The following is a 123,502-nucleotide window of genomic DNA, read 5'->3' as shown; positions in this document are numbered from 1 at the left end:
AATGTCATTTATACATTTTAAACAAAGCACGTTATTTTAAAATAATAAAAATAATTGAAAACAGTAAAAAACTTAGATTTCATGATGTATATATACATAAAAACAAATAGTAAAATAAATAATACAATTATTTAAAACATTTTTTAATATTACTTAATTTTTCAGTAAAAATCGATCTATCTATCTATCTATCTATCTATCTATATATTAAAAACAGAGTAAAATAGTTTTTTAATTTTTTTTTATAAAAAAACACTTTATAAGAAATAAACAGCAGAATATTGCTTGATTTTTTTTAACAACTTCTGCAGCAAACCATTTAAAAAATAGCATTTTCTGCCAATGTTAACACAGTATCTTCATATTTGATTAACTCAAAAAATAGAAAAAAACTGAAAATTGTGTCATGTGCAAAAGTTTTGGCACCCTTCTAATTCAGTACTTAGTACCACCCACTTTGGCAGATTTGACGTTTGGATCGTTTATAATCTTCACTGTATGTACAGTGTGAGCTGTACGGTGGCTCTCACACACCCAGGCTAAAGTTCAGAGTAACTGCTTTGATTCCCAGCATGCTCCTCTCTCTTCTCTCTCTCCAGTGCAGCTCAAAAAGCCTCTTTTTGCTTTCCTTGCAGTTCAGTTGCAGATTTATTATTAATAGCCACGGCTACTTCCTGTTGGTGGCGCTATTTATGGAAAAGCTCTGTTGGTGGAGTTTAAGACTAATCACATTTGCAGGGTGTCCAGAGCGCTGAGTCATGGTGATGAGTTCACATATTTTTTATTTCCCTTATTGCTGAAAGCCACACTAAAGAACAGTTCCATTAGTGCCCTTCTGTGTCTGACCGCTCTTAGTCTTATCACTGTTTTACACAACATCTACTGTGCTTGACTGGACACACGAGCCTGTTCAAAGACATATTATGTGGCAGTTTATTTTATAGCCATGCATGCTGTTTGAGAAACACTGGTCAGATAACTTTGGTCATGGATTTAAGTTTGGAAATCCACACCTGATTTAGCCTAACAGATAATAATCAAAGCCTTCATGGGATAAAGTCTTGTTTGTTAAAACAGGGAAAGTACTGTTTTTTATTTTACCTAATTCTATGTTTTCCTGTAATTAGTTAACCCCTTAAAAGTCCAAGGCCTGCTGGCAGAAAGCTGAAAGGTTTATTACACTTCTATAACCTAAGAATAGCTCAGCCAGTTTGCTACAAGTCCCTGTAGTTACTGAATAATAAACCTTAGTATGTAATAAGCCTGTGATTTTAATGTGTTAAATAACAGAAAATGTGCTGTAAACCTAATTATAATGGAAGCCAATGGCCAGTTGCTTCAGGATCTGGCCATTAGCTTATCTATAGTCCACATGGTCCACCAATTGCATGCTACAGATACAGCAGATAGACATTTCACGATAGCCATAAAATGCAATTTCCACCTGTTTCAGTTATCAGTGTTAGCGCAGATTTTTTTTCAATAATGCTGACGAAATATATTCTGATGAAAATGTATATGAATTACTAAACCAGAGGTGAACTGGATTTTCATCTTTATAGGTGAGCAAGCAAATCAAAAACCATTTATAAAAGTGTTTTTATTGTCTTGAAAAGCTAGTTTTTGTTGTATCAGTTGTACAGATGTGGTTGATATGAAGAAAACTGCAATTGTACTGTTCGTTTTACCTCGACACGGCCGTCTTTGTGGAGAGGTAGGACTTGTTTTCACAGCTGGGAGTTCGCATCCCTCTCTTTTCAGCCCTCATTGCTCACTAGCAGCTCAACACAACATTTCACACCCAGAGAGTCAACAGTGTTCTAGTTCATCTGACAACAGGGCTATGGGGAAAAATAGATTAGAAGATTATATAAATGAAAAATATCACACTTTCCAATTCGCTCGGCAGAATGGTCGGTAGGGGACCCGCAGAAAAGGGTTAACCATTCATAAGAGCCCTTTAAGCCACTCAAAGTCATGTGTTACAGTAACAGAACAGTATCTGGTATACACAACTCCATTACATATCATCACTATCGGACAAAAACTGCATTTAACAGAAAAGGAAAAAAGTAGGGCTGCAGACCGATATCTAGATATTTAAGTGGATGTAGTCCAAATATCTGCATTTTCTAAATGTTTATATATTTGTATCAGCAGATACAAATCTGTCCAGTATTGGCAACCAATCTTACCAGTCATACAACCCACCCAGCTCCTACATCTTTGAAAGGGGAGAGAACTCTTAACCTGAAACCGAAAGGCACGTTAACATTTCAAAAACATATTTGAAATTACTGATAAATCCAGACAGAAGTCACATACATAGTTTACAGCACTTGGCTCAAATATTGTTTTTTAAATTTGGGTTGTTCTCCAGGGCTTTTCCCCACTTGCGGCTCTACCAGCAAGCTGATTGGCTCTTTTTTACTGAAGGGTGGGACTTTTCCCACAAACAGGAGGCATGTTAAACGCTATGAATGTTCACATTCATTTTTGAGCCAGCACACTGTCTCCTCCTCCTTTATAATGTCTCCGGTTACAATTAGAGCTGGAACGCTATGCAATTCTGAAAAATCAGTAAATTGAACTGAAGAAGGCCTATCAATCACTGCCAATCTGTTTAATACTTAAAAACAAAAATGCTTACAGTTCTGTTCAGTTTGACCAGGACAGTTCCTATTTGTGCCAGAGGGGGCGCCAAAACCTTACAACAACTAAACATTCAACTATGACAAAAATGGAGATACAAGGTTTTGTTCTGACTGTATGAGTATGTAACCCGTGTTCTACACTGTGTCCCAATTTGAGGATGTGGAATCTAGTCATCCTGTCCTGCTGTCCTGCTGGGACACTATGAGGAAGGGAGGGTGTGTGTGGCAGTGGGGGGGGGTTGGGGGAACTGCAGTGGTGCAGTTAAAGGCAGAGTTTTGGGGCTTCTGAGTTCATCTGCAGCAAACTCTCTCTCTCTCTCTCTCTCTCGCTATCTGCTACACTGAGAAGACCTGCTCTTTTTTCCACTTTGCTGGATCAGTTCCAATCAATGCTGCATTTCTTTCCCCAACACACTCACACACACACACACACACACACACACACACACACACACACACTCCCACACACACACACACGCGCACAGCGGTGGTGTCCTCTGCTGGTGCAGCAAAGTGTCTGGCAGGGGACGAGCCTCCCTCAGCACTACCGGATATACTGCAGTGTGAGTGCGCGCACACACACACACACACACACACACACACACACATTACTTTGAGCACCTGTCAATTCATATAAATACTCCCTCTCTCACTGAACTCACTCATCCATCACTGTACAACACACCATCACAGTTATGCTACACACAACATACATTAAACTGTCTCTGCTATATTAAATACATGCAGCATGAACTGTTCAAAGGTCTGGAATCACTGTTTCATCTAGAAATAGAAAGTTTATTCTCAACCTCTGGCTTGACGAAGTTCATGAATAACGTGAACAGGTAAAGCAGCTGCAGAACACTGTTGATTGTTTTGGATAACTTGAGTTTAAATAGCAATTGCAGGTGGTGGCTATGGTGTTGCTGCAAGGTTGCAGTAGTATTCCAGCTTGTTGTTAGGGTGATTGTTAGATGGCTGCTAGGCTGTTGCTAGGCTGTTGTATCCCAGGTGGTTAAGGTGTTACTAGGATGTTGCTTTGCTATCCCAGGTGGCTGCTAAGGTGTTGCTAGACCATTTCTATGATATCCTAGGTGGTTGCTAAGGTAATGTTAGGCCAATGCTATGGCATCCCAGGTGGTTGCTAAGGCTGGCGACATCCCGTATAAATAAAAATAATACCCACACCGTAATGTGCACACCGTATTAACGTGTGGGAACAAGATCCTAATATGACGCCATGATTTAGTAAGGCATGGGAACGAGATAATTGAGTCACGGCCACAACTTAATAAGGCGTGGAAACGCCTTATTAAGCTGTGGCCAAGGCTTAATTATCTCATTCCCATGCCTTACTAAGTCGTGGCCACGCGTTATTTTTATTTATAGGGGATGTCACCAGCAGGGCTCCGTAGAAATGTGTGGCTAGGCTGTTGCTAATGTATCGCTGGTGGTTGCGAAGGTGTTGTTAGGGCAATGCTATGGTATCTCAGGTAGTTGGTAATGAGTTGTTAGGCCGTTGCTAAGGTATCCCAGGTGGTTGCGAAGGTGTTGCTAGGGCAATGCTATGGTATCTCAGGTGGTTGCAAAGGTGTTGCTAGGCCAATGCTACGGTATCCCAGGTAGTTGGTAATGTGTTGTTAGGCCGTTGCTAAGGTATCCCAGGTGGTTGCGAAGGTGTTGTTAGGGCAATGCTATGGTATCCCAGGTGGTTGCGAAGGTGTTGCTAGGCCAATGCTAAGGTATCCCAGGTGGTTGTGAAGGTGTTGCTAGCATATGTAAGTGGAGTGTCTAAAAACATTTGACTACAGAGTGTATCCTGACTGTGGTGGAATAAAAAGTAGAGCTATAAACATTACATATAAGTGAAATGTCCCAAATGTCCCAATGTACAAACACTGTAGGTCAAATTGGTTAAAAAGCACAAGCACTCTATTCATGGTTGGGCCCTGAAGGTGTTGTAGTTGTAGCCTGAAAACTGTCTAATGACTAATGTTGCAAATATTTGACTCAGAATAATAGTAAGAGCAAGAATAACATATAATAAATAGAAATATTTTGATGCAAATACATGATGCGAATATTCTATCGGTTTCAAACTAAATTTAGACATTTTTGAGGATGAACAAAGCTGTGGCTGTTTCCTAATAACTGAGAACGCTGAAAAGTATCAGTAATACATTCATATACAAAAATTCGACACCCTGGTCAGACGACACGTTCTGTTAATTTTTCAAAGTATAAATAAGGTAACACATTTTCCACAGGGAACAAATTTAAATATAGCATTTTCTGCAAATTTTAGCACACAATTTCTATTTATTTCTAAAATTTAACAAAAATTTTTATTTTGAAATAAAATAAAACATACAATATAACATATATAACTATCATATCATACATGTAACTTCCACACAGGCCACATTTAATGTTTTTTTCTTTCCAGTAGATTAAATAAAATTACATTATCAGTTGTTATTGTATTATTTTCTTGTCTATTTCCACACCTTTGCACATGACTTGAATTGGGAGTCAGGCTTTTTACTCAGACTTTACCCTGAATATTTGTAAATCAGTAACACACAGCCAGTATAATAGCTTAACTCGCCTTATTTGACACTCCTAGTCACCAGAGGACGCCATTTAACACAATATATGGTCTCTACTTTCATTATCTAACAGTGGCGTGAAGCACAGGTCAACTCTTTAGCAAATAAAGAGCATGGACTTCGTCCAAAACCTCATACTACCACACTAAATGGTATGTCAAAAATAGTACACCACCAACAGAAGTCCATTCAATAGTGTAGGACGTTTAGTTTGGTACTATGTGGTTTGGGACCATGAGGACGTCATCAGAAGACATGAGCTGGAAAAAGTGAAGGAAAACAACTGCAGCCACAACAACGCAAGGTTGTGTGTACAAAGTGTCCTTTGGCATCAAGCATAACATTTATCATAAGTGGCCCAACATGAAAGGCTGGATATTATTTAAAATACACCCAGAATCCGTCATTCAGCTTCTCACACATTCAGACACAAAACACACTACACAAATTTACTCAATTATTCATTCATTTTATTAACAGCAATTTATACATTCTGTAACCATTTTTGTAGAAAATGCACTCAGAAAATTTCAGAAAAATAAAATTTAAAAAGTTCATATTTCTTTATATACACTGCATAATGATAAACAGGCAGTCTGTCATATAAAAACAACATGAAGGAAGTATTTAACAGACACAGGCTCTCTCAGGCCTGCTGTGGAAGTACATGGGCAGTTAAATTCGTGTGGTGGGATTGAGTGTGTAGATATATACAATTGTATGCAAAAGTTTGGGCACCCCCTGTTTTGTTGATTTTAATGCATGATTACTGTTTATTTCTTGAATCTATCATTTGGAAAAAAACAGTAAAACCTAAAAAGCAGCCTCTGCAAAAGTTACAGCACGGTTTATATTTTATGCTTAATTTCTTTTTGTTAATTTCTTAAATTTAGCAGATAAATAGAAATTGTGCTATAAAAACTGCCCTATTTTAGTGTGTTCTCTGTAGAGGATGTCTTTACCTATTTTTACATGTTATTTGACTGGGGTTTTCAATTTTTGCATACAGATGTACTTACATTGCTGTGCAAAGTCAGAGCACAACCTTCATTGGTTTCATTTACAGCCAAAACAGCCATTAAGCACAACTTATTCATTTTTCACAAGATATTTCTGAGAAATTAAGGTAATCATGCAAGACCTGGTAGACACTAAAACTGTCCCCATCAGATAAACAGCAACTAAAGCTTTCATCTTTGAGAGAGAGGAGAAAATCAAGCTGCTTCAGATCTGAAAACATCCACAGGTGTTTCTGTCCATCCTTCCACTGTGAGAAGACGACTCAGCGCTGTGGGTCTGAAAGGATGTGTAGCTGTTCAAGAAGAACCTCACTGAGAAAAGGAACAGACCTATCAAGAGAAGCAATAAATGCAAAACCAACTTCTAAGACTGAGCTTTGGAGGCGTGTCTGTGGATTTCTTTGAAAAACTGAAAGCGAGTCTCCTGAAAAGAATGGAAGCTATAATAAGTGCTAAACATGGATCCACTAAATGCTGAAGAAACCAAGGCCTCTATGTAATTTGTAAATAAATGAGAAATGAATAATTTAGTCAGTGGCTGTTTTGCCTGGAAATTAAATAAATGAAGGAAATCAAGTTACACAAGGGCTGTGTCAGACAAGGCCTTGAGTCTTTGAAAAGCTTTGAGTTGTTAGCATTTCTGCTAACGTTTTCTTATTGGGCCATTCTATAGTCTGCACCAGGGCTAACATGTTCCAATTAGACAGGTTTATGGTTAACATCTCCGCTAACAGCTTCCTGCTTGCACTTTGAAACTCTATGCAAACAAAAAGGAGCAGCTCTGTCAAGGAATTATTACCAGATAACGGTTGGTGTGACTGCTATATAAACGATCGTCAGCTTCTTGTTCAGAGGATCTAGACCTGTCAGTGTGGTGGACAGTAGAAGTGTTGGTCAACTTGCTTAGCTTATTGTAAATAGCATGTGATTCCTTAACCACCTGAAACCTGGGCTTATTTTTCAGTAGCTACTAGTATTAAAATTATATGTACGTTCTGTAATTATGAGAGTGAGGAACTGAAATGTGGATCACATTCAGACCTTCAGGGCCCTTTTGTGAATATGGTTTACATCTAGACTTGGACTATGTCAACTGTCAAATAATATTAGCACAAGACAGATGTTACAGATGTTAACTGATATTTCCAACCAACTTATGATGCATTTATTGTATTCTGAAACAGCAGCGCCAGGCTACTGTGCTAATTTCGTTTTCATTTTACAGTATTTGTAATGCTAACTGTTCATATACCGGCAACAGGAGAGGCGTAAGTGAAAAATACTGGATATCGGAATCAGCCCACAATTCCCATATCGATGCACAACCTCCACTGACTCCCTGATGGATACACAACAAGTAAGCAGACATATGTACACACAACCATGCACAACATGCACAAACACAAGAGTGAAGCGGATAAACATAAAATACACATCAACAGAAAGTGACTAATTTGAGCTCTCAGTTTTCTCATAAACGTGTGAACACAGATGGAAAATTGGGCAGTTCTGAATTTCCCATAACCTTTAACCAGACATCTTCAGCAAAATCAATAAATCACCAGGCCCTATGCACTAAACTCGACCCCCACCGAGTAATTTTGCACCGATTAGCGAGACTCACAGGCTAAAGTTCCAAACAGGCTTATGCTGTGATTTTAGACTGGAACGATGAGTAGACAGAGGGATTCTGAATGGATTTCCAAGTGATTTCAGCAAATTAAACACGTCTACAGGTAAACAAATACCCAGAAATGTTCAAATTCGTTAGGCAAAGTAGTTGGGACAGTTAGCACTGCTCTATTTGGCAGTTGGCAGTATCGGCTCTGTAGTACTCAGAACACTGAAGGCCGCAGTATGAAAGTCACGTTAACTGTCATTTATTTTCTTAACACGTTACAAAGTCTCTTACCTAGCGATGCCTACTGAGACATCTACATGTCTTACTCGCTCTGTTGCCTCAGGCAAGTGCTTCAGCTAACTTGCTAGCTTAGCTGGCTTCTGCTAGGTTGCTATGAACAAATGCTATTATCTTAGCTAATCAGTTTTCCCAGCTATGTGGGGTAGTCCTGGATAATTAGCTAGGATTCTAAGCTTTCATTGCTCTTATCTGTTGCTAGCTAGCAGGCTTCGCAATAAAACTGTGGTTAAGGAATATTAACGTGGGAAACACCATCATTGGTCCCTTTAAACAGTCAGACTTGGCAGATTTCCACCAGGCATACACTGTCTGATTTTGGCCCACACATGCTGACTTCACCAAAGTCTGTATATGCCAACTTTAACCTGCTTAACTGACCAGACTTGTGAGTCGTCCGTACACAATGGTCTATTATACATACAGAGTGAGTAAAAAATCTCACTGTATACCTGGTTTTAGAGGACATTCAGCTACAGCTCAACCAGCCAATCAATGCGCTCCAACAAGACGTAAAACTCCACAATGCGTTAGCCTCGGATGTGACTGCTGCTGTCACTGTGCTACAGAGACTGTTGTTAAAAGAGGCAGATGAAGATCAAAACTATGAAACATACTTTACTTGCAGCTGTACAGAAGTGCTTTTCTGGTGTGGAACAAAACTGGCTCTTTTCCACTGCAGCGCTACACGATCCAAGGCAACTAATGTAGCATAGCTAGCTAATGCACCTCGTGTAAACTTAGATTTTACCGTTTTAACTGCTAAAGTACACTGCGCCAAGGACTAAAAACATGTACTCATACTTGGTCTGAAAAAAATGATATTGACGCATCCCCTGTGAATATCCAAATTAATCCTGATTAATCTGTACTACAAAACTAATTTATTAATCTCTCTAAGCCAGAGCACTTATTGTTCCAGAAACAACTGAATGCTCAGTTAAAATCACTTCTTCTCTAGGACTGGGCTTAATCTGAAACAGGAAAATCATTCCTGGTTGGTTATCGTGCATTTAAACCTTTAACAAGTGGTATTACACCATAAACCCCATGCTAGTAAACATACGTGCTGCTAACCATGCAGCACTGCGGTTTCTAAATGGCCATAATAAGGCTTTGTGTACGTGTAGATCCATTAAAAAGCAGATGTGTACTGTAATAAGGCACTTGGTAGAATCCCAATCAACGAAACATTATCTGAAGTGAAACATCACCAACGTGAGGAAACAAGCATACAACAGCAAGTACGGAATCCATCAAAACACAGAGCAGCTAACATTTAAAACAAGACAGTAGTTTAAAAAAATATTCTTTCTAAAGAATCTCAAATGATTTTATATATCTTCAGGCTTTACAAAGATATCTAAAAATATTAAAACTTTATTTAAAGAGAAAAACGATTTGGCCCTAATTTCAGTTCAAATCTCCAATTAACAGTTTCGTCCTCTTCATTTTTCTGTTGAGCCGCAACATAAGAAGCATCGGTCTTTGAAGGAATTCAGGAAGATGATTCACACGGCTTTGGTGGAAAAACACGCCCCCTTCTGGACGTCCTGACACAGATAAGAAGGAAAGAAGCGAAGCTCTGCCTCTCTCTCAATAACAGCCTTCCTGCTTAAACTCTGTCTTCTCCAGCTCCACGCCCGTGTCCTCACGCTTTCTTTGGCAGTATCGCACGGCGAGGAAGATGGAGAGGATGAGGAGGACGAGCAGGATGGCTCCGCCCACAGCTGCTGCCAGGATCCCCATCTCGGAAAGCTTGACTGAGAGAGAACGACAGAACGAGAGAACAAAAATAGAGCAGGTGAAAGTATGTACTGGGTAATGCACAAACGCTGGACAATCTGTGGGAACATGATAAAAGAGCACCCACATTTTGCTTTGTCTGCCAGGCAATCAATGTTGTTCTGACCCGCACTCATCTGTTTGTCACTGTTTTCTCATCCCTCATTTCTCCCTTAGAGGATCATTCATTTTCGCCCCCACAAAATCTCTATTATTTCTTCGCCCGACAGCTACCAAACTGCATGTACTCACTTAGGGCAGGTCCCCAAGTTCTAATCCACAGCCATACTGGCCCACACTCCTTTATTTGTTGTTTTTCATCCCTCCTTCCTCCCGTAGAGTCCCATTCATTTTCACCCACATCCAAGAACTACAGCCACCAAACTGCATGTACTCACTCAGTATTCACTTTAAGCCACAGCCATACTGACCTGCACTCCTCTATGTGTCGTTTTTTCATTCTTCATTCCTCCCCTAGACTCCTATTCATTTTTAACAATAGCTAGAAACCACCTGACAACCCCCTAACAACCACTCAGTTAACACCCCATATACAATGGCAACCTTCTAGCACCACCTTAGCAACCAACCCTTATCAGAGAACTTGTAGAGAAGAGAATTAACACTCTGTAAAGTCTTCCGGGTGTCTCAAACGCTAGAGGGCGCTCCCGAGCGAGTCCAGAATGAATGGGTTAAGATGGAGCGTTTGAGCAAAATCATAGTTTATAAATGCTTTTTTTAATGTAAAGTAACACAATCATTTCCTGAACACAGAACAGCATAAAACATTTTAACACCACTGTTATATTTTTAAGAGTTTTTAAACTCGAGTTACAGGAGTTTAAAACAGCGCCCCATGTACGTCCACGACGTCCGTACGCCCAAAAAAGGAAGCATACAGGTGAGTTTTCTTTGCTTTTTCAGTGAAATACTTCCTTCTACTTTCTAAAATTAAAGGAAAGTTCTGGGTAAGTGATCAGAAACTTTTTAACTTTTTGTTTTTAGCCGTTCAGCTCCATTCACCCCCCATTCATTGAGGACTCGCTCGCAGGCACCCTCTGTTGCTTTGCAGTTCTGTTTTTGATATAACGGTGGAAATAGGAAGTGGTCAGGCTCCTCATAAACCGGCTACGCCCTTATACCACAGCAACTGCCTTTCAATCTTTGCAACCACGCAATCACTCTGCATTTTCTTCAGGAAATGCACTATTTTAGTTTACTATTTCCTGTTCAGCAGCCAAATAAATACCAGAAAGTGATAAGTAAAAGACATTACGTTTTACTTTTTTATTTATTTGGCTGCTTTAAGGTTATGCCCTGCGCTGGACTGGTGACCTGTCCAGGGTGTTTACCACCTTCCGCCCAATGGCTGCTGGGATAGGCTCCAGCATATTTGGCTGCATTAGTTGAACGCAGCTATTAAAGTGCACGCAAACAGAGCCAAACTAGCTGATTAGCTGTCTTGCTTCCTCTCAATACTCAGTAGCTCCCAACTGACATACAAATAAACAAACATTACTTATCGCTGTTATAACACCAATCAGAAGTTGCACCTTTCATTGTTTTCATAAGACCCAAGACATTTCTCAATAATTCTGCTTCCTGTTTTCCTTTATTGGCAAATTTTATTTTATTTACTTTTTTATTTGTTGATTTTTATTTGTTGAAGTGAAAATAAGTGAACACATCCTCTACAGAGAACACACTTAACACAAAATTACTGTTAAAATTGCTGAATTGACCATAATGAAACAAAAAATGTGGCCTGGGCCACAAAGTTATGTCACATTTAGTTTTTTATGTTGATAAAATTCAGCAAATAAACAGAAACTGTGCACTACATTTGCAAAAAAATGTTTACATTTGTTTCCTGTAGAGGTCGTGTTCACCTTTTTCCATTTAGAAAGCTGACAAAACATGGACTAGGGAAATAAACTAAAACAGAAATGAGGTTCACAAAGTTGTGATCAGTAAGTCTGCAGACTAAACTTAGAAACCAGGTTTGTAAAAGTGTAATCAGTAAGTTCTAGAGCTAAAATTAAAATTCAAATTACGTTCATAAAATGGTAAACGATAAAAATTGTAGGCAACCAAATTAAAATAGCAACGTAGCCAGTACAGTTTAGTACTGTTGTAATGTAGTGAAAACCTCCAGCTCCTCAGCTCAAGGACAGAAATATCTAATCTATCAGCGCCAGACGGAAAAAGAAAAGCAGATCAGTCTGTTTGCTTAACCTTCATCTACACTGTATCTGCCCTGCGAGAAGTAACAGGGACACCCGGAGACAAAAATAATCGCTGCTGTACACGAGGACGACCCGACCAAGGAGAAAGAGGGAAAGAGAGAAGTTCCTCAAACTCAGCCTCGTCTGGCAGGGACTGAAAGTGTCTTTAAGGTCAATCAGAAATCAAAACTGACCTTTTTCTCAATGTTAATTCACATTAAGCTACATGAACACACAATATCTTATAATTTACAATACCGATTGACTGAGGTGTCATGACTCTGCTCCACGCACCACATCACTGTGAACCAGTGGGCGGGGCAAAATAATATTAACCCATAATGTCATGTTCCACCTCCCTCTCCCATCCCAATCATTCAACGAGAGGAAGTGTGTTGTGATTTATGTTTCACGGTGATTTTATTCTTTTAGTTTTTTTTTTTCTGTTCAGGAAGCTGGTCTCACCTGATTGGACGACCTGGAGGCTGATTTCGCTGGTGAAGCTGTGGACGTCAGGCGGGTTGGTCACAAAGCAGCTGTAAGTTCCATTAAAACTGAACTGGACGTCCTGTAACGTGATGGAAGCGTCGTTCTTCATAACGTTCCCAGACCATGTCACATGACCTTTGAACCGGCCATTAGAAGGAGGGTAGGAGTTTCCCTGAAAGTAGAACACCTGCAGACAGGAAGAGAAGAGAAGAGAAGAGAGAGAAAGAGGGGAGAAGAGAGAAGAAGAGAAGAGAGAGAGAAGAGAAGAGAAGAGAAGAGAAGAGAAGAGAAGAGAAGAGAAGAGAGAAGGTGGGGGGAAGAGAGAAGGAGGAGAGAGAAGAGAAGAGAAGAGAAGAGAGAAGGGGGAGAAGAGAGAAGGAGAAGAGAAGAGAAGAAAAAAGAAGAGAGAAGAGAAGAGATGAGAAGAGAAGGAGAAGCAGAAGAGAAGGAGAAGAGAGAAAAAGAGAAGAGAAAAGAAGAGAAGAGGAGGTGAGAAGAGAGAAGGAGGAGAGAGAAGAGAAGGTGAGAAGAGAAGCAGAAGATAAGCGAGGATGAGAGAAAAAGAGCAGAGAAGAGGGGGTGAGAACAGAGAAGGAGGAGAGAGATGGAGAAGAGAAGAGAAGAGAAGAGAAGAGAAGAGAAGAGAAGAGAAGAGAAGAGAAGAGAAGGTGAGAACAAAGAAGGAGGAGAGAGAGAAGAGAAGAGAAGAGAAGAGAAGAGAAGGTGAGAACAGAGAAGGAGGAGAGAGAGAAGAGAAGAGAAGAGAAGAGAAGGTGAGAACAGAGAAGGAGGAGAGAGAGAAGAGAAGAAAAGAGAAGAGAAGAGAAGAGAAGAGAAGGTGAGAACAGAGAAGGAGGAGAGAGAGAAGAAAAGAGAAGAGAAGAGAAGGTGAGAACAGAGAAGGAGGAGAGAGAGAAGAGAAGAAAAGAGAAGAGAAGAGAAGAGAAGGTGAGAACAGAGAAGGAGGAGAGAGAGAAGAGAAGAGAAGAGAAGAGAAGGTGAGAACAGAGAAGGAAGAGAGAGAGAAGAGAAGAGAAGAGAAGAGAAGAGAAGAGAAGGTGAGAACAGAGAAGGAGGAGAGAAGAGAGAATAGAAGAGAGATCAGATAAAGAAAAGGTAAATAAAGAAAAAAGAACAGAAGAATAAGAAAAGTAAGAAGGTGAAGAGAAGAAATATATAAACAACATTCACGTCTGAGGACGCCTTTAACACTGTTCTAACAAGAAAGTCTAAAAAAGTGATAGAAAATGATTCCAGTTTTAATGATTAAAAATCAGGCATCTGATTCCAGTACTTAAAAAAAAGTCCACAAAAAAATGTTTATTTCTCTCACCGATTCCTCGGCGGTCTGGCCGAGGGGTCTGAACCTCCAGGTGACGGCCACTGAGCTCTCGGAGACGGGATGGGTGGACTTAAAGGTGCACTTTAGCAGCGCGCTTGTCCCGTTGACCGCCGTCACCTCTTTGGGCGTGGTCACCTCCATTGCCGCCGCACGATAAGCACCTGGTCGCCATGGATACCAGAAAGTCAGGAGACGTACAGTACTGTTCAAGTATTTGACATCAATGGCCCGTATTTACCCAGAACAGCAGTGCTGGTCTAGGATCTGTCCCTGTCAGTGACGTCACAGTAAGCAGGAGAGGAATCTGATCGTGGATCAGCTCTCGCACACAGAGAGGCTCTGTGAATACAGGCCACTGTTTTTAATACACACCAATCTGGGTGGATACAGTGATTCTGATAAGCTCGTCCTGCACAACTTCACACACTTCAAACCATTAATAAGAAGCTAGAAATCTCAAGGTGGAGGAGCTCCTGAGTGGTGCAACCTAAGAGTTGCTGAGTTTGATCCCCAGTGGTGCCACAAGAGAGAAGAGAAGAGAAGAGAAGAGAAGAGAAGAGAAGAGAAGAGAAGAGACGAGACTTGCTTTGCCCTGCTTTAAGCTTTAGCCCAGCTATAGCTGCTTTTCTCACATCTCCGGCAGGAAACTTTTCCAAAAATAGAACAGTTTCTTGTAAAATGTTTCTCCACATTCGTTTTTCGGAACGCTGAAATCAGCTCCCTATTCACCAGCTTCCTTTGAATTTTCCTGTTCCACCTTAAATGGTGCAACAGGCTTTTTAGTGTTTGACAGTTTCTCGTTGCAGATTAAACGTATCAGGAAACCAGCTGGAGTGATTATAAACACAAATAAGTCTATTCATCTCTTAAGTTATCAATGTTCGTCTTAAATCTTTCTCTAGCTAGGCGAGATTGTTACCTGCGCTATGTGACCTGCAGTCTACACGCCAAAGTTAAAGGTTAAAGGGTGAATTAGCAGATAGGATTTTACATATATATATATATATATACTATTGTTTGCCTGTTTATTTGGTAAAGCAGCTAAAGTGACTTTAAAATCGTGTCAATAACGAAAGCTAAAAGATTTACGTTTGCACTTCTGTATCATCTCTGCTGTCTACGTGAGCAAAACGTCCAGTCAGACTGGATTCCTGACATAACGTTCCAGCATATCTTTGAGACGTCCACTGCTAAAATGGTCATATAAACATGTAAAACTATTTGATACAAAGTGGTCATTTATAGACCAGAACAATCTCAGCAAGAGTTTTTATTTACATCCTTAATCTAAACATTCACACTCCTCATGTGTACAAACACACACACACACACACACACACACACACACACACACACTCAGACACACACTCAGACACACACACACACACACACACACACTGAGACACACTCAGACACACCACCTCCCTCCACACACACAGTGATTCACTCTGACCAGCCTTTACAAACACAGACTTAAACCATCGACAGAGAGAGAGAGAGAGAGAGAGAGAGAGACAGCAAGAGAAAGAGGGACATAAAGAGAGACATAGAGGGAGAGGGGAAAAGAGAGAGAGAGCAAGACAGAGAGAGAGAGAGAGAAAGACAGAGTGAAAAGAGAGAGACAGAGACATACAGTGAGAGAGAGAGAGAGAGAGTCATGGAGAGACAGAGGGAAAGAGAGCAACAGAGAGGCAGATAGAGAGATAGACAGACTGGGTGAGCAAGAGAGATGGACAGAGAGAGCTAGTGAGAGAGGGACATTGAGAGAGAAAGAGAAGGACATAGAAAGAGAGAGAGAGAGAAAGAGAAAGGAGGTAAAAATAGCAAAAGAGAGTGAGAGACAGAAAGAGAGAGAGAAAGGGGAAGGAAAGAGAGAGGGGGGAAGTAAAGGGGGGGGAAGAGGGGGGGAGAGGGGGGAGAGGAAAGAGAGAGAGAGAGAGAGAGCGCGAGAGAGAGAGAGATGGAGAGAGAGAGACGGGAGGCTGAAAGAATGAATAAAATCTCTGACATTTGAAAGTCTTCTCTGTATCTTTACGTAACTGATGACGGAAACCACTCAGAGGCCTGTCACTCCTTCACTCCTTCACTACAAACAGCTCACACCCTGACACGGAACGCAGCTCATCAGAGGAACAGAGAGGAAGTACTGAAAGTGTCTTCAGACTCCATATCTAAACCAGACACTCCTAGAACTGCTAATCCACATTTACATCTTTGGATCTATATAAAACAGTGCATGTTGTAGAAAACCTGAACATTTTGACTGATATTCAGCTACAGAACTTCAGAACCTTCATCCTTAACTTCACCGATTTCCTACATAATTCATTCAGAGTGGTTTGATGTAAAACAGTTTATTATAGAGAAACGTACTGACTCAGTTGTCTTTACAGTGGTGGTGATGGGAACCAGGGTCGCCATGACTACAACACAAATATAGCCATTTTATTTACTATCAAAACCACCAGTGAACCTACACGAGTCTTCTGAGAGCTTATATGTAATGTTGATGATGGTGAAAATCTGAAAATAAGTTTTCTTCTGCGACTATTTTGCCTTAGAATGCCCTACATGTGCCTCTCTGCCATCCATGGATTCAAAAAGTTCACATCAAAACTATCATTAAACTCTCTCAGGTTTCAGGCAGTGTATTCATAACTAATTTGTTTAATAACTTTTTTGTGATGCAGCTTTACGAGGCATTAAACTCTTCAGACGTCTGGTTCCCATCACCACCACTGTGAACAATTCTGAGTTGAGCATTTCACATCAAACCCCTCAGAGAGATTCTCTTCACCACAAACTACTAGAATCTTCAGTTTCATTGCTGAGAAATGAGAACTCTACCAGAGATGGACATCAGTGTCCAATAAAATACTGAGATAAGACAGGAAACTCACTGATAATCATACAATTTTAAACTTTAATAATTCAAATAACTGTACGATTAACATGTTGTAAAACATTACGTGTGTGTATTCAACATTAATATAATATAATTAAGATTTATCATTGGATGCTGTTGCTGTAATCATTACGAGTTCAGCACTGTGATGTTACGTAGTCTATCAGAGTTAAACGTCTGTGAAAACATCTTTGCCCTTTTTTCAATCCACCTGCAAAAACAAGCCGCTACATGTTCAGCTCCGAACAACAACAGCACACCTGATTACTCCTCTATCACTGAGGTGGATCTCTAAATACTGCTTTCTACATGCTTCCTGAATGGCAGACTTTTAGACCATCTCGAGGAACCTGAGTCAGGCCTTCAACTTGGGCTAAATCAAAGAAGTTGCCTTCAAATTTCAGGTTGCCCTGGCTTGTTTACAGTGCAGAGCACTGAGAGTTATACTTGCTTATGAGCGCTTTTCATTCATAAATGCGATCATCTGCGCTGGGGTTCATCCCTGTTCAACACAGACAGTCTGGTTTTCAGGCTGTGTGTCCAGGTCTACAGTTTTAACCGTCATTTGTTGGTTCTTCCAAATTGTGTGTGTGTGTGTGTGGGGGGGGGGTGCATTTTGCCACCTCATTTGTCCAACTGTGTCATTTACCATAACTGGCAAATCATAAAGAGAGCTAGCACAAGTCCCAGTGTTGGTCTGAAATGGAGAACTGAAAAAGGACCAAGGAAGGAATCCCCAAAAAGAACTGCTACTGCTCGGTCCAAGAAGATGAAGAACTCAAGACATTGATTACCAAAGATCCAAACCACTCAACATCCACAAAATGCGCTTCACAATTAAATATGGCTGTGTTTCTGTCATTAGAGCCTATCAAACTTTCGTCCTCTACCATCCACCCAATGTCTGCTGAATTCTCACTGAAGAAACTAACATTCGTGTCTTATAGAGTTGAGCACCACATCAGCTACTTATCTCCAGTATGACTGACAAACCGAGGTTTGTCCAAATTTGCTTCTATCCACTTGTTTTGAAGAACAAACCACTCCTGACAACAGAAAACTGTAAGACAAAACACAGCTGGAAGAAACATCAGGAGTGAGTCTAACTGAATTCTGATTTTTTAATGTGTGGCCACAGGGCTGTCCAGAGGTGGCAGCCCTAATCTGCGCCCTTTAACCCTGAGTGGATGTTATCGGCGATCTGTTCTCCTGTGACCGAGTCTGAGTGACGAGGTCAGTGGTGTAACTGTACTGTCCTACGGTGAACTCACCTCTTTCCGTGCCTCCTAACAACTTCAGCAGTGTTAAATCACGTCTGCAGCGCCGTGTTACAGCGCCAAACCGCCATATTTTAGTGTTAGTGCACTCTCGAGCAACGAAAGTGAAATAAAAAAGTGGGTTCATGTTCGAAAGTAAACTGAGGAAGCTGTGAGGCATTGGAGAGTGGGAGAGCGCTGTCTTTCCAGGCTTGCTGTTTTTAGCTGCTGGCTAACTTGAAGCAGCGCTCCGGCAAAACACGGTGAATTGATGATACGGTAGATCAAACAAGACACAAAATCACCGCTTTCAGTTTAAACATACCTAAAAGGAGGACTCTGTGACTGGTGTGAGAGATTCACACTGCAGATAATGCTTTTACACAGCGAGCGTCAGATACACTGCGTTTCACCCCTTAAACTACTACGGTAGCATAGAGAAACCCAGCCGTCTAGCTGGTGTCTGAATACTGTGATCTGCTCTGACATGGATGTGGTAGGAGTGACAGCGGTGACCTACCGAACCGAGCTGACGTTGTTGAGAAACTAAAGAGTTTTGCTCTGTTGTTGGCCACTTGTTTAGCATTTGTAACGGGGTAGCCGAGCGCTCGACACCAGACAGCTAAAATAATAATTTTCTTTCTTAAATCATGACTATTACAAAAATTGCAGCTGTGCTTTTCCAGCTGGTAAAAACAGCTCAGAAACTTTCTCCCACTCTTCCATGACAGATTAGTGAAATGTTCCACTGTTTGGTGAGTGTTTATCATGATCGGACCATAAGTGATAGTTTAAAACCACAATTAACCACCCAGGAGCAAAATCAGCCTTCAAACGTGAAAGAAATCATGGTTTGACATTTATCGCAATATGTATCGATATCGAACGATATGAATTTTGTTTATCGTGATAACGTTTTTGGCCATATCGCCCAGCTCTGCCTTAATACTGAGTGTGTTTACATGCATTTAATAATCCGAGAACTGCAGAAAATCAGATTTTGTCAGTAATCTGATTAATGCGTTTACATGCACTTGAGTAATCAGATAATGGGGGAAACTCCAGGTCTACATGAGTCTGACAATGATCAGATTCCTGCTTTGCAACCAGCCAATGAACTCACAGAAGATGACGTGGTGTAAACATAACGTAAAACTCAAACTTCATGACGTGGCTTTTTTTTTTAAACATCGCGCCACTTTACCTGAAAATACGAACATATCCTTTTTTACGTCAAGCATGTGTTTGGTTTCAGCGTCGCTCCAAAAGTGTTTTGCTACCATCTCGCAACATCCATCGTCTGTTTCACACATGCGCAGACTGAGAAATCCGAAAGAAATCAGAGTGAGAGTTCACATGCGGTGAGAAATCTGATTACTGAGCTAAAATCCAGCTCTCTTTCTCAGATTTCTTAATCAGATTTCTAGACCTTACTCCGATCTAAGAAATCTGAGTGTGCTAATCAGATAACTGAAGAAATGATGTAATAATGCATGTAAACACACTTAATTTCAATAACCATGAGTAATTAGCATCTTTTAAACAGTCACAGTGGCAGTAAATGTCCCACTGCAAACCACACACCAGGACTGCACGTTTACACAGCAGTAATCTGAGCAAAAGATGGTATCTTCAGATTTATTGACACTGTAGTTGATTTTTGTTGTAAAAAAAGATACAAGAGGTTTAACGGTGAGTCTGTCAACATAATATCTGTGGTGAAATCACTTTCTGCATTTTAAAACAATTTAAAAATACTGGGATAACAGGCTACCCTACGGAGCCCTGCTGGTGACATCCCGTGGGAATGAGATCGTGCCTTATTAAGCTGTTCAAGGCTTATCTTGTTCCCACACCTTACTACACTGTAAAAAAATAGTATCTTTTCAAGTAAATTGATCTTAAATCTAATCAATATATCTAATATTTCTTATTTTGAGAAGGTTGTGCACTTATTATAAGATTATTTAGCTCATTTCTTGACATTTCTTACCTGTTTTAAGTTATTTTATTGAGTAAAATGATCTCACTTTACTGGCAAATCATTTAGCTGGTTTCAAGCACATTTCTTAAAACAAGCTAAACTGTCTGCAATTATAGTGAGATCATTACACCTAGTAAAGTTACTCAAAACAAGTAAAAAATGTTTGGAAATAAGTTAAATAATCTTAAAATAAGCTTAGAACAATATCAACAGGAGAAGTATCGGACATATCGACTAGATTTCACAGAATTTTACTTGACAAGATACTAGTTTTTCCCCAGTGTAAGTCGTGGCCATGCATTATTTTAATTTACACCACCATGTCACCATCAGGGTTCCATACTACCCAAAACTGTGGACACTGACAGGAAATGTGTATCATCCCATCCCTAAAATCCCTAAAATTTACATTACAGTTTTTCTATTCTACTAAATCACACTCCGAACCTGTTTAAGGGCCGACTGAGAAATCCTGACCTGGGCATTTCTTTGTGAACCAAACCAGTGTAACTGGTTTCCATCCCTTCTGTCTCAAAAGGACAGTCATTGTTTTCTACTCTGCAGAGATTTTATCCCGGTCCATATAAACTTCTACATACTTTCTATTACAGGCATTAGAAAAACGCTGCAACTCAACAACCCTTCAAGGTGTTTATGGGAACCTGGCTTCAGGAATGTCAGAGATAGGAAAGATGTCAAAGATGTCAAAGATGGCTGGTGTTGTAGAGCCACTGCCAGAAACACCCACAGACACAGCATTTAGACCTTCCACCAAATACCACATAACTTTGGAGCTACATGTCCTTTGTAGGTAGATTAGAAGTCAAAATGTATCAGAATTTACAGCCAAAGCGTCTAATTTGCTTGTCATTGTTATATTAGAACCTCCCTGGCTGAGTCTCGCGCCTCTGGCTGAGGTTTTTAACTCTCCTGCACTGTAAACACTGTAATTCAAAGTGACAAGGAAGGAAAGTAGTTCCGAGGAGGAAGCGCAGCTCAGCTGGGCTCCATGTTGTCACTCACCTGGTGTGACCAGCACACCTACAGCACTGAACAGGTACATCCATATTCGACACATGAGGAATCCTGAGTCCCCGCTGAAGCTGTAGAAGCCCCTGTTAGTCTTAATGTGACGCTGAAAATCTTCGTTATTCGAGTTTGTTCAGAGACGCTCGACTCAACCTGCTCACACCGTGTCCGCTGGTGTAAAAAGCGAGCAACAGCGATATTACGGCGTAGCGGCGGTTCTAGGAACTGCAGCGCAGCGCCGCAGCGGTGGAGTGGAGTGTTGCCAGATTGGCAGGTTTCAAGCTTTCTTTTGGCCCATCATTTTGCGTTTGGAAAACCAGTCTTGGGCTGCAGTGGTGGACGAAGTACACAGGTCATGTACTTGAGTTAAAGTTGAGATACCCAAGGTAAAATATTACTCCAGTAAAAGTAGAAGTTCCTCCCTTTAGACCTCCACTTAAGGAAAAGTACAAAATTTGTTTTTTTGCTTTCAAATGTACTTTTAAGTAAAAGTACTAAAAGATCAATTGTGACTCTAATGTCCTGTTATCATCTTTGTAAGACGACTCTTGCTTTGTTAACTCATTTTAGGTGAGAATACTCCAGTGTCACTCTTGGTAAACCAGTCTTTTAATAGATTGTGATTAATTAGTCTGACACTGATGTCTATTAACATTATCATAAACACAAAACATTGAAGGTAAACAGTTTCCATTAGGTGGAACTGAGTGGATCTGAAATAACTTTTTGCAAGCAAACAAAGTTTCAGTTTAAGATTTATTTGCAGATTAGTTACAAGTTTAAGTTTAATAAAAACTTTAAACTCAGATTCACAAATGAGTTTTCCTTTACTAAACTGCATCTGTAGGTCTCTGTTCATAAACATAAACTAGCCAAAACAAATTTACTATAAAATGAAATGGTGTTTGTAGAAATTCAGAATAAAGACGCATCAGTCACAACTGCATATGTGTACATATGTCTATATTGTGGTCTATTTACACAAAGTTAGGTTAGTTCATCATTTATGTTGAATAGACTCTCCCAAAATTTTACGCTGCTGCACTGACGTTGAACCGTGTGCTGCACTGGGTCGGTATGACCAGCAGGTCAAAACAAGCTCAAAACAAAGTGCGCTGTGCCCTGATTGGTGTTCTTACTTTGAACTTCTTTTGTTTTGACACGTTACGTTTTTATACACACATAAACCAAAAGGAATGAAGTATTTCTCATAATGTAGTGGAGTAAAAAGTGAGATATTTGACTTTGAAATGTAGTGGAGTGAAAGTAAAAAGTCACCAACAATGTAAATATTTCAGTAAAGTACAGATACATGAAAAACTACTTAAGTACAGAAACTAATTACATTTGCTTCATTACTGTCCACCACTGTTGGGCTGAGAGATATAAATTGTGCTGATTTAGTTGATTCTTCAGACGTTTGACAGTGCCTAACTGACCTTTTTTGTCATCACTCATAATGACGAATAATAATAATAATAATAATAATAATAATAATAATTATGTAACACATATAAAGCTTGTGTTCTCCAAGCAAATGAAACTCTCAGAAATATTCAAAGCCAAGAGCTTCTACTGCGCCTTTCCTGACTTGACAAAATATTTACAGTTAGAGTTTACACAGCATAGCTACAGTTTACGTAGCGCTGCTTTCCTCCAGCCAGTATCTGTAGGGAACTTCGTACAAAATATCTAAGCATGCATAAAACTACTGCCTGTGCATGAACGACAGATTACATTCCAAAGTACACAAAAAGTCTATTATAATCCATACTGCACCTGTAATCATATTACAGGATGGACATTAGTGTTGCCTACCTTTATTAGAGCAGCTATATACACTTTTATCCTTACACACAGTCTTCCGAACGGTCCACAGCTGGTCAACAGCAGTCCTGTGGTCAGAAACGGGCCTGTGATGAATGAGGTAGATGGGGGCTGATAAATTATGCAGCAACAGATGGTCTGTAACTGTGCACATGCATGGCAGGCCTATAAGGCCGGTGGAGCTCATGAAGAGGCCGGTGAGAGGAAGCACACGGCAGGAGCTGATAATGAAGTGGATGGTTGGATCAATAATCCTCAGAGACTCTGCTGCAAAATTAAAACAGATATTTAAGGCACTTTGTTTACACCTGACTGTATGTGTCCAACAACTACAAACCACAGCAGTCCACATTATTACACACTCGCAGATATAAAGGTACGAAACTGTTACTGGGGCAGTGCCCCTCCTGCCACTGGGGTGGGACCCTCCAGGGTACATCTCAGTACCTTTAGTCAGGGAGCATAACTGCACGATAATCCACTGAAATTATATTTTCTAAGGTGTACTGACTCCTCATACCCCGTCTTAAGCCCAGCTTAGGTTATGAAAAGGTACGAATATGTACATTTCACCTGGAAAAAACTTATGGACCTTCAAACCACTGTTGTACCTTTGAGGTACATTTACAAACGTACCTGCATAGAACCTTTATTTCTCACAGTGCATACAGTCTTATTTAATACTTTGGGCAAATTATATTTTGTTATTTTGTGAGAGAGGTGGCCTGATGGTGCTATGGCTAGTGCTGTTTCATTACAGCAAGAAGGGGCTGGATTCAATTCCCTGCCCAGGCAGCCAGGGTCCTTTCTATGTGGTGTTTTCATGTCTGTGGGTTTCCTCTGGGGGCTCTAGTTTGCTGCCATAGTCCAAAGAGGTGCAGTTAGATGGACTGGAGATGCTAAATTGCCCCAGAGGATGATAAGTGTTTAGATGATGAATAAATATTTTGAAAATAAGTTTCAAAATTACAGATATTAACATTACTGTAGGGACTACTTCTGGCTGGCTCTGGCTCTGGAGACGTCCTTATGCACACAGGCACACGCAAAGGCTCATGGTAGACACGCCCTCCGACAAAGGGACTGTTTGTATGGTTTAATGTTGTTGTTTGTTAATTTAAGTCATGCGTGCGTGTTGCTTGTGCTGTTCTGAGTCAGGGAGTGGGCTAATGTGAGGGTTGGTCACTGTCAGGGTGAAGCCTGTGGCTGTTGTTGATCTCTCATTATTTCAGTGGGTCTTTTTTCTTTTACATAAAGAAGTAAAATTTGACCCGTGAAAAAGTTTAATGGCACATTTGATATTTTACGTTTTATTTTATTTTTCATTTAGAACATAAACAGATTTACATTGGTTCCCTGTAGAGAGTGTGTTCACTTATTTTCACTTAGAAAATTAAGAAAACATTTTGAATTTGACCAGGAGTGTTCGAAGCTTTTTAAACGAGTGAATATCACATTGTTATATAGAAAAAAAAATTATAATTATAATAATTATAAGTATTAATAAATAATAATACGTATTATTAACAATGAATAAATTACAATAATAATAATAATGATGATCACACAAATAAATAATGAGTAATAAATTAATTAATAGTAAATAATTGTTGATAATAACAATAAATAATAATCACAATCATTGTCATGAATAAAATAACTTCAATGTGTGTTACAGACTCTCTGATGTTAAGTACTAAAATTAAACGCCATTTAATAAATAGATCACAATGAAAATATAATTCTGTAAGCTTGAAAATCAGTTATTGTAACTTTTACCAAAATATGACGCCTTAAAACTGTGTATAAAAGTCCTACTTGGCTCTAAAAACAGTCCAAAGCGGGAGACAAATGAAATGAACTCGGTAAGCTCAGTGTCTGTTTCTGTGGGTCAAAGCGTGGCTTTGTGACTTTTGACTGCGCGCTTCTGCCGCCCTCTTGTGGCCGCGTCTCGCCACTACAGCAGCAGGCCGCCACACAGTCCTGCGACAGCAAATAAATGACGTCATTGAAAAGCCACCTCGCTCTCATACAAAAAGGGGTTTCATAACGCAGAACCGAAGATCCCAAAACGACCGCAGGACTAAATACGGTGTTTTAAGAAGATCTAAAGTCCGTTAAGGCTTAGACTCACTAAAGTAGTCTGTCCAGCCCGAACACCGCATCTTAACCCGAGCAGTCCATGAAAAAATGACCTCGTGTAAAAATGCTGATTTATTTAATTTATTTTATTACGTAAAGTGTCCCGGTTTGTGATCTGCATTAACCTAAAGAGGGCGGGACTGGGCTTTAACGGGAAGCGCGTGACGAGAGCAGCGGACGGAAGTGCGCTCTATAGAGGAAAACGGGAGGCAGACACGGTCGGACACGGTGAGGGAGACGTTAACCGTGATTCACGCAGAGCGGGTCGAATATCGGTTTAAGCGAAAGGTTTCGGGGTGTGGAGGAGGTGATCGACCCGCTTCGTCGTTCCGGGGCCGGACGGGAGTGCACGGCGGGAGCAGCCGATAGCATCCAGCAGCATCCTCGGAGCCTTTAGCAGGTAGCCCGCCTGTGTGGGATGTGCACTGAGCTCTGAGCTCTGGGCTTTGGGCTTTGGGGTGGAGGCCTTGTGCGTTAGACATTAGACTACAGGCAAAGCCTGCGTGCAGAGATCAGTGCCATGTCCATCCAGTCATCTTCATATCAACTCATATTTGGTCCAGCTTGGATTCAGAGATAGAGTGAGAAGGATAGGTGGTGTGTTTGGTGTGGGAGGTGCAGCAGTGGAGTGATGAGGAGGGTGAGGAGGAAGGTTGAGGTGAGGTGTTTTGGCCCTGTATCACTTGCACACTGTTCTGCTTGTCTGTGTTGACAGACTGAGCAGAGGATTAAGGCTGAAGCCAGAGCCTTTCTCTTGCCCTTAAAGGGGAATTCCACCCATTTTTCAAAATTTCTAGGCAATTCAGTGGTTGAGATGTAAACAGAGTCATTCAGAGTGGTTTGATATCAAGTAATTCATGTGCAGAGAAACGTACAGACTCAGACTGCTTTACAGTGGTGGTGATGGGAACCAGAGGGCCCAATGTATACAGTGCAAATATAGCCTTTTTGTTTGCTATCCAGAATCAACAGTGAACCTACACGTGTTTTCTGAGTTTATATATGTTAATGATGGTAAAATAATCAAAAGTCTGAAAAAGTAAGTTATCTTTGGGGACCATTTTGCCTGAGAACACCCTTCAGTGTTCCTCCACCATGAACGGATTCAAATAAATTGATGAAAATACGTTTTAGACCAAAACTTTGTCACTCAACTACCGTAAAACAATGTCTCAGACATCAGGCAGTGTGTTCATAACTATTTTTTGAAGTATCTTACTGTGAGGGAGCTTTTAGAGACATTAAACGCATCAGACGTCTGGTTCCCATCATCACCACTGTGAAGTTTCTGGAAGTTTCTCTAGAATAAAGCATTTCACACCAAACTGCTCTTCATGACTTTGACACGTTAACCATTTAATCGCGAGGAAATTTTGAAAAATTGGTGGATTTCCACTTTAAAAAGACAGGTGGACTAGAGTTGGGCCTGGAAAGTAATGCTGGAAATGCATGAAAGGGTAACACCACCAGTTTTTCAAAATGTCTTTATATTTCAATCACTAAGCTGTAAACAGAGTCATTCAGAGTGGTTTGATGTAAAATAAGTCATGTGTAGAGAAACGTAGAGACTCAGATTTACAGTGGTGGTGATGGGAACCAGAGGTCCTAATGGTTACAGCACAAATATAGCCGTTATAGTTACTATCCAATACCACCAGTGAACCCACACGGGTCTTAGTTGTATTTGGGCACTGTTGGGCACAACTACTGTGAAACAAGGTCTCAGACATCCGGCAGTGAATTCATAACCATTTTTTGAAGTAACGTTCTGTGAGGCAGCTTTTAGAGGTGGACGTCTGGTTCCCATCACCACCACTGTGAACACTTCTGACTCTGTAAGTTTGTCTGGAACGGAGCGTTTCACACCAAACTGCTCTTAATGACTTTGTTGACATGTAGCCATTTAATTACACAGAAATTTTGAAAAATTAGTGGAATTTCCCTTCAAAAACACAGGTGGACTAGAGGTGGGGCCTGGAAAGAAATGCATGAAAGGGGAACTCCACCAATTTTTCAAAATTACTTTATAATTCAATTACTAAGATGTAAACAAAGTCATTCAGAGTAGTTCGATGTGAAATGGTCCTTTCTAGAGAAACCTAGTCAGAATTGTTCACAGTGGTGGTGATAGGAACCAGACATCCACCTCCGAAAGCTCCCTCACTGAATATTACTATATGAAATGGTGATGAATACTCTGCCTGATGCCTGACACATTGTGTTTTGATGGCATTGTAAGGCAAAACTAGTGCCTAAATAAAACATATTTTTCAGGTTTATCACTGTTTTACATCAACATGACATATGAAGTGTGTAATAACCATGACCTTTCATTTCTTTTGGAAATATTCGTTTTAGAGGATGAGTGAAGAGGAGAACCCTGCCGCTGAGCCTTTACCAGTGCAGGACGTCCAGGGTGATGGGCGCTGGATGTCACAGGTCTGTCTGTTTTCCTGTCTGTCTGTGGTGTTTGGAGCAGGTTTATGTAGATGTGCATGTATACAGAAGGTGTTGAATATAAGTAACGAAGGTGTGTTTTGGAACGTATATATTTACCCAGCAGACACTTCTTATGCAAAGCAACGTAAGGAACAGGGAAGTTATATATGTTTTTATTTTTACTCATGATGTGTATGTATATACGCTGTATGGCTAAAAGTATGTGGACACCTGACCATCACACGCATATGATCTTGTTGGACGTCCCATTCTAAAACCATGGGCATTAATATGGAGTTGCTATGCATTCCAGTAGGTAGCGCTCTCCTGGCACCCGCCAAGTTCAGATCGGACTGCCAGATAGGGAAGTGATTCTTCACTCTAGAGAACATATAAACATGTAAACACTGCTTCACTGAGTCCAGTGGCGACCACTCCAGCCAGCGCTTAGCATTGCGCATAGTGATCTTAGGCTTGTTTGTAGCTGCTCAGCCATGGAAACCCGTTTCATGGAGCTCTTGACACACAACTCTTGAGCTGATGTTGCTTCTAGAGGCTGTTTGGGACTTGATGCAACAGAAAATGGGTGATTTTTACATGCTGCATGCTTCAGCCCTCAGCAGCCCCAGTCTGTGAGTTAGTGAGGTCTACCACTTTGTAGCTGAGCTGTTGCTCCTAGATGCTTCCATTTCAAAATAATAGCACTTACGGTTGTCTGGGGCAGATCTAGCAGGACAGACATTTCACAAACTGACTTGTTGCGAAGGTGGCGCACCACGTTTGAGCTTTCCTGTAGGACGCATTCTACTGCCAGTGCTGGTCTGTGGAGACTGCATAGCTATGTGCTTGATTTTATACACCTGTCGCTAGTCTGAAACACGAGTGCCTAAACGTTAGCATGTTGCCAGAGACATTGTTAAGGATGTGACTGAGAAGGCAGCTGAGTTAGTGCAGCTGTGTAATTAATTAGCCTTAATTAATTTTCACTACTCTAGCTGATGTTGGCTTGGTCTGGAATGAAAATGTATTTCTATGACAAACATCGTGTCGGCAGATGTTGGAGTAGAAAATACACTTTTTTTTTCTTTTTTCTTGTTTTTTTTTGCCCTTCCTTTCTTGAGGTTAACCAGATGTCCATTCATGAGCTGTTATAGACTGGATAATTTGAATTCTTCTCTGTTTTGTCTCCACACAAAAAGTCTACAATCAGTTTGAAGTTGTGCTGAAGTGTTTTTCTCTGGAACAGATATTATTTTATCAAACATTTTATAAAGTTACCTAGAGAACCGAAAGTTTACCTGTTATTAAAGTGTCCAAATGTTTGTTTCACTCTATATATTTGTATAGAGGTGTGTGTTTATTTAAGGAAAGTGTCTTTGCATGTTTTTGTTCACTTCACTCTGATTATCACTATTAATAACAGCTGCTTCGGCATTTTCTGAACCAGAAGGAATTTAGCTACGTTAACTTGACCGCGCAGGTCAGACACTCTGATAATGTGACCTCTGTGTGTTTGTGTGTACAGCATAATCGCTTCGTTCAGGAGTGTAAGGATGCAGAACCTGACGTCTTGTTTGTAGGTGACTCCATGGTGCAGCTGATGCAGCAGTATGAGGTTTGTGTTTCAGCTTACGGCTGATTTTTCTGCCCAGTCAGTTTCCTTACAGTTTGTTCATGACCTCCAATGACGATCACACACAAAATGGTCAGCACTGGGGATGCACTGAAATTTCACGAACCGAAAATAGTCAGAGTTGCTTAAAATAGGCTAGTGATGTTTTTTCATTCACTCTCTTGCGCCGTCAACACAGATGCGTTCAAACAGTTTGAACAGCAGCTGATCAACAGTGAAAATGTCAGCTGTGTGCAACTAATATCAGTTTCTACAAGGAATGTTAAACAACAGTGTTGCATCTTGCTCGATACACGAAATATGGCGAAACAGCTGAAGCAGAAAGGGAAGTCCCTGGGAGCACACCTTCACCCATCTGCAGCCGTAGGTTTTGAAATGGGGCTTTTTCGGTGTGTCTGAATTTTCATTTTGGTGTATCAGGAATCAGCAGTAGTGGCCAGAATGTCGGTTCATCCAGTACAACAGTTGATATTCTTCCTCGGTTGTCAGCTGTATTATAAACATCCCAGTCCACCACAAATAAGCGCAGATAATGCAACAAACAAACAGTGCGAAACAAACGTTTTCCCAGTTAGCTGAATGACTGAGTCAGGGATGTTGCCAGGGCAGTTGTGGCATTAGGCACAAAACTGTAATGACTCTAACGATCGTGAATGGCTGTAATATATTTCTAAATTCCAGCAGTGTCTGAAGGTTGGAGGCACTTGTATATGGGACGCACACATCCCTGCTGTCAGAACAAAACCTCGTATCTCCATTTTTTTTTGTTTTTCAGTTATGACATCATTTGAGAATGTCTGTGGTCCTTTATGTTTTCTGTAAATTTCATGAAGAATGGACCAAAAGGAAACAGCCTAAAATGACTTGGAAAAATGTTTGGTTCCATTGACTTACATTAAACGTAGAAGATGTTTTTCCCTTCTCCTGTAAATTTCTCAATTTGGAGATAAGAGGTTTTGTTCCGACAGCAGCGATATGAAACCAATGGCTTGAGAAATTTACCAAACCTGAAGTTAGCATGTTATTCAAGTGTCCTGTTCCTGACTCAGCAATAGCATTTAGTCACCTGTACAGGTGGCAGAATGTGACTGCTGCTTGAACAGAAAGCTGCCAAGTAAAAATGTTGTAGATTTGCGTTTTAGTTGTTAAAAATGGTTTAAAAAGTGAAGGGACATCCCATAATAATCCACTATATATATATTATTTTACTACTACTAATATTACTAATCATATATATATACACACCACACACACAAACATTTTGGCTGCACTGTCAGCTACTACTAATGAACACTTATGCTATTTCTGTTTCTATCCTTGTTATTTTAATATTATTCATCATTAAAAGTTAACTGTATGGAGAAACTCAGCTGGGTCTGAAGTCTCATTGCCAGTCGGGCCCTTTTGCCATCACAGTGCTATAAAGAACAAAGCAGAAAGCTCCATTGTGTAACGTCTGTGACTGAGCTGTTTTGTAATGGGATTTTGTGCTGGAAAGGACAGAAGGCTACTGCTGCATTGTTTTGTAATTTGAGGTCTCGCGGTTAGCAGTTCAGTGGTATGTAATCCTGGTTAATAGATGAGTGGAATAATGATAATTAGCTCTTTGATGGGTGGCTGCGTCTGAACGTGTCTGATGTTAACAGGTTTAACCAGTATGACGACCAGTATTAAGGTGCTGCAGGTTTATCTGAAAAATCCCACCTACAGTTAAAACAGTTTGTCTTAAAGAGACTGTTAAGCTGATAGTAAACACTGATCACATTCATTATGAGCAATACAGACCAAACTGGTACATCTGAACAGCAAACACCTTCATAATCATGATAATGAGAAGGAATCTAGTGGAACTTGTATATATGACAACAAAATCCTTCTATGAAGAGAAGTGATGAAAACTATATATAGAAAAATGAATTCATAGAAACTAACAAAACACTAAGAAAGCTGGAAAATTCTACCCCAACACTACAGGACTAGTGTCTTGTAAGACTTTCTTCCAGTTATTTGAGTTTCACAAATAAAACAGTTGAAAACTGACAACTAGGGATGCAGCGATATGGGACCTGTGGGGTGATGCTGATATCTGATATTTTTCCCTTACATATCTGCTGATGCCGATACATAGACATTTCTAATGTACATCTACCTGGATTAGCTGGATTATCTTACTGAGATGTACCTGGGAACATAACTGAGCCATAATCCACTGAAATGATATGTTCTAAGCTGTACTGACTCCACACACCCCGTCTCGTCTCCAGGTTTTATTTTACTGTTCTGTTTTAAAACATTCGGTTATGTAAAGGTACAAATACGAACTTTTCACCTGGAAAAGCTTATTTAAGGTACTCAGTTGGACCTTAAAACCACTGTTTGTACCTTGATGAATGAAGAATGCTGCACAGAACCTTCATTTCTAGCAGTGTACAAATCCAGTATAATGTCAGCTAAACACTTTACTCTTCCAGAGTACCTTAAACACATCACCAAGCATCCGTCCACTGTTTAGTTTTTGACCAAATTAAATTATTTCAACCAGTATTATTAGTTAACAGAGGCTGCGTCCCAATTGTGTACTACACACTAATACTATACAGGATATACTGCGTACTAATCTTAATAGTATGAGCTCGACAGGTTAGTGCACTAAAAAAATATTAACATACTACGCCATTCTTACTAACGGGAAGTGACGAACCGTTGCTATGACAACGCACATCATAGCAAGGTAGACTCTGAAGGCTAGCTAACAAATCAGTGCGTTCACAAACAGATTTCTCACAGAAACGCTAACAAATGAAAACTTTTACAGAATGTTTTACAAATTTGGGATGAACTCACATTTATACACCATTTCTGGTCCCGCTTGCTGCTCTCGCATCGCTGTCCGCCATTTTTTCAGAATTTTCCAGACGCGAGAAGCTCCTCCCTTTTCGTTTCCTGTTGGATTGTGGGACAATAGTGTCCATCATTACTATACTCAAAAATCGACTGGTTCTAAGTCCGCATTGTGGATCTTTGAGTATACTCAACTTTGACACTTGTGACTATACTACATACTGCATACTCAAACACCAGTTAGTATTAGTATTAGGTGCACAATTGGGACGCAGCGAGAATTTTTAGTTCCCTAAAATGGGTGTCGGTCACATGACTTCTGTATCAGTTGGGCCATAAAAGCTAGTACTTGATTGGTAGCTGCGTTTCGGGTGGGTGGGATACTGTTAACAGCCTGTGCTTTGATTGGTCCAGGTGTGGCGGGAGCTGTTTTCACCTCTTCATGCGCTGAACTTCGGTATTGGAGGAGACACCACGTGTAACGTTCTGTGGAGACTGCAGAACGGAGAACTGGAGAACATCAGGCCACGTGTGAGCAGGAGATCGTTTTGCATTGACATGTCCAAAATACAGTACTAGCAAGAGTTAAATTGGAATTTTGAACATACCGTTTGCTAAAGTTGGGCTTTTGTTTCTAGTAGTTTCTGAGCTCAGGACCAGCTTTCTCTCTAACCTACGTGTAACTAGCAAACACTTTTTCTAGTGGACAACAAAGCAGTCTTTCTGGATAAAAGCATAAATGTAAATGTAAAGTTAGCTAACATAGCTAGCTAGGCTACAGAGGTTGACTTAGCTAGCTAATCCCTAAGCCACAAGTTAGCCTACACCATTGGTCCCAAACCTGCGCCTGGAGATCTACTTTCAAATCCCCTTACCTGCACTAATGTATCTGATCCAGCCAATCAGGCAGCAGGAAAGATGATCTCCAGGGTTGGTGACCACTGGCCTGTACTATGCACATATCTACCTAGTTAGTTTGGGGTGTGTGTGGTGTAGGCTGGCTGGTGAACTAGCTACCTAGCCAGCTTTAATTATATGTAATCTGATAAACAAATGTAGTATAAGATCATTTTATTGTGTCATTATCGTTTGGTTAGGTGGTCTTAGACCGCAAACTCAACCCACCAAAGAAAGAAAAAAGAGAAATGCCATAGAAAGAGCGCAAGAGATGCTCATCATGGTGAACTCAGGGACAGTATTATTCATGTCAGATTAAGAGTAGAGATCCAGAGTTAACTCCACCCATCCCTGTAGCTGTTGAGCAGTTCCCATGCCTTACTAAGGTGTGGCCACGACTTATCTCATTCCCACGCCTTACTAACTCGTGGCCGTGCTTTAGGATCTTGTTCCCATGCGTTAATGCACGCATTAATTTTAAATTTAGCAGTTTTTAGGGAGAGTAGAGTTGGCCGACTTTCAAGGCTTCAATATTGGTATCATTATTGGAGCAGAAGTGATTCTTTTGCATTTAATATTATTGCTACATTATAATAAAGTATAAGAGTTTTGATCCCAACCAGTCCTTATGAAGGTGTTACTGGTGAGTGACTGAGTGTTCTGGTTCCCCTCAGGTGGTGGTGCTGTGGGTTGGAACCAATAATCATGAGCACACAGCGGAGCAGGTTGCAGGGGGAATCGTGGCCATCGTCCAGCTGCTCCACTCACGCCTGCCCAAGGCCAAAATCGTCGTTCTGGTAAGGGGAGACTGTGTGTGTCTATAAGAGAGAGAGAGACAAGAGAACATGTGCTTGTGTTTGTGTGTTAAGCTGTGTTTTCATTTATTTGCCTGCTAAAGTAACGATGTGGCCAAAAATCCAACATCACAATTTTCTCCTGGCCACAAATGTGCTCAATCAGCCAAGACATGTTTGCTGTGTGAAGTTTGCTTCTTTACTTTTGCTCTGGAGCCTCGAGGCTAATGCGGCTAACAGGTAATAGAAGTTTATACCCCACCAGTTAGCATTAAAGCAAAAAATCACACGATTTTACTGTTTTAGCTGTGTGGGGTGCTGTTGTACACATGTATAGATAACAGAAGGACATCATTTTTTATTGTTATCAGTCATAAACAAATAGTTAAGTGACAGAATGGATCAAATTACCTCAAACGCCAGAGGAATTTAACTGAATAAGTATTTTAATACTGATAAGTATTCAAACCCTGCTTTGTGGCATGGAGAGCGAGTGACTTAACCATTTGACTAAACATCCGATTACAAAACAAACATGTGCACAGCTCAAAAACTGCTTTATCCTGAACTACTAGCCTTTCAAAATGCAGGCTAGTAGTTCAGCATAGTCCATAGTTTAAAGCCACTAAGCTCATCTGCACGACCCGTTCTGCTGCCAGTGTTTGTCTACGGAGATTGCATGACTGTGTTTGTATTTCTATCCACCTGTTTGCAATGGGTGTGGCTGAAGCACCTGAATTTAATGATTTAGGAGGTGTGTAAACACACATTTAGCCATATGGTGTATGACTACAAGTAGAGATGCACCAATACCACTTTTTCCGTTACGATACTGATACCTGATCCTTAAGTAGTGGCCGATACTGAGTACCGATACTGAAACTAACACTATCTAACCCAACTCACATACAAGTCCTGATATTTGTACAATTACATTTTAGAAATATTTTGGTTAAATCTATGTTCTGCATCACAAATAAAACACTCAGCTTGGCTAGATGGGATTTACTTGTTGGATTATGTTTGTTAGACTCTAAAGAAGACCTATTTTTGATTATTTACTATATATATTTAGTATTTACTATTATATAATTAGTAATAAGAACCATGTTTAACAACTTAAGTAAATGTAAAATATCTTTATTGTGCAAAACAGTAAAAACAGAACTGAACAGTCTACAGATAAACCTGTGGTGTCGACACATCAGCACACAGCAGCTTCTCTGGCTCAAAAACGGAGCTGAATGTTGTTCTGTTTGTCTCAGACGTGCGTCTTGTTCACTCGCGCTGCATCTCTGAGCATCAGTTCAGTAAATATCACTGTCGTTCACACTGTCAGTATCAGCGACAGTGTTTTTCTGGCTTGATTGAAGCAATGGGCCACAAGACCCCACTGCTGAGTGACACAGCTGACTGACAGAGGTAGTTGTGGACGCACATGTCTGGCTAGTGGGCTGCTATCCTAAAGGCTAAATCGAGGCTAAAGGCTATTATTATGTCAAAAGTCCAACGGTTCATTCCGCTTTCTCAATAACATTAACTCAGACTGTAAGTGACCACACAGCGGCAGACGAGTGATAACTGACAGAAGCAGCTCAGCCGTTCAGGTAAGCGGCTCTGTTAGCTTGTTGTTCACACCAAGAACTGCCGTTACAGATTCTGCCATGAGCATTTTTACGGCTGCTTGTCATCCCACACTGCCGACATATTGTTAAGCTCTGTCTGCTGCCGCACATGAACGGTTTGTGGTGTCAGTCATAGGTCTCGGTTGCCCCATCTCTGATACCGATACTGCGTTTAAGTGCCAGTATCGATGCCTGTATTGGACTACAAGCTTCTGTGACTTGTTAGCTACATTAGCCTATAAGCTTCAGTGCAGTAAACAAACTTCAGGCACCCAGTGTCTTGATAGATTGAGCACATTTGCACTAAGAGGGAAAATTGTGTAGATTATGGCTTTGAACCTGATCTGTCCTGTTCCTGTCACTCAGGGCCTCCTGCCGAGGGGGGAGTTCCCGAACCCTCTGAGGGAGAAAAATTCGGCGGTGAATAATTATCTTCGGGCTTCTCTCCCTCGTCTGGGACCCGTGCAGTTCCTGGACGTGGGCGGCGGCTTCGTGCACTCGGACGGCACCGTTTCCTGTCGGGATATGTTTGACTTCCTGCACCTGACGGCCAGCGGTTACAGCGTCATAGCCACTCCCCTCCATGAGCTGCTTCTTCAGCTATTGGAGGAAACGCCCCAGGAGAGGCGGGCTTCCCTCGTCTGAAAGGAATCGATTGGATGAGGCATCTTACTTTGGAGGGGCGGAGCAAAAAAAAGAGTCACTTTCTTAAGGGGAAACTACCATAATAACATCACATACTGTATGAGTAGTGCACTGAGAGAGAGAGAGAGAGAGAGAGAGAGAGAGAGATCAGTTAGATCTATACATGATTAAAAAAGAGAGAGAAATTAATAAATTATGAACCCAAATGAAGAATCTGATGGTTTTGAGTGGCGTTTCAGGAGGTTTTGATTTGAACTTCAAAGTGTTCACACTGCCCATCAAAAAGTTTGGGGACACTTTCATTTTCAACGTTTTTAATGTAAACGAGTGCGTTTTCTTCGTAGGTTTGTAATAACAGCATATTACAGCCTAAGCACTGTGGCGTAACAGCTGGGGGGCAGGCGAAGGGGGCAGTCGCACCTGGACCCATCGCAAAGGGGGGCCTTTTAGGCACCTTATATGGATTCAGACACAATTGTAGACCCACAACTCACAGAAAGAACCAACAACTCACAGAAAGAACCTTTTGCAAACTGACAAAGAAAACATGCCTATTTGTATGGAGTCCTGCTGGTGACATCCCGTATAAATCAAATAAATCTGTGGCCACAACTTAGTAAGGCGTGGGGACAAGATCCTAATGTATGGGCACAACTTAATGAGGCGTGGGAATGAGATGATTAAGCCTTGACCACAGCTTAATAAAGCATGATGTTGTTCCCATGCCTTACTAAGGTGTGGACCCGCCTTAATTAAGGCGTGGACGGCATTATTTTTATTTATACCGGACGTCACCAGCAGAGCCGTATATTTGTATTTTGGTCATAAACACTCACATTCAGAACACTGAGAAAGAGGGATTCATTGGTGCCAGATGTATATGTGTATTTGTGAGGACCTGAGTGTGTAAAAGTCCTCACAAAGATGGTCCTCAGAAAAATGTGAAGAAAAAAAAATGTGAATTCCTTTTTGCTGATTCTCACTAATTTGTGTGCATTTATATATATTTATGTATTTGCTTTTCGACCCTTAAGTTGATCTCTGGGGTCTGTTTATTCCTGTTAAACGCTTTAATTTATTAATTAAGTCCTCAAAAGTACAGTGCAGCACTGAACAGCCTCCGTTACTGATTACTGTGACACTAACACACACATTAGCTGACTGAGGCTTGAACGTAGCACTGATACTGCCAGCTTCTCTGTGCCTTCACTCACAAAGAGATTGTTGATATTCGCACACTTACACTTTTCCAAGAAGATCTGTAGATCTAATCTGATGGGTTTGGTAGTTTTCAGTGTTGGAAGACGCTGAAATAGAATAACTGTCTCTAGTAATGTATCTTTAGTGTTTCTCTCTGACCTACACTTGTTTATTCTCTCTCTCTCCAAACAATAGTTACAGTCTCTCTGATGCTCTCTCGCTCTCTCTCCCCATCACTCACCATTTTTATTGTTTACTGTGTACAGTGGTTTCTCTGTTCCAGCTGACCTTTGATCTGTGTTTGAAACTGCTTAGCACTGGGACGCACCACATCATCAGCTAAGGTCACACTGTGTGCGTGTGAGAGACCATCTAATGTAAGACCATGCTGTCTTAAAACTGTGTATTCATATTATGAAGAGTGGGTGTAAAAAAACCCTGTTTACACCTGGTCGTTTCACGTGAAATGGAAAACGGAAAAATCCATCCGAATAACAGAAACGTACCGCTTTAAATCCGGGCACTTCTGTGGAGAAAGAAATGTTTATCAAGCCAAGTATGAGCTTTTCACTGCCGGGCTCAACGGGGGGCTCCTTGTGCACAGTTTGCGAGACTTTTCCAGGCGACAGTATCGGTTTTAACTCCAAATACGTTTCCTGCTTATCTGGATTGCTAGCTAGCTAGCTTAGGTTTAGTACGATGTCTGATGTAAAGCACTTTTTAAAGGCTTAAAAACCTTCATTACTCCACCACTGACATGGTTTTTAAGACGATGTTTTCTGCACACTATACGGTACGTTGGACCTGCTCTGAGTGGTCTTTTCTATGATAAAAAAGGGCGAATTAGCCACATAAAAGAAATTGTAAAGAAAATAAAAATGACTTATAAACAATATAAATAATATATGATATGTAAGTAATAAAGGTGACTTAGAAAGCTGTGTCAGTAAGATGGAATCTGCAACTGAAGCCATCACAGCAACATAAAGCACACAAGCAGCCGGGCTTCAGCCTGATTATTAACACCCTGTCGCCACCTACTGGCTGTATTTTGAACCGCAGTAGCAAGCAGACTTAAAATGATGGTTAATCCACTGACGATCGTTTGCAGTCTGTAAAATGCAGTTTGGTTTAGCTCTACTATCCATATAAAATCCCGATATTCGAAACGCATGAAACGTCGAGGTGTAAACGGGTCTGTGAGTGTGAGTCCGTGTGTGTAGGCGTGTCTGAACATGCCTAAGTGTGTGTGTGGAAACTCCATGTCTGTATATATTAATAGTCTGTGTAAAAGCTTGTGTAGCTGGTGACGTGATAAATGAAACTGCTTGTGTTTGGGTTTTAGTTTGTGCGGCTGGGCGTATGTATGTGTTCACTTTAGCCACTGAGCTTGCACTGTTTAGTTTAGCTGCACTGCCACACAGTGAAGAGACATTCCATTAAAGATGCAGGGATGTTACCTCAAGCCGACGTTGTGATTGGCCTTTGTTTGTGTCGTTATATTCATATCATCTAATGGTGGTAGGCAGAGGCAGGTAGCTCCATTGATGCAGTCACATGTACATGTAAGTAAACTTGTGGAGTATTTTCAAATGACAACTTCTACTACAAGTATATTTGTGAGAAAAGTAATGTTGGCATATCGGTCATTAACTGATGTAGTGACTATCGTCTTTACTGCTTTGCGATTGGCCTCGTGTCTCTTTATGAGACCATTTTCTTTGCTAAAGAACCCTTGAAGAACCATTTTAAGAGTGAACATATAACCTTTTTGAAAATGGTTGTATATAGCACCAAAAATGGTTCTTTAAATAAAGCAAATGGTTCTATATAGAGCTATGAGTACTCAACGAACCATCTGCCTGATTAAAGGGTTCTTTGCATAATTAAAGGGTTCTTTAGACTGATGGAAAGTGTGTTGTAGGTGGTTTTACACAGAACCTTTTTGAAAAGGTTACAATAGTAACAATAGAAGAACCGTTTTGAGTGCTATAGAGAACCATCTACAGCACATTCTCCATCAATCTGATGAACACTTTTATGATGTAAAGAACCGTTAATCATGCAAAGGGTTTCTTTGAGTGCTCATGGTTCTTTGTAGAATGATTTTCTTTGCTAAAGAACCCTTGAAGAACCATTTTAAGAGTGAACATATAAGTATTTTGAGGGTTATTTATAGCACCATAAATCGTTCTTAACACTTCTTTAAGTTCTTTAAATAATGGAAAGTGCTGTAGTTGGTTCTAAGCAGAACCTTTTTGAAAAGGGTTCCATATAGCACCACAAATGGTTTTTATGTTGTTAAGATGAGCTTGTAACAACAAAAGAACCCTTTTGGTGACATATGGAACCCCTTTCAAAAAGGTTCTATATAGAACTAGCCACAACACACTATCAATCTGAAGAACGCTTCAGTGAGTGAGGATGAGTGTTCATGGTTCTGCACAGAACCACTTTCTTTACTAAAGAACCTTTGAACAACCATCTTTTTTAAGTGTGATGATATTATGACATCATAATATTGTGGGTACTAACACAGAACACCCTGCATGGCTTTTAGGCCAAAATATGATGTCAAAACTGCCGTAAAACAGTGTCTCAGACATCAGGCTGAGTATTTATTACAATGTAATAACTTTCTGTGAGGGAGCTTTTAGAGGTGGACGTCTGGTTCCTATCACCACCACTGTGAACAATTCTGACTCGGTAAGAGTTTTATCACTTTATTTCAGACCAAAAGGATCCAAAAGAGTCCAACAAACATAGTTTTATACTGATAGACACTGAATACACTAAGAAGTTCCACTGCACTTCTATAGGTTTAATGCATGGTGTTGCCATAAGGCAACAATTTCTTTTTTTTCATGACTGCAATATAAGTCAGTCTTTTCCTTTTCTTTTGGGAAACTGAAGACTTTGTGAGTCACATGGTATATTTTTAACTGATCACATGCCTTCCTGTCGCAGTCTAGACCTCTTTATCACACACATCACATGGTGAGGCCCAGATTCTGAAGCCCCTTCACAATGTGTGTATAACTTATAGCACAATATGTGGAGGGTTACAGTTTCATTTTTAATCATTATACTTCACATAAAATTCTAAAATATAGTTGTTTCCATATGGCAACAGCATGAGACAATGCAATCTGTGATGCGTACAATGGGAACAAATGATCACACGACCACTGGACGCTGCTATTTTCTCATTGTTTTTTTACAATCAAGTACAACTGTTTTAATATTTCTTTCTATATTCTCATACTGCATACTTTATTAGCCCCCTTTTACCCTGTTCTTCAGTGGTTAGGACCCCCATGGACCCTCATAGAGCAGGTACTATTAGGGTGGTGGATCATTCTCAGCACTGCAGTAACACTGACGCGGTGGTGGTGTGTTAGTGTGTGTTGCGCTGGTACTGAGTGGATCAGACACAGCAGTGTTGCTGGAGTTTTTAAACACTCACTGTCCACTCTATTAGACACTCCTACCTTGTCAGTCCACCTTGTAGATATAAAGTCAGAGACGATAGCTCATCTGCTGCTGGACAGTTTGTGTTGGTCATCCTCTAGTCCTTCATCAGTGGTCATTCTCAAAACATGGATATCTGTAAATATCTTTTGCTGTTATGCACATTTTTTCGTGCCTGGGTGATGAATATCTATGTGGTGGTTTATTGGTTTACTCCCATTGTATGCATTGCAGATTGCAGTCCCACTGTTACATACTGTTGCCATATGGCAACAAAATACAAAGCACAGCTGCAAAAAAGTTATTTTAAAATTTCTATTAATTATGCCATTTCCATATGAAAAATCATACGGACTTTTACATCAGTCATTAATTCTCCAAATTAACAACAAAACTAAAACTCATTACTTTTTGCTCTCATTTAAGTCATTGAACATTTTAGTCGTAGTAAATCCAGGTGACCCGTTGCACCACGACTTCAGCCCATTTGACTTGGCTAAGAGTCACACTGTCGGTTTCCAGGACAAGGTTTAAGCCTAGCTCTGGACTACACAGCATTCTAAATGGAGATTCTCCACTGAAAGGAAAGTCTAATACAGGACTAAAGCTTAATCCCTGACCAGGGAACCAGCCTTTACTGTTTATTCCAAGAACTGACTAGTTTAACACGAGGACAAGAGTTTGGGCCACTTTCACAGATGAAGTCTAGACTAAGAGGGATTTAAAAGTGACAAACCACAGTTGGCATTGCAGTTTAGCCCAAGATCAGGCTTAATCCAATGACTTGAAAGTCAGGGTTTCCTTGTAGTAACTGTTTCACCAGCAGATGGCGACAGTTCTGTCTCAATAAATAAAGTTTCAACACTTCAGTTTAACTTTCAGCTCTAGTTCTGATCAGATTTGTGGCTCTAACATCTAAAACTCCATTTCAGTAATAAGGTGTGAAACACAGGGGGTCCTGGGGGGTCCAGGACTTCCTAGTTATCATCTTCAACCTCCTAAATGTCTCAAAATCAAAATAAACTTCTAACATTATGTTTATGATTAGGGTAAAATAGGAAAGGTCATTTTTGAAAAGGTTCTGAAAAGGTTCTCTATAGCACCCAAAAGGGTTCTTCTATCATTATGATGTCAATCTTGTAACAATAGAAGAACCCTTTTGGGTGCTATAGAGAACCATCTACAGCACATTCTCCATCAATCTGATGAACGCTTTCATGATGTAAAGAACCGTTAAACATGCAAAGGGTTCTTTGAGTGTTCATGGTAATTTGTAGAACCATTTTCTTTGCTAAAGAACCAAAAATGGTTCTTAACACTTCACACTTCTTTCAAGTTCTTTAAATAAAAAAAATGGTTCTATATAGAGCCATGAACACTCAAAGAACCATCTGCCTGATTAAAGGGTTCTTTGCATAATTAAAGGGTTCTTTAGACTGATGGAAGTGTGTTGTAGGTGGTTCTATACAGAACCTTTTTGTATAGGGTTCCATATAGCACCACAAATGGTTTTTGTGTTGTTAAGATGAGCTTGTAACAACAAAAGAACCCTTTTGGTGACATATGGAACCCCTTTCAAAAAGGTTCTATATAGAACCACCTACAACACGCTCTCTATCAATCTGAAGAACGCTTCAGTGAGTGAGGATGAACATGAGTGTTCATGGTTCTACACAGAACCACTTTCTTTACTAAAGAACCTTTGAACAGCCGTCTTTTTTAAGTGTGATGATATTATGACATCATAATATTGTGGGTACTAACACAGAACACCCTGCATGGCTTTTAGGCCAAAATATGATGTCAAAACTATCATGAAACAGTGTCTCAGACATCAGGCTGAGTATTTATTACAATGTAATAACTTTCTGTGAGGGCGCTTTTAGAGGTGGACGTCTGGTTCCTATCACCACCACTGTGAACAATTCTGACTCGGTAAGTTTCTCTAAAACCGAGCGTTTCACACCAAACCACTCTGAACGACTCTGTTTACATCTCAGTGATTAAATCATGCATAGAAATAAACAAAGTGTGGAGTTCCCCTTTAACCTCACATGGTCAGGGATCTACGTGTCATCAATCCGTCATCACTGTATTACCATGGAACATCTAAAATGATGTTATTATCTCTGTCTCTGTATCTCACGCACACAACACTGTTAACAGTGCTAGCGAAGCGCGTCTCTGAGCGATACCTGGAGACAATCCAGACTCTCAGATAACTTATCGCTGCTGAGTGGATGACGTTCAGTGCACTTTGACATCAGAGTGAAAGAGCTGAGCTGCGTTTCCACTGGTCCAGAGCATCGGTCAGGCAGCCAATCAGATTAAAGAGACTGATCAAATCAACTGCTGCAAGAAAAGCTCATCATTGAATGAGTGGAACGAAATGGTGGAGAAATTGACCAAGGGTCACCCATTGCTGTAACCTAATTATTGCAGAATGTATAGCATATAGCTTTCCCTTAACTGCTATTACTGTTCTATAAACTCTAGTGACCCTGCTGAATTTAATTAATCATTCAACTATTATTTACCCGTTATTTCAGCTGAAAATACATGCAAACCTAAATCAGTGGATGGTTACATTGATTTTATTACACTTACCTCTGCCTCTCAGTTTCTGTGCCTGCAGATTACTGAAAAAGCATGCATTAAAATACTAGTCTGTCTCTGCCAAACCCTGGATAACAGGAAGGAAGATACTCGTACAGTTAACCAGACAGCCAAATGGACCTGCTGAATTCTGAATTATATTACCTAATACTGTGCCATCGGTATGCTAGTTAACAGTGAGCTTTCTCTTGCTGGTTGTTGTATGAGTATATCGCTGCTGTCAGAAGAAAACCTTGTATCTCCATATTTGTCGTTTTTCAGTTTTTAACAGAATTTGAAAATGCATGTGGCTCTTTATATCGCATGTAAATTTTATGATGAATGGACCAAACGAAACAGCCCAAAATGACTTGGAAAAAATTCTGGTTCCATTGACTTACATTAAAAGTGATGTAGGTTTTTTCCTTCTCCTGTAAAGTTATCATTTTGGAGATACAAGGTTTTCTCGCAACAACAGTGATATAATACAATGCAACTTGGAACTACTATTAATTTCTCTTCTAAACGCAAATACAGCAACTACAGAGCCTGTAGCCTCAACCGAGTAGCTGCTGGAGCACTAAAGCATGCTAATTTAGTTAGCAACATTACGTGGTCCAAATAAAAAACAAGTTAGTGGGTTTTACATTTTACAAGCAGAATCTGTTAATTAATCTCATAAACTCTCACATTTTATCAGAGCTATGTTGTACGTTAGCCTATGGTATAGAGTCTTCATGCAAGTTGCTAACAAAATAAGGTGGAGCCTTACTTAAAGCATAATGATTAAAAAAATGGTTTGAGCACAAAGAAAAGCACAGAGAAATGCACCAGTAATGTGAACAGTATCTTTATTATGTTGGCTTCACAAAGTCTTTGTAATCTTATTATTATTGTGTTTGTTCAAAGATAATATTTTTCCATAGAAAATGAATAGTGGAATGTTCAGAGACAGAGCAACACCTTAGCAACAAACTGGGATATGATAGCAACAGCTTAGCAGCACCTTAGCAAGCACTTAGGATAGCATAGCAACACTGCAGCAACCACTATAGTAGCAACTACCTGGGATACAATAGCAAAGGCCAAACAATACCTTAGCAAACACCTGGAACAACACAGCAACACATTAATAACCGCCTGGGATACCATAGTAATGGCCTTAGCAACCACCTAACAACCACCAAACATTGTCCTAATGACAAGCTGGAATACCATAGCAATCTCATAGCAACACCATAGCAACTCCCTGGAATTACATAAGCACAGTTATGTTATTAAAAACAATCAACAGTGTTTTGCAACTGCAAAACATTTAAAGCGTTAGTTGGCTTTGCTGAGCCAACCTAAAGTTTGTTTACAAACTTTCTGCTTTCTAGTTTAACTTGCTGTATTTCTGATCACCCTGTCTAGTTCCAACCAGTAGCTGTTAAAGCACCGACTGATAGTGATCGCCTGACATCATAAAACTTAATTAGGCCATTAAAATGCCATAAAAAGCGTGGAAGGTGAATCATTTGCAAACGATATGAAATAGTAATGTAAATAATAATAAAAAATAATAACAATAACAACTGTTATTATGCAGTGCTCAAAGATAGGTCTAAATAGTATCTGCTTTATGTAATCATGTAATTTATAAAAACAAGCATCATAACGTAGAGCTTATACGTCTTTCAAAGCCCACAGAGTGTAAGAAGTAAATAATATCTTTTCTAATGTAAACTCCCTCAAAATCCCACTTCCTCGCTCCAACACTTCAGATCCTCACTCTCATACCCACATAAAATATAAATTACTTTCATAGTTTACTTTTAGTTACAGTAGTTACAGAATAATAAGTCTAAAGAGTAGTAACTGAATAATCAACAGTTAAGAGAGGTTTAAAAGCTCTCAAAGTGATGGAGAGGTCTTAGGGGTTGTGGTAATGAAAAATCTAGTCAATATATGTAATATTTCTCATTATGACATTGTTGTAAGAACATTATAACAAACTTATTTATGGATTTCTTACTAGTTTTTGTACATTGTAAGTCATTTTATCTAGTAAAGTTGCAGATAATTTGCTTGGATAAAGAAATGATGCCCAAAACAAGCAAAGTTACCTGTCACTTAAATGAGAAAACCTCACTAGACACAACTACTTAACCCCTTAAAAGGCCAGGGCCCACCAGCAGGCCCAAAGTTTTATTACACACTTTCTATAACCTAAGAATAGCTCATTGAAGTCCCTGTAATAACACAATGATAAGCCTTAGTATGTGATGAGCTGGGATTTTAAGGGTTTAAAAAGATGGAGACAATGTCCAAAAATAGGTTAAGTAATCTTAGAATATTTTTACAGCTCTCATAATGAGAAATGTTAGTTATATTGACTAGATTGTGGTTCAGGCCAATCAGTGATGCAATATAACATTATAGACAAAGGGACCAGGATCCAGTATGTGTGTGTTTGATGAACTGATTTTAAACCTAAACTTCACTTTTTTGTTAGTTTGAAGTGTGAAGTGAAGTAAAGGTGGTCATGCAGTTGCTCCTGGTGGTGGAGGGGTGTAGGTCCAGCATTGATTAGTTCACTGATATCATGCCCCTTCACGCTCCTAACCTTTGAACTTTACCCTTCCATGCAGGAGGTCTGGAGTCCAACTCCATCTCACACACAGTGGCCGGCCTATATAAACCCACAGACCCTGGGGTTTAGTGTCACTCACCAGAGCACCACCTCCAAGGTAAGAACACTTCTGATCTATGGAGAAAGAGAGGAAAAGAAGGGAGAATAAGAGAAAGAAGCAGGATAACTCAGAGTCAGCCTTAAAGGCAGAATGTGGAACAGGAAAACAGCCAAGAGGAAAGAAGGTTTAACAATCAGATGATCTGCATTAGTGAGGAGGGAGATAAAGAAAACTTTATTTATTCTTTTCTCATCAAATAGTAACTGTTACTTTGCTTTTCTGGGTTAAACAATTTCCAATGCTATACAGATTAAGGACACGCATTACTTAGGCAAAGCACTTTCTTATGAAGCATCAAAAGCTAATTGGCTGCTATTTGGCGCCCCCTTGTGAGGAAATGTTAGCCTGCTAAATGTGAGTAAGAAAATGACTGGACAGTTCTATGAAGTGCTTCGCAACTAAAAATTCCCAGTGATACAGGGATACGGACAGTTCCAGAAAGAGATGCCCGTAAGAGTGAATTCAACACTGGGGATTTTGTTGTGTATCTTCACTGGAAAATTCTTTTCAAAATGTAACTTGGTAAATGTTCTTTATTTCGTAAGTGTTCCCAAGGTTTGTGATCGAGGCATAAATTGAGATCGGGACACTTATTAAAAACCTCTATTTAAATTATAAGAGACATATGTTTATTCAAATCTGCCTAAACAGAATTTCTGTCTGAGTCTGATATTTAATAATTGGTTATTTCTAGAGATGCATGGTGATATCGGAATATATATGTTTATAATTAACAGATAAAGGTTAGATTTTTCTATTTTGTGGCTCTAGGTAGATCTAGTCCCCATTTCTACATTTTAGAAATGTCTGTTTATCAGCATCAGCAGAAATGTACAGCAGATGTAAAAGTATCCAATATAAGAATTGAGAATTCCCTCATCAGTGCATTCCTACTTATTTCATGACTGCGATACATAATAACAATGTTCTCTCTCCCTTCTGTAGACCTCAGCCATGAAAGCTGTAGCTCTTGCACTGACCCTCCTCTTGGCCTTGGGTGAGTCCCTTTATTGTTTGTCCTTTATCTGGTCCTCTTTGCCCTACTTATTTACCATTTTGTCCCAGTTTGCTTTAATTTTAGACCTCTCTGCAGTGCAGACAGCTGCTTTTGTTTTGACTAGAAACAGTCACTTCAAATCTAAATGAGACTTCAACATTCATATCAGTTGCTTGTCAAAGCCTTTATGGGTTGATTCGGCTCATATTTGTAAAAGTGCAGTTCAGGACTTTGGATACTGTTCTTTGCTTAGTTTTGTTGCTATTAGCTTTAGTAGATTTTACCCACTGTACCTCTCTGGAGCTGTTTGAGGCCTAGCACACTCTGAAGCCTGAGTCTTTCCTCTCTGCTTGTTCCCAGGCTCCCATGCCCGTACCCTGCAGGCCGACGCTCCCTCTCAGCTGGAGCACTACAAGGCAGCTGCTATGGTCTACCTGGACCAGGTGAAAGCCCACGCCTCCAAAGCCCTGGAGCACCTGGAAGGAACTGAGTATGACCAATACAAGTAAGAGACAGCAAATCACATCTGCTTTTAACCTTCTGTCAGTAGTAAATATGAACACCTGATCGCTACATTTCATTCTCGCTAATCAATGATAATTGCCTCATGAATTGAACAAGCTGATCAATTGAATGGGAGCTGTTTCCTACGTCCTCTTTTTCCAGAACCTATCCAGCTGATCAAAGTCTTTGATTAGATTGATTGGTTGGATCAGGTGTTCAGTATTAGAGTTCAAACTAAACTCCACAGGATCTCGAGGAGGGGGGCTGGTGACTACTGTCCCAGAGCAGGGCCTTGGGACCCTCCAAAACACCCTGTGTGCAGCATCTTATACGCAGATTAGAACTAAATTCTACAGGAAAGCAGATCTCCAGGAGGGGTTTTGTGACCTCTGCTCTATGCAGTACAGCTAAACTTCTTCCCTATTTTTCCAACCCTCCTAGGCAGAAGCTGACCGAGAGCCTGGACAAGCTCCAGCAGTATGCTGAGACCGCCTCCCACTCGCTGAGCCCATACACCACCCATCTCATTGACAGCACCAAGCAGGTGCGTGAGCACATTCTGTCTGAGCTGGAGAACCTGCGTTCTCAGGTGGAGCCTCACGGTGTTGAGCTGCGCCAGGTCATTGAAAAGCACGTAGAGGAGTACCGCGAGAAGCTCGGGCCCCATCCTCCAGGAGTACCTCGCCAGCAACCAGGAGGAGCTGGAGGCACTGCGTCTCAAGCTGCAGCCTGCCCTGGACGATCTGAGGCAGAAGGTGGAGACCAACTTCGAGGAGACCAAGTCCAAGCTGGTGCCCATTGTGGAGGCCGTCCGCGCCAAGCTGACCAAGCAGCTGCTTAACCTCAGGAATCTGGCCACTCCCTACGCCGAGGAGTACAAGGAGCATGTGCTGAAGGCCGTGGAGGATGTGAAGGAGAAGCTGGCCCCCCACACTGCTGAGCTGCATGGACATCTGGAGCCTTACCTGGAGACCGTGAAGGCCAGACTTACATCCATCTATGACTCTGTGGCCCAAGCTATCAATGCCTAAACGGCTCTGTCCAGGACTTAGTCACATATATACAAAGTCAACACTTTAGATTAACATGTTCATATGCTTGTCTGTCGGCTACAACATTCGCCTATGATGTGATGATGCAAAATAAATGAAACGTTAAAGAAAACACTAAAATCTGCGTGTCTCCTTCACACTAGTAGATCACTGGTCACACCAGCCTGGACGTTTTAGGAAAGCTGCATAACTTAAGCCAAAAGTGAGGGTTGTTTGACAGGACTGTCCCTGGTCTCTATTACTATTGGACAGGCTTGAGTTTTCTAGCTAACTGAGAAATCCTGCTTTGTGAAAGACCCTTAGAGGAAAAGAGCACTAAACAATTACATCATAAACACTGGAAATGACAGTAAGATGTACTTGTAGTACAAGCAGCTTTATGAATAAAAACTTCATAAAGCATATCTTAGGTATACATTTATAAATATATTTATACATAAGTTGGTCAATTATTAAGTGTCTATATTATAAAACATCAGTGCAAGACTCAACTATGACAATCCACTGCAGTTCTGTGGGCAATTCACTCATTACATTTTACATTTTTGGAGATTTTTCACTCCGGTTGGTTTTGGTAACTACTTTCTTTTATATATGCTTATATATACTTTTACCAGGATTCTAAATATGAAAATACTTCTAGTAGTCATTACTCCATTAAAGTAACAAGACATTTAATTGAGTGTGGTTTCAGGCTCTTTGAAAGCAGTTCTTTTCTATGTCATGCGCCATAACTTCTGCACAGGCCACATTTTGTATTTATTTATTTTTTTTCAAAACGTTATAAATGAATAAAAATGAATGATATGATGAATAAAAAAAGAAACACGATAAATATGAGCAGGACTGGGAGTCTATGGCCAGTTGTAAGGGCTTAAAAGAAAACAAACAACAAAATGAATCTTTAATATCCCTTGTCTTTGACTGTCCTGCCTTTCTAAACATCAACTAACCTCTTATTCTCCAGGGTATATTTTGGTTTGTCCATCTGAATTTATGTGACCAAATAGTAAGGCAAATTATTCAGTAACTGCATGAAATATTATTTTTTTTATTTATTTATTTATTTATTTTGTAAAAGCTCCCCTCAAATTAACAGAACATGTGTTTTATGATACACATATTGCTGTATGCTTACAATTTACTGCTGAAAGCCAAAAATCTTAGACGCTGTTTGTATTATTTTATATAAATCATTTTTACAGAGCAGATCACTGAAGAGACGCCGTCTGTTTATAGTTTACAGCCCAGATTTGTGGAAAAATGGGTCGACTTTCAGTAGACAAAAAAATGTGAGTTCAGCTTCTTTTATTATAAGGGTTTAAAATGACATCACCCATCTATTTGACTGGAAAGAAGACAGTTACAGCCTCATACGACCCCCTACCTTTTGAATGTAGCTTATGAAATATGAAAGTTCTATGAAGAATATGACAAAGTGTGTTTTGGAACCACCGGTGGTCTCAAGGAGTTGAAGAGGCTAAACATCAAGTCTTAAAGTCAGAAGAGACGCTGGGAGTGTTTATTTATTTGCTGGGGCAGAACAGGCAGGAGTGGCTCTTGCTGCCCTAAAACAGAAACAAGTGAAACCTCATAAACAAAAACAGGCTGGTTCAGTTATTACTGGACTAACTTCCTAAAACTCATCGCATTCCCATACTGTGCACTTATGCACATACAAACATATGCAAACACACACAGACCACTGATTACTCAGCTGAGTCTTTATGAAGGTCCTCAACAAAGGACAGAATTCAACACCAGAGGCTGCTTTTCTCAGTGCACATCAGCGCTTTACTGTCCGCATAATCTGCCTGTTTTAACATTTAACTCTTTTTAAAGACTGTTATATAGGCCTGGCAGCACAAGCTGCTGGCAATATCAGAAGACAAGCGATAGAATAACAGCAAATACACACTTTAATTTTAGTAAACCCTGGAGAGATTTAGCTATTTACAATAATTTAGATACCCAAAACTGTATTTTCTAAGCTACGATCACTTAGATACACTATATTGTATTTATCTATTTACAATCATTTAGTTACCCAATACTATTTTTATCTATTTATGATCATTCAGTTACCCAATATCGTATTTATGTAATTACTATCAGTTAGTGACCTGTCCAGGGTGTACCCTGCCTTCCGCCCAATGACAGCTGGGATAGGCTCCAGCACCCCACCGCGACCCAGAAGGATAAGTGGTTTAGATGATGTATGTATGTATGTATCAGTTAGTTATCCAACACTGTATTTACTTATAATCATTTTGTTACCCAATATAGACACAAGGGACAAGGATGCCGTATGTGTGTGTTTGTTGTGACTGATTTTAAACCTAAACTTCACTTTTTCATTAGTTTAAAAGGTAAAATGTGTAAAGGTGGTCATGCAGTTGCTGGTGGTGGTAAAGGGGTGTCCTACACTGATTAGTTCACAGCCGATACCATTCTCCTTCACGCTCCTAACCTTTGAACTTCACTCTTCCATGCAGGAGGGCTGGAGTCCAACTCCAGCTCACAGTGGCCGGCCTATGTAAACCCACCACCCCTGGAGTTTAGCGTCACTCACCAGAGCACCACCTCCAAGGTAAGAACACTTCTGATCTATGGAGAAAGAAAGAAAAAGAAGAAATGGGCAGAAAAGAGAATGAAAGAAATAGGAGAACCAAAGAGTAATGCAGAGTCAGCCTAAACGACAGAATACAGAACATGAAAAGAGCCAAGAGGAAAGAAGGTTTAATAATCAGATCATCTGCATTAGTGAGGAGGACGATTTGGGAAAAAAGAGGAAAAATGACTGATGAACAATCTGTTTTAATTCGCTCTTTTCCCAAAAAACAGTACCTATTAATTTGCTTTTTCTGGTTTAACAATTTCAGTGCTAAACAAAATTAGGACACAGTGTTACTTAGGCAAAGCAGTTTTCCTAACAAGCATCAAAAGCTATTTGGCGCCCCCTTGTGAAGAATTTTTTGCCTGCTAAATGTGAGTGAGTGAATTACATGCCAGTTCCATGAAGTGCTTCGCAACTAAAAATTCCCAGTGCTGAATTATCGCAAACATGGTTACATCCAGCTAGAAAAAAATATAGTCCCAATTTCTACATTCTAGAAATGTCTATTTATCAGCATCAGCAGATATGTGCATGAAAAATATCAAATATATCAGCATTGGCCCAGAATTCCCACATCGATGCATCCCTTCTTATTTCATGACTGCATTGCTGTAACTACATAAAAGCAATGTTCTCTCTCCTTCTGTAGACCTCAGCCATGAAACTTGTGGCTCTTGCACTGACCCTCCTCTTGGCCTTGGGTGAGTCGCTTTAATTGCTTTTGTTTTGACTGGAAACAGTCGCCTCAAATCTGAATGAGATTAATGGCAAATGACAAACTGCATCTATCAGGCCTGATTTACTAAGATTTACAAGACGCAATATTCCATAATGTCATAGTTCACTACGCTTTAGTGTTTTACTCAACACAGTGATTTCAATTAGTTGATTATCAAAAGGGGGACAATTTGGCTCAGTTAGAGTCATAAGAATGTACATCAGGTTTACTGTACTGTTCTTAGTTTTGTTGCTATTAGCTTTAGTAGATTTTACCCACTGTACCTCTCTGGAGCTGTTTGAGGCCTAGCACACTCTGAAGCCTGAGTCTTTCCTCTCTGTTTGTTCCCAGGCTCCCATGCTCGTACCTTGCAGGCAGATGCTCCCTCTCAACTGGAGTACTACAAGGCAGCTGCTATGGTTTACCTGGACCAGGTGAAAGCCCACGCCTCCAAAGCCCTGGAGCACCTGGAAGGAACTGAGTATGACCAGTACAAGTAAGAGACACAGACAATCACATCTGATTTTAACCTTCTGTCAGTAGTAAATATGAACACCTTTCTTGCTAATCAATGGTAATTACGTCATGAGTTGAACTAGTTGATCAACTGAATGAGAGCTGGTAGGGTAGCAATACGTCCTCTTTTTAAAAGGACCTGTCCTCTATTTGGGACCTAAAAACCAGATGGGATTTCTAAATTGCCTAAAATGTCTAGGATTTGGCTTTGTTTGGCTTTATTTACCAACCCAGCCCTCTGGGTATCCCCAAATTGTTGACATTTGTGCTTTCTCTCAAATGGACCAAGCAATCATAAATATAAGATTCAGTTGTGCCAGGAGCTGTGATCCTGAGGACTGGCTTGGGAAACACTTACTTAGAGCAGTGATCAGTAACCGCGGCCCTGAAAATCTACCGTTTGGCTAATATCATGATGTAACACACCTGATCCAGCTGAATAGATTGATTTCTTGGATCAGGTGTACAAGATTAGGGATCAAACTAAACTCTGCAGGAAATCCCAAAGCCCTCTCACAAACCTCCTGTATCCCAGTTCCCAGCAACTTAAACTGGTTAATTATGTCTTAATCCGGTCCAATGTGGTGGTTCTCAACGCCAGTCCTGGATCAGGGTGTTATGTTAGGGGTGAGAGCTGAGCTCTGCTGGAAGATTAGTGACCATTGATCTAGAGCACTGGATCCCAACACCAGCCCTGAGCCATGCATGCCTGTCCTAAACATACCTGATCCAGCTAATGAAGGGCTTGATAACTAGTCTAAGAGTTGGATCAGATGTTGGGACAGGGACCTAGACTTAAGAACTCTTGCTCATCAATGGCACATTTATGGTTGGAAGTACAGTCAGTAGCCAGGTAGATTTCTAGGACCAAAGTTGGTGGCTATTGATAAAAAGCAAGGGTTCTTAAGTCTAGTTTCCTGTCCTAAACATACCAAGTCATGAAGGGCTTGATAGTTAATCAAGGAGCTGGTTCAGATGTGTTGAGACAGGGAACTAAACTTAAGAACCCTTGCTCTTGAACAATGGTGACCAACCCTGGTCCTGGAAATCCACTTGGCTACTGACTGTAGTTCCAACCACAAATGTGCCACATCTGCTCCAGCTAATTTACTTCCTTGTTTGGTTGGATCAGGCACATCACATCAGTGTTAGGTAAAGGGGGGCAGCATCTTAGATGCAGGTTAGAACTAAACTCTACAAGAAAGCAGATCTCCAGGTGGAGGTTTCGTGACCTCTGCTCGAGGAGATACAGCTAAACTCCCTATTTTTCCAACCATCCTAGACAGAAGCTGACCGAGAGCCTGGACAAACTCCAGCAGTACGCTGAGACCACCTCCCACTCCCTGAGCCCATACACCACCCATCTCATGGACAGTGCCAAGCAGGTGCATGAGCACATTGTGTCTGAGCTGGAGAATCTGCATTCCAAACTGGTGCCCATTGCCAATGAGTACAAGGAGCATGTACTGAAGGCTGTGGAGGACGTGAAGGAGAATCTGGCCTCCCACACCGCTGAGCTGCATGGACATGTGGAGCCCTTCCTGAAGGCCAGGAAGTGCCAGCTGATATCCTACTATGTCTACCTTGCCCATGCTATTGATGACATGCTATCAAAATACATCTAGAAGAACTGCATTTTCATTCATATGCACACCGAATCCACACCTCAGATTCATATGCTTGGGATTAACACTGTATGTCGGCCACAACATTCACTTATAATGTGACGATGCAAAATAAATAAAAAAACGAACATAAAACACCAAAAATCTCCAAGTGTCTCCTTCACACCAGTAGATCACTGGTCACTCCAGCCTGGATTTATCGGGAAAGCTGCATAACTGAAGCCTTAGTTGAGGGATATTTAACATGAATGCCCCTGATCTCTGCTACTATTGGACAGGCTTGAGTTATCTAGCTAACTGAGTAATCCTGCTTTGTGAAACACCTCAAAAAAGTGGTCCATCGTTACTTTATTAAAAAATACCTTATAAATCTCTATCGATGTAAATCTATCAATCATCACATTTCCATATTATAAAACATTAACATCAGCATAAGACTGAACTATGAAGTTCCAGTGCGGTTCTATAGGCAACTCACTAGGGATTGGTATCTGGTTAGTACCAAAATATCAATAGGCTTCTGGACAAATGTTCATTCATTCTACATAGCAGGCAACGGTTGGTGCAAGATTGGATTGGGGGTGGCGCTCTCGCATGCCTCTGAGTACCTTAACCATTTTCGAATGTCAGCATCATTCTGTGCTCTCTGGTCATAGCTGAAAGGGTAAGATGTTCAAAAGTGTGGGCCCACTTTAAATTTAATGATAACACAGCCAAAGGCAATAAATTGTGATGTTCTGGTTCTCTCTAAGAAAGTTGGTGGAGTCAGAGGTTGTGGTCCATAACCGAAGCTTTTATTCCAACTCTACAAATCAGCAGGGACAGCCAGGAAAACAACCATCCTACCATAGCTAAAGGCTAAAAACAAAAGCACTTGCTAGCTTTTTTCCTTCTCCCAGACCCCACCACCCGACCAGTATTCAGGCTTTTCAACCTGAAAGTCCCAGTGAATTTGAAACTCAGGCAGCCAAAACTAAACATTTTTCTTTTCCGACTGAAATGCTTGCACCACAGCGTCGCTACGCCACAATATGTTAAGTAGTAGATGCATGTAAAGGGAGTAACACCAGCAACCACACGAAACACTTACCATATCCAGTATTCTATAAATCTTTGGATCTGGATACATGAAAGCTTGAAAGGCAGCCAGCTTCTTGTTCAAATTTCCCTGTTTCACCTTAAATGGTGCAGTAGTTACATGCTGGTGCCTTCACCATTTAAGGTGGAACGGGAAAATGTGAATAAGAAGCCAACTTCAACCTCGTATTAAAACTACAGGTAGGACAGTGTGGTAGTCTAACTGTCCTTAACAGAAAATGTTTCCAGCATTAAAAGAATAATTAGGACATTTTTGAGAGCCTAAATGAGTTTATCAGGAGGAAAGTAGTAATATAAATATGAGTCTGTACTAAATTAACATTCGGTAGCTAGCATAGCATAAATCGCTAACTGCTAGGTACCCTAAGTTTGAGCTTAGTGTGAGCTGTCCTAAACACCAGGGCTAAGTAAATTTGTATTGCTTATGGTTGTTAATATTTTCAACTGTAGGGGGATGAACACATTTTGACATCTTTTCATAGTATGTCTTTGTTTTTTGCACCAAATTATGGAGAACAGTATCAATAAGAATATTGATAAGTATTGTATCAATAAGCAATACCAGCATATATATCTCTATGATACAATGCAATATATATATATATATATATATCGATACATATATATATATATATATATATATATATATCATATATATACACACACACACCGATCAGCTCATCGTCCATTTTATCAGCGCCACTTATTATATAGGAGCACTTTGTAGTTCTACAATTACAGACTGTAGTCCATCTGTTTCTCTGCGTACTTTGTTAGCCCCCTTTTACCCTGTTCTTCAGTGGTCAGGACCCCCACAGAGCAGGTACTATTTGGGTGGTGGATCATTCTCAGCACTGCAGTAACACTGACGTGGTGGTGGTGTGTTAGTGAGTGGATCAGACACAGCAGTGCTGTGTGTGTATATATATATAACACATATACACACACATACACTAGAATTCTAAATATAAAAACACCTCTAAAAGTCATTATTCCATTAAAGTAACAGGGCTTTTAACTGAGTGTGGTTTCAGGCAGCTCACGAAAATATTCAAATTATCACAGCATCTCTCGATCTCAGCCATGGGAACCAGGTGGTGTTTTCCCTGCTCCAGCACACCTTCCACAGCTTATTAAAGGTTTGGTAACGAGCTGATGAGTAGAATAAATCATGTAGATAGCAGCAGCAAAGCTTGTTTGCAGTCTATGGGGTCACCAGTACTGGGATTTAGAACGAGTAGCGTACCTTGTAAAGTCACTCAACACAACTTTTAAATGATATTTATTGTCATTAATTTAAAAAATAACAAACGTGTAATAGAAAACATTATTATAAAAGATAAAGTCATTATTACTATTATTACATTTTTAGAAACCGAGTCTTCCTTACTGAAATCAAACCCCTTCAAGTCTTCTTTAACCTTTAGGATTAAAAGTATCATCCCATCTTAAAGCAACTTAAATTTACCACTTTGGTAACATCACATTATTCAGAACCAGCCACCAGTTTATCAGTTTCTGTTAATGAAATGCTCTTTGTAGTTATTCAGAGATTTCAACATCAAGTCTCACAGTCACTCATTTGCTGGGGCAGAACGGGCAGGAGTGGTCCTTGCTGGACTTCAGCCACACACTGATGCACTGAAACAAAAACAAATCATCAAACAAAGTGAAACCACACAAACAAAAACAGGCTGGCTCAGTTATTACTGGAGTCACATCCTAAAACTCATCACATTCTCATACAAACACATACAAACACACAGACCACTGTGCTCTGATCATTCAGCTGCTTCTACACACTCACCTCTTTGTGTAGAGTGTGAAGGCAGTTTGTGTTGTACTGGGTTCCAGGTTCAACATGGTTCTGACACATCAAACACAGCTTACGCACCGGTGGAGCCTGAGAGAGAGAGAGAGAGAGAGAGAGAGAGAGAAAGAGAGAAAGAGAGAGAGAGATATGATCCATTTGGAATCACTTAAATACGCACAACTGTACTTACTCTTCTTTGATCGTTTAGTTACGCAGTACTGTATTTACCTATTTACAGTGGTTTAGTTGCCCAACACTGTATTTACTAATTATTATCATTTAGTGACTCAATACTCTGTTTATCTATTTATAGTCATTTAGTTACCCAACACTATTTTTGCTTACTTACAATCATTTAGTTACTCAACAATGTTTACTTGCAATCATTTAGTTACCCAACACTTTATATTATTACGTACAATCATTTGGTTACACATCGCTACTTATTCACAAAAATTTAATTACCCAACATTATATTTACCTACAATCATTTAGTTACCAAACATGCTATTTATCTATTTGCAGTCATTTAATTACCCAAAACTATATTTCTTCACAATCTTTGTTATCCCACTCTATTTACTTACTCAGAACCATATAATTATCCAACACTGTATTTACTTACAATCATTTAATTAACCAACAATACAGGGTGATTCAAAAACAATCATCCGATTTCAAAATGATTCATTTCGCTTGTAAATCATTACAGAACAATGCAGTGAACTGTAAATGGTTTAAGTGAGAATAAAGTTTATCATGTAATTCCTCCTCCAGCTGTACAGACAACATCAACGCCATAGTCAGATTCATCCCATGCTGGATTGAGCATGTCGGGTGTCGCTGCACTCACGGCTGCAGTGTTGTAAACCAACGACGAACACTCTGAGCTGTTGGAGGTTCACTGCCCACGAAAATCACGTTGCACAGTTATGACGGATTCACTCTTATTGAAGTTTCTTATCGGGTCTCCATCTCCTCGCAGACTGAAGGGAACCGTCTTCCAGTTACAGTCAGAAACTCTATGACCCCCTCTTTAAACTGGATTGTGATTGGTTCCTAGGCACCTCACGGTCGTAAAAATATATATCACCCTGTATATTTGCTTACTTAATCATTTTATTACCCCACAATAAACTGACTTATTGTTTAGTTACACAACACTATATTGACTTACAATCATTTAGTTATCCAACAATCTATTTATCTATTTACAATCATTTAGTTACCCAACACTCTATTTACTTACTTACAATTGTTAAGCAAACTTCAGACACCAAACATGTCCTGGCTGAATGATTTCAGGTAAAGGGGGATGACTGTGGATATATATTCAGCAAACACAAAGTGGGTATTAGATTTAGTTCTGACCTGTGAGGGTCTTGGCTGGAAGACAGGGGCACTGGAGGCTCTGATAGGGGGACGCACGGCCAGAGGTTGGACAGAGGGCCTCTGGACTAGACCAGGAGGACCGGCAAAGACGCGAGAGCCAGTCGGAGGAGCTATAGGGCCTGGAGGCTGAAGGAGCATCATTAGGGTTACAGATCACATGAAAAAAATGCAAGACTGCACACACAAACGTTAAACTGTCTGTTTAAGGGTTGCAAACCGTGACTATTCAACCTTCAGTGACAACAAAAAATCTCAGCTTTACAGTAGTGCTAATTTCAGTTAGCGCTCATATGAAGTTTCTAATACCATGCTAGCACTAAGCTAACGGTGATGCACATTAACATTTTACATTTTTCCTTAAATACAAAGGTAAATAATCAATGCTGCAAATTACAAGTAATATCATATTAGATATGAATTCTCATTAAGCATTACCACTGACTTCTGTTGTAAAGTGAGTGATGTACACACAGCCTGCACTCAAAATAAAGGAAATCAATACAGTAAGCAATTATATTGGTAGAACACTGAGCAATGGATGGATGTGGATTCGTACTCACCGGGCGGTCGTTCTGTGCCAGTCTCTGGGACACCTGTTGCATGACCTCGTCTATGGACATGCCAGCCATAGTGCCACGTTCACTCTTAATCTGCTGCAGCACACTCATCAGCTGAGTTCTAAACAGAGAGAGATTTAATAATATGTAATAACTGCAATCAGCTCAAATAACTCATCAGGAGATTATGTAAAAATTGAGACAGGCCTATTCTTGAGTAGATATTTTATTATGATTTAAATTTGATTAAAAGTTATTGCTATGTGTATAGTCTTATTTAACAGAAAGAAAAACATCCATTTCCATTTCTGTTGTGCCTTTAAAACAAAAACATCAGAACTGCCGACTCAAACTCAACTGTCCATACAGAATGTAATTTGAATGCAATTTATTACATAATTAATAATTATTCATTATATAATTAAGAAATAAATTACACAAATTCTCCTGTAAATCAAACGTATAGCACAATGACAAGAATAACTAGACTTCATTTGGGCAAGAAAGGATTAATATGTACTATTTAATGTAGTATGTATTTAATATTTAGTACTGAATGTTCAACAGGTGTGGGAGGAGTCTTAAAGCAGGATATGACCTCGTCAGCAGTACCTGGTGCACTGTGGGAACTGTCTCTCCAGTCTCTCCAGGACGGTGTGTGGGGAGGCGTTTCGGGCGGGGGCAGCTGGGAGGGTCGCATGCGGCCGTCCTGCTGCTGCCTGGGCTGGCAAACCTGCTGCCTGAGCTGTTGCCGTGGAAACAGCAATGTGAGTTGCTGCTGTGGGGAACGTGAGCAGGTCCAGGGCCACTGTAGGACCCAGCGGGTGTGATGGTGTGTGGTAAGGTGTGTGTGGAGGGTGGGGGGTGAGCTGAAGGCATGACGGGCATGCGGAAGGAGGGCTGCGGGGGTAAACTTGTGGGCATGGTCAGCTGGGGCCTCGGCCTGACTACGTGTGATGATGAGGTCATGATGGGAGCTGAATGACTTTGGGACGAGGAATGAGAGAGCGGAGGGGTGACTCTGTGGGCCGGGGCACCACCGAGGTGGAACTCGCTGGGAGGAGGGATACGAACCATAGGACCACCATAATACGGCATCTGCACTGAGTTTCTGAGCGGACTCATAAACAACTCAATCTAGAGACAGAGAGAGAATGTAGAGCTGTAAGTGACTCTAAAACGAGCCGTATACCATCGAGAATGAAGTTATACTAAAATTAATATCCACAACGCCTTTGGGAGAGATAATGACACAAAAATGTGTAAATAGATAAACACATTGCCTTATTTATCATTTAATAAGTCCTTGATGTTCCTTTAAGACTGAAACTATGAATAAAACAACTAAAATACAGTTAAAGTTATTTGACGTACGTTATTGCACAAAAAAATTACACCCCTTAAGACTAAGAAAAGTGAAAAAGTCATTTTGCACAGGAGTGTAAACAACGAATAACCAACCTACTTCATCACTTGGAAACATAACATAGCTTGAAAAATATGCACGAACACAGCATGTACAGTCAGATATCCACTCCATAAAGACACCTACCGTGGGGACAACAGGTAGTGATGGCAAGGAGACTGGGGGTAAACTGTCCAGCTGCTGACCATTCTGTAGAAGCTTAATGTTTTCATTATACATATTCTGAAAATAAAAGAAAATAAAACAAAAGCAGACAGAGAGCGATTTTAGCACCACAAATTATGGTATTACGCCTCTCCACCCCTTACCCCCAACCTGTAATCCATGTGCAACAGCCCCTCCCCTCACTTGTAATCTAGGTGGACGAGTCTTACCCCCCACCTGTAATCTAGGTGGACGAGGCTTACCACCCACATGTAATCTAGGTGGACGAGGCTTACCCCTCCACCTGTAATCTTGGTGGAGGGGTCTTAGGCCCCACCTGTAATCTAGGTGGACGAGTCTTACCACCCACATGTAATCTACGTGGACGAGTCTTACCACCCACATGTAATCTAGGTGGACGAGTCTTACCCCCCATCTGTAATAAAGGTGAACGAGTCTTAGACCCCACCTGTAGTCTTGGTGGACAAGTTTTATACCCCACCTGTAATCTAGGTGGATGAGTCTTACCCCCCATCTGTAATAGAGGTGGACGAGTCTTAGACCCCACCTGTAATCTAGGTGGGCGAGTCTTAGACCCCACCTGCAATCCAGGTGGACGAGTTTTACCCCTCCACCTGTAATCTAGGTGGGCGAGTCTTAGACCCCACCTGCAATCCAGGTGGACTAGCCCTTCCCTCCTCACCTGTAGTTTAGTCAGGCTGTTTCGCACCATCACCACATTTTTCTCCCACTCCATCCGCTGTCGGCCATGCTGTGGTGAATGTTCCATCCTGTCCACAGAGCAAACAATCAATTAAAACACAAACAAACAAAAATACTTTCAAATGCATTGATACATACACAGAAACGTTACCTGAGCTTGCCCAGGTATCTTTCAGCTTCTGCTTGCCAGTCTTCTACATGAGCAATCGCCAACAATCTCTGAGATTCCAAAGCTTCTATCTGGACACACACACGCACACACACACACACGCACACACACACACACACACGCACGCGCGCACGCCATAATGATCCTGAACCCTTTTCAAACTATTATTAATACATAACAAGAAAACAAATGATGTTGTTGTTGGATGTGAACCCTTCAAGACTCAGCAGAGAAATGTTCACGTCACATGATTTGCTGTTTTATTACTATTACCATTTGAGATTCAGACAACCTTCCAAATCCACATTAAACTAGATATGCAGAGCTTTCCACCACATTTGGTACTGTGTGTCGAAAATCCCTCTGAAATCCCAAGCCTGACCGTCACTGCACCCTCAGAGTCGGCTGTGTTGCTGGCTCATCAGACCAGTGCATACAGGCTGATGTCCAGCAGACATTTTTTTCTACACTTTTTTGTTGTTGTTGTCACCACTTTGTATCCAATCAGAGGATTCAATACACCACCCAGCAGATCCAATCACAGGCACAGCGGTATTGGGTTTAAACACGGATGTGTGTTAATTGTAGGGGTGATCAATTCTTAACAAACTATCTAAAAATCATGTATACGACCCATGAAGACATCAAACACAGCACTGCGTTTCATATAAACAAGGCTTTAGGCTTTACTGAATGAAAATATTCGGCCTATCGTAACAGATATGACAATAACAATGTTTTCTACTTACACTACATATTATTAGCCCAATTTAACAAACATACATAAAATGTCTCTCATGTCATATGAAAAACCCACCTATTCAAATGTCAGTTATTTATCAGAAATTAAATTACTTTTTAATGCTTTTGCAAGCACTGGTCGAACATTTATGTATTTGTTGGTTATCGGTTAATTATTACCATCCCTACACTCTTAAAAAAACATGGTTCTTCAAAAGTTCTTTAGTAAAGGCAATGGTTCTACACAGAACCACAAACAGTCAAAGTACCTCTTGCATGCTTAAAGGACTCTTTGCATCATGAAAGAGTTCTTCAGATTAATGGAGAATGTGCTGTAGATGGTTTATATAAAACCTATTTGAAAAGGGTTCCATACAGCACCAAAAGGATGCTTCTATTGTTACGATGTCAAGCATGTAACAATAGAGGACCCCTTTTTGTTGCTATATAGAATCATATAAAACACCATCAATTTTCCATCAATATGAAGAACGATTTCAGGATGCAAAGAACTATTTAGTCATGCAAAGGGTTGTTGACTGTTCATGGTTCTAGACAGAACCATTTTCTTTAGTACAGAACCCTTGAAAGACTATCAAGTGTGTAGTTAGTAAATGATATTACTCAAGAGCTGAGTTAATCAAAACATTATCACGTATGTATTTAATACGCCACCAAGTTATAGACAAAAATATAAAGATATCCCAGCAAGTCACTTTCAGACTTTAGTTCTATAACAATCTTCAAATCTGGAACTTGAATTTAGTTTCTGGTCCTGGATTTTGTGTTCACAGGTACTAGATCAGGTCCATTAATCAGGTCCATCAATAGTTCAGTTAACACAGAACCACAAGCTGGATTCAAGCTCCTGATTTGAAGACATCTGCCTTTAACATTTGGGCTCACCTCGTCTTTTAGAGCCATCTGATTGGCTTCTTCCACTTGTTTTGAAAGTCTCTCTTTCTCCTCCTGCAGATCAGCTATCTCCTGTTCCCATGAAAGCCTGCGGTAGAACAAAAAACATCGAAGAAACTCCCAGTGGAGGCCAACGCACTGCACAGCTAAGCATTCTGTCTGGCTTCCGAATTAGTCAGTGAGTTGAATCGCACTTGTTAGAGCAGGGAAATACTAAACTATGCACTACTGGGATCTTTCTTTGGTCTTACTTCTCGTTGTTTTGCTCCTCAGTAAGCTGCTTCAGCTTCCTGTCTGCCTCCTCCAACTCCTGAGTCAATCTAAAACAGAAAAATAGGAATAAACAACACATTTAACACATTATTACCCAATTCTTTTATCCAAAGTATATATTTTATTTGTCTTTGCCTTCTCTTCCCCTCTGCCAGTCGGTCCCTCTCTGCGGTCAATTCTTCTAGCTTAGTGGAGAAGTTTTTCCGGGTGGTCTTACTGCTGTTCAGTTCCAGCTTCACCTGCAGAGACTCGATCTTATCAAGGAGAATCTGCACACAAAAAAACAACCAATCAGCTCTCAGCACTACAAGTACAGATCATATCCACAATATATCTAGAAAAGCATATTTCTGCATAACAATAAAATACAGTCATATGCCCACATTTATTGTAGTGTCAGGAAAAAAAAAAAAGCAGAAAACATATTTTACAGATAATTATAATGAAATTACACAGGAGCTTCTTATTTAACATAAAATTCTCAACATTTAGTGTTTCCAACTCTTGGCCTTCATTACAGCTTTCATTATTTTCAGGAGTCTCGCTTTCAGTTTTTTAGAAATCTGCAGGGATATTTGACGTCTGGCGCTCTGGCCAACCCAAAAAAAAAAAACCCAACATCTGATTTATGCTACCGCTGCAGACAACAGCAAAAGTTGGAAAAACTGAATTCTTGGCAGAGCGTTCCACTTAACGCTGTGGTACGGTGACACTTGCAGTGCCAGAATATTCCGCCACAGAAAACAATGGAATATCCGGTTTTCCAGCATGTGTCTGCTGTGAGCCTGTGAACGCAGCATAAACCGCACCTAAACAATCTTATCAAACCAAACCAAAAGCACTGATTAGTGTTACAGACTGTAATCAAAACAAATCATTCTCAGGTCAGAAACTTACACCCATAATATACACTGTCTAGACTGTGCCACAATTTGGGCAGTGAAAGAGTGAAAGTGTGTCCATTTCCTGAAGGACAAAATCATGAACCCACGCAGCCTCTCTGTAAATAAAGCCAGGGAACTCTGCTCTTTTGGCAAGCAGTTAGCACAATGCTAACCGGGGGGTAAGGTTCAATTAGCATGTTAAAATTCGAGTTAAAAGGGAAACTCCAATGCTACCACTTCTAAAAGGAAGAGCCCATTTGATGGAGTGGAACAAACATCTCTGGCCCTTGCTGAGTGGACCTGCTGCGTGGGTTTGGAAGCGAACCTGGTGCTGCCGTTTCGTTTCATCCCTCGTTTTCTTCAGACTCTCGAGGAGGAGTGTGTGTTCAGCCTGGTCAGTATCTTCCTGCTTCAACAGAGACTCATACTGTAACTCCAGCCTGGAGCTGTACTCATCTATAGAGTGCTGCAGAGAGAGAGAGAGAGAGAGAGAGAGGAGGACAACAGACAAAATGATTACATACTCATGCTTTTCTGCACTCACATTAGCGGCCTCTGGCTTTTTAATACGGAACTGCATTCAAAATCCAAATAAGGAAGCACTTTCATGAGTAATAGATCGGGTTTACATAGAGCTTTAGTTGAGAGGGGTTTCAGGAAACACTCAGTCCTAAGATCAAGCTAATGAAGCGCTTAGCATTACAAAGCTTTCAGAAAACACTTCCATCCAAACTACAAGCACCCAAACAAACAGAAGTACTTTACCATGACAGTGACCCAGTCATCGGTAGTGTTGGAGCCCTTCTCCTCTGTCCAGTCTTCAGTCTGCAGAGAGATAACAGCACACAAACTCACCAGATTAGTAGAAGCTTTGGTCTACAGCAGTGTTTCCAGCTCTGATCCTGCACTCCAGCTGTACAGTTACATATTTTGCCTGAATCACATCATTAAAGGAAGATTCTGGCCTAAAACGTAATTATTTAAATCGGTTTGACAAAACTCAACATTTTATATCGTTTATCACTGTTTTCTCACTACAAAACCCAGCCGGCATTACAGAAATATGCTGCCTTTGATGTAACCTGGAAGTGGGAAGCTGGAGTTGAGAACACAATCCTGACTTTCAGGTAGGAATTCCCATCTAACAGGGTATTTTCGTCGATTTTTCCTCGTCGGGAGTCAGAAATTCTGAGTTAAAAGCTCTAGAGTGATGCAGAATTACGTCATACGATCACTGAGAATCATCCCTGTGGTGTCAACCAATCTTGTCTGCTATCCACTGATCTACAGGCTAATAAACGCAACTAAGCTACCACTGCTGTACCTCTAATCTCTGTCGTGGAACAAAATTGTAAAGAAAACAGAGATTCTATCTTTATTCAGCAGAAACGAGAGACAAGTTAATTCTCATTTCAGCCAGCAAACTGTGAGGCATCTGCTAACTTTAGCTCGTCGTCCTCCTCATCGGCCGAGTCACTCCTGTTGTTTCAGTGATCCATTCTCACCACAGTAAAGATGACTTCAAGACAGTTACAGTAGTTATATGGCTGCAATAAGATATTCTGCTTCCTAGCAATAACATTAGTGATCTGCCTTCCTTCTGTATTCACCAATTAACAGAGAAAACACTTTACAACAGAAATCCACCAAAGCAGTCGAGGTTTTGGTTCCAAAAGTTCCTCCCACCTTCACAATCATAAAAAGAGGATTTCCCTGGATTTTAAACCAGAAAATTTCTACTTTTTTTAAATTCTTATGGTAAATTTAACCCACATTATACAATAAACTTACTGAGTCAGAATTGTTCAGTGGTGGTGATAGGAACCAGACGTCTGAAGCATTTAAAGCATTTAATAACCCAGTTATTTTAATCCATTCCTGGTGTACATAGCTATAAGGCATTGTAGGGCAAAATATTCTTCAAAGAGAACTTATTTTTTCAGATTTATGCCTTTTACCTTCATTAACATCACATATAATAACTCAGAAGAGTCGTGTAGGTGCACTGGTGGTTTTGGATAGTGAATAAAATGGCTATATTAGTGTTGTAGTCATAGAGATCCCTGGTTCCCATCAAAACCACTGTGAATAAGTCTGAAGGTGTAAGTTTCTCTACAATGAATCATTTTAGAGCAAACCACTCTGAATGACTTTGTTTACATCTCAAGGACTGAATTATTCAGCAATTTTGAAAAAATGGTAGAATTCGCCTTTAATAAAGTCATTTTATGCCTGTACTATGTAGCAGGATTGGGGGGAATCAGTGGAATGCCCCTTTAACGGATGACCCGGTCCTTTTTGATAGAGCTGAACTAAGGTTGGGTGTGTCAGAGCAGAGAAATAAGACACTATCCAGTTCTAAAAGATGGTATTTCACAAAGAGAGCCAGTAAGTTTCGGACAGTCTGACTGGAGAAGGAAAAACAGGCTCGGCTGAACAGGAGAAAAGCTAACAGGCAGAAAGAGACAGAAACATTAGCCTTGTTTGTTTGTGTACTGAAAGCTGGCCTCTCCTTCTCTCATCCTAACGATACAACCCCACCTCCCCTGTGGAGGTCGTGTCATTTCCCCCACCTGGGTGTCCTGGTCGTTCGCTTCTGGCATAGTGGCGAGTTCGTAGCAGCCTAACGAAGCGTCCTGCTCGGCTACCGGAGCACCTACAACACCCGGAACTGACCACAGAGTGGCTGGAGCGGGGACGGACCACAAAGAGGCGCACACAGGAATGTCACCGCTGGAAACAATGCGCGAAAAAAAACAACATAAAACTTTTGCTTTGGTTTAAAATGTGTACATAAATATGAAATTCACTACTGATAAAAATACCTACGCGGCTAAGTCGTCTTCTAATGCCGAGCTCCACTCGGTTTGTGCGTCGCTCTCCATGTGCAGGACTGGACGCCTTTAGTTCCGCTGAGAAACACGCAGTGTTTTATTAATCAGCCGGGTAAAGTAACGATTCATACTCGGATTCAGCTCATTTTATACAGTAAAAACAGCCGCGTTTCCTCTTTTCTGACCAGGACAGATGGATTCATCGCATGGGAAACAAAAGTGAAAGCTAAAACTAAACATATAAATTAAAAAAAAAGTTTATTTACTCCTTACCAACAGAGAAGGACCGTATGTCAAAGTTTCCTGATATTAAATAATAAATAAATAATAATGAATCTAAATTAATACTGCCTGAAACCCAGAAAGGACTGTGTGTTATTTGTAGATTCGTCTTTCCGGTATATGACGTCATATTACCAACCGGGGAACTTCTTTTGCTTTTTCGGTAAAAAAAAAAATAAAATAAAATATTTAAAAATAACACAAATTATTTTAATTTTAATAATTATGTTAACCTGATTACAAATACAATTCAGATTTGGAAAAAAAAATCTAAAAATATATATGTATGTGATTTTTTTTCCAAATCTGATTTGCATATATATATATATATATATATATATATATATATATATATATATGTATATATATATTCCACTGCATTTGAATTATTCTTAATGTTAATTTCTAAATCTGATTTGTATTTGTAATCAAGTTAACACAAAATAACAATAATCTCAGGACAATGATTGTTTCATTGATGTAATTAGTGGCCAGGTTTTCTAAGCTGTGGCCTGCAGGCCAGGAAGAAATCCTCCTGAAATTATTGTTATTTTTATATTTTTTTGGGGTGTTAACTTGATTACAAATACAAATCAGATTTAGAAATTAACATTAAAAATAATCCAAATGCAGTGAAAATCTAGAAAAACTAAATGTAGTTTATTAAGGACACAGTGCTACATTTAGCACAGTATAGCAGCAGACAGTGCAGATGGACAATATATACAGCTATATGTCCATTCAGCACAGGACAACAGAGAAAATAGACCAGCTGTTGGTCCACAGCAGCAATAATAGTTGCTCCTGTATTTTTTATCAATGAACTTGATTAATGCACTTTCGCTTAAGCTTTTATTTTCTGGCAGAAATCAGACTTTTAGTCTGTTTGAAATATCAAAGGAGGTTCACCAGCCTGCAAATCAAAGCCTACCGTAGTTGTAACATGCTGCTGTCGCACTGTTAAATCTCTGTTTCAGCACCGCGCTCCATATTTTGCACAGAGCACACGCTCACCAGGTTCTTCTAAAGGCATATGACATCAAATGAAACCCTACTGGGCCTGCATGCTCATGTGAGCTTTGTCAAGCAGTTTTGGGTTCTCATGTGGAGAGATTTTCATGTGGTGGAGATTTGTTTGGTCCTGCCTTATTCATAGGGATCTCAACTGACCCTCTGACATTGCAACTCCGGAGTCACCAGTCTTACCCACAAAAGGGCCAGTGCACAGGTTGTCAATCTAACCAAGCAGGAGCACAACTCCTATAATAACTAATAGTCAATCAATCAATTGTCTGAAGACTGAGATTAACTGATTAAACAAGTGGAATCAGGTGTACATCTGCTTTATTGGAATGAAGGCCTGCATCTACACTGGCCCTTGTGAATAAAGCATTGGTGGCCCCTGCTGCAGTGCTTCCATTCAGTTCACGCTGTAGTAAATGCTACGCTGACCACGTCCTAATAGTTAGGAAACTTTCTTTCGTATTTGTCTCCCTTGATTTTGCCTGGCCTGTAGCCCATGTCCTCACCCAGCATACTAAATATATTCAGCGGACTAGCATGTGGATCCACATGGCTACAGATCAGGCCAATTCAAAGAAAGATGATAAGAGAGAAAATTTCATTCACTATTCAGATGCAGCCAAATCAGAGTCGGTTTATGAGGAGCCTGGCCTCTTCCTATTTCCCCCGTTATATCAAAAACAGGACTGCTAAACAGCAGAGGGCGCCCGCGAGTGAGTCCTCAATGAATGGGAGTAAATGGCGCTCAACGGATAAAAACGAAAAGTTAAAATAGTTTCTAATCAGTCGCCCAGAACGTTTCTTTAAGTTTAGAAAGTAGAAGGATGTGTTTCACTAAAAAAAACAAAGAAATCTCACCTGTATGTTTCCTTTTTTCTACAGCAAGCGGGTTTTGTGCAGCAGGACGCTGACATTACTGCTAAAGCATGACGACTGATCGGCGAGCGGAGCAGCTCATTGGCTGTTTATGCTCACTGACGTCATGAATATACATGAGGCACTGTTTTAAACTCCTATAACTCGAGTTTAAAAGATCTTAAAAATATAACAGCAGTGTTAAAATGTTTTATGCTGCTCTGTGTTCAGGAAATGATTGTATTCTTTTACATTAAAAATGTTTCAGCACTTATAAACTATGATTTTGCTCAAAGGCTCCATATCAACCCATTCATTGTGGACTCGCTCGGGAGCGCCCTCTAGCGTTTGAGAAACCCTGAAGACATTGCAGAGTGGGAATTCTCCTCTCTACAAGTTCTCTGGCCAAATGCACAATGAAACATTTCTTCAGTATACTGTGCAGAGGCAGCCAACACCGCTCCACAGTGCCACCGAGTGGCCGGAGTGGTAAATTTATGGACTTCCACATTCAAACAGCAGATGGCAGCATAATTTTCTGTGGCCATTGGTTGACTTTTTGCAGATTGTACAAATGTATTGTTTCACTGGATGAAGAAATTGTGTTTAGTATTTAATAATAATAAGAAGAAGAAGAAGGAGAATTTGCTTCACGTCTTGTTGTGCAATGGTGGCAGTTATTGTTCTTCATAACGTCTGTTTTTACAGGGTCTGCTGTAAAAAGCACTACACAAACAAATTTGAATTGAATTGAACCATTAAATCATGATTATAATACACAAGGCGCAGAGAATTGAAGGAAGCCGATCTCAATGAACGGCATGAGAGCAGGAAGGAACCTGAATCAGGCCAGAAGAATCCCTGAGGGTTCCTGCTGTGGCCAGACAAAGAGATGAGGCATAGAGGAGGAAGGAAAGATGAAGAAAAGAAGGGTGAGAGGATGACGTACAGAGCGTAAGGGATACAGCAGACATTTTTTGTGGTCACTACTAAAGTGTTACAAATCCGAGAGAGAGAAAGAGATAAAGAGCAGGCAGAGTCTTTACCCCTCCATAAATTATATATATATATTATATATTACTAATACAGAATATGCTTATAATTACAAATATTAAAGTTGTAATAATTGTTAAACAATTAAAAGTACAGAAACATTATATTAGGCCTCAAAGTCCTGAACTGCAAAACCAGCATGTTCTAAATTCACTACTTTTTATGATGTCACACATATTTATAGATATCCACTTATTGACCCCACGGCAGTTCAGACCCACCCATTCACACTGAAGTTGTAAGTGTTTGAGTCTGGACTGCTTTTTGAATGAAGCGCAATACATGGCAGCCAATCAAAACTGAGCTCATTTACATACATCAGTCCTAAAGGAACAGTAACAAAATCAGGGATGAAGAGAGGAGCAAAAATGTTCATGTAAAAAAGACTTATGACTGGTTTTAGTACATAAACCCCACACAAATGTCAGAAAAAATGCACTGAAAATGTAAGATGGGCCTTTAAGTCATGCGAGGATAATGTCACTGGTTAAATTTAATGAGGTCCATCCCATGAAGTTTGCAATGGTCACTCTAGGTCAGGCCCAAAGCCTCAACAAGCCTTGGGTGGCTCTTATATGTGTCACTATCACTTTTGTCAAGGAATGGTCATCTTCTGGGTGCTGTAGTGGCCTCAAAACAAGAGGAGAAGAAAGAAACAGTACATACAGACACAAAGTGAAAAGAATATGTACTTAAACTGGTGGATCAGACCAAAAACGATGGCTGAATTATTTATGGGAGCACAAGAAGGTGACCGAAAGCACACAAAAGGACCCAAATCTGTTTAAAACCACTGACAACATGGTTTCAAATGTAAACAAATTGTAAATATATGCCACAGAATAAGCGTTTGCCAGTGTTTTATTCAAGAAATATACAAATTAATACAATTTAATAGTTAATAAATGCTCCAAAAATTCCAAGCTGCTGTTTGGAATCGTGTGAGTGTGTCAGAATGTAAAATGATTGACAGTTGTGTCTCCCAGGCAATGTGACAACCCCATGGTGGTGGCAGTGGTGAGTGACACCACCAATCGGTGTGGTTCAGTGCTACACGTTCGAGCCCCCCTTCGCTCTTTACTCTCTGAATGGTCAGTAAAAAGTACAAAAAGCAGAACGAGCTGTTCATAGATCTACTTACATTTTGTAGCTGATGTCCGAGAATTCAGGCTTTCATCTTGACGGGCAGATCACAAACATATCACGTCTGATATTTGACCACTCAGCACTAACTTCATATCCATGACCTATAGCTAGCTAGCTAACTGGTGGGCCGTGCTTCTGAAACTGAAGTCCCACCAGTTATGAGTCTGCACTGTCATGTTTCCAGACACAGTGGAGAAATTTCTTGCATTCTTTCTTGTGCATCATGTCTGTAAAGTACAGTTGTGAGGAAACACTGCAAGTCTTGATGTTGTGGAGTTAGCTAAAGTAATACTAAGCTAACATAATACTAAGCCAATGTATCATTTTTTCCCTACAGTTAAGGTGGACCAGCTATCCAGCCGTCGAAAATGAAGTTAAGTCACCTACAGCAGGTGGCTAACGCAAGTAGAAAGCAGCGTCTAGCTAAGCTACAAACAACGGTCTAATAAACCTTCATAACAAGCCCTGTTAGCAGATTTAAAACACCCTAAATAACCTGCTTGCCTGGAGTTTTGGCTGAGACTCGGAGCAGCGGAAGATCAGTGAGGGATGTATATAAATTGCTAACTCTGATTGGTACTTTGGTAGATCTGACAGCATCTGCACCAAATTTAGTCCCACTTATCTTAAACCAAAAACCAAAAATCTGTCAACAGAAATGACCAACTGCATTCTTTCTCTGCCAGTTGTCTGCAAAAACATCACGAAAACTACAGATAATATAAGAAATTCATGAAAATGAGTAAACCAGAGCTTTAACCCCTTAAAATCCCAGGCTTATTACATACTAAGGCTTATTATTCGGTTACTACAGGGACTGCAACACAAACTGGTTGAGCTATTCTTAAGTTACAGAAGTATGTAATAAAACTTTGGGCCTGTCAGCGGTCCCTGGCCCGAAGTAAGGGTTTAACTACACAAAATATCTGTGTTACAGTTTACCCCAGGTTAGGTTGTGCCCCGCACTCTCCAACCTCGTAAAGCTAAAACGGTAGCAGCCTGAATTTTAGTCGTATTTTTGTACATTTGTAGAAAATAGTGTTTCACAGTGTCTGAAACTTCTTAAGCAAATCTATTTTTTTGTCTACTCTTGTTTTAGAGTCTTCAGTGCGTGAGCGGGGTGTTACGTACTGTTGTGCAAACACATATAACGTTGCTAGGAAACACACCAGAGTGAGATAAGGATGCAGAAAGTGAGCAAAGGCCTCAAAATGTTTGACACTTTCTAAACATCCTGTAACTTTTTTAAATTCTTAAAACATTTTATTTATAGACGCTTTCGGTTCTTGCTTACAAATGAGTCATGCTGTTAATTCCCCTCTCTCTCTCTCTCTCCCTCTCTCTCTCTCTCTCTCTCTCTCTCTATCTCGCGCTCCCTTTCTCTCTCTCTCTCCTGCCCTTATCTGTGCTGCTGTGGCAAAAGGCCACACCGAAGGGCAAACCTAGATGAAGTGATAGTGGTTAGTTTATTCAGAAGGGAAAAGGCTGGGAGTGAAGGGTGCTTTGGTTTCTTATCTGATGATTGTAATGTCTTGTAAGTTCCTATGTTCTTATGTAATGATGGGCACCAGTATAAACACATAATTACTTATCTATGTGAAAGAAATTCACAGGAGAATCCCTGCTGATATGATTTCCCAGGCTTAAAGGGGACTTCAACTAATTTTTCAAATGTTCTGTCAGAGTGCTTTGATGAAAAATGGTTAATTGTAGAGAAACTTCACCATTCTTCTTTACAGTGGTGGTGATAGGAACCAGATGTCTGAAGAGTTGAAAGTCTATGAAATCTCCCCAAAAACTTTTTAAAATTATTTTTTTTTAAGATTTACTTCTTTTTTATCACCACCAACATCACATATTAAACATGTGTAGGTTCACTGGTGGTTTTGGAGAGTAAATAAAAGGGCTGTATTTGTGTTGTAGTCATGGCGACCCCTGGTTCCTATCACCACCAGTAATCAGTAATCTGTAAGTTTCTCTACAATAAACCATTTCACACCAAACCACTCTGAATGACTTTGTTTACTTCCTAATGATTTAATTATGCAAACATTTGAAAAATTGGTGAAATTCCTCTTTAAAGCGATAGCTTGGTGAAAAAGCTTGGTTTCCCCAGAGATCAGGTTTATGACCCAGTTTATTGCCACCAGTAAAGAAGAAAAAAGAACATCATCCAGCTGAAAACAGTAATAGTGGCCTTCTTGAAGCCTGAATGTGGCCTGCATTTTAGCCCATTTTTATAGCTAATATTTTGTCATATAGATCAGAAACTACACAGGTTAACCACAGTGTACATTTACCTCCAAGGGTCACGTGGCTAATAAGTGATGGAAGCTTGTACACCACCAATTAGCTTCTGCACAAACTGCCCCCTTAAAATCCCAGGCTTATTACTTACTAAGGCGTATTATTCAGTAACTACAGGGACTTAGCTGAGCTATTCTTAGGTTATAGAAGTGTGTAATAAAACTTTGGGCCCGCCGGTGGGTGTTGGCCGTTTAAGGGGTTAAATCATTACACACTGTGATCTATAAAACTGGCTTCAAGATCCCTGCTGGAAAATCTAGCACAGACCTGCTTGCACTCCATGTTGGTCTAAACTGATATGTTGGTGTGTGCTGTCTAGTGCTGGTTTAGCTGGTCAACCTTATATTAACTTCCATTGCTGCTGACCAGCATGCTAACATCCAAAACACAACACATGCTAGTTTTGCTGGTGACCAGCTGTGCTGGTGATTGGCTGCTGCTACTGTTCTTAGCTATGCTACATACTTTTATCTAAAAAATAATAGTAGTCAGACAACGTTGGAAACCAAATTAGCAAGTCTATTAGAGATTACTTAGCATCTCAACATAGTGTAAGATAAGCGTGGGATGATTTAGGTATGAATTTTGCACAGTGCTAACTGGATGCTAACTAAGTTTCTACTACTTGCTTGCTAGAAAAACTAGCATAGACCAGCATAGCTGGTTTATTACGGTTGATGATGCTTGACCAGCATACCAGCATCCACAACACAACACCAAAACCAGCGTATGTTGTGTTTTGGATGCTGCTATGCTGGTTGACCATCATAAACCATCATAAACCAGCACCAGGCCAGCACTAGACCAGCATAAACATTGTTCCTGTTATTTTCAGTAGGGTTATTAGCCACATTAGCCTCGTAGCTCCAGTGCAAAACGAAATACGTCCCATTTAATTGTTGAACACAATAAAAACACAGAGTTTTGTTCAGTTGAGCTGAATTTTATTTTCAAAATCATCTATTGAAAATCAATATACAATGTACAAACTTGCTGAGATTAAGACATTAGCATTAGGCTAATCTGAGATGGTTTCTGTAGAAAACAATACTTGAACCAGTTCCAGCGAACAAACTGCGTTCTACCAGAATGAAGTAGAAAGTGTTGTTAAACATAAAAGAATAACATGAGTAATTCAATGAGTTTTTTTATATGACAATAAAAATGGAAAAAAGCACAGATTATCTGTGTGGGTCTGTTTTTGTGTGGGTTACGATTAGGTGTGAATATTATATAGACATGCGAACTCTTCATAGCATTCACTTACTTAACTGAGTACTCGAATAAGGCGTGTGTGGTTTGGAATAAAAAAGAAATACTCTTCGTATTATAATGTAATTCTTAAGTAAGTTTTTAATGGTTGACACAACCAGCTTGTGTTACACTAAATGGCCACATCTAACAGATCTTTACATAAAAATATTTCTTACTTAATCATGTCTAAAACACAAGTTAAATCATTAAATCAACCATCAGGTACAGATTAGCTCATATGCTAGCTGCACACACACAGTAAACAACCTTAAACTTCAAACCTTCCATTCCATTTTCAGTTTTATTCATAACCGTGTAAAATGTTTGCTTTGAAATATTCAAATATTTGGATTTATTTAAAAATGTAGATAAGCAAAAAGCAAAATTGGTTAAAAAAGCTCATCCCCAGTGACCGTTTGCAAAATTATTATTGACATGCCTTTCAGCCAGTCACAACTGTCTCTCTGAAAGTTCCTTCCTCCATCAAAACTTTGACAGAACCCCTCACAACAAATCTGCAGTGAGAACGGCAGTGACAGTAAATTAGTCAGAATTAGTAGCCTTAGAAGTGGTGGAAAGGTGTTACTGAGGAATGTGTAATGCCTGACACGTTAGTCTAATAATCTGGAGGGTGGAGCTGTTTTCATTTAATTGAAGCTGAAAACATTTTGGATCAAACTATGTGGAAGACCAGCTGAATGTAAACTGTACTGAGCTTTGTATTGTTTCATTAAAGTTTGCTAAAAGATTCCTTAACATTGCTCAGGTTAGGTCCAGTGTTAGCTTTAGCATTACCTCATCTGAAGAGGCAGTCACTAAAAGCTCTTCCTTATTCGGCATGAAAACTTGCTGCTTTAACATTGAGTAGCTAAACAGGCTTCTGATTAATGTAAACACTGTTTGCTTTAGATTGGCCCACATTCACAGTTTGTCTGTTCGAAGTGTTCAAAGTTTAATAAGTGTTTCAGACGTGTTCCTCTGTTCCTCTGTTCTTCTGTTCGTCTGCACTTTCCTTCACACTACTGAACGATTTTAGTCTGTTAGCACAAGTGTTACAGATTCTACCAGGCAGGCTGAGCTGAAAGTTTGACGGATGTAACAACAATAACTAAGGGAGGCGAAATCTTTTCAGAATTTTGCAAACGGTCAACTGTGGCTTTCTAATGAATGTGGGTGTATGTGTACGTGTATGTGGGGGTGGGTGTGTTTTGGTCCCGGTGGTTGTCCAGTTTGTTTCCATTGATGGGACGAGCCTTGGTGCCTGTTTAGTCCTCACTGATTAGTCAGGAGGATAAGGTAAAAGGTCACGACCCTTAGTTGATGATCTGTCGGGGTCGTCCGTAGCCGGTCATTCCGGCCTGCGATGCTCCTTTGTTGGTGCCCATTTGCAGACCAATGATACTCTGACCTTCTTTCAGCTGATCATCAGAAAAGTCCCGCTTGTTCTCCTGAGCTTTCCTAATAAACACATACACATACAACAATCAGATCACTGTCTAAAAAGCACGACAGACGAAAATTTGCTGACGAATGGACAAATAGAAATGCTCCAAAATTACTTAGAATTAAGTCTTGTTACATTACCTTACATTAAAGTTAAATGGCCAATTTTATGCATTTGTTAAATTTTTTATTCTTGAAGTCCACCATGACATTTATAAATAATTTTCACATCTCTTTACCCCTCTATTTCACTGTTTTTACGAGAATTAAACAATGATTTATAATCTCTGTTCATGTCAAATATAACGAGGGGATGAATAACCAAGAGCTTCTCCACTACAGGTTTGATACCACCTGAAACATCTTGCACAATTCACAGAAGCAGAAAATGACAGAAAAAGCGCAAAATATAACAAAAATATAACAACAGTCATTTTTTAATTATTGTCAACTTTTTCCAGTTTTGGCTTTCAGCCCAGTGTATTTTAAATGTCCTAAAAGTTTTCGCCAAGAATTTTCATTTCAGTGTATCACTACTGTTTCTGTTACTGTGCCTTTAAGACTATAAGATTTATGCAGGTCAGCCCTGTTCCAAATGGCTGCCCTGTATTAAAACTGGTTCAAAAAGCAATACGGGCTGAAACATGCCTTAAGCTTCAGTGTGAAGGGCGGGGCTGAACTGCTATAGGCATAATGGGTAGATATATGTGAATGTGTTGGTTTTTGTGACATCACAAAGACAATGGATTCAAAATGGCCTGTTTTGCACCTATATAGATAATGATTTTCCTTCTATGGTGTAACCAATTTACTGATATGTGTTTTCAGATGCAGATTTATACGTATTTGTATCATTTGTGTTATTAAGGATTTTATAAACAGCGATCGTTGCCGGCATATTAATGTAACTTCACTAAAATGACAGACTTTGGACCTTGAATTTAGAGTCTAGCGCTCATATCACAGTCTACATTCACGCTTCTGTATATGAATCAGCCAATAGTGCACAACAGTCAGACTGATAAGTGCTTGTTTTCTGGTTTCTATGGCAGCAAAACTTAAAAAAATTAGTGTTGTCATCCTGCCAGCGTGCTGCAATTTGCTTCTGTTGTCGAGTCGCCATGGCGACCCATTGGCCGTGTCAAAGCGAGAACAGGAAAAGGAACAGGAAGCAGCCGCGCTCACCTGTGGAACCAGTTGGGGTCACCACGGTAACATCCGTCAGTCTTGGTAACGGCCAGGCTGCCCAGTGCCATCAGGGTCATCTGCACAGCGGCCAGGTCTTTACCTGCACACAAGCACAGGCATCGTTTAGAAGGCCTGCTGATTTCTGGGAGCTAAAAAAAAACATCTGTGGTTTTTAGTTCATTTATTTTCTTTACTAAAGTCATCATGCATGTTGTATTTAAACTCTGCAAGTATCATAGTGATGCTCTTAAAACTTGAAAAGCTTTGGTTGGAAACAAAAGGGTTAAATTCTTGAAAGAAAAGTCTCCGATCAGATTTTTAGTCCCACTATGTCTACATAGAGCGCTCCCATTGGTTAGGACTTCAGGAGCTGAACAGAAGGCCTTACTAGTTACCAACATAATTAAGTGACAGGGGAATCACTTTTCTATTTACAATGGGCGGGACCGATTTCTTGAGGAAAAAAACTTCACTCCAGGCCTTCTGGAAGTTCTAGATACGTCACTGACCATGAATGCAAGCCACAGTCTAACCAGGTTTCAGTTGTTTCTTAGAAATGGACAACAGTGGCAGCTCCATGCCAGACAGAGTCCCTGTAAAACTGCTATATACACGGTAAAATATGTACATTAATGTGTGTTGAGCTTCAAGTGACGCACATAGAATGACTTTTATATAAGCTTCGAATGACTGTTTAATCTAGAACTACTGAAAAATGTTCACGTGCACCAGTTGTAGCTTAGCCCTAAGAAACCATTAGAAATATGGGTGCTAGCAGAAATTAGCATTACTGTATAAGTTTTTTTTTCCTGGATCCTTTGACCTGGATAGTGGTGGTTTTGAATCAATGATCTGCTGGAAAATACAGCATAAACTGGCATATGTTGTGTTTTAGATGCTGGTATGCTGGTCAACCAGCATGACCATGCTGGGTGATCAGCTAAACCAGCAGCAGATCAGCATAAACCAGGTTAGACCACTTTAGACCAGCATGAATTCCATCCCATCAAGTTACAAAAGGACAAAATTATGCTAGCATAGCTAAAAACAGTAGCAGGAGTCTGAATGTTGTCGGTGTGTTTGTCCACATTTATAGACAGCATATCATACAGTGTCAAAACCACATAAGCAAGTCTATTAGAGATCACTGAACAACTCAACACAGTTTGAGAGAAGTGTGTGATGACTTGGGCATGTAGTTAGCACCCTGCTAATTAGATGCTGTCTAAGCTTCCATTAGGCCTACTTGTTAGCTACATTAGCCTCGTAGCTTCAGTATAAAACTAACGAAGCAAATTTCAGACACCAAACGTGTCGGCTGACTACATTTGAGGTAACTGTGTGCATCTGATTTTTGGCCAAACTCTCCCCTTAAAAGCAAGTGAAAGGCTGTGAGGGGGGACTCACCCTCCCAGAGGTCGACAGTCTGGAACATGTCAGATTTGGTGACGCCGTACTTCTCGGCAGCGGCGAGGAACTGGGAGATCTGCTCCATCTGTTTGAAGGCCATGGTGGAGTTTTGGATCTTCTTCACTGGCTTTGCGTCCCTGTGCAGACTGTTAATCAGCTCACACAGAATCTAAACACAGCGAGAAGCAGAAAGAAGGAAAAAAGAGAGAGACATAAATCTGTTAAAGGAGAATTTCTTTGCGCATTAAGATGTAAATAAAGTCATGAAGAGTCTTTTAAAAAAGAAGGGTTTATTCTAGAGATATTTACAGACTGTAGTTTCTTTACAGGGTTAATAACAGGAACTGGGGGTTACAACCTCTACAACACAATGACAGCAAAAAAAAAAACAACTTATCATACCAAACTGGGTGTAAGTCTGAAAAAATCAGGTTTATTTGGAAACTGTTTATCTAACACTGCCCTGCATGTACCTCCTACAGAATATTGGGAAACAATATAGACACTATGTTGGAAAGAATTCAGCAAGTAAATAGAAATTGTGCACTAAAATTTGCGGAAAAAATTTCCAATTTTTGTTTGTTGTTATTTTTCAACTTATTTTTGGTTAGAAAATCAATGCACTTTTTACCTACAGTGTTCAAACCTATGAATTTAACTGTATATCGCTGCTGTCGGAACAAAACCTTGTCTTTATGTCCTTTACGTTGTGTGTAAATTCCATGATGAATGAACCAAAGGAAATGACCAAAGATGACTTGGAAAAAAGTCTGGTTCCTTTGACTTACATTAAAAGTAAAGTATGTTTTTGTCCTTCTCCTGTAAAGATATCATTTCAGAGATATGAGGTTTTGTTCCAACATCAGTGATATATTTCCCCAATAAGGACAGGCAGGGGTGGTGCACCATGTCAACAAATCAAATTTGACAATACTACTGTTAATCAGAAGAGCTGCAGGGAATCAGATTAGCTGTTTAAATTGACAGAAAACACCACACAGTCCAGTACAGTTTAAAGTATAGTACAGTTTAAATCTCAGTGAACAAACATTTTGAAAAATCAAAAGAATTCCCCTTAAATGTTTAACATAAAAAATTACTAATTACTAAAATTTCTAGGACATCTTGTACTGGTGTGTGGGGTTTTTCCATGTGTTTCTGTATGAGTGTTTGTCAGTGCTGCTGAGCTCCATCTAACCACAAACATACACACCTAACCCAACCCTAACCTCAACCTCAGAAACCTCAGCATCACCTTTGGCCTCTTCCCCTCTTTTATTTTTACGAAAAGCTGCAATTTATGTACGAAAAAGTCAAAATGTTCATGCTGTCATCATTCTGGAGCCATATGGTCCCCACAAAGAGCCAAACAAACAAACACACACACACATGCTGTGCTAACTTACACATCCGTCCTTGAGCCATGTTTGGAAGCCCTGCTTGCCGGGCTGTGGTCTCCCCACCGAGGGTCCGCACTGAGCGACGATCCACTCCACTAGCCTCTCCTCCAACTCTGGGTCATACTTCTTATCGATCTTGCTCTGCACCTCGCGGCTCAAACCGTAAGACGGGCCTTTGTTCGCCATCACGCCTGCAACACAAACACACACACACAAAAACATATAATCATATAAAATTAATTTTAGGTGCTTTTTTAAAATAAGAGATTGATGTAACATGTAAACATTGTTAAGGCTTCAGTATCAGTATAGATCCATAGTCCATATATAGAAGCTAAGCTGTAAAAATAATCCATTTTCATTTAATATCAGAAGGTCAGACTCAATGTTTAGGTCTCAAATGCAGAATTAATATTACTGATGAAGATATGATGACAATAGTGACAATATAATTCACTAACATCCTCAGAAGACACGCCCTTCACCAAGTTCTGACTGAGTTCTTTTTGAATTGAAGGGGTCTGAGACACAACTCACTTCTGCATGTTGCAATTACACATTTCTACCAGAGAGGTCTCCAAATCCCCAAATATTACATAGGGCAGCTCTAATTGACCGTTTGCTGTTTGTTGGATTTATGCACCTCTCAGCCAATCACAATCATCTCTATATGTTTATTCCTCCATCGAGCAAAGGAAAAAAATCCCAAAGCGAACCTCAATATAAAAAAACACACATGTCCTACGTCTTTCTTTAACTGTATTTTTCTGCTCCGTGTACAATGTTTGTGTATGTTTATCCTCCAAAAACAGTCATAATTAATTTCTACATGACCATTTTCTAACCTCTCTTTAGCCCTTAAATGTAAACAGCATCTTTTTTTTTTTACTCTGCCTTTAATAGCTGCATATGTAAATGAGCTCCATTCTGATTGGTTGTTCTGTATTGTAGCTTATTAAAAAAGCATCCTGGGCTGAAAAACTGGGCCACATTCACCAATACCTCCCAAAATAAATAAGTTCTTGAGAAAGGTCCTGAGAAAAAGTCTACGTCAGATTTATGACGTTTTCTTAAACTGCAGAATTGTTCGCACCATTGTGCTCTTGAGTGTGTGTAGATTCGGTTCTTACCTAAGAACAAATCCCAGATAAGAAAACATTGGTGAACGTCAGAATCTTGAAAACTGTGTAAGTGGGTTTTAAAAAGATTTTTTTTCTTCAGAACGGTTGGTAAATGAGGCCTATTCTTAAGTGTAATGGGCAGAGCTAAACTGCTGTAGGCTGAAAAGGCGAATCTATGAAACTGAGTTGGTTCTCATGACATCACAAAAACAACAACAAAACTCCTTTGTTTCAGAAAAGTGAGAATTGCATGCAAAAGGGAGAATTTAGTTTTCTATGATATGAGCCCTTTAAAACAAAAGCATGTAAAAGCAGCAGTAGTGCATTTACAAACAGCTGTGTTTGTTTTGCTATCTATGTGAGGACATGAAGAACCCTTATGGGGACACACACACACATTATACTTATTTATACATGATGTGCCTCAGATCCCCAAGGCCTTATTTGTAACTAAGTCAATTTGTTTAGGCTTGTACATTATAATCTTAGTGTTTTGTTTGAGCTTTAGTGTTTATCCACTGCTCCACTCAGGTACATGAGAAAAAGTCAGCTGCGTTAGTCATTTCTGTGTGTGTGTGTCCCTCAAGAGGCCTTTTGGTTGACTGAGCATGCGGCACACACCCTCTAAACTGGCCCGCAGTCAGTAAACTCTGTAATCACAAACTGCTGATCTCTCTGTGTGTGTGTGTGTGTGTGTGTGTGTGTGTGTGTGTGTGTGTTTTCACGGTGTTAAAACAGGATTTGGACCATTACATTATCAGTTTTCTCAAATATTATCAAATTATTAGTTATCAATTATGCTTAAAAATGGGTGTGACTTTCCGTCTAACACAAACACATTTAAGCCAGAGAGAGAGAGAAAGAGAGAGAGAGAGGGAGAGGGAGAGAGAGAGAGCAGTCTGAGCTCCTTCAGCATGTGAAACAATAAAAATGAAACCTCCAACAGTCAATAGACATTAAGTAAATTACAGCTTACAACATTCACACTATTAAAAGAATTAACATTTACAAGCTATTATTGTCATTTAGCTACACTATTTAAACATAATTGCTAGTTGTGTCAAAGGTAATAGCATGTTAACATGATAAATGTTCAACGCCGCTATTTTTTTAACACTGTAAATGCATTTTCCTAGTGTGACCCTTCAAATCAAAGCCCAGCTGCTCATGCACTGTTGCTGTGACTATGACTGTAGTCTTCTTATTCAAGTGTTAATAAATACTAACACTAGATCGCTTTTAAATAGTAAGTTAGTTAACTTAATAATCAACAAAAACATCATTTGACTGGGGCGCCCAAACTTTTGCAGCAACTGTATGTGATGAATATGTTGGAACATGCAGCCACATGCAGAAAAGTAATGCATTCTGATGAAGCTTATATTAAACACTCACAAAACTACAACAAATCTTTCTTCAGGTTCAAAATTGAGCAAATATGACAAATGCAATTACCTTTGATCAACCACACTAAACAATGTAATCAACTGCAATTAAATCTGAGTAATTAATAGCAATTGCATAACTGCATAATTATATATTTACATAATGAATTACATTTACATTTCTTTTGACAGATTTGAGTCTATACCCAATTTCTTTCCTTTCTCTTCATTGTCAAATGACTGTACAACATCAACATTTCATCAAATTCAAATCATAATAAAATCATTTCTAAAAAAGTATGACATGCTTTTGTGATTGTCCATAATAGTTGTGACTTCTAAGAGTTAAATACAAAGTAGACGATGCATAAGCTCTAAAGAATATTGCCTGAAAATAAGTAGAAGACAGTGAATACTCAAAACATAACTGGGCCTAAGGTAGGGCCCTGGATACGCCACTTTACAGACATCAAATCTAGAGGGCAGGGCGCATTCTTAGCATCATTTACTCCCCACAACAACAAAAGGGAACTGCCCCTTGCATGGGTGGGGAGAGTTTCGGGGGTGACCCCCAAGGGAGAGAAATAAAATCAGTCAACAAACACAATTTAGACTGAGTTTGTTGCTCTGTGTGAAGTCTCTGTTTCAGCCATAGACCATCTGGAGCCAAGACAATCTGACTGTGGAACTGAACGCAGGGTGGAAGTGATGGAGCTTCTGTTCAACAACCATAACATTCACAGCCACACCAACAGAATGATTTATAAGCATGTGATTCATTACAAGCAGATAACAGAGGTCCTTTTGTAACAATATATTTCCTCGGCTACCTGCTGGGCCAGCTGGCAAGGTCAAAATAGCATCAGTAGCGTTAACCCTTAGAAATTTAGAGTTATTGTTGCTGTTTTGCTATATTACTGAAAAGTCATTATTAATTATATAACAAATTTAATTTACATTCTGCATTGACTGAATCTCTGCTTGTGTCAACAGGGCTACAGTTTTAAAAAATACTTTACATTGTTGCAGCCACTGATGTCTAATCTTTACTTCTTTAGATTTGCACTGGAGCTAAGAGGCTTACTTAGCTATCAGGCAATGAAAGCTTATACTGACCCTACTAGAAAAACCAGCATATGTTGTGTTTTGGATGCTCTTATGCTGGTCAACCAGCACAACCATGCTGGGTGACCAGCTAAATCAGCACCAGAGTAGCATAAATCAGCTAAGACGAACATGGAATTCAGGCTGGTATGTGTGCTATTGTTCCATGGGACAATGGAACCCAATTAGCTTTGTGCTAACTGAATGACTACACAATCACACAATTGCCTCAAACTGTCAAGTTGTTAAGTAAGGTGGTTTCTGACACTGTATGACGCGGTTTTATCTACAAACAAGGACAGAAGTGCATCGCATAGCTAAAAACAATAGTAGCAGCCATTTTTAAGCCTGAATTTTGACTCCACTTTTGTCTGTTGTTGAAGGTGGTGGCTCTACACTCCACACATTTACCTCAAATTGCGTCAACCTGTTAGGCAACCTCTGACAGACTTGCTTACGTGGTTTCTGATACTATATCACACACTGTTATCTACAAAAACAGACAAAAGTGCATCTCATAGCTAAAAACAGCAGTAGCCATCTTGAGGCTTGAGTTTTGACTGCACTTCTGTCCTTTGTTATGGATGATGGCTGCACAATTGCATCATGTACTTACCTCAAATTGCATCAAGTTGTTTTGTAATCTCTGTTAGATTTGCTTGTGTGGTTTCTGATACTGCATGACAGGCTGTTATTCAAAGAAGCAAGCCTTAACCTTCCTTATTAGCCTTGTAGCTTCAGTGCAAAACTAAGGACGAAATGTAAGACCCTAAACATGATCTGATGAACGGCATTTGGGGTAAGATAAATATTACTTAAATGTAGTTTTTTGAACTATCACTTGAACCCTTTAACAGGCCAGAGTCCACTGACAGGCCCAAAGTTTATTCCACACTTCTATAACCAGGAATAGCCCAAGAATCCCTGTAGTTACTGAATAATTAGACTTATTATGTAATAAACCTGGGATTTTAAGGGGTTAATCTACACAAGCAACCATTTTGTCAAGACACCTTCATCGCTCTTAGCTACGTCTCTGTGCTGTTTTTCTGAAAAAGCTTGGAATCACATGTCAAAAGGGTGATGAGGAACCGACAGGCCGAACAGACTGAACTCATCAAGGCAACAAATCCCCCTCTTCTGCCAAATCCATGTGAAAGAAGGAAGCACTGAGACAGAGTGGAGGACAGTCACAGAGCCAAAGAAGGTCACATTGCTCTGCTAAGCTCTGGCCTATTAGGAGTCGGAGGCCATATAATCATTGACCAGAGCCTCAGGGGTGGCTTCCTGCTCCTGCTTGATTTTGCCGTTTCCTGTGAACCTCCTCCCTTTTCATTTATTTATGCATTTGCAGCTGTATGCCAAAGTTTGAACACCCCTGAGTTTAACATATTGGTAAAAAATAAAACATGAAATACAAATTGTGCCATAACTTTTGCACAGGCCACGTTTTATGCTTTTTTTTTCTGCCAATATGTTGAATTCAGAAAAGAAAAAGTAAATATGCATTAAAATGTGTAGCATACTACTTTTTATTTATTTATTCATTTATTTATTTATCTATTTATTTGGGACAAAACACACTAATTAATTCTAAGATAAATGCTCCAGTGTTAGCCAACTGGCTAATTTTTAACTGTAGTCTCTGAGGCCTATCAACAATTTAAGTATTCTAAACAAATGAGAGCTTATATTACAGGTAACTGGATGTAATATAGTCTCCTCCTTTCTCTCTTTTCATATTTTGATTATAATACATGTTGCACAGTGACTGACTCTGAACTGAGATGAACTCGGATGACATCACTGTTCCTGCTAATGTGCTGATCTTCTGTAGTATAATGGCATGTTTCTACTGGTCCTGTCTGCGTCTGTGAGAGACACTGGGCGTGTCTGTGTGTGTTTGAACACCTGGACTGGTGAAAGTGTGTGTCAGGATGCTGGCCTTGTCTGCCTTCCATAGCCTGCATGTGTTTTCTATCAACAACATACAGAAGCTGTTCGACTGTGAGGCCAGTAGTTATTTTGTTAAGTGACAGAAGTTTCTACATTTACAGTTAACAGTGTTCAAACTGAGAATGAGTGAGAGAGATAGAAACAGAGAGTGATGTTGCAACATCCTCTTTCTATTAAATTATTAAGGAACCAGTATTAAATATACTGTAACTGTTATGGATTATTCAGTAACCACTATGAATTATTTAGTAACCACTATGAATTATCCAGTAACTGCTATGAATTATCCAAAAATTATGCAGTAACCAGTATGAATTATCCAGTCATAACTGCTAATGATTCACTAACTACTTTGAAAGTAATGAAATTGTTTTAGTGCGAGGTTGGGCTTCTACATTTACAGTTGGGAAAGAGAGAGAGAGAGAAAGAGAGAGAGAGAGAGAGAGAGAGAGAGAGAGAGAGGGAGATGTCACAGTATCCTCTCTGTAGGCCTGTCCCATCCTGTAAACTGTCCTGTGTGTGATTTTATTTATGTATTTTGTTCTGTAAGTGGTCTGACTGGGTGTTTCCTCTGTTCATGTGTGCTTGTTGTCTGAAGTTTGTCTTTTGCGCAGATGCTGAATCTCAGCCAGAACTGAAGAACATCTAAAAACATGTATCATGAGTTATGATGTCCCAACCTCGCTTTTGCTCAACACACGCACACACGCGCACACACACACACACACACACACACACACACAGAGCTATTACACAATGTCCTGATAGGCCTCAGCAGGCGTAAGAATGCAGCACAATTGACTGCGCTGATAAAAGTAAATACGGGTTTAACTGAGCTTGTGGAAGTATTTGCTGGTTTAGAGAACCGTGTGCTCCATTTTACACCCAGTAAAACTAAAACATTTGTCTACTGATTGTTTTAAAGCAAAAACGTTGTGCATCTACTTTACTCTGTAAGTGTCCAACCTCCCCAGCATGCAGTCTATCAGCCAAAACATGTTTACTCCTTTAGTTTTGCACTGGATCTTCAAGGCTCAATATAATGCAACTGAATTTGCAATTCAAAATAACAAAACCCCACTCCCCCCCCCCAAACCCCCCCACCCCCCCACCCCACCCCAAACCCCAATCCCCACACTGAATCTAAAGTAGTCTCAGGCCCTGAGAGAGAAACAGAGAAACACACACACTCGCATATATATATATATATATATATATATATATATATATATATATATATATGAAGAGAGAGAGAGAGAGAGTGATAGACAGAGAGAAGAGAGATATAAAAATATAGATAGACAGAGAAAAAGGGAGAAAGGGAAGGGACAGAGAGAGAGAGACATAGAGACACACAGACGGAGGGCGAGAGGCTGTTTTTAAGAGGAAAGTGTCCGAGTTTATTGAATTTTGTAGAGTGAATTAATCCAGAACACCACGTGGTCAGACTGGTCTGCAGAGGCAGTCAGGAGGTTAAACGGTGTGTGCGGTGCTGTGATGGGGAAGAGAGAACGAGAATAAAGAGAGGAATCTGGTTCCCGTAACACATCAGCTGCCAATGAAAACTTTCCCCATGAAACCCTACACACTCCCTCGCTCACTCAGCCGCTCACTCGTGTCGGCGAGGCCTCGGGACGTGCGCTAACAAGCAGAGGAATGCAGCGAGTGTGTGAAAGAGAAATGGAGTTCACACTAATCTAACAGCCCTCCTGACTGTGAAGATGGATGTTTGTGCAGAGATTAAACTCTTACATTTAGGCTTAATCTCTGATCCTGAAACTGGAATTAACTCTCACATTCTACACTGACTTCCTCATTACCTGAAATATAGTGCAAAGGCAAGAAACCTGATACTGTACATGTACTATACTCTACAGTATTCCATACTCTACAGTACAGTATACATGGGCTGTGTATGTATGTATACATACTGTGTATCTCTATGAGAGTAATGTAACCTGAACATACTCACAGTTCAGAAAAGTGTAGAAAAATCAGCGTCTGCAGCTGCTGCCTCTTCCTGCTTCTCAGGCGTGTACTCCTCCACACCGTGCGAGTGTGTGTGTGTGTGTGTGTATGTGTGTGTGTGTGCGCTGTGTGCTTCCTCTTTATTGCGGGTCTCAGAGTCCACTGCAGAGGGCGTGTCCACTTCAGGAGAAAATGATTTCACCGAAGTGCACAAAGGGAGGGCAGAGAATAAAGTACATGGCCTTTTATGGTCGTGGTTACGTCCTTTTCTCTCTCTCTCTGTCTCTTTCCTTTGGTCTCTCTTGCTCCCTCTCCATGTCCGCCCCTCCTTTTTCCTCTTGTCATTTTTCCTGCCTTTTTTGTTTTTTCATGCACGCCTCCTTTTTTGGGAGTGGGAAGAAGAGAGGAATTCTCCAAATACCTCCTCTACCAGACAGAGAGGGAGAGAGAGAGAGAGGGAGAGAGAAAGATGGGGGGAGGGCTAGAGGATGAATGAGAGAGATGGATGGTATTTGGGGTGGGGTTGGGGGGGGACTACTGTAATTACAGAGTTTATAAAACATTAACTCCTTCAGCTCTAGACTTATAACTACACTGATTATCCCAGTTTATCCTGAGTGAACTCTCCGGTTACCACTATGAATTATTCAGAAATCACTATTATTAAATAACCACTATGAATTATTCTTTGTCCATTATGAATTATTCAGTAACTACTGTGAATTATTCAGTAATCACTATGAATTATTCATAAACCACTATGAATTATTCAGTAATTAGTATGAATTATTCATGAACCACTATGAATTATTCAGTAACTACTATGAATTATTTAGTAACCAGTATGAATTATTCAGGAACTACTGGGAATTATTCAGTAACCACTATGAAGTATTCAGTAACCACTATAAATTATTCAATATCCGCTATGAATTATTCAGTAACTATTATGACTATTCAGTAATCAGTATGAATTATTCATAAACCACTATAAATTAGTCAGTAACTACTTCAGTACCCACTATACATCTACAGTATCTACTATAAATCTACCATATGTCTATTTTGAATTGTTCTATAACTACTATGAATTATTCAGTAACTACTATTAATTATTCTGTAAGTAAAATAAATTATTTAGTAACTGCAATTAATTACTCAATAACTACTACAACTTCATTGTCCATTAACTACTGTGATCATTCAATAGCTATTTTGAATGTGCTGTAACCGCTACATATTGTTCATTAACCACTATGAATGCCTTGTAACTATACAACAAATTATTCATAACTACTATGAAATATTTTGTAAATGCTACAGATTCATCAGAATCCATAATGAACAACAGTTTTGCTGTGTGACAACCTTACAATACACACCACTCCCATCAGTCCTCCGGGCACCCTCGGGTCTCGTTCCAACATGTGTGATGACATCATTAGGGCAAAGCTTGACATTACGACAAACTCATGACATTATCGTCTGACCTCACTGGTTGTCATGGTTACAGAGCAGGCTCATCATCACCGCCTCTTCATCATCACCATTACTCATACTTTAACCTTCTGTTTCTTCATATTAAACTATGGCTTCATGCTGAGGGTCATAATGTTACACTGGAAATAAGTGATGATTTAGAAATGCAGCTGATGAAATGTCAAGTCAGTCAAATTTATTTATATAGCGCCTTTTACAACAGATGTTGTCACAAAGCAGCTTTACAGAGAATCCGGGTCCACGCCCCCAGTGAGCAAGCCTTGGCGACAGTGGCAAGATAAACCTCCTCAAGGAGGAAGAAACCTTGAGAGGAACCAGACTCAAAAGGGGAACCCATCCTCCTCTGGTCGACACTGGATACCAGCACAGACACAAAACAGTATAAATGGATACAGTTTTACAGTTCTGGGCAGTGTTGGGTATGGAGTTAAGAGTCCTTTGTACAGTGAAGACCACACAAGGATCCACATAGCACAAGGCTCTACGATGCACGCGAACAGCCCATCCAATCATGGCAGACGAAGCAACAGCACCACACAGGACGGAGCGCCAGCCGCATCAGACCCCCCTGGGACGGGATTGAGTGGTGTTCACATCAGACCCTCAGAAATGCTAACTGGATACTGACTATGCTTCCGTTTCTCTCTCTCTCTCTCTCTCTCTCTCTCTCTCTCTCTGTCTCTCTTTTAAAGGTTTGGGCAAAACCCTAAAAAGTCATTTAATCAGCATCATACTAAAGTAATAATTTCACCAGATATCAAATTCTTCTAACCCCAAATGTAGAATGTAGTCAAGCAGCTGAAACATGTTTGGTGTCTGAAGTTTGCTTCTGTAGTTTTGTACTGGAGCTACAAGGCTAATGTAGCTAACAAGTAGCTAACAAATTAGCCCTGTGCAAAACCTGTTTACCACAACTTGCTTCAGGGGTCTGGAACCCAAATGTTAAGAAGACCCATTTTCTTTCACCAAAAATCAAACCACCTTGGTAGCCACAACATTTTATGTCTATTTCACCATCTGGGCTGTAAACCTGTCTCAGTATGTGCTGATGCACTAGTATAGGCTAAAAAATATAATCTAAATGAAAACGGACTTACTTTGCTCTGCTTAAAGTTTTAGCTCAGCTACAGCTGCTTTTCTCGCATCTCCGGCAGGAAACTTTTCCAAAAGTAGAACAGTTTCTTGTAAAATGTCTCTCAACGTTCGATTTTTTAGAAAGCTGAAGTCAGATTTTCATTCTCGTTCGAATTTTCCTGTTCCACCTTAAAAGGTGCCTGGGGCGCCAGAAAAGAACTGCTGCACCATTTAAGGTGGAACAGGAAAATTCAAACAAGGACCTGACTTCAGCTACGTGACCTTTTAGTGTTTGTCAGTTTCTCATTGCAGATTAAATGTATCAGGAAACCAGCTGGAGTGATTATAAATGCAAATAAGTCTGTTTGTCTCCAAATTATCAATGTCCATCTTAAATCTTTCTCTTTGCTGTTTCGTTAGCCACTAGCTAGGCAAGATTGTTGTCATTGCTGATGGTGACCAGCAGTCTGCATGCCAACCTTCAGGATTAAAGGGTGAATTAGCAGTTCTACATTAACTTCAGTGTTTACAATCATCTAATTCTGCTGTGGAGCCGCAACAGGGCAGTAACCTGTTTGTCCAGCCCTGATCTAGTTGTTAGGCTAAAGTGGTTTTAGCGAATGACATACTGTTATATAGCGTAAAACTAAAGACGCAAATTTCAGATGCCAAACAGTCTTGGCTGCTACGTCCAGGGTGAGCAGTGGAAAAAGCATGAATTAGATTTTTCTAATGATGACCTGTCCAGGATGTTTCCTGCCTTCTGCCTGATGACCGCTGGGATAGACTCCAGCACCCACCGCGTCATAGATAGTGTGTGTGTGTGTGTGTTTAAACTGTAAGCCTGGCCAGTTTATGTCCATTTATCACTCAGTCTATCAGTGCGTAATGTTTGAGTTAGTATTGTTTACTGATTATTGATTAATAAATCAGTGGGTGGGGTGGGGTGGGGTGTCGTCCCTCCTCCAACACACAACTGTGAATTTTATCATTAATTTTACTATCATTCTGATTTCTTTACAGACTAATTGGCTGACGGTTGACTTTGAACTTTTTTACTAGCCTGTGTTTTTGCTAGACTGTGTGGGCTGAATAAACACATGAAACACACCAGCACATTTCCATTGCTTCCTATTCGCCAAAGTTAAAGGGGAATTCCACCACATTTTTGTTTTTTGAACAGAATCATTCAGAGCTTCATTCTAGAGAAACTTACTGAGTCAAACATTGTTCACAGTGGTGCCGATAGGAATGTCCTACAGTATCAGACATTCTTTTATGATAGTTTTAAGATGTGATGGTGGAGAGGTGGAGGGCCAGGTAAAATAGAGCAAAATCATTTTTTTTTTATTTTTTTTATCAGGAGTAGACAGAAAAAGAAGGCACGTGTAGATTCACTGGTGGTTTTGGATAGTAGATAAAATGGCTATATTTGCATTGTAGGGTGAGGGTGTGTGTAGGTGTGTGAGGGTGTGTGTAGGTGTGTGAGGGTGTGTGTAGGTGTGTGAGGGTGTGTGTAGGTGCATCTGTAATACTATAGCTAATATTAACAGAACGTGTTTGTGTGAGCAGCTGTGCTGCTCTTCCTGTGTGTAATCGGCCCAGACTGAGTGCAGTTGGTAAATCAGCGCCATCTGGTGGTCAGACTCCAGTCTAAAGCTAAAGTGGAGGAGGTTAAATGTGCATCAACAACATCAACGAGACATAAACAGAGTCATTCGGAGTGGTTTGTTGTGAAACGCTCTGTTCCAGAGAAACTTACAGAGACAGAATTGTTCCCAGTGGTGCTGATAGGAACCAGATATCTGACCTCAATGAAGGACCTCTGATGAAAACTGAGGTGTAGGTTCACTGCTGGCTTTGGATAGTAAATAAAATGGCTATATTTGTGTTGTAGTCATGGCAACCCCTGGTTCCTATCACCACCTCTGTAAAGACATCTGAGTCTGTAATGAACCGTTCCACACCAAACCACTCAGAATGACTCTGCTTACATCTCAACCAAATCAAAGAAATTGCATCAACACAATTATTGCCAAAATTAATAAAGTAAAAATGTGTTGATATATTTTATTCCTGTGTCAATAGTGTAAACAACTGAGTCAGATAATTTGCAATAGAGCACTTCTTCCAGTCCAAGACAGGACACTGCATATTAATAATAATAATAATAATAATAATAATAATAATGCCAAATTTCCAATGCATTATGTTCTTTATATTGTAACTTTAGGGTGCTAAGAAAAAGGAGCAGTAACATTTTAAAAGTATGTGTAACTTATAAAAATAGAGCTGATTTCTCAAGTCGGTCATTGAGGAGGTCTAATAATGTCATATTACCTCAGCTGAGTAATCAACCCTATTATGAGATGAATGATGTGTATTAAAGCAGTTTAATAGCAACTGCAGGTTAACTCCATGTGTGTGTCTAAAAAAGGCCTAATCCCACTTCACCCCTCGCCCCTACCACTTAGCCCTTACCCCTCTGTTTTGCGCGTTCATGTCTAGGGGTAGGGTGTCCTGATTTTGGTAGAGATCAGGGGGTAGGGCAAAGTGTTGGGGCTACATGTCCCTCTAAATGGAGAGACACACTCCAAACAGAATGTTATAAGGGAAAAAAAAACGGGAAGATGTCTGTGCAAGTGGCCAAAGAAACCCACAAATATGAGAATTTTCTCAGTTAAAAGTTACTAGAACCATCATATTGTCTTAGTTTAATGTCGTTTCAGTGTATTTTGGTCCTTTTTTTCATAACAAGCATAAAAAACGCTAGTAGTTTGCTGATGTCTAGGTTGCTAGCTAGCTAAATTTCCCATTCCACCTTAAATAGTCCAGCAGTTCTGATGCCTGAAGCACCAGAATGTAACTGCTGCTCCATTTAAGGTGGAACGGGAAAATTAGAACAAGAAGCTGGTGAATATGAATGACTTCAGCTTCAGCATATCACCAAAGAATTAGGGGTGGGCGATAATAAATAATTATCATCCCCCTCTTTGAAGGCATGATTCCCTAAATGTAACTAAAGCCCAGCAGTGAGGAGCTGAACTTTACCCGCCTCTGCTGTCACTGCAGACTGGCAGGGTCACCTACAGAGCAGCGCTAGTAGCTGTTAATGAAGTAATGCTCTTTTTAATCTGAGGGTCCCATTTTGTAGGAGAAAGGGCAAGGAGACACTCGAAAACAAGGGATAAGCGTAAAAAGAAGAATTGGGCCTAAGATTCCTTAATGGTGACCACAGTGTGTGAGGGTGAAAAAGAACACAGAGATTTGAAAACAGCGTGAGATCTCACCAACAATCAATGTGGTTCAAAGTGTAAATGCATTAAGATACTGAGTGAAAAATCAAATGTGAACAACCCAAAGTCAAACATATTACAACACTGATTTTAACGAGAACCAACCAAACAGGTATTCTATTTCCAAAAGAATGTGCCGGCTAAGGCTGGCCGAAGCAGATCTGCTGATAAAACAAATCTGAAGTTCACTTCGGCCCAATCCAGAAAACAGCACAAATATCTTGCAGTTTTTCTTGATTTCTTGCAAAGTTTATGTATTTTCTGATGGATTATCATGCAGTTTGAGGTTAAAGATGTGTAGTGTTCTGCAAAGCATTGTGTGCAAGCAGTTTGTAATGAGAAAGAAATGTGGTGAAATTATAAAATGGTCAGTCAGTGGAAGAACAAGTAGGTGTTTCTGATAAAGTGGCCAGTGAGTTGAAATACAAGGTAGATGTTTCTAATAAAGTGGCCAGTGAGTGGAAATACAAGGTAGGTGTTTCTAATAAAGTGGCCAGTGAGTGGAAATACAAGGTAGGTGTTTCTAATAAAGTGGCCAGTGAGTGGAAGTATAAGGTAGGTGTTTCTAATAAAGTGGCCAGTGAGTGGAAGTATAAGGTAGGTGTTTGTAATAAAATGGCCAGTAAGTGGAAGTACAAGGTAGGTGTTTCTAATAAAGTGGCCAGTGAGTGGAAGAACAATGTACGTGTTTCTAATAAAGTGGCCAGTGAGTGGAAATACAAGGTAGGTGTTTCTAATAAAGTGGCCAGTGAGTGGAAGAACAATGTAGGTGTTTCTAATAAAGTGGCCAGTAAGTGGAAGTACAAGGTAGGTGTTTCTAATAAAGTGGCCAGTGAGTGGAAGCAAAAAAAAAGAGCCATTGAGTCTCAGCTTTATTTAAGAGTATTCTGGGTGCTCACAACATGACACAAAAACAGAGGCACAAAGTGGATATAATAGAGCTTAACCAGCATGGAAGAGTGACATTCTCACTCATTCTCTGAGAGAGACAGAGAAAGAGAGAGAGAGAGAGAGAAAGAGAGAGAGAGAGAGAGAAAGATAGAGAGAGAGACAGAGAGAGAGAGAGAGATCAGGCTAATTTTGCAACGTAGTTTAGTGTGTCTTAATCTAAGTGTCATCAGTTTACACATAAAACAGCATTTAGTGCCTGGAGAACAGATATTGCATGGAATGCTTATAGAATCAAACTCATTAACATACATTAATAAGTTATAATGACTGCAATAATTTAATGATCACTTAAAAGTATATCCACAACTTTATGTTTCAATGTATTCATATTCATATATTGCAGTCTGTGCAGCTGTAAATATAGCACACGCAGGCAGAGCGGCAGACGGGCAGAAAGGCCGACAGCTACAGGTGAAGCTCTTGCACTACCACCAATATAACAGTTAATATATAAGGCACAAGTAGCGAGAAAGTGTTCCTGAAAACAAGCCTGGAACGTTACGCAAAGCTTGCTCAAGCGTTATTACACAGGTCCATATAGGCAGGGAAACCAAAGACAGTGAGTACAAATGGTTTCTAGAAATGACCCTGGATGTTGAGGTTAGTGTGGTTTGAGGTTCAGTGCATTTTTTCACTAATATGCGACAGAAACAAAAGCCCTGTTCGAGCTGGATTAGTTTCACCTGGTGATGTACTGAACGTTAAAGGTGGGGTTGTCAATTTTGAAGTCAGAGTATTCTGATCAACTCTTCATGGCTGGGAGAAAAAAACAAACAAAGTGGACCACAAACATCTAGCCAGTCAGGACAGGGAGACACCTCTACTTCAGGCTGCACATAGCCTAGCTTAGCATTATAGCTTGCTAGCTACAACCTGAAGCAGCCCCACTGTGAGAGCTGCTTAATTTTTTGTGGAACTAAAATTGCCAACCCCTACAACCTATTACAGTTCACAATGTGAAATAAAGAAAAGAAAGAACTACAGAAATGAAGAAGAATACGACAAAAGTGAAGCGTCCGGCGGCCATATTGTTGACATTATGCCTGCATAATGTGTATGAACAGTCAATATCAGCTATGGCTTCCAAACCTAGATATCAAGGAAAAGTCTGTTTGATCGGAGGCGTTGATCATGATGTCATCGCCCACGTTGGCTGGTGGTATTTCAACAATATGGTGGCAGTGACAAGTGTGAAGTCAATCAAATACTATCTATAGCTCTACAGCTACAGCAACCAGAAGGGTAATGTTAGCTAGCTAGCTAGCTTTCTGTGCTAGCTAATCTTACCTAGCTAGTTTTCTGTGTTAATATTAGCTTGTGTCATCGTGTAGTAAACACTCACATCACTTTTTGGTGCGAGGAAGACAAGGAGTATACCGCTAAAAATAGGCACCCAATGACAATTTTTTTGTTGTCAATAAGGCTATGAGCTACAACATGTAGTGTGTTGTCACATTGGGATAGCGATCTATAATATGTCTACCCATTTAGAAGCCACTTCACAACTTCATAGCCCAGACAACGTCAGTGTTGCACCACAGGAAAAGCTCAATACCAATAACAACACTGTTTCTTTTTGCTGCCATACTTGCCATGTGGTGTGTTGTTACTGTTATTGAGTTTTTCCTGTGGTGCAACGCTGACTTCGTCCAGGCTATGAAGTTGTGAAGTGGCAGCTAAACAGACAGACATATAAGAGACAGCTAACACACATTTCCCCACTTTTTAAAACATATATGTGGTTTAAATCTACCTTGCATCTATTGCTATTGAATAAAATAGTGTCATTTTAAAATGTAAAATAACACCATGAAAATAATGCATTATTTTTTACACTGAAGTGAATAAATTTATTTATAAAGTGAGAAAATCAAAAATTATCTAAAGTATTAAGAAATGAGAGAAAAATGGATGTTAAAACTAATTTGTGGGCATCAGAAAACTTTTTTCAGTAAATCATGCTTGCAAATGTGCTTGATGTGTTTGTCTCCTTTGTACACCACTGCATTAGATTAGCTAGTTGCTATTTTACTGAATTTTACTACTTGAAGTTGCTACTCATGACTGGACAAGCATGGAGGTCCTGTTCTGTGGTCATGGCCAAATCAAAATAAAGCACAAAGTACACATTTACAGGCGCATTTCACTATTCGTAGGTTGATACATGCTTTATATCTGCATATATGCATGAGTGAACAAGTTGGGCTATGACCTTTCAATCTGGCCTATCGGAGGAAATAACGGCCAATCAGAATCCACAACACACGACCTCCTCTGGTAAAACTAATCCAGCTCCAATGGTGCTGAAGTTCATAAAACACAATGAAACATGCATCAAGATGAAGGTAACATGAATTTTTCCTCTTCTCTTCTCCTCCCTTTCCTCCCTTCTGTCCTCCTGTTCCTCCTCTCTTTCACTCCTGCTCCTTCACCTTGCTGTCATAGGTGCCCTGACCCTTGTATGCGCTGACGTAGCCGCTGGTGTCGGGGATGTCCTCTCTCCCCACTTTACCTTTTCCTTTACCGGACTCGTCAAAGCGCTCCTTATGAGAGCCGGTGAATTTACTGCTGTCCGTTAGACGGTCCACCGCAGCCGCCTTCGCCACTTTCTGAAGAGAGAGAGAGACAGAGAGAGAGAGAGAGAGAGAGAGATTCAGATCTTTTGAATAGTAATAAGATCTAATGATCTTTGCTGATCTCTCCACCAGTGAGTGAGGAAGTGGACCGCAGTGACCGGCTGCTCCTCACCGTCACCCCAACGTTGGCCGGCTCTTTTCCTGCGATGAGGCCGTAAAGCTGCTGCAGCGCTTCCTCCTGGCCTTTCCCTTTAAACCGCTTTGGAGCCAGCTCCGCCATGGCCTGAGTGAACTGCTCAAATGTGATCACGCGAGCTGTCTTGGCTCTAAAACAAACACACATAGAGATCAAACTTGCACTCTCCAGATGACCAATGCTTAGCTGGTTGACCACTCAGGAGCACAATGCTTTCACTAATGTCTGAGCATTATAGTTTAGCCTAGCCAAAGTCAAAGACTCCACAAGAGACCCCAGATCTGCCCAAGGCACGTACTTGACTTTGCTGAAGACGATGTCCACGTCTGTGCTGGTGACATTCTTGCCATCGATCACCTTACAGTCTTTGCACAGCTTGACAAAGTTCTTCCCGTTCATCTCCTTCCCTGTGGCTTTGGTGTCCCCATGAACTGCAAACTTCCGGAACGCTGACTCAACCTCTGCTCCTGATGCTGAGCCAGAGCCTTCTGCCATGCTGCCGGAAAAATGCTGGAATATTGAGTAGAGCTGGGAATTTCAAGACACCCTGCGAGAGCACAAAAACAAAGGAACCACAAGCATCAGAAGAACGGAGAAACGAATGCTGTCCACTTTATTAGAAACAGCTCCACTCACTGGCCACTTTATGAGCTCCTTATATCCACTACAATTACAGACTGTAGTGGTTAGCTTGTGGTTAGCTTCTGACCACAGGACAGCTGTCCAGATATCATATGAGTGGAGGGCAGCAACAGGGCAGTAAGAGCTGCCGACCCCTTGGCTGGGGCATCAACAGATGAGCTACACTCTACACATCAGCCAGGTGAAGCTACAAGCAAATTGTTTCTGATAAAGTGGACAGTAGGCAGCTTATTACAAGCAACAGAACTGTATATATACAGAATGCTAACCTAATAAAATATTTTACTGGCTCTTTCTTTTTCGCTGCATGTCCTGATGGCTTCTCAATCGAAAGCGAAAAATCACATTTACATGCTCCTCCTCTTAACCCAAATGCAATCGGTCAGCTAAGACATGTTTGGTGTCCAATGGTTCTTTTTTTGTTTGAACTGGAGTTACAAGGCTAATGTTGCTAACAAACACTAGAATTAAATAGTCACCCAAACTGATTCCACAGAATACATGAACAAAGTGTCTGTCAAACTGCATCCAGATCTTCATTCAGGTCGCCTGGACAAGTTGATACTGTTTAGAACACATCATGACTCCATGAACTATAAAAACAAGAGCTAAACGATGCATTTAGGACAACTGGAATCACTTCTTTCCTGAGCACTGTTTGGTTTTATTAAATAAGGTCTGCTTATTCCACCAAATTCTTATTTCCGAAGTTTACCGATGTAATTTGAAGCAAATATATGAAAATTTTGGGCATGTATTTGTGGAAAGGGATTTGGTGACTATTTACTTCCAGTGTTTGTTAGCACCGTTAGCCTAGCAGCTCTAGTTTGAAACTAAAGAAGCAAAATTTGGAAAACAACATGTCTTAGCTGATCGACTGCATTTGGACTAAGTAGGAAATGGAAAGTTGTTTTTCTTTTTTTCAAATGCTGCAACAGACTGGGGTTCGATTCCCCACCTGGACTACCACACCACACTACACTAATAAGAGTCCTTGGGCTGGACTCCTAACACTGCATTCATCTACACCTGTAATGTACTTAAAACATTTTGCGTGATAAGAACATCTGCCAAATGTAAATGTGTCAAGAATAATGAACGGAGATGCAGAAGATTACAAAATGACTGAGAAAGCTGTAGAACACTGAGAAAGAAGCTACAGTAAAATTAATATCCAAAAAGTCCAGTAAATTCTACATAATTTTATTAACTTTTTGCTCATGTAATTCCTGAAATATTAAATAAAATGTTGACACAAAATACCTTTTGGTGAAGAGTTTTAAATATGTAAAACCAAATATATAAGGTATGTATAAGTTATGTATAATACATATTATTGTATGTAAAATAACCAAAAAAATATTACTACAGCAAATCATTCCAAACTTTTTAATGGTGATGTACACTATGTGGTGGTCAGACACAACAATGACTCAGCATCTCTCTTTGCTATCCCATGAGCCTTTGCTCATTTACTCCATTAGTGAGATTGACTGCCACACCAAGCTAATAAACCCTCTCTCTCTCTCTCTCTCACAGTGTGCTCGCTCTAAAAGCATTCTAATTGAGTAAATGTAATTTGTGCACATCAGTAAGAAAGCCTGTTACATTACAGCAGAGGGGGATCATATGTGTGACACCCCCCCCACCACCACTCTTTTATTCATATATTTTCATGCGAATTTTGACATACAGAATAAAAATGACTTGGTGGAAACAGCAAACAAAACTTCATATAAAACTTTTGTACCCTCACTTGAGGTTAAAACATTGAGCGTGGATAAAAAGAAATGTGATAAATTACAATGGAAACATATTTAGCAAATAAATAATGTAGCAGCGAATATGAATATGCATATATATATATACATATACATATATATATATATATATATGTGTGTGCAAATTACATCTTTATATGTTTACACAAGTCATGCTTTTTTGTCAGGGGTATTGTTTAACCCAACACTGCTGCATTGCTGCACATATTTATACATATTCTGCCACATGTACAGTTGTGTGCAAAAGTTTGTGCACCCTGGTCAAACGACGTTTAGTTGCATTACTAAGTGAAAATAAGTCCTACAGAGAACACGCTTCTGCATATTTGATGCACAGTTTTTCTTTTTTTTTTTCGCTGAATTAAACATACTGAGGGAAACAGAACAAAATCTGGTCTGTGCAGAAGTCATGGCATATTTTATATTTTCTGTTTAATTTTTCGCCTGTACGCCTGCACCTTAAACCATGAAGACTGAACCATGGGCGATACTGAACTTCAGAAAACAGAGCAAAATATCGGAGCTGTAGTGACTCAAACAGTTCTAAATGCAAATGATAATAGTTTTGAATGTAACATTAATAGTTCATAATACAAAGATTAAAACATCTAAGCTCTAAACGATTTGTTGATATTTGTACTGTGTCTTTCAGGATTATTAGCACTATGTTGTAAAGATACACAAATGTCTACTTTTTCAATAAACATTGAACAGCTGAAAGCTTACAATTTTCCAATAATTCGCCAATAAAGCTTACAGAAATATAGAAGCAATGACTATGTGGCAATTACATTGTATTCATAAGAAATCTGTTGCTGCTATCGGAACAAAACCTCCATTTTTCGTTTTTCAGTTATTGTCATAATTTGAAAAGACTCATTGTCCTTGATACTGTGTGCAAATTTCATCATGAATGGAAAGAAGAAACTGCCAAAATGACTTGGAAAAAAGTCTGGTTCCATTGACTTACATTAAATCTTGTTTTTTCCTTCTCCTGTAAAGTTCTCATTTCTGAGATACAAGGTTTTGTTCCAAAGGCAGTGATATAAGAAACACAATATTTTTGCTCGCATCAGAGTAGAATTTGCTTGTATTTGGCATTAAAATGTTTCCATTAAACTATTGATCTGCTGTTCAATCAAGTATGACAGTATCAGTACTAATACTTTAATGCACATAAAAATGCTCCATTCATAGTTAATCTAAACGTTGAAAAGATAAATATGTTTAATAGTCTAGACTGAACTCTTCAGTCTAAATCTGTATGTGCCTATTCATCAGTCTAATGCTGCAATGCCTCTAACCTTAATATGAGATCAATCACATTAAAATCAGATCAATTTCATTAAAAATGCATTAAATATTGTGATATTCACTTTCTATGAATAGCAAGTCTATGATCATCTATAAACACATGTATAACTATTTATAATGCATTCATAAGGCATTATAAACATGGCGATAAATATTTCTAAAAAATGAATTACACTTTAAAGCCACGCTTATTATACATTATGAATCATTAACACAATGCATTATAAGTGGTGTTAACACCATGTTATATTGTCAGTGCCAAGGAAGTCAGTCCCAGCTTTCAGAGGGTAAAGTGAGACAAGTTTATTTACACCATGACATTTAGGGCTTAAATCCTGAATATTCAGATGCCCCAAACAGGTTGTCCAGCCCTAAATGCCCTAGAATTGAATAACTGAATAAGTTGTTATTACTACAATGCGTTTTCTCTAACCAGCGTCCTCACTTTAAAAATTACATCACAGCAAATCAAGTACCAATCAGGACCCTCCCCTAAAACCCCCTCTGACATCACACTCGGCATGAAGTTACTGTGGAGTGAAGGTATGGACACTAAAGAATGCTATCACTGTTATTTGCTCCCTCACTGGTTTTAACTTTGAACACTAGAAATCTTTACTTTGTAACATCACTACACTACAGTACAGTAATGCTAATTTCTGCTAGCATTCTATTTGATATGCAGTGTTAAGTTAGTGCCAAGCTAACGGTGGTGTACATTGACTTATCTAAACTGGGCAAAATGCTACTGATGGCACTACTGATAGTTCAAAATCTGACATTTGAAGCTTGTAATGTGCTTTACTTTGTATGTTGTTTGTATCCTTCAGTAAATATTTTAACTTGAAGCCTTAGTCATAATATTGGAGACTTTAGTACAGTACATCTCACTTATAACATGTTATGAACACTATATATAATGCATTATTTTAACGGTTCATAATGCATGAGCATGGCTATAAAGCTATAAAGTGTAATGCATTTTTATATTTATAACCATGTTTGTGATGCCTTATAAATGCATTATAATGTGTTACAAATGAGGTTGTTATAGACATGACTATCACAGAGAGTGTTACCAATATTGTTTCTAGTTGAAGAACATTTGGAATGCATATTTTCAAGAATCGATTCTCTGATTCAAAAATCAAGAATGGCAGCATTGATTGAAATTGACACCTTCAAGAACAAAAATGAAACAAAAAGGAAATTTCTGATCACAGCTTTTACAGCATCATTCAACACAGCACGCACCCCCACCAGAGTCAGCCGCTCCCTCGTTTTGACAAGAAAAGCTTTCTGTCCTCCTTAATGAATGAATACACTGTGCAGACACTCATGCTCGCTTCATTTCACTGCAGTTGTATCAGTCGAGTGTCGAGTATGTGGTGGGTTCATTCTATTATTGATGAAAGTCGATGTTATTAGATTCTTGAGTGTGGTTGCATTTGAGGTGGTCTTTGCACTCGACCAGGGGGCGGCAACCCAAATGTTAAGAAGAGCCATTTTGTCCTCTCAACAAAAATCAAACAACCTTGGGAGCCACAGCATTTTATGTCCATTTTATCGTCTTGGCTGCAAATATGTCTCAGTATGTGATAATGTGTTAGCATGGCTTAACAAATATATAAATGAAAACACAGACTTACTTTGCTCTGCTTTAAGCTTTGGCTCAGATACAGATGTTTTTCTCACATCTCTGGCAGGAAACCTTTCCACAAAAGTAGAATAGTTTCTTGTAAAACATCTCTCAATGTTTGATTTTTTACGAGGATGAAAGTCAGCTTCTCTTTCCCCAGCTTCTTGCTCAAATTTTCCCGTTCCACCTTAAATGGTGCCTGGAGTGTAAGAATGCAACTGCTGCACCATTTAAGGTGGAACAGAAAAATTGTAATGAGAAACTGACTTCAGCTACGTGACTTTTTAGTGTTTGACAGTTACTTTTTGTAGATTAAACGTATCAGAAAACCAGCTATCATGAAGTATTATTTATTTTTACTTGAAAATTCTGCTGTGGAGTCGCAACAGGGCAGTAAAAGAGCTGCTCTGAAGCCACATGTTGTCACCCCCTGCACTAGACAAAGGTAGGCAGCCACCCAGGGCCCACATGAGCTGAAGGCCCATGTACATACAAATTAGATATGCTGTTTGTGCTGATATCAAACAACTCATTCCAATTTATTGTGGCGTCCGCCAAAGGCTGCCGCATATATATAACTATAATTTGTGATTGTAGTGATTATGTTCTGTAATGTCAATGCAGCCCCAAACCCTACATAAACAGTTATTATAATATTATTATTAAATCATATTATTATAAAATCATATTATTATAAAAAAGACTAGTCCATGTTGTTACATACTGCATACAAACCACAATTAACTGATGATCTACGTTATGGAGAGGAGGATTTTTTGAGCATTATTATTAGTGTAAAGAGCTCCAGTGTTGAGGTAATTACTTCTATAAAACTGTAATGGGACTTTATTACTTCAAATTAATCAAATAAAGTCAAATAAAATCACATTTATTTTACTTAGTACCTCTTGGAAAAAATAATCTCACTACTTTATTTCTACATTGATTTCTTTGTTACTCTGGACCTAATTATACTGACGGCTACAGCATAATTCTTAAAACATAAAATGATCTAAATAATAATAATAACACACTAAAATAAAAACACAAGGAATATGCAAGCTTACAAATGTGTTTTAATAGTCATACACATGCAAAAATGTATATTTTAAGCATCCATGAGATTGTCCAAATGTTTTTGCATAATTCAGTGGTTGAGATGTTAATTGTTAATTGTCAGTGGTTAACTGTAGAACAGATTCCGATTTCTTTAGTGGTGGTGACAGAAACCAGCGGCCAAATACAGCCAAAATTTAGCCATGAAACAATATTTGGATTTTGATTTTGAAAAGTACATTTCATCAGGCAGCGTATCATGAAATAACTTTTAGTAAGGGACCCGTTAAAGGCACTGAGCGCTTCAGACGTCTGGTTCCCATCACCACCACTGTGAACAGTCTCTCTAGAATGAAGCATTTCACACAAACCACTCTGACTGCCTTTGTTTACATCTTATCTAGTCAATACTACAGAAATTCTGAAAAATTGGTGGAGTTCCCCTGTACAAACAGACAGTCTACGTGCTATAATATAAAGCAGATCAGGTAAGCAGATTTATGCAGTACTGCACGTGAGCAGCTCTTATCTGTGATCAGACAGAATCATTCTCAGTGTGTGTGCTGATTGCGGTGGTGTGTGTGATAAAGAAGGCCTACCTGACAGCGAAGTGAGACGCGCCTAAATCTGACGCTCAGCTGAAGATGCTGAATGTGTGTGTGTGTGTGTTTTTGCCCTCCCCTGCCTGCTTCCACCAGTGTGTTTGTGTGAGTGTGTGTGTGCGAGTGTGTGTGTCCTCCTCTCAGCGCTCTGCCGGGCTGTGTGTGTGTGTGTGTGTGTGTGTGTCCTCCTCTCAGCGCTCTGGCGGGCTGTGTGTGTGTGTGTGTGTGTCCTCCTCTCAGCGCTCTGGCGGGCTGTGTGTGTGTGCGTGTGAGTGGTATGACGTCATGCAGAGTGGGAGGAGACAGCACAGCCCAGCACAAACAACGACATCACAGTCATAACCTCTTTCTTTTCCTTTCTCCTTTCTCTTTTCTTTGTTCCCGTTTTCTGTCCTTGTATTTGTCCATTTCAATCCCTTTATTTTATTGCTGCTCTTCCCTCCTGATGCCTGTCATCTGTTTATTGCTCTCTCTTTCTCTCTCTCTCTCTGTCTCTCCTTACAGCCACACCCTTCTCATCAGCCATTATAACTGGTGCTGCAAATCAGTTTATACACACACACACACACACGCACACACACACACACGCACACACACACCAGATATATATATCTCGCTGTTGTCTGAAGAAAACCTTGTATCTCCACTTTTTATGTTTTTCAGTTTTGACAAAATTTTGAAAATCCCTGTTACCATTTACATTGTATGTAAATTTCATGATAAATGGACTTAAAGAAACGGCCCAAAATGACTTGGAAAAAAAAGTCTGGTTCCATTGACTTACAGTAAAAGTAGAGTAGGTTTTTTCCTTCTACTGTGACGTTACCATTTTGGCGATACAAGGTTTTTTTTCTCTCTCTCTCTCTCTATCTATCTATCTATCTATCGCTGTTGTTGAAAATCATTTAGGGTCAGTTCTTTAAATTTCTTAGTATTTAGTTGGTTTCTCTTTGCTTCAACGACAGCCTTGAACGAAGGCCTCTGATGAGCTGATCAAATCCACAGTCGTCTGGTCATTAGCTTTAATGAAAAAGTAGACTGAAATAACCTTTTTGTATAAAGGTCTTAACATGGTCACTGTCACAAATTTCCTTCAATTTGAACAGTGACCTACAAATACTGTAGAAATATTTCAAATATTTCTTCATTTTAACTGCCATGACTTTTCTTTGTTTATATTTTTCAAGATTCTAAAACTTCCTGTTGTTCATTTCTAGGTTTAAAGGAAAAATGGTAGGTTTTCAGTGTGTCTCGCACTTTCGGACCCTGCTGTGTGGGCAGATGTTGGCCACTAGAGACTACTGGTAGACAAGTGACCTCTAGAAAAGGGACTTAAATGTTGTTTCTCTTGTTGTTTGTCAGTTAAAGGTATGTATATGTTTATTGTGTTATTTTGTGTTGGGCTGGGGGTGTTTTGTGTTGAGGGTTAGTCACCGCAGAGTGGAAGTAGTTGAAATAGTGACCTCCCCTGCCCTGCGAGTTCAGTGCTATGTATGTACCTGTCTGTTTGGTGTTTAACACCGACCACTGCCGAGGTTTTCTCAGTGACGACACCGACATGCCCAATCCAGACAGAAATAAAATCACCACGTCACACTCGTTAAAGAGGAAATGACCTGAGGACCCCTTGTAAATGTAATCCCATCTGAACTATGTTTATGACCCAGTTCACTGTGAAAAGGCTGTAACGCTACTAAGACAGTCAAGACCAGATCTTGTGAATTCTCTCATTCAGGAAGCCAAATTACTAAGAGAGTGAGAGAGTTTTCAGCACATAAATCCACTGGTCACACCACTAAGAGTGTTTGTTGGGAGCGGTGTTGGCTCTCTCAGTTGACTTTGCGAAGGAACCAAATTGGCCTTAACACCTCAACGTGAGCTAATCCATTCCAATTGGATTTAAAAGTCACTGTCTCCATGCGGGTGAGCATGTTTATGTGACATGCCAGATGCTACAGCCAACACAAATCATGGATAAGCTCAGCTTGCGTAGGCTTTAAGTTTAGATAACTAGTAAAACTCAAGGGCATCTAAGGTAGATAGGGCTGTAAGAATCTGGGTTAATTGCTTCCCCCATAGTTCTCCACAAACTAGCACTGTCAAACTATTAAAATTAAGAGTAATCAGAAGATGCTTTTTCATGTCATAGGCAGTGCACCTCTCTCTCTCTCTCTCTCTCTCTCTATATATATATATATATATATATATAATGTATCCGATCAGGCATAACATTATGACCACCTCCTTGCTTCTGCGCTCATTGTCCATTTTATCAGCTCCACTTACTATATAGGTGCACTTTGTAGTTCTACAGTTACAGACTGTAGTCCATCTGTTTCTCTGCATACTTTGTTAGCCCCCTTTTTCCCTGTTCTTCAGTGGTCAGGACCCCATGGACCCTCACAGAGCAGGTACTATTTGGGTGGTGGATCATTCTCAGCACTACAGTAACACTGACATGGTGGTGTGTTAGTGTGTGTTGTGCTGGTCTGAGTGGATCAGACACAGCAGTAATTGTAGAACTACAAAGTGCACCTATATAGTAAGTGGAGCTGATAAAATGGACAATGAGCGTAGAAACTATATATATATATGAATATCTTCTAAAATAAAAATGTGTTGTAAAACATCTTTGGTCAATATACACTCATGTCCAGTTCACAAAAGCAAAGGGTAAACATAATTATTGGCTTGCCTGTGATAAATGAGGGCCCACATGGCTGGAATTAACCAGTGAATGATGGTTTTAATGCTTAAAAAGGCCAAATTACTTTCCCTGATCCCCTTTTCACAAAGATGAAGATAAGAGAGCTGTCTGAGAGCATCAGAAGTGCTATTATCTCCAAACACAGAAACGGTAAAGGGTACAAGGCCATCTCCAAAGTCCTTGACATCCCTGTTTCAACAGTGCATAATGTAATTAAGAAGTTTATTGTTCATGGAACTGTCAAGAACCTCCTAGCATGTGGGTCAAAGAGGAAAATCAGTGAGAAAATGATTTGAAGGTTGGTGTTAACTGTGGAAAAAAAAACAAAAAAAAAACGTGTAACATCCAAAGAGCTAAAGGCAAACCCGGGGCAATCTGGAGTGATGGTTTCAACCCGTACTGTGCGCCACACACTAAACCAAGATGACTTCATGGGTAAAGGCCAAGAAAGACTCCATTGCTGAAAGAAAGACATAAGAAGACACAATGATCTTTCACTGATCTATGACTGATCTTTGCCAATTTACCTGGAAAACCACAATCCTTTTGGGCAAATGTTTTGTGAACAGACCAAACAAAAAGAGCTCTTTGGAAATGCAGACAAGTGATTTGATCATAGGAGATGAAATTAAGTTTATAAGCAAATAACAACCTACCTACAGTCAAACATGGTGGTGGATCTATAATGTTGTGAAGCTGCTTTGCTGTCTCAGATACTAGAGGACTCAAACAAATTAAGGAACGAAGGAACAATGAAATCAGAAGATTAACAAAGCATTTCAGAGCGAAATGTGCTGCCTACTGTGAGAAAGCTAGGTTTGAGTCGAAGATCATGGGTCTTCCAGCATAATAAAGACCCAAAGCACACACCAAAACTGGCCAGCAATGAGCCCTGCTCTCAACCCCACTGAAAATCTTCGGAGACTGAAATCTGCTGTAGGGAAGAGACACCCTGCAAACATCCCAGAGCTTGAAAGGTTTGCAGTGGAGGAGTGTTAAAAGCTACAAGCAGACTGGTGCAAAAATCTTGTACATGGCTACCGCAAATGTTTGGAGGCTGTCATTGCTGCTTAAAAGTGTGCAACAAAATAGGCTGCCACTTATACTGTCCATGTCATATTTTGTTTGTTTTCTTTAAAATCATTTCCTACAAGTTGGTAAATTCCCATTTATTTATGAAGATATTGTAAAGAAAATAGTGCCAATAATTGTGGCCAGAACTGTTAATAAATTTAATAATTTTTTTTTTACATTAATGCATAATTGATGTGTCCACACATAAATGAAATAATGGAGGAAATTAAATTCGAGATTTACTATGTCAGGGGGCAAAGGTGTGTCTTCCAACTTAAATTCCACTGTGCCAGAGCATAATAAGCTTTAAAAAAGCCTATTTACAGGCTGACTGACCTGGATCAACTAGAACCCAGCCCCCCCCCCCAGGTCATTATGCCAATTAGCAGAAGGTGTGACAATCCTGGATTAGCTGCAGAGAATTTTCACTGTGTCATTGCCCCTGCTCAACTTGGCTTTAAGCAACAACTTAAAAAGCAGTAGAATGGAAAGTACATACATTTTGCCATAAGAAACAGAATAGAACGAATAATAATTCATTAGTAAGATAAGACAACCTAACAGAGTACTTTGTAAGCATAAATATACAAATGTGCAACAGCAATATAAGATGACGTTACCATGTTACTGCAGACAAGGCGATATAGGGAAACCAAGGGCCTTGTAGCCACTGATACAACGGTGCTTAACACATTTGCTTTTATGTTGCTATTTGGCCCCCTGCTGTTTCAGACTGTCTGTGCAGACAGTTTTTGTTTTGTCTGGCTCTGGTGCTTCCCATTCTTGTTGTTGACTAAGCCGTAGTTAGTCATGATTAGAAGCTGTGACTGAAATCAAAGAGAGAACAATCTCATGTGTCTTCAGATGGCTGTACAAAAACCACTTAAGACTGTGCCAGTAATTACATTATGCTGCACTATGACTGTGCCATGAGGGAGATATCTACTATGAATTTAGCAGTACTCGCAAAACGGACTCTATGAAGTACTGAAAACCTGTTGTAGATGGTTCTATATAGCACCAAGAACTGTTGTGGCAAGTCAAATGACCAATTTTGGTACTTACTTACCAAAAAAGGATTTTTTATGCGCTCAGACGGAGTTGTTATGGTTGTTATGGTTCTATAACCACTGCCCTTACTGAAGAACATTGGATGAATCCCGTTTTTAAGAGTGCAGTTTCAGGTTCGGGGAAGATTACAACAAATCACCGGTAACATGCATAAGTAGTTATACCACACAGTTATCCAGTTCAAAAGTTTGAAATCACAGTTTTTTAGTAATATAGAACCAATTTTGTTGCAGATACATGTACAAAATGATTCTAATGTGATGCTATTATTCTATACATGTCAAACAATTGGTAGGAATCTGCAAAAATAAAGGATTTTTTGGTGAGCAGAGCTGTAGATGCTTCTTTAAAGACTGAGAACGCTGTAAAGCTTTGAGAATGTACTTACAGTCATAGGCAAAAGTTTGGGCACCGCTGGTCACGACGTTTTGTTACTTATTTTAAGTGAAAATAAGTGAATGCATCCTCTACAGAGAACACACTGCATATTTTACATTTTAATGCACAATATTCAAAGAGTTCAAATAAAGGATTACAGCTTTTATTTCATAATATTTACAATATTTTAGCCACATATTTTCTTGTTGTTTCCAAAATCCATTAAATTGTGAATAATCAGTTAATATTTTGATGTGTAACTTTAAATCTACACTGTATATATTTTAATCGAATAGCAGGTATTAATATGAATGAGCAGTTCTTATAGATTTCCCCCACACAAACCCAGAATTACGACTACCTTTAATCACACAGACTTCGCCAACCATCACCGCGAACAGGAGTAGCTGTCTTGCTGTGGCGCGTTGGGTAAGATGTCTCTGACTGAAGTTGTTTGGGTAAGCGCTTGAGTCCCCTACCACTTTTCTTCAACCTCAATACTTATCTTCTCTTAACCTGTTAGCCTAGCATGGCAGAACAAAACACTTCTGACAGATCTGAGATTTAAGCCTCTGTCACATTCACCCAAGTCAAAGGTGTTCCTGCTAGCTTAGACAGCTGATCACCTTGCACAAGGCTTTATTACAAAAGCCCAAAAGCTCAGGAGTGAGAACATTTGGAGTTGACCTAGACCTGGGTTTGATCCCCAGTTGATGTCACTGTGCCGCTGCTATTATCCTTATCCAACTCACGTCACTTGAAAGTTACTCCATGGGGTCTTCTCCCTGAACGAGCATCAGCAACACAACATAAAAACAAGAAAGAAAGGCTAAGATTTTAATAGCATCTAGTGCCCTTAATGCTGAAGGAAATGGCCTGGGCTTGGAAAGACCTAGCAAATAGGTCCTACTAGCAGTAACTTCCTTTCCACCAAAACACATACTCAGTGAACATTCAGGTATTAAATTATTGTTGAAATCACATACATGACCATCCCTTTATTATAGTTGAAAATGAAAGTTCAAAATGTCCAAATGTACCCATTGAGGTCACATTAAATATGTAGTATTTTGGTTACAAATCTATAAAAAGAGATCCAAATTTAAGTCATTTCTGCTAGTAGGCCAGGAAATGTGCTGTATTTCTTCATTGTGTTCTCTATTGGTCAATGGAGTGACCTGGTCACTTGCAGTAGATTATGTCAATGTGGTTTTTGGACTTTGGAAATGTAGCTGCTTACTAGTGGGACTGTTACCGTTATTGTTATGAGCAATATTATAATATTGCTTACAAGCTGGCTAAATACATTGTGGGGGTGTCGAAAAAACAGTGGGCTCATCAAATAGGCAGGTTAGAAACTGAACTGAATTTTGGTCACCCATTAACTTTAATAACTAATCATCAATGAACTGACTTTTGAAAAATGTATTTTAGACGTCCACTGACTTTCGAAAGGTACCCAACATAAAGGTTCCTGACATCCAAGGACGTAAGACATTAGCTGCTAAACACTGATGTGTGAGGTTTTGAAGTGGACGTCCTAAGCTTTATTAAAGTATGAAGGTATTCTGGATCTTTGAAGCTCGGTTGAAAAAAATGCTTTAAACATATTTGTGTTTTAAGCGACTGACACACTAATCCAAGCCAGGACTCTTCCTGCTGGCTTTCTTAAATTGCTTCTAGCATATCATTTTTTCAACTGGAGCTTATCCAGTTAATCCAGAAATCCCGGAAAGTAGCCTGTATCCTGTGTGGTTGACATGGCGCTTCACTCTCAGAGGTGCCAGGCTTTGGGCATTAAATGGGGTGGGGTGAGTATAAAAGCAAGACACAGGGACAAGTTCAAGACATGTCACCCAGATCAAGGAGAACACGCATCAACTGAAGGTTACATCAAAAAAGGAAAGGAGGGAAAGACTGCAGGGCAATTCTAGGCAAACAATCACAGTATTCCTCAGAAGGTCAGAAGACATCAGAAACGCTCTTCTGATTCCAGGCTGCCTGTCATTGCTCTTGGGCTTCTTGAGAGTTCTTCTCTCAGTGCCAGGATGGCTGCACATGCAAATGAGCCTGTATTTGCCGCCCGCCGCTACAATGAAGACACCACAAGGGAGACTGCATTTGTTTACACAAATGCCAACAATACAAGAGGTGGGTAATCAGTGTTGTATTTAATAGCACCTTTTAATAGCACCTAAAATACAATGTTGTATCCAGTGATCAACAAAACTCCAAGTGAACTTAGCAGCAGGCACAGAAGGAAGTCTAATTAAATTCCTTATAAGCCTTTCTTAACTATGAGATTTGTTCCTGTTTTCACAGATCCATTTGAAGGTCCAAACTACCACATTGCTCCTCGCTGGGTCTACAATGTAGCTTCTGTATGGATGGTCTTCGTTGTCATTGCATCCGTCTTCACTAACAGTCTGGTAATCATAGCAACAGCAAAGTTTAAGAAGCTGAGGCACCCTCTAAACTGGATTCTGGTAAACCTGGCTATAGCAGATCTCGGAGAGACGGTTCTCGCCAGCACAATTAGCGTCGTCAACCAGATGTTCGGCTACTTCATCCTTGGGCACCCCATGTGCATTTTTGAAGGGTGGACCGTGTCCGTATGTGGTAAGTGGATTGGAATCAAAAGTTGTGTGCTGGGTTACTTAGATCTCCGCCAGCCTCGTTTTTGTGAAAGTGCCGACTGCAGGACAAACCATTTCCAAACATTCAGTCTAAGACCTTCTGAGCAAAGTGAAATAAGCACTAAGCCTGATCCTCTGTAATGTGCATTAATCCAATAATCAGAGCTAATCTATTGATCTGTGATGGGATTTGGACACCTTCTCTTTCTCTTTCTATAACTGGTCTGTCACAACATTGATTCAAACTTTAGTCAGTTTTGCTTTCACTCCACTAGCATAAGAGTACCAGTGCACAAATATGCCTAATACAAGTTTAGAGGGACCCTAGAGCCTTGCATTTGATTGGAAGCTGCAATCAAGCACAAGTCTTGGTACAGCTAAGGTAGCCACAATCACAGCGATACAGGGAACTCTATGGAATCTTCACAAGCTGGAATATTGTTAGCAATGCCCCAGGATCCAACAGAGACCTTTACTACAAATCAAAACTTTTGCCATGCTTTCTGAAATGTCTTTGTATCTCTACTTTTTATCGTACTATTTATGTACCTGTAACTTTCTGTCCCTCTTTTTTTAGGTATCACGGCTTTGTGGTCTTTGACTATAATCTCATGGGAACGCTGGGTGGTGGTATGCAAGCCATTTGGTAATGTCAAATTTGATGGAAAGTGGGCAGCAGGAGGCATTATCTTCTCCTGGGTTTGGGCCATCATCTGGTGCTCCCCTCCCATCTTCGGCTGGAGCAGGTAGATACACACAAGCTTCTAGAAATGCCTGCAAATGATCTGGGGATAGGCAAGGTTAGAGACTGTAGAGAAAGTAAAAACAGCAATACTTGTTGATTGGAGAAATGCTATTTTGAACAAAATGTTTTACTTTTCTACTGTCTCTGCCTTTTACCAAACACTTCTTTGGAGAGTGAAGTTGCACATGATCCATAACTTCAAAAGCCAAGGTTGGGTCAGAGATTCAACACAAGTATTCCCTTTTTCTCTGCTTCAGATACTGGCCTCATGGCCTGAAGACATCTTGTGGCCCTGATGTGTTCAGTGGCAGCGAAGATCCAGGTGTGGCCTCCTACATGATCACGCTGTTGCTTACCTGCTGTATTCTTCCTCTCTCCATCATTATCATTTGCTACATCTTTGTCTGGAATGCCATCCACCAGGTATCTCACAAATACAACTTTTATCCCAATAGGCCACAGATTTAAGAATATTCCATAATATTTGGCTGGTGGATGACATATGGATGACACATATGCCATGAAAGAATCAGCAGAACCTTTAAGTCTTCTTTTCCCAATAGGTTGCCCTGCAACAGAAGGATTCAGAGTCCACTCAAAAGGCAGAAAAGGAAGTGTCACGGATGGTGGTAGTGATGATCCTGGCTTTTATCTTGTGCTGGGGACCATATGCCTCCTTTGCCACCTTCTCCGCCCTCAACCCTGGTTATGCGTGGCACCCACTGGCAGCAGCTATGCCTGCCTACTTTGCCAAGAGTGCCACCATCTACAATCCCATCATTTACGTCTTCATGAACCGCCAGGTAAGAACATATGTGAAGTGCTACAACTCATCATTGGTGGAAATCTCTAGACACCTCACAATTCGAACCCGATTTAGGGTGCCAAGAAGGGATTATAAAATAATTCTCAAAGGGTTTTACTTTGTATGCTGTAGTTTAGTCCATCCTTTAGTTAATTCTTAAAGCCTAATTCTGAGGATTAGCTTGTTAGCAACGTACTGACCTGGTTATTAAAGTTGTGTTCGTAAGTAAGGTAGTGTTTTCTTTGGTTTTCACCTGTATTTTTTACCCTTCCAAGCTGGGCTGTACCAAAGCATCCTACTTTATAATGTTTCTGGGTTCATGTGAGTTTTTACAGTTGGGAAACACAGAACTTATATATAAATATGTTTTACAATCTTTAATGAGAATAAAATGTTTTCCCTATCCCTACAATTCATACATTACTGCTCATGATATCAGCTGTCAACCATGTATAGCCAACAATTGTGCTTTAGTCTGGCCTTAGCTGGAAACAGCAGATTTTACTTTTCACAGTTTTATTTCTAAAATATTACAATTGAAAGTTTTCACCGTAACTGTGCATCTAAATGACACATATCTGTTCTGCCCTGCAGTTCCGTAGCTGTATCATGCAGCTCTTTGGAAAGAAGGTGGAGGACGCATCAGAGGTTTCTGGCTCTACCACAGAAGTGTCTACAGCTTCGTGAACAGCGTATGCCGGATACATGGATACATATCAGGATCACACATGGACTGCAGTCATTATCAGCCTGCACTGTATGCTACATGCATTATGGTCACTTAGCATAGCTCAGCACCATAAAGGAATATTTTTATTTCATATCAGGACTCCACGATAGTGGCTATGATGTAATTTATCATTGAGTGTGCAGGGTGTTCTGACACATGCTCAAATGTGCTCCTGGTGTGTTTGCTTTGCACTGATATGCTGGAATTCTGCATGCAATGTTCTCAAACCACTGACCTCTGCTACTGAAGAGCTGAACCAGAAATGAAGGCTGGAAGGGGTCCCACACCCTCCCACCCCTTTTACTATCCACAAAAAGATGTTTTTTATGCCAATCACACCTACTGTTAATATCTGACTGGAGGTAGAACCTGAGTGATGCTGCAAAACTGTAAACTTCTAGAAACAGACAATTTTACATCACTGAATTTACAAACATGTCTTAAGTTTTGTTTTGTGGCTGTCACTAAAAAACTTTTACGTTTAGACTATTCTGCTAATTCGCAGTCGTTTGAAACATAAAATAACAAAATTTTGTAATAGTAATACAAATCTACAGAGCTGTTTTCCCCAATTTTCTTGCAATTGAAAAGACTTCCATTCCAGTTCAATGCAAAGGCTTTGGAGAAGTCCACCACATAAATCTTGAAGCTGCTTAATCTGAAATATGACAAGAGTTCACGCTACCACTCAGTCTGTATCAAGGCAGCCTACATCTGACCAAGATCCCCATCAGGTTCAGAGAGATGTGCTGTAATTGTCTTTGCACCTGTTGGGTTCTGTAGACTAGGTATGCATTTTCAAAAAAAAAATGACAAAAAACAAATGTACATTTCTTTTTTTTTTCTCTAGCGAAATAAAGAAAATGTTTGCAATTCAAATCTGGTTTCTTTCCTCCTCTCCAACTCTCATCAGAAAGCTAATTTTCGCAGCGATGTGCTACAGTATCATTGTGCAGTTAAAATGTCTATTTAACCGTGTCAACTGTTAACATTACAGTATTGCTGTTGTGCATTGACACACACTGAAAACTAGTCTGCACATGGGGAGATAGAGTGAGATTGAAGCAGTGTAGGACACCGTAAGGGAAAAAGTGGTAAAAGTGGTACTTGAAAGTGTGGAAAAGAAGGGAATCTCATTCTTTGAGGTTCTTCAAGATGAAGACAGGTGAGACAGTTACGTACTTAGCAAAGACTTGCTGTGCATGAAGCACAACAACATTACATGCTTATCCAACCAAAAACTCTAACCAAAAACACCAAAAATGGCGCGTGGCTCTTCAAATAAAACAAAATGCAGAGTAAACAGTAAATCAGAACTTGGAGCTCATCTAACGCTGGTATTATTGTTTGTGTTTACTGTTAGCACTACCTTCATGAGAGAAATCATGCGTCCACCACATCCAGCAAATATCAGTTGTGTGATGGGAAATGGACGCAGGTACTCGACCAGGGTATGAATAGTTCTGGATCTGGATCAGTAATACGCTGCCCAGTCCAACTATTAAGCTATATAACAGCAGCCTAGCGCCCCACAGCCACCAGAGGGCTCCCTATCAACTTGTGAATTATTACTGTACCATTATGTTGTCGTATGGATGGTGGGGAATGTGCCTCTTTACCCCTTAATGACTAATAACTTAACACAAGAACGGCGCTAAAATGATGTGTCTTAAAGTTTTAGTATCATTAATGATTCCAGCATGTTCAACTGCCCATCTTGGCCCTCCAATCACTGCTTAGTAACCGTTTCCATCTGCCATTTGCTCAATCAAGTCTTCAGCCATATCTTAATTTATAAAAGCAGTAGTGAACTTGTTTTTTGTGAATACAAATATAGTTAAAGCACTAAGCCAGTAAGCTTTTTATTAGGTACACCTAATAAATAAGGCTTAAGCATAAAGAATGTCCTACTGCTGTAGTTAGCTCAGCCTTAGTATGTTATGAGAAATGACAGTTTCACTTCTAAGAAACTTCTAAGACTCTGTTATATTCTCCTATAATTAATATTTTCTTTTATTTTAAAATGAACTTTTCAGAATTAATTTATTTTTATACATTATCCATTTGATATATGTATTTTGGTCTTTTACATTACTTATTTTTATTGATGCATATATATATTTTATGATTTATTTAAAAAAAGATTTTTTGTATTTTATTTACACATCCTTTTTTTACGTTTTATTTCACATTTTATTTTCCAGATCCAGAGGCTGTTTAAGGGAATTTTTTTAACAGAGGCATTTTTTGAGTGGGAGTATTGTTATGATCTTCATCTTCAAAGAAGATGTAAATGTAATAGCTGTTATAAACTGAGTTGCCATAAATAATATGGATGTTTAAAAAGTAAAGAACTCAATCCGCATTAGTTTGGTTGACGTGGTGATATTTTGCAGCTCCAAAAGTACTCGAGATCCACACCAAATTAGACACAAAAATAATTTACAACTGCCTTACCAGCGGCCTTACCCAAACTCCGCTTATCCTGTAGAGGGAGCTCAAGAGTCTATAAGCAAGGACTGAGTGTTCTGAGGGATCTGGTGATAGTTTTGTGTGTTGTGTTTTCTTACCTATTCAGATCAATTACATATCATTGCAAAAGCATGACCACCCCCACCTTACTCACTTGATCCAACTAATCAGCTCATTAACAGCTTATTATTGAGTTAAAGTGGATTTGTTAAAGCAGGAAAAGCACTAAAATGTGCAGGGCAGTGGGCCTCCAGGACAAGGGTTGAGAAACACTGGTCTAGATGAGGGTTGCCCAAAGTTAGGTTAGGGTATTAATTAGGTTAAGGACATTAGGTTTGGCCCACCATAGTGTTACCCTAGCCCCACTCCCTCATCTAATGAGAGGACATATTTCTATACCATACATAACTTTTATAACTTTACTATACGTAACTTTTACAGGCAAATAAATTCTTACTTTTGTTTGATTTGTATTTTGACGTATTTTAGCACAAAATATAATGTAATGTTATAAATTACCTACCTCGTTTATTTGTATACTGTTTTGCCTTTTTGGCTCTCGGCCCACTACATTGCAGTTTGACCCCCTTTGGCAAGCCACTCCTGGTCTAGACTTTCAATCAGATCTGAAAGTGCAAAGAGAAAAAGAACAGAAAAAACAGAGGAAGATGTATTTCCTTGAAATTTAATGATGCTGAGAAAGTATGAAAAAGTTAAAAGAATCAGAATCAGTATTTCTTACTGGAGCTCTTTTGCTAGTCTTCTCCAAAATGCCCATATCTTCAGAAAAATGGTACAAAAAAAGATTAAATAAATACATCCTTGAGCATTGGCAACATAAATAAAGCTTCCCATAATTGTTATTAGCTGTTTGTTATTATAACTACATGTTTATCATAGACTTGACAATATTTTGAGCTTTGGTCCATAGAGCCTCACACTCACCATTTGAACAAACACAGACTCTGATGGTTTCCTCATAGGACTGTGGACAGCAGTCATGGCCTTAGATGTGCACTGAGCACTCTGGAAGTCTGTAAGAGTCTTGTCTTGTCTCTGTAACTTGCTTATATACTCACCTGTATCCAAAACCTGCCGCCTTGATGCAAGGATCACCAGAACAATCACCTGTGTGGGTAATCCGTAACCATTCCTGAGGTTAGGATTAGCTGTTAAACTTATTTAATAAGTGGAATAAATTACGAACAATTAAGAAAGCCGGCAGGAAGGTTCTTGGCTTGCAAGAAAGTGTCATTGGCTTAAAACACAAACCTGTCCAAAAGAGTTCATTCTGCCAAGCTTTGGCTACACAGGTTCGGTTAATGCTCTGCCCAAGCTAATTAGGCCAAGCAGAAGAATGGATACAAGTGACAGGCCATTTGACTTTAGGTCGGTATGTACAGTAACTAAAACAGCTGAGTGGATCAGAGTAGGGAATAATGTGACTGAATTGAATGTTCTTTTATTACAACTGTGCTTAAATTGTGATTGAATTGAATGTTCTGTTACAGATAAGTAGTTGCATGTACATCCATGACTCCTATAAACCTTGAGAAAATCAGAAGCTGTTGTAATCCCCAATAATATTCCTGCCCTAACTTAACCTCACCAGCAGATCTTTGTCTTGCCCCAGATTTACGTCACCGCTGTTGCACAGATTCTGTCAGTGAAGCTGTATTGTTGTTTTGCTGATGCTTTTCATTCTTTTAGTCAATTATGCAGGAAAAAAAGAACTTACGAGTGGCCATATACACAGCCGTGGTAGGTAAGAGTATTGTCTTAGAGTGCGATTAACATGTACTATATTTAAAACTTTTAAGTTGAAATATACCTATAGGATTCAATCAAACACAAACAAAAAGTATTTTTTCTTTTGCAACTTCATCACAAATGACAATCAACATCACATCCTAGAATCACTCTGATTAGAAAACCATCTGTTCCACGAGTACCACAAGAAAGCAAATCAAGGATTAAAACAGGGATTTAGAAAGCTAGCAGGAAGAGTCTTGGCTTGCTGTGTGGACAAGGGACTTTGTTCCTTCAGTAATGACTGGAAGGCACTACTTCCAACAACTGCTCTGCTGCATTTAGCTCTGAGCCAAACACACACAACAGCCAATTAACATAACTTCTGGGTTTTTGAAAACACTCTTGACTGCATAGGAGTATCTTCGAGTTTGGAAGGTTCAAATCAATTCAGTCATTTATGTACCACTCTACACTAAAGGGTCTAGTAGAAGGCCTTTCCTAATATTCTTTTTTTGGTAAAGAAATGATTTAATTTGGTTTAAAGAACAGTTGCTACTACTAGGTTGTACTTGACTAGTTAGCTTGGCGTTGTGTTCTGTGCAAGCCAACCTAGCTAGCTTAAACAGCAACAGACTGTCAGTTTTAGTTTTGTTCTTACAATTTACGCAAGGGAATTATACTTTAGGTACTGCTCACTACAGAGTTGCCAAACTTTTTGGTGAATCAGACGTACAAGACCTGGTAATTAATGGCTAACTAATGAAACTCTGCCAGACTCTGGCTCTTCAATACCAGAGTAATTGTGGGTAATTCTCCTCTAGAATGTAAACTTACTTCTAACTTCTAACGTATGCAAAAGCCTCTGACGCTGATTAGTAAAACAGATAGGTATCCCAGGCAAAGAACAATAGGCATCAACCTTCAAAGCTGCTAAGAAAAGAGGGGAGGCCTCTCAAGCGAATATCAAGAGTCAGGTGCCTCAAAGACTAATAAACTTCGAAATGGATACCTTCTAGTAGAGAAATCTTATGCCTGAAAGGCTGGTTAACAATGCAAAGGGTCTGTCGGGCTGACAGCAATTGAAAAATATTTATAATTTTTAATATATTTAATAAATATTTATAATATTTATTTTAACTGAAAGTCTCTAAAGTCGATGGCAAAAAAAAAATCTGATAGATAGAAAAGGCTGATAAAAACTAATGATAGCTAGAGCGCTAATAAGAAAGAAGGTCCTTCAGGCTGGTAAGTCCCAGGTCCTTCAAAGCCAGTATGCGAACAAGGAAACCTTCTAGGTAAGAAACTATATATCTCTAAATCTGGACATTCTTGTGCAAAAGCCTACAAGGCTGATAATTAGCACATGAAGGTCTCTCAGGCTGATAACAACTGCCAAATATTGCAAGGCTATTATACATATTTGGAAGGCTGAATGGCTGATTGCAATGATCTCTAATCTGACAGGCTGTAATGGCAATAAGAATGAAGCTCTCTCAGACCGATAGGTGGCAGATGTCTCAAAGGCTTATAAATAATAAAACTGATCACAGGACAAAAAATGAATCACCTGTGACTGAAACGTACCTAATAGCGTGTCATACCTCCATGAGCATGAATAACAGCTGCAATTCAATTTGGCATGGCAAGTTTCTTGATGTAGGCGACATCAATGTTCAGCCACTCTTACATCAAAGAATCGTGCAGTTTGGCCAGATTTCGCGGATGCCTTCCCTGGCGTCTTACTTGTTCCAGGTAGTCCCACAGATTTTCAAGAGGATTAAAATCTGGGGATTTTGCAGGCCAGTCCAGATGTGTGAATGCTCCTGAATGTTCATCCTGCCAATCAGTCTCATTTGCAGCCCTGTGAATGCGAGATTGTCATCTTGGAATACAGGCATAGAAATGTTATGTTCCTTGGTAAGATGATGAGCAAACGGCAAAACCTGGTTGTCCAGCAGCTCAATGTCACCTTGAATGCAGTCCCCACTTCCTGAGGTCTGAACATGACGCCTAGCATCATTCGCATACAGGCAGAAATGAGATTCATCTGACCAGGTAACACATTTCCAGTCATGAACAGTCCGATTTTTGTGTCTCGTCACCCGCTGTACCCAGGCATCTCTGTGAGCAGAAGTGAGCAAAGGCCACTCTGCTCCATATGTTCATGGTATGCAGTGTTCTTTCAGAAATTGGTTGTGAAGGACCTGCATTGACTTCTAGAAGCATTTCTTGCCTGGAAGTGAAGCAATTTTTATTCACAAGCCATGAAACATGCTGGCGGTACCTGTCCATCAGTTTCGTCTTTTAGTAACAATTCTGACGAGAATTTCCTGCAAATTTAGCTACTTCCTTCACACTACGGCCTTTGGCATGCCAAAATGCAATCACTCCTGTTTACCAATCATTACAAGACATTCACTGCACTGTACCACCTCTTCTCAATCTATGAATCCCATCGCAAACTCCACTGCCCCAGCCAAACTGTCTCTATACCCATGACTGCCTCCAGCCAAACCGACTCTACACCCATGACTACCTCCAGCCAAATTGACTCTACAACAATGACTGCCTCCAGCTAAATTGACTCTATACCATTGACTGCAGAACTAATGGGCCCAAACTTGGCCTAACTACACTGTTGCTCCACAATAGTCATGCTAGAACTGGCCCACAAATATACACATAAGGTAAAAACGTATGAATTGCTAAATGTGTCAATGTAACTTGTTGAAATGTAGAAACTGAACTTGTAAGCTGCTTTCACAATGTTTTTCTACATACTGTATTAACATTACAAAATTAGCATAGCTGCATAATGGGTTATGTGGAGTTAAGACTCTGGGTGACCAGGGCGACAACCCACTCAGTGGCCTAAGGGTTAGCCTATTACGCTAATGGAGAAACAACATTGTAATCACTCTGTCGTAGGCTGTTATATTAGTCTTATGTTGCTTTCAAGGGGTCTCAGTTGTGTAGGAAGAACCCACCAGGAGGCAAAACGTGATTATTAAGTTGGATATATAGAAATTTTCAATGCAGCATTAACTGGTCAAGTTTAACAGCAACGTTATTTTCATCATGGTGGAGGATTGAAGGGAACAGTCAGTCACAGGAAAGCAATCATATAAACTGTACAAATATATTAAATGGCAATGGTAAAATGAATTTTAAATGTGTAATCCCACATTTTATTTGTGCTTCGAATGAGTTAAAAAAACAGTAAAATAAGCTAAAGCCAATATATGTCAGCTAGCTAATAAGCTACAACACCTATTTCCCAACCTCAGTGTTCTGTTTATCCCTGACATAAAACACATGATGTAAAAAGCGAGTTTAATTTCTTCCTCTATTATAGAAAATAACAAAGAGCATCACTGTGCTTTCTGATAACTACTGTGGACTATCCAACAGTCATTTTACTAAAGGACAGCATTCATAAGACTATATGACACCTATGTAAGCCTTTTAATCACAAACATATATAGACATTTATAAAGGCTATTTCCAAACAGCATTAGTTCAACACTTGCTGAGATAAAACTTCATCAAAATTGACAAAAGCAGCCTATATGACAACTGATGCTTGTTGGAATGAGCCTTTATAAATGTATATGCAAGTTTATGTCAGCTGTCATGAAAGGCTTCTGTGTTGATTAGCCTTAAGTTGCTGCCCCTCAGTAAAGGGTCACCACAAAGCCTCGCTCTGTAAAACGAATTAGCACATAATAAAGTATTCTACTACTTTATTTTGCAATTAATGCCCCATAAGGCCATAATTCTGCAACACTATTTCTAATTTCCTAAGTTTCCTAAAACCAATTAAAAAAAGAACCGAATCATCCTAGCATTTTCAACCAGAAAGGTGTCCAAATAATATAATGCTAAATGATGTGCGGTTCCTTTGCTCATTACAAGCCATGTTAGCAAAAAAAAAAAATCTCACAAGCTCATTTGTAATGCACATGTTGCCCACATGGGAATACTGGCTAGTGAAGTCTAACCCATTAGCTTGTTAGGCTTTTAGCCCAGCCTACTTGGAAAAAGCTTGGCTGAATGTTTTTGACAGATTTGTGTTTTAAGCCAGTGGCACATTCCCTCAAGCCAGGACTCTTCCTGCTGGCTTTCTTAATTGTTTCTAACGTGCCATTTATTCAATTGGAGGTTTTTGCTGGATAATCCAGGAATCCCGGAAGGTGGCCGGTATCCTGTGTGGCTGACACTGTGACACTCTCAGTGCTAACAGGTTTTGGGTGTTAGAGCTGGAAGGGTGAGTATAAAAGCAAGACGCAGACACACGTCGAGGCACATCACCTGGACCAAGGAGAGACACCGGGACTGAGAGGTTTGCTAAAGGAGGCAGAGACGAAATAAAGGAAGGCTCTAGACACACAATCATCAAAAGCACCTCAGAAGGTCAGAAGACACCAAGAAAATCCCAGGTCGCCTGTCCTTGCTCTCAGGCTTCGAGAGAGTTCCCCTCTCAGTGCCAGCATGGCCGTACATGCGAACGAACCCGTATTTGCCGCCCGCCGCTACAATGAAGACACCACGAGAGA

At 39.8% G+C, this 123,502-nt stretch overlaps 9 protein-coding genes across 9 annotated transcripts in view; 5 read left to right on the top strand and 4 right to left on the bottom strand.

The window, feature by feature from the left end:
• Positions 1–5,716: 5,716 nt before the first annotated feature.
• Positions 5,717–21,419, bottom strand: mpzl2b (myelin protein zero-like 2b). Its single transcript, XM_036580106.1, has 4 exons — positions 21,210–21,419; positions 14,033–14,202; positions 12,676–12,886; positions 5,717–9,963 (listed from the first exon to the last, which is right to left on the bottom strand). Exons 1-4 carry the CDS (start codon positions 21,262–21,264, stop codon positions 9,797–9,799), a joined length of 603 nt encoding a protein of 200 aa, XP_036435999.1. The 5' UTR covers positions 21,265–21,419; the 3' UTR covers positions 5,717–9,796.
• Positions 21,420–25,093: 3,674 nt separating this feature from the next.
• Positions 25,094–38,723, top strand: pafah1b2 (platelet-activating factor acetylhydrolase 1b, catalytic subunit 2). The gene is made up of 6 exons (XM_036580105.1): positions 25,094–25,584; positions 27,543–27,623; positions 29,149–29,238; positions 32,512–32,628; positions 33,669–33,791; positions 35,780–38,723. The coding sequence occupies exons 2-6, from the start codon at positions 27,546–27,548 to the stop codon at positions 36,056–36,058; spliced, it is 687 nt and encodes a 228-aa protein (XP_036435998.1). The 5' UTR covers positions 25,094–25,584; positions 27,543–27,545; the 3' UTR covers positions 36,059–38,723.
• Positions 38,724–45,958: 7,235 nt separating this feature from the next.
• LOC118814476 (apolipoprotein A-I-like) lies at positions 45,959–48,721 on the top strand. Its single transcript, XM_036580102.1, is given in 5 exon segments — positions 45,959–46,053; positions 47,002–47,053; positions 47,414–47,558; positions 47,999–48,215; positions 48,217–48,721. Coding segments are annotated over 4 exon segments (777 nt in total). The 5' UTR covers positions 45,959–46,053; positions 47,002–47,010; the 3' UTR covers positions 48,589–48,721.
• A 2,400-nt stretch (positions 48,722–51,121) lies between these two features.
• LOC118814477 (apolipoprotein A-I-like) lies at positions 51,122–54,220 on the top strand. Its single transcript, XM_036580104.1, has 4 exons — positions 51,122–51,199; positions 51,876–51,927; positions 52,296–52,440; positions 53,743–54,220. Exons 2-4 carry the CDS (start codon positions 51,885–51,887, stop codon positions 54,083–54,085), a joined length of 531 nt encoding a protein of 176 aa, XP_036435997.1. The 5' UTR covers positions 51,122–51,199; positions 51,876–51,884; the 3' UTR covers positions 54,086–54,220.
• Positions 54,221–56,153: 1,933 nt separating this feature from the next.
• Positions 56,154–67,250, bottom strand: rnf214 (ring finger protein 214). Its single transcript, XM_036580101.1, is given in 16 exon segments — positions 56,154–56,824; positions 56,991–57,086; positions 58,368–58,514; positions 58,949–59,066; positions 59,558–59,595; positions 59,597–60,082; positions 60,498–60,593; positions 61,219–61,306; positions 61,390–61,478; positions 63,055–63,151; positions 63,315–63,383; positions 63,472–63,605; positions 64,546–64,686; positions 64,986–65,045; positions 66,794–66,953; positions 67,050–67,250. Coding segments are annotated over 16 exon segments (1,938 nt in total). The 5' UTR covers positions 67,106–67,250; the 3' UTR covers positions 56,154–56,761.
• Positions 67,251–75,047: 7,797 nt separating this feature from the next.
• Positions 75,048–88,124, bottom strand: tagln2 (transgelin 2). Its single transcript, XM_036580100.1, has 5 exons — positions 87,954–88,124; positions 80,422–80,606; positions 79,013–79,184; positions 77,603–77,705; positions 75,048–76,432 (listed from the first exon to the last, which is right to left on the bottom strand). The coding sequence occupies exons 2-5, from the start codon at positions 80,599–80,601 to the stop codon at positions 76,288–76,290; spliced, it is 600 nt and encodes a 199-aa protein (XP_036435993.1). The 5' UTR covers positions 80,602–80,606; positions 87,954–88,124; the 3' UTR covers positions 75,048–76,287.
• Positions 88,125–94,673: 6,549 nt separating this feature from the next.
• On the bottom strand, positions 94,674–104,696 carry tppp2 (tubulin polymerization-promoting protein family member 2). Its single transcript, XM_036580099.1, has 4 exons — positions 104,574–104,696; positions 97,841–98,089; positions 97,519–97,672; positions 94,674–97,379 (listed from the first exon to the last, which is right to left on the bottom strand). The coding sequence occupies exons 2-4, from the start codon at positions 98,035–98,037 to the stop codon at positions 97,185–97,187; spliced, it is 546 nt and encodes a 181-aa protein (XP_036435992.1). The 5' UTR covers positions 98,038–98,089; positions 104,574–104,696; the 3' UTR covers positions 94,674–97,184.
• Positions 104,697–111,721: 7,025 nt separating this feature from the next.
• On the top strand, positions 111,722–114,679 carry LOC118814472 (green-sensitive opsin-1). Its single transcript, XM_036580098.1, has 6 exons — positions 111,722–111,957; positions 112,129–112,425; positions 113,020–113,188; positions 113,445–113,610; positions 113,751–113,990; positions 114,587–114,679. The coding sequence occupies exons 1-6, from the start codon at positions 111,855–111,857 to the stop codon at positions 114,677–114,679; spliced, it is 1,068 nt and encodes a 355-aa protein (XP_036435991.1). The 5' UTR covers positions 111,722–111,854.
• Positions 114,680–123,437: 8,758 nt separating this feature from the next.
• LOC118814471 (green-sensitive opsin-2) overlaps positions 123,438–123,502 on the top strand; it is a 5,249-nt gene continuing 5,184 nt past the window's right edge. The window contains exon 1 of the mRNA XM_036580097.1: positions 123,438–123,502. This exon is cut by the window's right edge and continues 38 nt beyond it. Coding sequence (XP_036435990.1) covers positions 123,438–123,502 — 65 coding nt within the window.

This window comes from Colossoma macropomum, unplaced genomic scaffold, assembly GCF_904425465.1.
Source record: "Colossoma macropomum unplaced genomic scaffold, Colossoma_macropomum, whole genome shotgun sequence".
NCBI classification, from domain to species: domain Eukaryota; kingdom Metazoa; phylum Chordata; class Actinopteri; order Characiformes; family Serrasalmidae; genus Colossoma; species Colossoma macropomum.
The sequence above is the reverse complement of the archived record's forward strand: the minus strand, read 5'-3'. Positions and strand labels throughout refer to the sequence as shown.

Coding starts and splice junctions, on each gene's coding strand:
- LOC118814477 (XM_036580104.1), top strand. CDS start 51,885: ATGAAACTTGTGGCTCTTGCACTGACCCTCCTCTTGGCCTTGG. Junction 51,928..52,295: donor GACCCTCCTCTTGGCCTTGG/GTGAGTCGCTTT, acceptor GTTTGTTCCCAG/GCTCCCATGCTCGTACCTTG. Junction 52,441..53,742: donor ACTGAGTATGACCAGTACAA/GTAAGAGACACA, acceptor CAACCATCCTAG/ACAGAAGCTGACCGAGAGCC.
- tagln2 (XM_036580100.1), bottom strand. CDS start 80,601: ATGGCGAACAAAGGCCCGTCTTACGGTTTGAGCCGCGAGGTGCAGAGC. Junction 77,706..79,012: donor GACTGTCGACCTCTGGGAGG/GTGAGTCCCCCC, acceptor GCTTGTGTGCAG/GTAAAGACCTGGCCGCTGTG. Junction 76,433..77,602: donor GACCCCAACTGGTTCCACAG/GTGAGCGCGGCT, acceptor TGTGTTTATTAG/GAAAGCTCAGGAGAACAAGC.
- pafah1b2 (XM_036580105.1), top strand. CDS start 27,546: ATGAGTGAAGAGGAGAACCCTGCCGCTGAGCCTTTACCAGTGCAGGAC. Junction 29,239..32,511: donor AGCTGATGCAGCAGTATGAG/GTTTGTGTTTCA, acceptor TGATTGGTCCAG/GTGTGGCGGGAGCTGTTTTC. Junction 32,629..33,668: donor TGGAGAACATCAGGCCACGT/GTGAGCAGGAGA, acceptor GGTTCCCCTCAG/GTGGTGGTGCTGTGGGTTGG.
- mpzl2b (XM_036580106.1), bottom strand. CDS start 21,264: ATGTGTCGAATATGGATGTACCTGTTCAGTGCTGTAGGTGTGCTGGTC. Junction 12,887..14,032: donor GCCAGACCGCCGAGGAATCG/GTGAGAGAAATA, acceptor TCCTGTCTGCAG/GTGTTCTACTTTCAGGGAAA. Junction 9,964..12,675: donor CCTCCAGGTCGTCCAATCAG/GTGAGACCAGCT, acceptor GTTCTCTCTCAG/TCAAGCTTTCCGAGATGGGG.
- tppp2 (XM_036580099.1), bottom strand. CDS start 98,037: ATGGCAGAAGGCTCTGGCTCAGCATCAGGAGCAGAGGTTGAGTCAGCG. Junction 97,673..97,840: donor ATCGTCTTCAGCAAAGTCAA/GTACGTGCCTTG, acceptor TGTTTGTTTTAG/AGCCAAGACAGCTCGCGTGA. Junction 97,380..97,518: donor CGGCCAACGTTGGGGTGACG/GTGAGGAGCAGC, acceptor CTCTCTCTTCAG/AAAGTGGCGAAGGCGGCTGC.
- LOC118814472 (XM_036580098.1), top strand. CDS start 111,855: ATGGCTGCACATGCAAATGAGCCTGTATTTGCCGCCCGCCGCTACAAT. Junction 111,958..112,128: donor AAATGCCAACAATACAAGAG/GTGGGTAATCAG, acceptor CTGTTTTCACAG/ATCCATTTGAAGGTCCAAAC. Junction 113,991..114,586: donor ACGTCTTCATGAACCGCCAG/GTAAGAACATAT, acceptor TCTGCCCTGCAG/TTCCGTAGCTGTATCATGCA.